Below are 134,235 nucleotides of genomic sequence, written 5' to 3'. Positions count from 1 at the left end.
CCTCTTCTTCTTCATTTTAAATACAAAATTTACTTTTCTTATATTTATATTAGCCTTACGTAACTAAGTGGCAAACGGTGTCAAATAACATTTCTTTTTCATTTGTAAAAATCAAAATACTTTTACTCTCGTTTGAAATCACCTTTCACTACTTTTCACTTTTACTTTACAAATAAAAAAAAAACTTTTTATGACTCTTTTTTACCTCTAGATAAGTATTTTTATAAATATTTTAAAGCTCAAAATATTTGTACACCTATTTTAAACGATCATCCATTATTTTTCACTCTTTTTTTTAACACTATCTTACCTTTACATAAGTGTTTGTCAAAACGTCAAATATCTTTTTCTTTTTCATTACTAATGTATGTTTGATACAAAATTACTTTTACATTCATTTAACATCATTTTTCATTACTTGTCAATTTTACAAAAATGTACATGACTATTTTATCTCTCCATAAGTATCACATAACATTTTTTTTCATTAGGAAGACACCCACGTACTTTTACATCTATTTGACGACTATGATCCACTATTTTCTTTTTTTCTTTACAAATATAAAAGTTTACCTTTTTTATTACTATTTTACCATTACATAAATATCAAATGGTTTCGAATAACTTTTTTCACTTTGAACGATGGTTTTTTCACATCCAAAATATTTTTACATTCATTTGCAAAACATCATTCCTTTCAACCACAATAAAATATAGTAATTAATTACAGAAATACATACAAGAACCTAGTTTCCTATGCAAGTGTGAAATAAGGTATCTCCTTCCATTTATTCTGCATCCCTGTACCCAGAAATGATCTTGAGAAACAAAAAAAAAACTATCAAATAACCATGTACAAGCTCTATCTGTGGTGGTATGTGAAGGCTATCTAGTTTAGGAAAACATGTACAAAATCTGTCCTTGATGATTCCCACAAGCAATGTTGTGCATGGGAAACAGTATAGATAATAAATACTATGCAGATGCAGATCAGTTTCCAGCTGAAGAAGATCTTCTGCTGAGGGAAGGAGAAGAATTAATGATCTCTTTGCCAAGTTCCTTTATTTTGCTGAGAAGAAGCATTTGTTCAGTCTCCAGCTGAGCTATATAACCTTCCTGTGTATCCTCTAGAGTTTCTAGCTCACTCAATGTTGTAGAGAGTCCTTCAAGATTTCCATCCTCTATGAAGGACCTGAACTTGATCATCATCTGTTTTATCTGGTAAACCCCAATTCACACAATGTGTTAGAATAGCAGCATAAAACGAAAATCATAACAAGGACAACTTCACAGAATAAGGTATGCGCATTTTCGTTGAAAATAATCAAACACTTTGTCCTTTGAGCTGAATTAGTTTATGTTACAAAAGGATTCTTTTCACTTTTCAGTCATGGTGTATGAAGATCTCACCTGGTTAGGAATTTCGTGTAGTTTACTCAAGGAAGGTTCAGAGTCTAGACTTTGCCTCATCTGCAACTCTGGAACTTTTCTAGTGATTTGGACGTGAATTTCACCCCTTTTCACCCCTTGGAGAGGTATCCACTTGTCAGCCATCTGGTTTGGAGGCAACCTTTGATATTCTACAACACATTCACCTATACTTGATGTGGGCAATAATGCATTATGATCTTTGACATAAAGCATTAGGGGACTTCCATCATCAGGGAATTCTAAGGTCTGGTTCCACTGAGGATTAAGAGTTTTGTATATGACCTACATACAGTGCCACTGCTGGTAAGTAATTTTAGTTTTGTAATTTACAAGGATGAAGTAATGAAAAATATGGAAATGCAAAGGAAACGTGTAGTACTGTGAAAAATCAAGGGTATAACATATGAACAAAAAGGAAAGAGATTTTTCTCTTCAGAACATGTAGTAAAATATATCAAGTTTGAAAACATTGAGAAATTCTAAAGGAAGTTGAGATAGGCTATATGAAACACATGATGTCATTGGGCTAAGTTATAAACCAAATTCTCTTACATCTTGACATTCAATTTCATGAAAAAGGATGAAGTATTCCAACCTTTGTCCTTTTCTTAAAGCTTCCGTAGTGTACCCTCACATATGGATCACTTGTCCCTCTGAGATCGGCTGCAACAAGATCCCTTCCCTCTATCAGAACAAGTTCAATCCAACCATTGCCTGAGCCAAAACCCGAACCCTGTCCATTGCAAAATGTTAGCATGAATATCCAAGCAGTGAAAAAAAAACGTGAGTAAAATGACTGAAATAATCACTATTTACAGTGATGATAAGCAAATAATATGTTTAAGCCTTTGCATTCTATATTCATCTTGTAACTGAATGGTTGAAAGAATCACTAATTTCCAAGTGAATAAGCACACCTTCGATCCTTCTTGGTCATCCACTCTAACTGATATTTGAAGTCTTAATTCTCCAGAACGCACTCTTTCAAGAGGGATCCATACATCCCTCACTGACCCATCAACCAGTCCTTCCAAATTCACATGAGCACTACCAATGTTTTCATCTCCAAAAATTTCTTCAGAGAAGCCTTTTATTTTTAAGTATTCCCCACCACCAATCTCATCAAATTCAAATGTCTGATTCCAGACAGGATTTGGAGTATGACCAGTTCTTGATTTCTGGACAACCTAAACAATTTGTTAAGAACAAAACTAGTTAAACCAACAACCGTTAACTTACGGCCTCAGTTAATCAAGAAATGAAAGAATTGGAATTGTCTCATAGACATGCAGTGCCACTCACCTTTCCATACTGCAATTTGATATAAGGGTCAAATTTTCCATTTTTGTCTTTTGCGGCAAGATCCTTTCCTTCCACGACAGTTACACTAATTTTCCTTCCAGTTTTTAACTGAAAATTTGGTGATCCATTAATTGACTGCTGAGAGTTGCTACTCCGGATACTGTTCAAGCTATGCGAACCATCAGAAAATTGCCACTCTTTGACTACAATGCTCGCCTTCAACTGAAAAAATTGAGGTGAAATGAATAAAAGATTAGAACTGAGCATTTTTAAGTACAAAATGTGACAAAAGCGCATTCTGAACTGAGCTCTAAGATTAGAAACCAGTAAGAGAAGAATAAAAGATTATCCTTTTGTAAGAATATGGTACATTATATGGCCATTTAATTTAGGACGATTAAAGAACAAGTTAATAGGATAAACTCAAGACGTAGAGGATTGCAGAATGCTGGTGTAGTTACAAGCATTATTACACCAGAAACACTACCAATATGAAACTCTTAGCCATTTTACATAATTAGTACAACACAAAGTTTATTCACAAATCAACCAACATGACTGATGGTATAATCAAGTTCCTATGACACACATAAAGAACAAATATTGAAAAATGTGAATCATTTTTAGATATCTTCTTCGGTGCTTAATCAAGATATATGTTAAGAATAAGAAAAAATAGCCTTGTCAACTTGGAAGAGAAAATTCTGAGGCAGTAAGATAACCAGGGTATCTGTGTTATATTTCAAATGAAGTATTTAGATTATCTGAAAATTAAATAGCATTGAGTAAAATTGTCCAATAAATATATAAGTTATGCCGAAAATATTAGTGACAAAACGTTAGAAGATGGTAGTGCTTTGACTCTGTTGAGAAGAGAGAAACTGAGAAAGAATATAATGAATTCCTTGTGTTATTGCACACACATAAGTATTCTTATTTACAATGAAGAAGAGATATGATGCATAAACATAACTACTGGTTATAACAATGAAGAAAATATTGTACCTCTGCAGAGTTGGGGCCCTCAAATGGGACAACCATTTCAATTTCTTCTCCGCAGAACTGTGCCTGCTTTGCTATGACTCCAGAATCAGGTCCTACGGCCCACATTATTGTTGAATCATCTTCTACATGCCTCAACTGCACAAAGGCATAAATATTAATTTATCACAATATTAGTATAGAAGACAAAGATGTTAAACTCAAAGAAGATTGAGCCAAAAACTGTGTCTCCTCTTGCTGGAGAATTTTCATATAAATACAAATTATTACAATCTGTCAAGCTGATTTTCGGCCCACTAAATAAGTTAAACTGCAATATATACATTTACTACAGCTAATGATCCTAATTAAGAGAATAATCGTTATAAATAAATATACAATTGCATATCTTTTACCATTCATTCTGTTGACAAAAGAAGCACTTGTTGAAAAGAAATAAAGACTAGAAAAAGATTTCCTGTCTGAACAAATATAATACTTATAGGTAATGTTATTCTCCTGTTGCTAGCTAAAAATTGAGAACATTGACCAAAGGAAGTACCTTGATTTCACAACTAGCTAGATAGTCACACCTCACATTGTTCGGATGGCTCTGATAAAGATTGAAACGAAGAGTTCCTGTATTATCATGTATAACCATATTAAATGGTGCATCCCATCTGGGGGTTGAACCAAGTCTGACATCTGTTCTCCTGGTTAATTCCTCAACTTCTACTTCTACAAATGTCTCCAGATCCTTGTCATCAAAATTCTCCTCTGAATAACCATTGGTTGCCCCATTTGGTTGCCTCCTAGATGTCTTAAAGCAACTCCCAGAAAGTTTATTCGCTGAAATCACTCTAATATATATAATGCCTCCAACTGCTTTTTTCCTTAAATCAACTGCAGGCAAAGTGAAACAACGTCGCCGAGGTTCCACCATGGTTTTTACCAAGGTGTCAGCAAAAAGTTTTTCCTGCAAAAGGTGAAAACTTTCAATCAGTATGAAACATAACAAGCTGCTCTGGAGAAACAGAAAGCAATAAAAATATATTGAGAGAATTTACAACATTGAGCATGTGATATCAAACATCTAATTGATATTTCCATTAAAAAAAACTGTTATTTACTGATGAAGCTATTTCAATATTATCAATTATCAGCTATTTCTCATGTTGGCTTAAATTTCTCGTTAATTTACAGAGACTCAACCTGATCTATATTACAATTTCTCCAAAAAAAAATTGTGAAAATACTTCTTCATCTCCTCTTCTTTGATAGAGTTATCTGTGACTAGCAGTCCTTATATTAAGCCTATAACCATCTGGAAACAAATACCCATCAGATTGAAATCCATTGACACATAGGATAAGGTTCAACATCTGCAGGGCAAATGAATTCCTAAAGTTGCAGTTCAACCAAAAAGTGTGTATCTTTCTACAATAGCACCGTAAATATAAGATAGTTTAGGGAATTTAGCTCAGAAAGACAACTTTGTAACTTTTCTATTAGCATGATATTAAACTTGATGGTAACGCACCAGCCAAGAAGAAACAACAGGCCATTCAGTGGCAGGAAGTGATTGGCTCCCACCACTTCCAAAGGCAACTCCTATTCTCACCTCAGGAGTTGATACAAATGAGTACAGAAGTGCTTTTCCATCTAGAATTGGCGTAGCAAGAAGCTGCAAATAACGATTATTAGATTAATAAAAAGAAAAAAGGATTAAACCAGTTTCTTAGCAATGCAGGAAAATCGGTGACCAGGCCCAATAACCAAAGAAAGAAACTCTAATAGTAACTGCAATAAGCTGGTAATATAGGTTGACAATTCTTAAAGTATCAAGGTTTAACTACTTCCTCAAATTCAAGCAAATTTGTGATATGTCTTACTTTAGTATACATATTTTCACATATTACATAAGCAAAATGCAAAGGATAGCTTTACATACATCACCCTTGATATGAAGACTGTTAATCACAATTCGAGCAGTTCCAATCAATGGCTTTGCAAGCTTAGCAAGCAACAAAATGCTCATTTCACTTGTATCCCAATCAAAACCCAGTTGGAGAAATCGCTGCAAAAGGCCAACAGAGCACAGAGTCATATATACCTCAAGAAAAATGAACGGTGAACAGCTAAACTACCTTACAAGCAAATTAAGCAATGGTAATAGACGTAGGACAGTCAAATACAGTCATTTAGGTGGCATTTGGTCAGCTGACAACAGATTCATAGATTCATTACTTACTATCTTCAACGTTTAATTTGCATGTAATAAAGCTTTAGTTTTTCCAAACTATGCATATTAGAAAATTCCCCGACCACTTGCTCATATAGATCACAAAAGCAGTGGCAGTAGAAGAAAAGAGGGCAACAAAAACAGTGAAAGTACCAAAAATCCTAGTAATCGTGTAATAGTGATGGTGCAAAACACATCAAGGAAAAATGAAAATACAAATTCCGACAAGAATATATTTCTCACACTGCTCACAAAAACAGATGATGATATAAATGCTACTCCTGTTCTCCCCTCCCCTATTTTTCCTTTTTTTTCTCTACCTACCAAAATTACTATAGAAGTATGATTTAAAGGAAGATTAAATATATAAGAATTATATTTACTAGTGACATTTGAAATAGAGGGAAACCAAAACCTGATCACCAATAGTTGACCAACGCATCCCTCTCAGAGCCAAGCTAGGAGGGCATGATCCTAGTGAAAACTCCTGTAGCTCAACTCTTTCCTGTATTTAGTACACATCACACAAATATCCAATCTCCATAAAGTGTTCAAGCCGTTTTGATAAACTAATTAAAGTTCTATCATAGAATAAAAGATCATTACTCACAAGAAGTCTTGGTTTCCGGAGCTTTATACGTTTCTAGAGACACAAAAATTAGAAATTAGCTTAGTTCATCTATCAAAATACAAAATACATGTCTAAAGAGAGCCTTGAACATAATGAAGGATTCTGACCATAAAATGTAACATTAACGAATCTTTAACTAGAAGTTTATCCACTATATGACCATTTTTATTTACTATATGACGAAAGGTAAACAAGTAACTATTGGTCCTTTCGGCGAAGACATAATCAGCATAGCATTCTGTTTCTTTATTCAATATTTGAATTGAGACCCGCAACATGAAATACCACGTTAGCTAATGTCTGAAGCATGTAGCTTCTGTAGTTCAGAGTCTAGAGTTTTCTGCTATGCACACTCAATAGAAGTTACATTCTTTTACTGTAATATAAGTCTGATAGTTCAATACTTCTACGCAATTCCTCTGTATTTTTAAAGCATAAGTACAGTCTACACAGTTCATTTAAATCATAGATGAAAAAAGAATGAGTATGTAATATGCTGTACATACATACATACACGTATATGTGTGTAGTGCAGCCAAATAAGAAGAACCTATTTAACAACAATTTATGTATTGTCTCTTGAATAAGGATGAAAAACTAATCGATGTGTAGCAAATGAGAAAAGGTAGTGAAATTTCACCTCAACAATAGCAGATAGCCTTATTGAAAACTTGGCATTAAAATAGTTGGACCAGACTTCTGTCAACAACTTATTCAACCACTCACAATGCTCCAATGGTGTGATGGGCTATATGAACAGGAACTTGAGGTCAACTTCAAAAGTCACACTAGAAGGTGAAAAGGAGGAAAGGTAGGGGAAAAAGTACCGAGACATTCAGTATGATCCTCTTCCATTTGTTATCCAAGTCCTCCACGAGTAGTTTGCGTTGGTATTTCCCATACTGAAAATGAAAAAGCAGCACCTCAAACATTAACTACTAGTATAGTACACCAATCAAAAAGCAGTCAATAACTCAACTCAGATGACAAATCAGGGAGATTTGTTTTCACAGAATTTGACGCTATAAAACATATTTTTTATCAAGTTACTGACATCTGTGATGGATACAAGTACAGAATACAGAAAATTTTAAATATGTAATATTGGAAACACTACTATAATTCTATAATGAATATAAATGAAAAGCCTAAGATATTTATAGATTTTCGTGAAAACATCTACCATTATAATTTTATAATTATTAGATATGAGTTTAAGCTTGAGCAGTAGTACTATGAGTAGGAAAATGTTAACAGTCGTAACAAATGCTTAACATGATCCATAACAAAGTAACTGTTTTGTGGAAACATAATTGGGAAAAAGCTTGGTAGGACTAGTTAACAATCTAAACGTGTCATTGATGCATTTGTGAAATTGCCCCAATCAAACAAAATCAAGATATACTAAATGCATTTTAATATGAAATCAAATTGATTAATCAGGCAAGATGATCCATAACAAAATAAATTTTCTGGAAACATATTTTCGCAAAAAGCATAGAGAGATGACAAGACAGTGGTAATGATCAAAAGTGAGGATTGAAAACCTGTATAGTAGTCCACACAGCAAGAACAAGAGGAACCCAAGAGGAGGCAGAGAAGAGCCATCTCTCAACAGCCCAAGCAATCAGAATCAGAGGAATGAAAACTGGAATTCTGGGCTTCTCCTGCAAGAGATGATTGAAAAAGTCCACAGCAGCCTCTTCAATGTTAATTGAAAGGACCCTTTTCTTCAAGGTCATTGTTTTGCTATTGGTAAGCACCAAAACTACAAAAGGGAAGTTTTTTGGTTCAAATTTTGTAGATTTTGGTGTTTGGCTTTCTTAATTCCCCAAGTGTCAACTTTTCCTATCCATGGCAGTTAGAAGACCAAGGCCAAAGACTCATGAGGATGGAAAATAAACCATAAACAGAGGAATGTTTGGGAGTTGACAAATCTTGAAGGGTTGTAGATTAGAATTCAGAAGAAGAAGCTGTAAGAAAGAGAGAAGATGAAAAGTCAGCTGAGGGAATGCTGCAGCATAAGAGGACGTTTGCCTTGGACAGAAATGAACTGCTCACAAGTTGGAAACTTTGAATCAAATCTAAAGTGCAACATATTGTGTCCTCAGCCACCTTTGCAAAGGTTCCTGTTCCAAATGGTGGGTCCCATTTTTCAACTTTTCTACATTGAATTTATTATTTTTAGTCACATCATTTGTTCTGCATACTAAACTAAGGATAATAACCTGTTTAATTTGGATCTATGCATGAATTCGGATACAGAATAAACAAATGTTTCCACAATGGAAATATCCTTGAAGATACCTTAATAGATTCTGTTAGTAATGAAAATTTATAGAAACTACAGCATTTGACTTTTATTTTACATTTAACATTTATTCTTCTAATTTTATATCTTTTAATCAATATTAATAAAGTGTGTTAAAAAAAATGTGTATCATCAAATATGTTGTTAGTTTTCCTCTGGGCTTAAACATGTGAACAAAATACATTGTTTTTTAATTAAAAATAGGGTTACGATAATATAAGTTAAACATTATAAACAAATATATTTATGTGTTATCATAGAAAAAATAAACAAAATGTCTCATCTCATAAATGAGAAGAATAAATACAAAAAATAAACATGAAAAATGAGAAAAGGCCAAAATAGTCTTAATTTGCCTTAAAAGTTAGATAAACATAATATGGCTAATAAACAAAATCAAACATGAGTTGCACATTGGAGCTAGATTTTCTTAATTTTTATTGTAACATAATTGTTTAAACAACTTATTTTTTTATAAAAATATTTTTTGAAAAGTTAAAAAGATATATTTAAATTACCTTTTAAATTCAATTTCTAAATAATATATTATTTTTTAAACAATAAAGGTTATTTACTTTTGAGTATTTTTTTTATATTAAAAAGTATTTGTATCTTCATTAAAATAGTTTATTTAAAAACAACTGATAAAATAGTGAGAGGATAAACATAACCATGTTGGAATAACATGTAACTATGAAAGATAGTTTTGTCCACAAAAATCATAAACATTTTTTTATACTTTTAACTGTCTCTTTCTGTCTTCTTCATAGACGCTACAAAGTTACTTTAAAAAAATATACTTTTTTCTGTCATTTTGTTCTGTTACTTTTTAAAAGAAATTTGAGATTTTAATAAATGTTTATTAAAAACTATTTTTTCCTTTATAAAATTAATCGAACATACCTTAATCTGTTTGAAATAAATAGTTTCCAATTTTGTTTGTGGGGAAAATAATATGTTAATAAAATCAGTTATTCATTATAGAAATCAATGTATTTGAAATCGAAATTTGTTATTAATTTTGGTTTTTTTTGTATAAGTTGGGAAAAAAACAAAAAGAAACTGAAAAAAAAAATAGCTAATATAGAAGAAGATCAGATTACATTTGACAGTAACTAAGTGGGAGACACGAATCAGGAAGCCAAGTCTATACACAAAAAAAGGACACGTTTAGATCAATATCCAAAAGAAAAATTATTTTATTACATTAAAATTAGTTTTATATAAGTTAATTATAAATATTTTTTGTAGAAAATACTTTTAACACATAGATTACTTTTAGTTTGCGAAAATGTTTATTTTATTTTTACAAAAGTTATTTAGACATGCTTACAATTCTCACCACAGGAAAAATGGTATCATATTTTTTAAACCATTAAAAAATACTAATGCAATGTATAAAATAGAAGGTTAATGTTTAAGTGAACAAATATAGGATAAATTTATGTAATTTGATAATATTTAAAAAAAATTAATGCAACTTATTTAGTAAAAAATATATTATTATCACATCTAATAATTTCATGTCTAAAGTTTAAGACAAAGTTAAATATCTTTTATACTATTTTTTAAAATAATTGAAATAAAACACACAATAGACAATATCTTATCTTATATGTATATATAGAGTGATTAGTTCTAACGATTGAATGAATTTGATATTAGAATAATCTTTATTATAAAAATAAGAAATTTTAAAATTATTAAATCCTTAATTATTACAAATTTAGTCAATATATTCTTATGCTTCCTCCATTTCTTAGCTTTTTATAAATTTTAAAATTTATATATTTTCTAATGTAAATAATATTACCTTTTTTTCATCCATGAGTTATATATATATATATATATATATATATATATATATATATATATATATATATATATATATATATATAAACTTTCAATAATTCAAATCCTCGATTCAATTAACTGAACTAAATATTTGATAACATAAGTAATATTTCAAAACGAAAAAGCATAAATAATATGATAGGTGGGACCCAGCCACAATTTTATAGTGAGTGAGATCTTGGCCGGCTGGATCAAATTCAGTTGGAGCAACCAACGGCTGCAATTAATTGGACCTGTGGTGGGACCCACATGCATGTGGTGTAGCCGCGTGCGAGTTGGTCAAAACTAATGGCCTCCATGAATATATAAAAAAAAGTATTACTTTTCAAACTATGTTTGAAAATAAAATACTATTTTAAATATTCACCTACTTATATTGACCCATTAATCGTACTTATTCTAGATTATAAGAAAAATATCAGCAACCCTTTTCAAAATTATTTTAATATTCAAACATAATAATCTTTTTTCTGAAAATGTATTTTTCTTTTTTTTATCTATGTGATATACTGTTTTTTATAAAAGATGATTACTTTGTTTTTTGAATGGATTTGAGGAAGTGAATTTGAGGAATTTGAGAGGATTTGAAGATAAATTTTTTTATCGTTTATTTGAGTGAATTTGGAGGTAAATAAGAGTGAATTTGGAAATAAATTTTTTAATTTGTCACGTTAATACAATTCTATACTAATTCTCACAAATTTTATTTTCAAATTCACTCTCGTTTACCTTTAAATTCACTCAAATAAACAATAAAAGAATTTATCTTTAAATCCTCTCAAACTCCCTCAAATCGATTCCCTCATATCCACTCAAAAGAACAGAGCCTTAGAATTTTTATAAAACAACAATGAAAAGAGATCTTGAGTAATGCACTTGTTTAGCTAGCCTACAAAGTATGAGTTAAAATTAACTAATAGAATATTCTAGAATAACTTATTTTAAATGGTCAAATTAACATTTGAAATTAGCAAATTTCGAAGGCGTCATTTAATTTTTTAAAATTACCACTTTGTCCAAAATTTTAAATAATTATAATGATTATTATAATAACATATATCTAAAGAATAAAGTAAAACAAATTATTTCATTTTAAGGAGCTGAGGTTAACACTAGTTTTTCAAATGATTTCTAAATTTCAAGTTTAGTTTTTTTTTCATTTCATATTAATTGTCGTTTAGTCAAAATAGAAAATTATATTTAAAAAAATGTTGATATTAAAATCAACAAATATTCAATGATATTAACAATAAATATATAACTGATATAATCCTCTATTTAAATATCACAAATCTATATTTATAATTTTTTATATGAATTTCTAATTAATTGATTTAATTATAACTCAAACCATTATAACTTAACTCAAAATTAACATAACTATTTTCAATACTGATTCTACTTATCAGTTTATGGACCGACTCATAATAAATCATAGACTGACTATCCGATAACTTATTAGAAAAATAAGTATTAAAGCCCACAGAACTGACCTGAGAATGGAGAATTGTATAACAGAAGACATAGTCTCGTAAAAGTACAAATGTGAGAGAAAAGTATAACAGATAATAGGAAAAAGACAATTATTCATCACTGTGGAAATTCATTTTCAACGTCTTTGAATTAGAAATACAAACAATACCCAGAAATTCCACTACAGATATCAATGAATTAAAATGAGGATAGAATGGCGTTTTAAAAGATAGTAAACTTTGTTCTTCTTCATACATTTTTTTTTCAAATTTTAAAAATAAAAAAATAGATACCGTTTTTTTAATTTAACAAAGTTAATTTTTTTTTTATTAAACAATATTATAGATTAAAAATGTTAAATTATATAAACAATTTAAATATTAATTCAAAATATAACACGTTAAAAAAATTTATATAATTAAATTAAAATGGATATATTTAATCATTTTTAAGTTAAGAACAAAAATAAAGGAGTAAAGTTAGAAAATTAAAAGCATATTTAATCTTTAAAAAAAATTTAAAAGGATAAAAATTTTAAGATGTAGTTATTTATTTTTTAAATTCTTTCTTTTTTTTTTCTAAAAATGATATTCTAACATTTTTTATATATCCTATAATTTTTTAAGCTAAATTTCATCTTTTTTTTTATCAGATTCTAGTAATTAAGAAGTAATTGCATATAGGAATTTCAACTACTTAAAATTTGCTTTGGACTAAGTTTTTATTTATTTATTTATTTATTTTGTTTTCTTTCTGACTTTGTATGCAAGTGTTAATATTTAAATGTTGAAGGAAAATTGTTATCTCAGATCATACGAATTTGATTTTCAAAGAATTAATGTGTTTAGATGTCTTTAGCATAAGCACTTAAGCGATAGCTTGGAATTTGGGAGATAAATAAATAGACATTTTTCTATCATTTAACATATGATCGTGATATAAATAGATAGTTTGAGTGAAAATTCAGAAATATTAATATAAGATGTCTAAAAGATATTAATATAAATTATATAACCCTACTATTCAATTACATTTTTAATTATTAGTATTTAAGCTTAATAATTGATAATTTTTCAAAAAGTATACTAAATCATTCCAAGTAATACAGTGAATAAGTAAAAGTATCGTCTCCGAAGGGACTTGCTAACAATTCTTCCTTTTATAACTCAATTACACGTCAAAATGCACAAAACAACACAAAAAACTATTTTTGGTATTTTATCAAACAGTTAGTGCGTAAGGAATTTTTATATAAAATAAATTTCGTTGGAATTGAGTTTCATGAATCATATAAATATAAAACTCTTTCAATATTTCATTACTTCATTCAAACATTCACATCAAGGCATACTAGTCCTAATCCCTCAGCAACTAGTTCTAAATTAATATATTAAAATGATAATCTCTTAGTCAATTTAACATACAATTTGCATTAAGTCCGATGTTAAGAATGATCTGAGTCTATCCTTAGATCCCAATCACTTAAGTGCTCTATCTACGTTCATGTTTAAAGTTACTTTCGAGTAATCAAAGACATTCATATAACATTATATTTTCATAGAACGATAATAAATTCAAGAAAGAGCACGAACAACGATGTATTGAGCAGGAAAATTAAATCATAGTGAGTTCATTACATCCAATCCCAACGAAACAGAAATTTAACTACTCTTAGTCATCTAAAACGTACACATTTGAAGCAATCTCTTGCAACAATAGTGTCTTGATGCCTTGACCGGAAGTTCATGAGATGTTTTCGTTTCTTTCTTTTGTCCGGAACTTCTGTTAGCAGAAAATTTTTTTGTTGCTCTGTCACGTCTTTTAAAGTCACTTAAATTCATTAATTCGCTCCGCGCACAGCTCTATGCAAATTTTCTTAACTGCTGCACTTTAACTGATGTTATTCGCTCAGGGCACAGTACTGGTGCGCTACGCGAATTTCCTGGCAGTGCGAATTTTGGTTTTCGTTTTGCGAAGATTGGCTGACAGAGTCTAAATAATACATAATTTTATGTACAATATTTTACATAACAATCTATTACCTATTACAATTTTTCAACGAAGAAACACGTGAATAATTACAAGATTAAGCTTATTTATAAGTATAAAAATAATTCTTTTTCACATTTATCAATAATAAACATTATTCTCGGAATTTTTATATTTCACGTTTTATTTTCTTTCTATAAAACATTATTCTCGGAATTTTTATATTTCACGTTTTATTTTCTTTCTATAAAACATTATTCTCGGAAATTTTCATGTTTTGTGAAGGAACAACCATATATTTTTCCTCCGAATGCGCCGCCACACCACGACATGAAAAACACCGCTCACACAGTGACGCGTGTAGCTCACCCATCAACTCATTCGCGCCATTTCGCTCCTCCCGGCACCTCAGCACTTCTTCCATATTATGGAAATCCCCAAACTACCCATCCCTAATTTTCATATTGCGTACGTGTCACTATTCCACTGGCTAGCATTTGCATGGGCCATGCAAAACCTAAACTCTATATATACAAACACACTCATCTCTCCAAATCTTTGCCTCGTCTCCACACAGAACAATAATCTTCATTTTCTTTCCATTTTTCTGTTCACTGTTTTTATTTTTAACTCAGATCCAATTAAAGCAAACTGTATTACCGATTCCATAACCTCTGTTTCTGGCTATTGTTACCTTTCTTCAAAACCAAAAGCCATGAGCCCTTCACACTTCCATTCAAAGAGAGAAATCACCTCCGCCAATAACAAGAACACCAATGGATTGCTACCACCACCTTTGAAAATCAGCAAGGAATCTCATTTCATAAAAAAGTCCTCATCTTCATCGTCATCATCAATATCAACATCGCTGGTTAACAGTGCAATGCCGGCATCATCGTACAGACCGCAGCAACAACGTCACCCGGTCATCATTTACACACATTCTCCAAAAGTTATCCACACTCAACCTAAGGATTTCATGTCATTGGTGCAAAAACTCACCGGCCTCTCTCGTTCGGATTCAGAGGACGAGGACGAGGACAACCCACCGCCGCTACAACCGTTGAAGCAGGAGTCAGGTGGTAACCTTGCGGCGGTGATGGGAGACAAGGAAAGTGATAGAGAAAGTATGATTATTTTGAGAAACGAGGAAAATGAGGCATCGTCGGTGATAACAGAAGAAAATAATTGTAGCAGCAGCATGGGAGAAAACCAAGTTAACTCTTGTTTCATGGCAGGGGAGGGACCGATTATAGAGCCTCCGATGACCCCTTACGTGACAATGATGGCGCCGAGCTCCACAAAGTTCGTGTGTTCGAGTCCGCCATTGATGAATTACTCAGATTCTTTGTTCTTCTCACATAACTTGAGGGCCTCTATTCCATCACCGGCCACATTGGAAGGAACGAAAGAGTTTCGTGATCGCTGATTATAGTTTAACCTTTTTTTGTTTGAGTCAATAAAGGTTCTAGTTTTTTCAGGATAGAACTTCATTTTTTTAAGAATTATAAATGGTTTTTGTTTTTGTAGAAAAGTTGTATCTACAGGAATTTTTACAGTCGTTACTTTCATACCCAGTTTCATAGAATTTTAATTCAGAATAATAAAGAAAGATATAGCTTTCTATGTGATATGTTTGCCATGCATGACATGATCCTTTCTTTTACAGCTTCAGAAAACTTCCACATGTTTTGTGGATCATGTTGGTTTCATACGTAAATGTTTTTATAATTTGTGAACAAGTATACTTTTAGAAAAAAGACAATGTGAATCATGAAGCTGAAAAAGTTATGTTCTCAAGTATTAGGTGGTTTCCACGAGTTGCAAATATTTCAGAATCTCACCTAATTTTTCTGTGTGGATAATCAAATATAAGAAAGAATAGTTTTTTCTTTTGTTTAAATTTGAAGTGTTAGAACATAACTGATAGGCCACAGTTATAAAGGAACAAGACGCGTGAAACAATGGCAGCAATTAAAATAGCTTGCCCCAACAGTATATTATTCGAACGTTGTTTTGTTTGTTTTAAGCAAACATGCATCACTTTTAGGAAAGTCGCACATATGACACAATAAACAAATAATGAAGACGAAAGTTTATATTTTGGGAGGACCACAGTTTGTGAATCAGAAGTTTAAACTAAGCTGTCATTTTATTTTTGGCATATCTAAAGATAACTTTGAGGTGAGAATTTTCCCGTAATGTATATATCATTATGCTATCAACAAATCATTATTAAAATCATAACAATTTCAAATACTGGAAAATATATATATCTTAAAAGATTATTTAGTTGTTACAAATTATTCATGTTTGCAAGTAGAATGAAATCTGTCAAAATCTTTGGATGCACACTACACTGTATAGATATCTCCTCCGAATATAGTTTTATTCCGTGACATCACCAACTTATTTAATAGACACTATACAACCCAATATCTTGAACCTAAATTACTTAGTCATACGTCAGCTAATATTAATTATTTAATTATGCATTTCTCAGCAACTAAAAAAATCTATGCATTTACAGATTTAAATTTTATTTGTTGACAGATAACATATATACATACATATATATACATATACATACATATATATATATATATATATATATATATATATATATATATATATATATATATATATATATATATATATATATGTGTGTGTGTGTATGTTTGTGCTTTTTCATGATTGGATGTTATGCAAGAGTTTTACGTAGGAAAGTGTAATTGCATTTTCTAATTAATTAATTTGCTTCCACACATCTCTATATACAAGAGAAAAGCAATATTAAACAAAAACATATACACAGAACATTTAACCATGCAACAATCTATTTTTTCTTCTTTTCCTCTTTATCTCTTTCAATTGTAACAGGAGCTGCTGGTACGCTGAACCACCATTCCTTTAATCTCCTCATCAATCTCTCGGTGCTAGTTTTCCTCAGAGGCGAATATCTTGTGAATATCTCCAAGAAGAGTAGCAAAACTATGTATTTATAGGGCATGAAAGCCAAAATCAAGGCTGCTGATAGAAGGCAAAAGGCCAACTTCTCTGTGGCCTGATAACCATATAAATGGAACCAGGTATCATATATTGGATGAAATACTCAAATAACATTTTAAGAAGTTTTTCACTGTCAACCCATCAGAGATATGACTTTTAAGACAGTTTTTTATGAAATAAGGACTTATCATAGAGAGAAACTATGGTTGGAATGTGTACACAGTGTGTATTATTCATTAAGAATTGAATATTAGCAAAAGGGAAAGAATGAGACAGCACCTGAGGAAAAATGGACAGCAACAGGCCGCGAAGCTTGAGCAAAATTACGTTGCCGTCCTGGATGAATTGTTCAGCTTGAGAGACAGCATTCTGAACGGCCAAAAGCTGTTCCATTGTATTCATTGGGGGAGGAGCAATTACTTTAACTTCGGGAACTGACCTACCTTGGCTAAACCATCGGGTAATTATCATAAAAACAGCAAATAACATAAGCATCAGTGATGCAGCATAGCCAAGCCAATTCCTGCAATAATCCGATTATCTAAGTTAATGAAACAAGGGAAATCTGTCATCACAACAAGCACCAAAAAGAAAGCTGAAAATGAGAACCGAAGGGCTTATTTTGTTTGAATAAAACAGAGAAAAGTATTTTTTTAAAAATCAAACAAGTTCTGAAGTATTCAGTATTTCTGTGTTTTTCACTCACATAAAATATTTGGTATTTCTTATATGTTTAAATTATCAAAACAATGAAACAGCAAATACAATTGGATTTTCACATGAATCACTAAATATGCCAACTCAGAAGGTGCAAACAAGCGTATCATGCCTCCCTATAACAAAATCTTTTCCACCCTCCAACTTTAACAACCACAACGGATCTTCGGCTGGCAATAGAACACCACCTAGAATAGGATTTTTCACCTTCTTTTTGTTATAAATAAAGGAAGTTTTGATCATTGTAACGAGTTCTTTTCATATGAAAACATGTACAAAAATACTGACTAGGCAATAATACCAAAGATTATGAACTAGATAAATGGAGTACACCAAATTCGTGTGTAGCACTATGATTGCAATGAAGACAGTTCGGGGGGAAGAGGTAGAGAGGAGAAGGGTGTGTTAGAGCCTGGCATGTTAAATGGAGAGGTGTACTGGTAAGGCAGATAACATTGGTTTCCAGATCAATTTATGAGAAAATCATTGTAAGGGAATATCACAGTTGTTATAAATTAGTTTGAAAATTGCTTAGATATGATTCATATGAATCATGTTAAAATATCAAGAAAACATTTTGTAATACTATTAATGTATCAGAATATTTTTACATGATCTTTTAGCATGGGTTTTCTCAAGGAACCCAAGATTAATATATAATTAGACGCTGGTGCTGTCTTCTATATTACATCAAATTGCATCAGTCCAGATCAACAACAAGTTCACATTATTCAATCTCTATTACGCTTCCCCCCTCTACATTAAAGGCCTACAATTTCAACAAACCAAACATATAACTTCAGAATCTATGAATTCTTACCAAGCTACATACATGCTTATTCAATGTTGATACTTGGTAGGAAAAGTTTTGCTGGTCATAGTTCTACCTAAGCGGAGTCCAAATATGGTGTAAAACAAACCCAAGAAAGAATTCTTGTTCAATGCTTATTGAGTTATTCGCGTTCAATGTTTATTGAGTTATTCTCAACACCATTTATTATTACAATAGTATCCCATAGCAAATCATCCAGAATTTCCCCCTGAAAATAACTTGTCAAATTTCTATAACAATTTCATAAAAAATATATTTTCTATCTCCTGCCTCTTGACAAAAAACAGATCAACAGAATATTACTTGATTTAAAGAAGTTTTACCGGTAAATGATGTAACTGAAAAACAAACAAAACCCTGAAGACTTCCTTAGATCATCCCAATATGCCAAAGCTTGAAGAGACTTCCAAAGTTCATTTATAGGAAAAAGTAACTCCTGAAAGTAGATGAAATTATAAGTATCAGAATAGGATAATACTTAAGCTAGGTTAACTATTCTAAAATTTATCATTCTACAATGTATAACAGTTTGACTAAAGGGTTATAAAGAGCATACTAAAATAGTACCTTCATGACAGCTAAATTAGTGTCAATACCGTCAACTTTAACACCATCAACTGTAGCTTGTGCAGATATAACCTTTTTATGATTGTTCTTAGATTCTTTAATCGCTATTTCCAATTCAGTCATTTCTCCAACAGATATTTCACCCACAGCAATCCTGCTCTCATTTGAGTTGTTTGAACTTGTTCCAAATACAAATCCTAAGTTAGAAACCATGTCCAAGGCTGAGATAGAACGCATTCCACCACCATCCTTGAAATCATTCTCACGATCTGACTCTCTTCTGTTTGCCATATTTGCAAGGGTTTCTAATACCAAGTCTCCACCTGGAAGCTGATCACATAAATTAAACATGAGAAGAGCATCATTCTGTACAGGAATCGGGGAACTAATATCCTGAATAGCTTGTAAACGCAAAATTCCTAAAACAGCCTTCCAAAGCACTTCATCCCGTGCAACCCCTTTAATTCCATATTTGCTTATGAATTTGTGAACATACAGAATCTCTTGGATGATAGCTAACCAATAATCACGACGTGCATGACCTTTAAGTTCTGGAAACTCTAGTATAACAGGTTCTGATCTACAAGAGAAGTACTTTTGAAAGTTAATAACAAGACAAATTTTCAGCAGTTATAATTGTTAAATTACTTACAGGGAAGATGAACTATAGAAGACTGCCTTGTCAAAAAGTCGAGTACCCCATGGTCCAGTCAACTCAGGTTTAACAACTTGTTTAAGATCTTCTGACAAGTCGTATCTTTTTGGTTTATCATATGATACAACACGAAGTGCTTCGAAATGAAGTGCATGATCTGTCAGGATTAACCTTCCTGCATCATGCCACAAAGAGAAAAGTTAAGAATAAACAATGTATACTCGTACTTTATCACTAAGTATATATAATAAATTGGTGGGGCATGTGCTTAAGAAACATAGCTAATAAATTTATCCTTTTCCCACACTTACCAGGCCAGGTTGATATTCCTACATGCTCAAGGACTGGTTGTGTTGTGACTGTTCCATCAACCTCGAGAATCTTCTCTTCTCTAGAGAATCTTACAGCAGCCAATAGAGACGACTCAGAATTGCTCTTCATTTTTCTTATAGCTCTGTTAAATAAACATAACAATTAAATAATTTATGCAAAAAAAAAATTGTGCATACCACTGATCGCATACTAAATAATGCAAGAAAACAACAGACTGTTGCATCAGAGACTGACGCAGATAAATACAGAAGCTCCCTCTCTGAAATTAAAAAATATAAAATAAAAAATTAAACTGAAAATGTTATTGAATAATTTTGGCGTGTGATTAGAAGCAATGAACCTGAACTTCAGTCCACAAGCCGGAGTCAGAATAACCATCACAATTATGTGCATACACTAGCCTAAATTTTCATTACAAACTTAATAAGGTGTTCGAGTGCTAATAGGGGAGAAAGGCTTTCTCAAATAATAAGCATGACTGTCGTGAGTCTTTAAACAACACCATCACCTTTTACCGATGTTAAAGGATACAGTAAAACTGCACTAACCCTTTTCCTGTTGTTAAGGAACCTAGAAGAGGCTTCTCAGTTTTCAGAGAAAGAAATATAAAGATGGGAAAAAATACTTCAGTAATCTTTATTGAATTATAAACAAAGAAGCTACGGATAAATTCTCCTTCTAAGGATTTTCCCTTTCAACAATAGAGCTAAAGCCCAGTTCTCAAATGATGACCAAACAGAATGCCCACGCTTCTATCCCCTCCTTCTATTTATGCATTGAAGGTACAACCCGAGAAATTTAGAGATTATAAATAAGAGTGTAGAAAATAAAGAAAGGTACTTTAAATAATAGAAGTTGAAGATTAGAAAAAAATAGAACGTTATGTTTTAAAACCACTTGAGATATTATAGGGAGCACTGCTTAGTTGGTTTCTTTTAGTTATAATATAATTTATTTTTAAAAGATAAAAATGGATTTATAAAATGAGAAATAGAAATAGAAGAAAGGGAAAGGGGAGCATAGAGAGATAGCTATGTAAAAACTGAGAGAAAGAAAAAGGGAGCACGGTGAGACACATAGATTCAAGAGGAGAAAATTATTTTTGAGAAGATAGCAAGAATCTGTGATTGATTGATCTTTATCATGAAGTTTTATAATTGACTAAGGTATGGGAAGCTTACCTTTGTTTTATTGTTTTATTGTATGATGAATTTGGAGATATCTCTGATTTTTTTGGATGTATGGGAAAATCCTCTTTTATTATTGATAATTGTAGTTGCTAATTTTAAATGCTTTGAAGAACAGTGTGATGTGTGTGCTCTAATTGGATGATTCATGATGTTTCCTTTTTCTCTCTAAACAAATTTGAAAAGATAAATTTTTAAGAAGACATTTAATTAGATTTATGAACAGATTAAAATTAGCAATTACAATTATCAATAATAAAATAGGATTAGCTTCCCATACATCCAAAAAAAATCAGACATATCCCCAAATTCATCCTACAATAAAACAATAAAATAAAGTTAAGCTTCCCATACTTAGTCAATTATAAAACTTCATGATAAAGATCAATCAATCACAGATTCTTGCTATCTTCTCAAAAATAATTTTCTCCTCTTCAATCTATGTGTCTCATCGTCCTCTCTTTTTCTTTCTCTCAGTTTTTCCGTAGCTATCTCTATACGTTCCCCTTTCCCTTTCTTCTATTTCTATTTCTCATTTTATAAATCCATTTTTATCTTTTAAAATTAAATTATATTATAACTAAAAGAAACCAACTAGGTAGTGCTCCCTATAATATCTCAAGTGGTTTTAAAACATAACGTTCTATTTTTTTCTAATCTTCAACTTCTATTATTTAAAGTACCTTTCTTTATTTTCTACACTCTTATTTATAATCTCTAAATTTCCCGGGTCTTACATTTAACCTAATTCCCTGCCTCTACAACTTTAACCAACAACTATTTCTAATTACCAACTACTCTAATCTATCATCTTCCGAGTGCTGTTGGCACAAACATTAAATCTAAGGGTCCATAAATTTCTCCAAAACTACTTCTGAAAAACTGCACTTAATTTTAAGTAAAACTAAGAAAATTTAATGATTTTTTTTCAATATCTATGCTATTAATGTTGATAGGAACCAAGAAATGAGAATGGGAAAGAAATGTCAGATTTTATTAAATAGGATGAAAAGAACAAGAAATAGAAGGAGTACTTGGAAAGCAAAGATGCCTTACTAAAAAAATTGCTGATTTATGTAGTATATTCTTGTGTGATTTGGAAAGTCTTCCCGATTAAGTGCATATAGCTACTAGTAGAGTAGCCAAAGTAGAAGGGGTAATTGCAGAGATGTCAATGTCATGCCTTCGATCATAGCTATACAAAGCCTTACTACTGACCTATATAAGTAAAGAAGAATAGTATTGTCTATATTCTTGTAAGCCAACCCTCCCACAGTTTCATTCTCTTATAAATCCATAGGATAATCATTGCAAAGAATAGACAGAAGGGATTCCACTAAATTGTTTCAGAAAAATTTACTTGAAACATCAACAAGAATAAGTAAAACTGAGCAGTACTATCTATATTCTTGTAAGTCAATCCTCCCACAGTTTCATTCTCTTATAAATTCATAGGATAATCATTGCAGAAAATAGATGGGAGGGATTCCACTGACCACTTCAAAAAGTTAAGAACAATTAGAAGGAACTTAAACAATGCATAACACTTAAACTATAATACTTGAAGTAAAAATTGTGTCTAAATTTTGCCCGAAAATTTCACTTTCACGCGCTAAAAACTAAAATGTCTTTATCCTTTTTAGAGCCAGGGTAGCAACTCAGCCAACATTTTTGCGCTTCTCTCCCCCTTAGAAGCAGAAATTAAGCCAAAAAACAATTTAACAAAGCTCTTAAAAAATAAAAGTAGTTTTTTGGTGAACAAAAGCCCAAAAAAAACAGAGCTGCTATAGAAGCTAATTATAGGAATTTATATTTTAAAGAAATAAAGCCCATATTGCTAGGTCTAACACTACCTAAATAGAATTTTATAAAACTAGGGTAAGAGTTGATAATCGATCTACCCATCTATATATCCAGTCAATTTCCTTTTAAACTATGAATCATGTCTGAAAGAAAATTTGTCAACATTCCTACTGACAAATATGTCCTATGCCCTGCCCCCCAAAAAAATGAAGAAATAAAATGAGAAAAAAAGAATCAAACATGCCCATACATAAAAAGCAGGAAAAATGGCCAGTATAAATGAAACTTGGAAGTCAAAGGAATACCAGACAAGAAAAAGATACATTATATTTTTAACTTTCAAGGAATAATTTCAAACCTTTCTAAGCCACTGAGGTACTTGTCATAGATGGGGAACTGAAGGCGACCATCAGTTGATGAACTCAGCGCCTCAAAAAGATTTTCACTAATGATGACATCAGCAATGATAGGAATTGAAGGGGCTATTCGACAGAAAGCTTCTAAACCAACTGATACCTCCTCGTCAACCTTCTAGAATGTTTGACAACCGTCAATATTCAGAAAGACCAAATTACTAAAGATAACACAAACTAACCTATAGTATGCATATAAGAGACATATATAGATCAATAAGAGGATATAAACTTATTAATTATATCTATTTGTATGCATATAACAATGGAAACTCACAAACTATCAAGTTCAGAGAAGACCAGAGAAGATATTTTGAGTATAATTTCTGGTCATCCATAGAAATGAACAGAGATAACTAACAAAGAAAGAAATATATTAATACACTTAAGAATTCTAGTTATTCATTTCTTTGATCCATATTCCCCATTTTATTGTATAAGGCCCACCAGTCTTAACAGCAAAAAGGGCATTTGTGTAGTCTGAAAAACATACACTGGTTAAAGGTTGGCTGTCAGCAGCAGGGACTTCCCAAGCCAACATCATGTCGAATGTCAAACGCCGGAATGTTTTATCAAAGAGATGACCAGTCATTTGTGTAGTCAGGAAAAGTGCCTTGAAACAACAATATTCCAATAAATGCCTTGCATATCGTGATGGATGCTTTATAGAATCAGAAGCCTCCTGATTGAAGCTCTCCTGAAGATCAATTGAAGAGGTCTTAAGGATTCTGCATTACAGTTGAATTTCCAATCAACTTGTGTCAAACAAAAAACAGGGGAAGGTCCAATGCTACCAATTACTCATACAAAATCCAACATAACTAAAATTTGAAAAATGATTATGAAGCAACAATTCCCGAGTAAACAAGCTAATTTGTACAGAACCGCACTTACTTTGAGCATCTACGAACAACTAGGTTTGCAACAGGAGAGAGCTCTCGTATAAAATTCCTCCCAGCAGAAGGAGAATGTTCCATCTCTTCCAATTCTTCATCAAAGTAACTTTTCTTGCCAAGCAACCATTTAAATGACCCTTCTTTTACCAAACCTTCAAACATATTTCTGGTTTTGCCGCCTACAGCCATCTGTTTTCGCCTCACGATCTTATCGGGACTGGCAAAAAAGATATCCCACATCAATCGATCTTAAAGTTATTGTCTTTACTGAAACATAAAGGTTACCAATAAAGAAGTCCCACCACATTGAATCCTCAAAACTATGAAACCAAACTACCAAGTACCAACCCAAAATCGCTCAACCTATCCAACCCCATCTGCATGATTTAAAGATATTTCAGTTGGAACAAAGTGGTCACACTTTCACACTACAAACAATTCTTACAACGGAGAACAAAATTCTAATAAACACTTCAAGAAAAAAAAATGAACTAGACTTCTTCCATTAAAAAAACTTAATTCGTCTCATCTTTATCTTTTCGAGAATTCGGATGAGAACGTTGCCACAGAATTGAAGTCCATAAGTTAATCTGTGAAGCATTTCAAAGGTACTGTAATTTCTAAAAGATCAAGGTATCACTAACTAACAGAATCAAAAATGCAAATTGAGGATAAATAAACCACGAGGGGTGCATCACAAAAAGAGTGTTTAACTATTTCAATTTTGAGAGAAAACAAACACGAACAATTTCGATTTCACTTGAACAACCTCATATATTATCATCGCCCTCCTAAATTCATACAAACAAATGAATAAGACAGACATTCAATCAGACCGACATTGAATCAGAGGTGACCCCAACAAGCTGCACCGAACAAAACCCAAGTGACCCACCTCTAACCGCATAAAAATCTCAACTTTGACATATGGGCTAGCTTGAAATCGACACATGTTTTACGATCTCAGATAGCGAAGGAATTGAGAACCACGTCATTGCCACAAAACAATCGAAAAAGTGGAAAACTTGGATCATTAGAAAGAAAAGAATCTGAAGTTGAATTGATTGAGGCTGATGAAAGAAAGAATGTTCAGTGATGGATAAGCAGAGAGGGAGAGGGAGAGAGAGAGAGAAAGGTTTTATCTTTCTGAGAGAAGTATTGGAGCCCGTACCCTGTACAAGGACATAATCAGCAGGAGCCAGATGCAGGAAAAGAAAAATTTAGATATTATTTCAATTTATGATAATTTAAATATTAACATTTTTCATATAATTATAACTTATTATGTAGGGTATTTTATTTTATTAATATTTTCACTAATTAATTTAAAAATCATATTAAATAAATTAAGATTAAATGGTAATAACTCTTTTTACATAATTATGATTCAGCTTTATAATTCTGTTTGAGTTTAATTTCTCTATTTTCAAACTAATATATTATAAATAAGGTTTAATCATTCACTAAGTCCCTATTTTCGCATGAAATCTCAATTTAGTCTCTTTCTTTCTGGAAATATCAATTGGGTCCCAAATTTATGAAAATCGCAACAAATGGATCCTTTCCGTTAAATTGTGTCCAACGACGTTAGGGTGTGTTTGACGTGGCACGCTGTTGTGAACTTCTTATCTGACGTGGTTGATTCAAGCAGTAGCAGTGAAGCACGTGGATATTTACAATTTTTTAAGTAAAAAGAAAAGAATTGTTTTAAAAGGGGATTCAAGTTTTGTGTGGATCGAATTAGGGATCACTTTCAAAACTGCAGCAAACAAGAGAAAGGCTTAAACTTTGCAACAATGGAAGCTTACGAGAACGAATCGAAGAAGGGGTTCTGGAATGCGGAGGAAGACTCGTTTAATTTGTTCTGATTTTGATTGTAGGGTTGAAGAGAAGCGGCAAAAGTTGCAGACTGAGATGGATGAATTATCTGAGGGTGATTGCAAAAGCGGCTAAAGCGACAAGAAGCTTGGTGTTGATAAGAAGGGAAAGAGAAAAGCTTGTGTGACTGCAAAATATATCCCTGGAGTTGAAGCTGAGGGTGATTGCAACAGTGCATCATCAATGGAGAGGAGTGGCGAAGGTGAGAAGCTTGTCCATGAATAATCCCAATCCCTAATTCCTAATAGTGTGTTTGATCTGTGCACTTCTCCTTACTGCACTCAGAATAATCCCATTTTGGTTTAAAACAATTATTTTCTTTTTATTTAAAAAATTTAAATATCCACGTGCTTCACTGCTACTGCTTGAATCAACCACGTTAGATAAGAAGTTCACAACAGCGTGCCACGTCAAATACACCCTAACACACAATTTAACGGAAAGGATCCATTTGTTGCAATTTTCATAAATTTGGGACCCAATTGATATTTCCAGAAAGAAAGGGACTAAGTTGAGATTCCATACGAAAATAGGGACTTAGTGAATGATTAAACCTATAAATAAAGGATGACGAGAAGTAGTCAAGTAACCAATACATTATTTTTAAATCATTAAAGTTTTTAAGCTTCAATTACAAATTACTTATAAAAATTACAAAATTTTTAAACTTGTATTATAGATTGCACATAAAATATTATTTTGAATTACATAAAAAAATTATAAATTCAAACACATCTTTTTAAGTGATAAAGATTACATAAGTTATGGTGATCTTATTCAGGTGAGAATGAGGCAAATATCAACTTTTTTTTCTGCATGAATTTCGTTTGAGTGGTTCCATGTGATAAACTTGATTTGATTATAAGTTGATAAATATTTTATGTGATTAATGATAAATCATAAATCATTAATTATACATTGTGAATATGAATAATTTAAGAGTAATTAATGTGTAAGGTTATCATATTAAATATGTAAATAGTTATAAAAGAGATACCTTCATGTAAAAATTAAGTTATAAGATTAATCAAGACATTTAACTGAATAACATAAGCATTAAATTATATCACTATAAAAATCATTAAATAATAATTAATTTAAAAAATGACTAATTTAAATATTAATTTATAAATTAATGATTATTAATCTTTAAAATAGTCTTTATTATATATAAAAATTATAATTAATTATCAACTATGTAAGGCCTTGAATACTCAACCAGCCTCCACATGTCAAATCACGTATTAATACCCAAGAAACCTATTCATAATTTGTATTAAGAAACGTACCCAACCCCACACTCTAACCATCATTAAATGCACTCGCGCTACACGTGCAGTGCCATTAAAACGCACTCACACCCACTCTGCATGCAATTGCCAAGTGTCATTTTTGGAACATTCGAAATCGTTAGTGGAGTACAAGTGGCAGCAGGAGAATGGACGCTCGTCCTACGTGGGAAAGGAAAATGATTTTTCTGAAAAACTCTTCCCACTCTTCTGCATGCTTCTTCTTCTTCCCCAAAACTCTGATCTTCCAAATTCTCTGCCTTCTCTCTAGAAAACCTCCATCTTCTCTCTACCATAACTCACTTTCTTCTTCTCCGATCCAATTTCAGAGACCGTAGAAGAGATCCAGACGTTCTAAGCTTTCCATCAAACCGAACAAGTTCAAGTTTTGAATCTGGTAAGTTCGTCCCTTAGTCGTTCATTATTAGGTTTCATGCAAAACCAAACCTGGTTACCTGCATTCTCCTTGTCTGAATCAAACTTTGATTCTTAAATGGTTTTAGTTCGCAAGAGTTGAGTGATCTGAGGATAGAAGTGGTAGTTGGGCGAATCCAGAATTTTGGCACGTTAGGACGTTCGTTCACGAATCCAGGTAAGGGAAGCTTATTAAGTTTAATTCATGTGTATGTGTTGTGATGTATGACGTATGTGATTTTGTGAAGCATGAAATCTGTATGACTGGATCTTGGGTATATGATTTTGACTGTGAAATGATGTATGAAAATTATAAAATGTGCTATAGTATGATTAGTTAAATGTATGAAAGTATATACTGGAAGATGAGTTTACTGTAAGTGAGATTTTGAATATGAAATTCTATGATAATGAACGTTCGTTATCGGACGGTCCTTGACCGTTCGGTATTTGTATAATTCCTTTGAAAAGCAGAATTCTTTCATCTGGAAAGAATACTTAATTAGGACGAACGCCCTATTATATTAATCTTACGTTTGAGCGTTCGGCCAAACGTAGGTGCTCTGAGTGTTAGGTGAGAAATTGAGAAGTTTGAAAAATATAAATTCTATACTTAGTCATTCTGGAATATTTCATTTCCCTATTGTTATCTATTAAATTTCTATTTCTATTAATATTTCGCATCAGTAATGAGTCTCGTCCCAAAGCGTACGTCCTAAGTGGCGCTCGGTCTTATATCGAACGCTCGCCCCAAAGCGTACGTTATAAGTAGAGCTCGGTCTTATACTGAATGTTCGTTCTTCATTCTTAACTACTAAATGGGTAGAAATAGCGTTCGTCCAAAAGTTTCAGTAACGTTCGTCCAAAACTTCAATAAATATCCATTTCCGCGTTCGGTCATTGACTGGCGGTTAGTCTCTGTGATCAAATTGTACTCTGGAACAGTACCCAAACACCTTGCGGTGTCCCTATTCATTTGGATTCGATCTTTAGTTAGTGTGCTTAAAATTATTCTAAATATTATTTGAATTGTTCTAGAATCAATTCATTTAATTGATTCAAGTGGTCACAACGTTTGTCATTGGAAAGGTGTTCGTTTCATTCTATTCAGAAACGGTAGTCACCCAGTATCTTGTTGGCGTTCGTCCTCATCCTGAAGAGGGCAGAACGTTCGTCTTTTTATGAAACTAGAACGGAATATGAAAATGATGTTAAGTTGGAAAGTTATTAAGAATGAACGGTATATGAGATGGATGAGTGATTGTGGATTTTGAACGAGCGTTCCAAGGAGGAATGTCTCATGAATTGAATATGGAAAGTTGTATAGTATGACTGTGGTAAAGCTGCTGATGGCAGTTCATCCTGATGTTTCGTGAGTGCTCGTCCTCAAGTAGAGGGGGGTAGGTCATGTGTGCGAACGGCAGGAGGTCCTAGTCCTTCTGAGTACTTTGGACTGATAGGGCTAACCTCGGGTGGCAGCTGTTGTGTGTTTATCAGTTACTACATCACCCGGGTGCACGAACGCCTGTAGATACACAGATTCATACAGTCCGGACGGTCTGTCTTATGATATTATAATTTGGGAAATTTTATGTTTTGAGATATTTTTATGAATGTTGATATAGTGATTTGTATGAATGATGCCTGAATTAAATTTATATAAGCTTACCCTGTGTTCTTTCCTTGTGTTGTCGTCCGTACCTGTACGTCCGTCATGTCTATGCAATGATCATCCGTGTGGATGTGAGCAGACGGAGAGGCGTTGCTTGAAGAAACGCTGGAAGAAGAAAACTTGGAAGACGCCAATCTGGTTGAAGTAGAGGTTAAAGCCGAGCCCTAGAGCGCTCGTTAAGTTTTAGTATTTAGTATATCTGTTTAGCTTGCTGAACGTTCGATTAATTGGTTTTGTAATACCGTTCGTCCTTGACTCTTCTTACTTCCGCTGTCTTGTATTTTAGTATTGTATGGCCGTTCGGCCAGAACCTCTATTGTCTTAATGTAAAGACTGCACTGTTTTACTGTTAAATGTAATTAAATTCTGATTATGGTTATTAGTGTATTTTGGGATGTTACAAACTAGATTTTAAATTAGTCGCTATTAATTTTTTTAATGTGATATTGTTTATCCTTATCATTATGGTTATAACAAACTCACTTTTTATACTTTCTATGAGTAACTAATACCGTAACCACATTATTATGTTTTATTTTCATATTAAAAATGCACTCCACTATGTTTTTTTATCATTTAAATATTTTATATACGTGATAGCACAACTTTTTTAGGTATTAAATTAGAGTAAAAGTTATAAATCCCCAATTTTTAGATTTCTTAAAGATATAATAAAAGAGTAACAAGAAAAAGGTACTTAGAAAAAGAAAATAAGATTAAAAAAATTAAAGTAGATCTCATCCAATAAACAAATAATAAAAAATGACCAGAAAAAGAAAAAGTGAAAGTGACAAAAGAAAGATTGATAGCTTATAACATTAAAATAGATTGAAAAATAATTAAAGAAATGGAAAAAGAAGGTGAGAATAGAACTGCACATGAAGTAGTTAAAAATTAGGTTTTATAGTTATCTACCACCTCACCTTAATGAGTTAGGTATACCTTTATCTCATTAAGTTCTAAACTTAGGTAATGAAAAAATAAAATAAAGTTTTGATAGAATTTGAAGGAATCATTTGGCATTGGAAATTTTTTTATTTATAAAGTATAAAATATCACCAATTTGTTTTTTTTTTCAAATTTTGATAAAAAAAACATAGGATAATATTTTTTTCTAAATATATGAAATACATTTTGAAATTTAAAAATTGATTTTATATTTCGGAAAATATATTATGGAAGTGTTACGATGTAGGAAGAAAAACGATAAGGTGTAGGAAGTAATTCCTATCGTATGGGCTTTAACTTGGTACATTGATTGGGTTTTTCTTCCCGCACTGTAATATTCTATTTTCTCATCCTTATAATATAAAAAAAATGGACAACATATATCTGTCATAATATTTGATAATTAATTTAAAAATCATATTTTAAAATAAATAATGTAGAACATTTCTAGATTATAATTCAACACTATTCAAAATAATTATACTTTTCTATTACGTGATTCATAACTATATCGATGATTATGTAATATTATGTGACTTGTTCAATTGAAATATATTTCAAATATATTATAATAATGATAAATTAGTCTCTTTTTTTTATATTATAAGGTTGAAAGAAGAAAATATAAAAATGGAGTAAGAAATAGTTCGGTTTGTCATATATCACTATGGGCTTCTCGTTTTGGCCCTTTTTGCTATGGTGTTAACATTGTTGAAAATTTCGTTCCCCAAAATTTTTGTATAAAACATGGTTCTTCATGCATTTCCACAAAATATAAGAAATTTCGTTTTTCTCCTTTTTTTCTTAATTGTATAATTAGAAAGTAATTTACAAAAGTTAAAATTCAGCGTAAAAATGATTTTGAGAATTTTCAATTCAGAAATTAAAAATAACTTTTAAATTATACAATTTGAAAGTCAAAAATGATTTTCGAATCATATAATATGGAAGTAATTTTTTTTTTATCTTTAAAAAAACCTTCAAATTACAAAATCGAAAGTAAAAAAGTCTTTAAAATTATGTAATTTGAAAGCTAAATAATTTCAAAAGTATGTAATTTGGAAACTATTTTTTTTTTACCTATCTTCTCAAAGTCCTTCTTCATTTTCAGATTAAGAAATCCTAGTAAAAATGACTTTCAAATTTTATAATCTAGAAAAGGCAAAAACAAATTATTTATTTATTTATTTTTACATCAAGAGAAAATTCATGGAGGTGGAGGAATAAGCTGCCAAAATCAAATCATAATCTTTGACAACAGTTCCTTTCATCACAAAAACTTTCGTACAAGTGCCATTAAAAAGATTTAAACTTCTGACTTCAATAAGCATTATTTACTTACTATTGTACCCAATGATATTTAGAATTTTTTATTTTTCAATTTCTTTAAAAGGGTGCAGTAAATTATAAATAACAAAAAATGTTGAATGGCGATGTTTTATTGAACCGAAAAAAAATAAAAAAAGAATGAGTAATTGATGAGTTGGTAATTGGAATTGAAGAACATGTTATAACTTATTGTCTTGGCTGTATATGTGACTAGGAATAATGAATTATGTGAATAGCAGTTACAGAAAGTGTAGGTGCAAAAACCTCTGTGGAAACGGAGGCTGATGTGAAGTGAATAATTAGCAGGAACTGAATGGCAGATTAGAAATTCAGAATCCCTGAGCAGTGTTGTGAAGAGACAGCAGTCTTGATTTTGGTCCAAAGCCTATCTTGCCAAGTCAACACCACTTGACTTTAACAGAGGGAGATGAACATGTTGGTTTTAAGAAGATAACAACAAAGTTGTGGTGAAAGTGTTTGTTGCAATTCTAGAGTCATCAACTTTGTTTTCAATGTTAAATCAAGACCATACAAACAGATACTGATGCTTTTGCTTCCATTTTTGCATAATTGGTGGGGTTATGGTATACCTCACCAGCTAGCAACTTCCACTTTCACTTCACAACCTTGCTAGTGACTTCTGAGCCCACTGTACTTCTCCTTGGATCCTTGAACTTGCCCAACTTTTTTTGGTATAACACTCGTTTAATCTCTCTATATAAGAAACAATTTTGTTCTAGCCAGATAAGGTAAAATCACTGTAAACACTGACACAAATCTATATTAAAAATGAACTTTAAACCTAACTCAATCTTATAAAACTAATTTTTAAACTAAGGTTTACGTTTATTTATATATTAACTTCATTTTTGTCGATGTGAGACTTGTAATATATAATAGATGGTTGATTCTTTCTTTATGCATATTTCTAGTCGATGTGGGACTTATAATGTATAATTGATGGTTGATTCTTTTTTCATGCATGCATTCAAGAATGAGAAAGTTAATTTGATTATTAATTAGTGTTCTCCTCCCCAACTACTACCTCCAAACATGTGTCCCCAGATCTCAATCCATATAGGGAATATATGATATACCCATCTTTGAAGCATCAAGTTAACTTTAAGACCCTTTAAGTCCATATTCCTCCTCCTTATTCATGCATGGTAGCTCTAAGAGACAAGGAAACAGCATGGTCAAAAGTGGGTCAAATAAGGAGATTGAGTTGGAGTGAAGAAGCAAAAGTGGCTTTAAAAGGTTCAGAAGCTCTTATCATTTTCCTGAAGTTGGAGAACCCACATTGCCCATCCTCTTTTCAGCATGCTCTGGCCCATTCAAGCTGTCCTCTTCTTCTACCAATTCCATTGATGCAATGCATCTAACCCCTCCTTCCTCTTTCATTAAACAATAACAACAAATGTGCTACAACCTCATTAATGCTTTCTCTCCTCAATCATTCACTTAATGAATTGGCAACATCCACAAGATTTCATCAATTCATTGCCTCAAGTGGGTTCCATCCACACTGTTCCCCTTGGATTTGCCTTCTGCTTTGTCATCTTACTACAATTCTTGCACTTACACTTCCAAAATGGATAAGCTATTTTCTTGTTTTACCGACAAACTAGATTTTTAAACTACTTCTTGACAAAGCATCACCTCTGGCTCAATTCACACCACTGTTATCTGAGCATAAAACATCAACTGAAAATTACTGCTATCTATTTTTCCCTCACACTCCCCCCTCTTAATTTACATGCTCCTTTCCAAAGAGACCAAAAGAGTCATGGAAGGAAATTCTTAGACAGATCACATAACACATACTAATAATGTTCCTTCCTTTTAAATAGGATTTTACTTTCAGTCTTACACATGACAAAAACAAAGAGAAACAGCAGTAAAAATGATAAACCAGATTTATTTATGAACTGATATGATCAGTTAAATACTAGTACTGCATAATTTATGTAACCACCTTGTGAGATAATATAATATTGTGATTGTGATAAAGGTTGACCACTAAGTTTGATGGTTCTAATTTCATTAACAACACCTTTAGTTAGGTTTATCTTATTATAAAAAGACTGAGTAGGGATCAGTCGACATAGCCAAGTGAAATAGCGACACCTCCTGAGAGAAATTGGAAAGAAAAACACTGTTGAATTTGCAACAAAAAAGAAACACTTGTTAATATTATTGTTGTTGCCGTAGGTCCTACGAGACATGGACCTCCCAGTTGATTATTCATTGTCACAACAATTCAATCTGGGTCCATGTGTGGAACTTGGTAGAACATATGGAATCACGTGAATAGTTTTTCACAGTAGTTTTCGCAGGTAAAATATTTGCCAAGAATTTTTCAGCAAGATTTGGAATTAGTTATGTGAGATTTATTTATGTACGATTAATATTCTCAACCACCAAAAAGAGACATATCCGAATAACCAGCCAAATTCAAATTCAACTTAGAATCTCTAAGTTCAGATTGACAAGTAACTAGCAGACATCTTTGGCAATTGACAGGAAACTAATACTTTGGATTAACTCAAATGCTAAACACTGAAACTCAAGTCTTGGGTTTTTATTACATTTGAGGTTACCCAATTGATTATTTTTGCTGCCATGATAGTTAAATTTATTTCTCAAAGAAAATGGAGAAAGGGAATTCATCAAATTCAATAAATTCAATAGTTTTCTGAATGTGTATAGCAATCAGAATAATATGATCCGAAAACAATTTTATTCCCAAAATCATAAAGAGATATTCGCCTTTACTACTCAGAAGATGAAAGAATCCTTGTACTGGTTTGAACTTTTAAACTTTGAGGTGGAAATGTATCTAGCAAGATAATTGATCATGCATGAATGGATAACTATAACTGAATAATGCCCTTTTGTTACACAACACTTACTGCCACTGCAAACATATCAAACAAAGAAGTTTTAGGTTCAAGATTTTGCATGCACAAGGGCTATTAATTCCAATAATTGTTGGATTAATTAATAACTAGCCTGAATGCACATGCTTTGGTCGAAGGCAGAAATACATCGTAGAATTATTTCTTCTTATTATATTTTTCCCTTTATGATTGTTGTTATTTGAGGTATGATTATTGGTGTCTGTGTATTTGGCCAGATATTGTCAAATCTGCAAGTACTGCAACCCACCACACCATTCCACAGATAAAAAATATATATGAAATGTGGGCTTTTTTCTTTTTATTAACTTCCATTTGATTTCTACACATGTCTGAAGGATTGTACAAGCAAGAATGTCCACTTGTGCAAGCAGCACAGAGTGGAAACAAATTGATCTTTGTAGAAAGTAAAAGTAAAAGAGCAGATGAAGTGTGATCTCATGTCTTGTATGGCTGCTGAGTTAAAACGTCCAAAACTGAAGTCAAAGTGGCCAACTTGGTTGAAAGCAAGAAACTCCTCCATACCCTTCTCTCTTATACCTCCCTAACTCTTTTGCCTCTGATGCTCTTGCTCTCTGCCACAAATTAAAAAAACTCAACATGAATATAATATAATATACTTTGAATTTGATCATTCAGTGACACAAACTACCCTTAGATTCATTCTTATCCATCCAAACAGTTTGCACATACATGAATTAAGAGGTTTTCATGCTTATTAATTAAATACCTTGAATTAAGAGGTTGTCATCCAAAAAAGGAGCTTTCGTTAAAGCAACACAAAGCTTTATTTAACATTAAATAAGACCTTGAAAACTTTAGAAGTAGGTACCTGCATTGTTTCTAAAGCATCTGTCTCGGAATTGAAGTCATAAAAGGTGCTTGCTGCAGTAAGCTTCAGAGAAAGGAACTGCAAAAAAGCCAAACGTGGATTGCTATCAATATTAGTAAGGCTATGTTGAAACATAAAAGTATCTTTTCTAACAACAAATGAACACCATCTTTTTCTAAAAGAAATTTTGATCACTTACCTCTACTTGATGCTGCAGGGACTGCACATAGTTTATGATTTCGTCCAACATTACTGCCATACCCATGGTCTGCAAACATTAATTTAAAAGTTGAAATATGAGAGTTTGGTTCTTGAAGTTGCACACAGATTGGAGCTTTTGAAGGAAACATGTCTCTACCTTGTAACATCCTGGAACAATATTCTGTAAGCACCTTAATTTCTCATTGATTTTCCCTCTTCTCACCTGAACAACAATAAATGGTATACAAATATGCATCAGTCCACGTTCAACACCATCAAACAGACAACAAAAGTAGCCAAAGTGAGATTGAATATGTTATTTGATTGTTTCATTTGTTTTTTAACTTGTGTTGGTATTTAACAATTCTTTCTTGGTTCGAAGAAAGTGAAATAGGAATTATATATATACACACCCTTTCTGCTAAACTGTGACTATCGGTAGCTTGACCTCTTCTGGCTCTCACATGGACCACTTCCTTTGCTTTCTCTTCTTCTGTCACATTGCTTTTTGCTCTCTTTCCTTTTCCAGAACTCTGAAATTATTCAGAAAACAAAAACCAAACTCAGTCTTGCTCTTGCATATATATTTTCAAACAAATTATTATCCAACACATGCATGGGGAAGAGAAGTGAAAAAAGAAGAAAAATTTACTTGTTTTATCTTGCTTCCAGTCTCAGAAACTGCAGGAGTTGAGTTAGCTGAACTGGTCTCTGGAAGATCCACCGATTTCCTCTTTTTACCTTCGTGGATCTCATTTTCTGCTTGGAAAATGGGGAGGGAAACAGGAAGTGCATTGTGGTTGACATGATGAACAAGGGCAGGGAAATTTTCCTCCAAGTTTCCCGGAAACTCAGGTTCTTGAGGGCCCAAGAAGGTGTCACAGGAAAATGGCATCAAGTTGTGCATAGTCAAGTTTGAGTTGTCTATGACATGTTGGTTGATCCCAATGAATTGGTTTATGAGTTCCATGCTTGGATCAATGTCTAAGAATGGAAAAGAAGAGGGTCTAATGCTTTGAAGTTGCAAATTTTCTGAGAATTCAGCCATGTGATTATATATCACAGAATGAGAGAGTGAGTGAGTGTTTATGAGATGTTTAAGTGGTATTTGGATAATGTGGGTTACACTTGTTGTATTTATACTGTGGAATTGTGGCTACATTGGTGAATAGAAGCTATTCTTAGGTGGCCACGTGGCACCTCAAGCTTCTGTAGTTTTTGTTCCCTTAGTTGGCCCCTTGCACAGGGAAAAATGTCCAATATCAATAAGGACCCATGTTTTTGTGAGAAAAGCACGCCTAGTTTTGGACCTTTTAGACTTTTTAATTTCAATTTTTAGCTCTAGTGGGAATTTGAAAAGTGCACTTCTTTAGTGGGGAAGCATGCCTTTGGTGCTAAATCTTCCAAAATATATCACCTTTCTTCTTCTTCCTTATTCTATGTCACCACCATAACTTCCATTTTCCTTTTTTCTGACTCATCTTCTCATATTCACAACATTATAAACAAACCATTTTCTTAACATTCAAACCTAAGATCATTAACAAAAGTTTGATGCATTCAATGATTTCATTTTGGTTTGACATTTTATATTACAACTTAGATAAAGTTACTTCATCTTATAACATTGAATTAAATCTAAAATCTATTGTTTTATGTATTATTATTTAACGAAAAAATATTTTAAAATGTCTTGTGAGAATAAACAATCTAATAATTATTTTTGTTATCTAGTTAGACAAAAATTATATAAATAAAGAAAAATATATATACAAATGTGATTAATTATTTCACTATACAGTATTGTCCATTCCAAAGAAAATTGTACCAATCAAATCGATTGTACCTACGTCACTGTTCACTACCTAGTATCTGTATGTGTACGAGAATTTCTTCCGTGAAATTATTAATATTTTTTTCAAAATAACTACGTAATAACTTTTTTTAAATAATAAAGTAATATATTGAGATGATGGTAATAAAATATATATAAAGAAAATTTTAAAATAAAAGAATAATATATTTAGCTGAATAATAATCATATAAAACAGTAAACAGGTCAAAATATCATTAATGTAAATGAAGATTAATAGTGTAAGAGTGTTTGCATCAGATAATACGAGGAATAAAATTAACTCAAAGAAGTTGAGTTGTGTTTTCAATTGAGTCAAATTTAATAAAATCTTCTGGTTGTTGAGTTACCACCTGGTATCTAACTCAACTAAAATTTTAAATAATATTAACATTAGTAATAATATCAATATAATTATTTCATTATTATAATTATATTAACTAAATGTATCTCTTAAAATATTAAAATATTTAATCATTTAAACATTACTAATTGAATTAAATTTAATTAAAGATGAGTTAAGATAAATTGAGTAAATTAATATCTTATCCCATTAATTAATACCCACGTATATACTTTTTAATACTCTATTATCTACTCTTTAAAATTAAATTTATATCTCAAATTCTAAAATAATGTGGAGATCGATCTCAAATTCATTAAATGGTCACATATCATATTATTGAATTTAATATCACCATACTAGACTACCTTTTTGGATTTCATTATTTGTTTCCTATTTTTTTTTCAAAGAGTAAAATCAAAAGTAAATTTGTATATAGTTAAAGTATAAATTGGATAAAATTAACGAAGGAGGAAAAAGCAGCCTAGAAAGATTGTCACTTAGTTTTGCACCCCATTACAAGCATTAACCATGGTGAACTCAACTTTTCAAATGGTGTATGTTGTGATGTATACTGTGCACAGAAACTGTCATTGTTAGAGTGCGATCTTTTCTGCAACTTGTTCTTCTGCTTTGTCCATACTTGAGGCCACATAAGCATGGTGCTTTATATTCAGTACCATGAACCTTTGCTCCACCCCATTAAAAGTGTTCTTGTTACGTAATGGACGAGAGGGTATAGACCCATTAACTCGCCAACATCAATGTGTGAGAAAAGGACGAAACAATAGTTTTCTTAGTGAACAAGTCACATTAGCACACTGTGTTTGGTCAATCTATCAACCAACCTAACCAAGGACCTAAACATCAACTTCAAAACAAAAAAACATGGTAAAATTTGTTTAGTACCAAAGAATTCCCATGCAAACTGATACCACGGCTACTAAACAAATATAGTTTCATAAAACTAACTCGTTTAATAAAAACTTTAAATTAATCATAGTTGAAAATCTCAGTCTATTAAAGATAAGACTAATTTATAACATATAAGTAAATATAAATTTCATCTTCCAAGTTGATTTTGTGAAGTTAAATTAGGTTTAAAATAATCTTTTGGTTTGATGAGATTTGAGTTAGATTTATAATCCATTTCTTAACATTAACTTCTTTTTGTGGTTCTGGTTTTTGTGGTGGCTGTCTTTCTACTGTTATACTTTATATTTTTCTTGTTATATATGAACATGATTCAGTGCTAAAATTAATACAAGGATGCTGCATAATTAAACATTTTTCCAGACAAGAATTGTCATGTATGAACTGTTGATGTATAAACTTAACCTTAAATCTTGTAAATAGGTTAAAAGAATATGTAAACCATGCTTATAGATTTGGAAGAGTACTCCAAGTTGTTAAACCTTTCAATTTCTACTGTTTGGCCACAGAATTTGTTGTCCTATGTTTGCTCAGACTGCCTCTGATTTGAACTGATATATGAGAAATGAATGAACCAAACTTTGAAACAGGTTTCTGACATGTGGGGTGTGTGTTTGGCCTGTGGCAGTTCATTAAATTCTCATTAAGGGTTACATTCCTTGGTCTCACTCACACTCCAAAGAAACAATATGGGCATTGAAAAGTTGGAGTTGCCCCTATATGTACACACACCCAATTGTAGCCTTGCCAAAAATGGACATCATTATCATCATTTGCTTGTAGCCATTGACGGCTCACACAGAAAGACACATTAGAGTTACTTAGCTTTGGAAGCAAACCTTTCCTACAGTAGAAACCCTTCATCACCCTTTTGCAAATCTACACGGTTAGGGTTTTGAAAACTAAATGCAAGACCTTAGGACTATAAATAAAGGATTTGGTTGTGATGTCACATTCCCCTATGGGAGAATATCTTCCATATTCTAAACGTGCAATGGTGAACTTGCCCATGCATTTTCCTTTAAGCCTTAGTATGAATGAAAGGTGTGCATCCAAACAAGTTACTTTGGAAGAGAATGCCATATGAAGATTGCCTAGTCTATGGCTACAGTAGGTATAGGCCGGATTTACCTAACATAACTGTAATTGTCTTGACTTTTGACATTTGGGAGCTAAAATGTACTATGTTGCACTTGTTTTCAAATACCTCTCTTTATCTTGTCTTCAATTTTTTAAGGTGGCATTTCTCATGACCACTAATATTTTCTTAAAAAATGTCAGATATGCATGTCAGTTTAGATACTGAGAAAATGTGAGAGAAAGAGAAGAATTGCCTATATTGAGAAATTAATTTGGTGAAAGAATTACTTGCACTTAATGGATTGTACTATTCAGCAAGTTATCTTAGCTGTGTTTTTCAAAATTACAAGTTAAATACCTTTTATATATATCTCTCATTAACGTGATAAAGGTATGAGAAAGATATTATATAGTAAGTTTAGTAAAACTGTGAAAGCCAAGAGGTATAATTTCAAACTTCTTTTCGGTATCTCTCTTGGTATCAGCAACCACTCTTGGGAGTTAAATACCGAAAAAATGTAACAGAAAGAGAGTGATGATTATGCAGATAAGTTTGAGAAGTTAATTTTGTGAAAATATGACTTAATTGATATACTTTTAGCAAGTTCTTCAATTCAAAAACGTAGATTGAATACATTTTTATAACCCCTTTAAAACTCTTGTTCAAGAAAAACTATCAATACAAAATAGATAGAACAACACACATGATCTGATTCAAAACTGACACACAATTATCATACCCTCTTAATATTTTGTGTAAAGTCCGAACCAAGTAGGTAAGTTTCACTTCGACACTCAAGTTAGTTAATTATATTAATCGGTTATCATAGTTAAGTCTTAAATATTTAATAAATACAATCGTTTACCTCTTTACTTTATCTTTATATTTATAGACTTCGAAGTGAGTTTTTGGTTAAGACTGACCCAATTGCGGGCCAATAGCCTATAAGTATGTTTTATTTTTTGTTTAATCATATTGAGTTTATGCTGATGACTTTAATACAAATGTTACCAAACGAGATAATGGCCTATCCGTGACCGTGATCTCCAAGATTACTAAAAAGCACTAATTCTTGATAGTAGACCGATCATGCAAAGGATGTGTTGATTGGGCGGTCTATACGGTACACCAAAGAATTTAAAATATCATGATTTGGTTAAAAACTAACACACAATTAACATACCCTCTTAATATTTTTTTGGTTTTAGACACAAAACTTGAAAGTCATTCTTTTCCTTTTCCATTGAAAGTTATATTATAAAAAAGTAGCCGTACCTTGACACGCCAACGTGGCAAAAACACTCATTTCACATGTCAAATGTCATTAAATTTTAAAAGTATGTATTGTGATGGTATGAAAATTCAGTTAAAATAGATTCCATATCGTGTCAAATGAATGTTAAAAATCAAAACTGTGTCAAATTATTATTATTGATTCTAAAATAACTTGAAACACTTAAAAGAGATTATTGTTCATCCGAGGAATTTAAAATAGCATGAAGAGGATTGGATCCTAAAACACTTTATGAGAAAGTTGTGTCATTTCCTTGCAATGTGAAAGTTGGTGTTTTCTTTCAAAAGAAAAAAAAATTGTAACCCCACTATATGAAACTTCAACAGTGTCACCACATATTAGGACATATATATAGGCTATTATTACGTGGTTCAATTTAAATCACCTCAACTCCTAATGAAGTTCAAATATAATAATATACTTAATAACCATGTTGAACATTACCTTAAAATATTTATCTGAAAACTATGGTGCAATCATGTAGTTGAACAACCTAGGAAAGATGACAGATTAAGTGACAAAATATAGTCTGCTTTTTTTGACCTAAAAGATGATTTGATGATTGATAAGATGTCCACTTACTTATACTATGTCTAAATGCATTTGAAGGAAACATTTTCAAGCAGAAAAATTGTAAGTGGGTGCGTATGATGAAATCAACTACAAATGGAAAAGAAAGAAAGTTGCAATCTCTCAACAGTTCATTACTACATTAATTTTATTGTGGCCGAAGGGTATCATTATTCTTATACTATTAACATATATTTGTAAAGAGGGTTCATTGAATCCTTGGGATTTATTATAGTGGCTTTACGAAGTGATTGATTTACAATATCTTTAGTAATACTATGTGCACATCAAACAAATTGCTTTTTAGTATATAATCATCGTTTTTAAATTGTTTTATTACATAAACTTCTACATTTGATTACAACTCAGTTGCATATATGTTATGCATTCAAATTCACCACCTCCCCTAAAATAATTACAAATAATAATTTTTAATGTCGTGGTTATAAAAAAAAATGTCATGGTTATAAATATAATTATAAAAAATTATAAATCCACCTTTAAAATCTAACAATAATAATAATAATAATAATATATAATTTATAAAAAAAAAATTATGATTTGGAAATCTAAAGAGTATCTTCCACTATGCAATAGTATAAAACATCGTAAATTTGATATTTTTAATAAATTATAGCAACCACTATCATGGTTTGGTCTAATTACATATACATTCTCAATTTAGTTAGTTGTTAATATTAATTTAACGCACAACTTGATTTTCAATCAAAATTTAAAGATGAAATGGTATACTTACACATACATTCTTTAAAGATGAATTTGTCTCATCTCCTTTATTAAGTAACATATTTCAGATTTTTCATTCATGATCTTATAGAAACGAGTTTTTCTTTTCGTCAGAATCACTACACTAGTGATGTTTTTCTTCTCAAATTTAAATGTTCATTTTATAGGTAATTTTTTTATTGAACTTTTCTATATTTATTTTATATTTCGCGTGACTAGCTCGGAAAATTGAAATTACATTCTATTCTATATTAAATAGATCATCTTTAATATTTTTATATTTTAGCAAATTAGTGTGATCAGAATACTATTTTTTTATATAAACTATTATGGAAACATTGGTTATATTTCTTTTTCTTTCTATAATTTTTTTATTCTTTGTTTTTATGTTATGTGTACTTCTGATATTCTTACACTTATTAAGCCTTTTCTTGTGAGCACATCTGATTAGATAATTAGTGCTTATCCCAATAATGTTGTGTTTTTTTTATATTTTGAAAAAAAATTTCAATATTTCATGTTATGTAAAGAAAAATGGAAATATAAGCATATACAATTCAATAGATTCGTTTGAAATTTGATGATTTCAATAGCTCAGAAATCCTCTTGTAATTTGTCTTTTTCATTCTCATGCAAAATGAGTTTTTCTGCTTCACCATCATTCTCCAATGGTCCTTACAAACCTCAACCACCATAACCCAACTACAAGTTACAACATTGTTAACTATGAAAGACTAGTGTCTTGCACAAGTTAATTTTGACCAAATTAAATTGATATTGAGATTTTAATTCAATAAAGGAAATATATAAATATAATATAGACGATACAATTCTCCAGGTCTCAAGGCATTGAAAGATGGCCAAATAATTATAAATTGACTTGGCAACATATAATTCAATATAAATTATAGATACATAAAATATTAAGAAAGATATATCCAAAGAAAATTAGGTAGAATGAAACCTCAAAATTAAGAGGTTTTTAACTTTTGTCCAAATAATGCTACCATACCCTTGGTTCGGTAGTAATGATAACAGTATGGTATATAAGATAATGTTTAATTAATACAATTAAAATTTAATCATAATTAGACGTCTCAGTTATTAATTTTGTTATTGCCGGATCTATAATTTTCATTTTTGTCTTTTAAGAGTAGAGATATAAGTCGTTGTTAGTAATTAGTAATAATAATATAATTGTTGTATATATCTTTTTTATTCACGCAATATAAAGATGATAAGTTTAGTCACACTAATTAATTTAAAAACGAAGTTAAGTCACACTAATTAGTTTATCAAATATTATTCTCTAACCCAAAAAAATTATTATTGGTCAAAATTCATTGTTCTTAACACACCTTTTATTTAATTTTTTTCCTTTCTTATTTCACTTTTAACCCTACGAGTTTTTTCCTTAAAATTGACAACTCAATGGTGTTATCATTAAATTATCCATCAACCTATAACATAATTAGTAATAAGGTTAAGGTTGAAAGTGATATATTTAGGGGCTAAAATAAAAAAAAAAATATTATGAAGATTAAAAGAATTACAACTCTTTTTTAAATTTCAAATGATATGTGATTGATTGAAAAAATTATATATTATAAGGATACTTAGTACGTAATCAGTGCAGTCTAATTATGCTTTCTTCATAAAGCAGAGGAAAATAACATATTTAAGAATGTGTATGTTTTCAAATATACGAGAAGTTTTCATAATGGAACAAAAAATCATCTGCATATATATTAGATATTATACTTTTTTGTATTTTTTTTTTTAAAAAAAAAAAGAAGAAATCCTTCTGCTTTCGAGAATTACTATTTTTACACAACAAACAAGTGTAGACCTTTTTTCTCTAGCTTGACCTATTTTACTAAATTTTCATGTTGGTCGGTCGATCTATTTTATTGGTATTAATAAAAGCTAACATTTGTAAATAATTAGTCTTGTAGAAGAAAACTTATAATTAATTGAGTATTGTATTGTGAATTTTAATAATAATGATAAATATTATCCCACTTGCTAAAAATAAAAAGTTCGGTAAATCATGTTAATATTAAAAATGATTGATTTGGAAACTTTTAAGCATGGATAATTTATATAAAATATATAAAATTATTAATCAATTTTAGTGAAAACATTTGTAAAATATATTTTACAAATATTTCAGTCGGAAAATAAAATACCTTTTTTTTTCATATAAATATAACTCTTTTATTTATGGTGGCATCATATATTAGTGTGATATTTATGTTAATATTGTTTAGCTGATAATTTTTCTATCTTGTCAAAAAATAAAATAATGACAGAAAAACATTTATATTGTGTGGAACTAAAAAGTTATTTACTTCTAAAATTGGTAATGATAAATGTTTTAACATATATATTGTATAAGAAAATTTTATAAGGAATAAATTATATTTAAAATGAATTATTTATGGTATAGGACAAAATTTAGTTGTTATTAATATTTTCCTAGAAATTATTAAATGTAATAGTAGCGAGAAAAACAAAAAAACTGAATGAAAAATATGGTTAAAATCAAGTATATGTTTATATATAAAAAGTATTTTGAGATGGTTAAATAGATTTACTTTATTAATCAAATAAACTAAATCAAGGATAGTAGAGTCGTCCTATAGATATTATTCCAAATCATCCGTATTTGGTTGGAGTTTTTTCTCATTAACTAGGTAAAAGTATTATATACATGTATTTGGTTATGAAGACGAAAATAGATACGTACATATTTACTTAATCTTTGTTCTCATACCAATATTTACTCGTGTTTCTTTTAAATGGTTAAAATATTCATAGTTTATTAAATACTTTAACATATTATATATATATATATATATATATATATATTTGTTATATATTTTTTTTCTTTTTTATGTAATTATGTTTAAATGAATAATATTAATTTCAATTATTCAAATAATTTTTAGATCTCACATTTAATTATTTGTACTCTGTTTTATTATTATTGTTTACTTTTTACTCTTTTGCATGAATATGTTTTATTCTCTCAATTTGTGTTTAATCACATAATGTTTTTATTTATTGGGTAATATAAAAAAAATATCTTCTTTATTTTATTTTAACCTTAATTTTTGTTTTATTTGAAAATTCTTTTATTGTACTCAAGTAATTTTTATTATCTCTTAATAGTTTAATTAGTTTGATATCTATAAAGGTTTTTTTACATCTTTAAGTATTTTCTATCTTATTAATTTTTAATTATATTTTTTTATGTAACTTTATTCAACAGTGCATCAAATAGTTTCATAAACATACATATGACTTTCTTACTTTTTAATACTTATTATTTTTATCCTAAAATATTTTCTAATAAATTTTTACATAATTATTTTTATTTCCAAATTCATTCTCACAAATATAATTTTACTTTTATCAATTTTAAATTTTTAGAATACCACGAAGTATAATTTTGAAGGTAATTGTTGTAAAAGGATAATATAATATTTTTAAACGAATAATAGGGTAAAAAATTATGTAATGATTTTCTTAGACTTGAATTCATTATAAGAGTACAAAAACCTTTTACACCAGTGTGCATGATACTAAACTCAAATTTGATTGGCCTAAAGATCTTAGTGCGAACCATTTTTATTAAACTAAAAAATCATTTCGGTTGCTTTCTCCCAACAAGCATACAAACAAAAGATAAAATCCTAAACAAATATTCAGAAAAATAAAATCTGAATTTGGAACATTATTTTATTTTAATCAAAGGCTAATATCTGTTATCATAGGTGATGATGAATGATGTCATATCAGTGAGTCTTTGTAATTATTATGACCACAGTTGATAAATGATCAGCATTTAATCATATCATAATAATAGTAATCATCATTTTTATAATTATCTTTTTGACCTTCAAAGAATCACTCTCATCTATTATGTGGCCTTTCTTCTTGCTCTGACTTTTGCAAACAACCTTCTTCTGCAATGGATCATGCCTGCTTACTTGGCACTTTCACTGTGCTAATTACATGCTTGCCTCATGTCACACTCACCAACATTTCAATTGCATTATTGCAACATAAATTCAACACTACAAAAACAAATTAAGATTAATATTAATTAATCAATAATTAGGAGATTAACTTGAGCAAAATGGAGAATGGGCTGGGCTTTCAGCTTTATATGTTATAGAACAAACAGGAAATGGTTACTGACTGGTTGTTACCTATGCAGAATAGTTACCTAAACCCTACAACAGTAGCTACTTCTTAATGCTATGGCTTATGGGTCACCAAATATAGACACCCTTTTATTTTTTTCTCCCATACTTTATGGAATGTATTTCAACTACGAACTTGTACAACTTTTTCACTCAACCTGTCCAATCTCATGTCACCTTTTCAAAATCCATATCTATAACCTATGTATCTATTTGAAAATTTTTAAATCCTAAATATTCGTACATTTGACAAAATTAAATGTTTATATCTATTTTATCTTAATTTGTTATTAAGAGTAACACACCTACCACTTTTATATCGTTTATGAATTGAGGTGTAAGGCCGTTTAATTTTTTTTTTCAATCATTCGAGACACATTTTAACGATAAAACAATAATGAAGGTATGCATTTTAAAGTGTGATAAATACTTTAACTGTATGATAATCTGATCTTAACAATATTACTCAATTGACTTTGAGATTGAAACATTGACATTCATGATCAAGTCAATAACGTAGCTATACTAGTCTCTTAAGTCTTTCATTCGAGATGACCAGATAATTATATTTAAAACCAAAATTCATATTAATCACATAAAAAACATGTTTGAAATAAAGTTAGTATAAGTATTTTGTTTTCACAAACTTGAGTTTTCAAGTTGTATCGTATGATCGTTCGGTCAACCTTGAATCCAAAAGTCCAAACGGTTAATTATGCCACCAACATAACCATGCACTACTCTTGAGACCATACGACCGTTACCAACAAGACGAATGAACAACTATGACGAAAATATCTTAACACGGATCAATTTAAGATAGATAAATTACAATTATTATCGATTGGACCGTAATTAAGTCGCTGCCAATCAAAAGCCCATTCCAAAATCTGTAAATACATATTTAAGATAAAAAGATAATTGATTGCATTTAATACATATTAATTGTTTGAATCGCTTGACATCAGAATACCTTCCTCTACAGGTAATATCCAAATATAACATATGAACAAAAACAAAAACTAAATACTTAAACCATTAGTAACTCACGATATACTAAACTGGTGACTTCGATCTTCCAAAATACAAATCAATGTTTATTTTACATCAACATAGGTAAGAGTCATCATATGCATAAATTAGAACAGAAACAAGTTATATTACAGAAAACTTAATTATAGAAGACTCAACAATTGCAATTAATTGTAGAGAAGATTTAGTTATTTTACCAAGCATGCAAGCAAAAAAAAATTAACTTTCATTGTTGACTAAGCTTTTTTTTATTAGCCTTATTGACAAATATATACCTACCACATTGAACTCAACCACAACATTTAATTTAATTATTATTTCACTTTTCTCCTGTTGATTGTTCAACCAAGTTGATTGAGACAAGATGATGAAGCAGGCACCATTTATCACCCTCTTGGTTGTTCAAGTTTAATGGCATCCCCTTGATATGGAAGTTATAAACATGTGTATTGGAAGACAATTATAGGAATGGTAAAACATTATAGATGACTATTCTCAGTGTTTGTGTCTTCTTCTCATTGAATTTTCGCCAGAAGAGAACCCAATGAAGATTTATAATCTGGACAAAGGAGAACCACATTGAATCTATTCTTATACCAAAGCAGACATCATGGGACAATTATCAACCAAGAAAAAAAATGTGGGTGAGGTGTAAGATTCGTAGCAGTGTTTCAATGTCGGCCAACACACTACAGCAACAACATTAACATCAATTTTTTGATCTGGGAGTATTTATCTCATAGGTTTAATTGAAATTTTGATTTTTATACGTAGACATTTGATTTAATTTTGGTTATTATATTTGTTTTTAACTTTGTTATTATATTTGTTTCTAACTTATAAATTAAAGAAAACCAAATAAATTAAAAATTTAAACCAAATAAAATAAAATGTAACCCAATTGAATAAAAGAAAACCAAATAAATTAAAAATTTAAATTTAAAAACCAAATTGTTAATTAAACTTATGTTATATATCTTATGTTCTTTAGGTAATCATGGAAACTATATTACATAAATTCATCGATTCAATCGATAAAATAATAAAATGTGTGCAGTAAAGAAAATTATGCTCAAAATTCATAAGACCAGATTTATTAGTAGAAATTTGAGTAATCCCTAGAAAATATTAGATTTTAACTTCATTGTTGCTTTTCTATAACAAACAGAAAATGAACGAGCTTAATTACATCTTTGGTTTCCCATATATTATAAATAAATGTGAAATTTTTTTTGCAACTTCTAATTGATGAATTAAATGGTATTGTTACTATTCTAATTTCTTTATTTAAAAAGAAAAAAACTCAAGATATTCCATTAAAAATAGAACTAAAATCAGACTATTACGGTGCCAACAAAACTAAAATTACAACCTGGCCTTAGAATATGGTATAAAGTAAGAATATCTCACACATTAATAACTGTAGATTTTTATAATACAACCTTTTCATTATAAATTAATAATGGTCAAAATCACATTATTGTGGTTAGTGATACAAATACCCTAATTTATTTGGTTTCACACACCTGTATTAACTTGATCCTATACCAGAATTACCTACAAATGCATAAAATCACTTAAAAATAAATTCTTAACGATTAATTTATTACTTACAAAAAAAAACATAAAACCAGTGCAGCAACACAAAATGTACAGGGGAAAAAGAACATTGCAATTCAAAGAACTAAAAAGATATTTTATTCATATAACTTTTATTTTCTACCTTGAAGAGAAAAAGGGAAATCTTTCTTGATGCTAGTATAAAATATATTTTTTGGTCTAAGATCCCTTTAGCATCTGTGTCTGGAACTCACTTTTTAACAGCAACTGTGTTTATAAAGACAAATTTCTCTTTTAAGACCCATTATTTTTAGGGTAATGATATGTTAACACAACATTTTGATACAACTAAGTATGTTTGTTATTTTTTATTAAGTTTAGAATACATTAATACAAACAAATAAAAAATATCACATGTGTTATGTCAAAAAAATAACACATGTGCTGTGTCAAAAAATTTATGTTAAAATATCTTTTTCTTATTTTTACTATCAAAACTCGAATAACTACATTCAATTTGGAACTCACTTTTTAATTGCAGTTATGTTCTCTTTAACACCTATTATTTTTAGGATAATGACATGTTAACACAACATTTTGACACAGTATACCTGTCATTTATTGTTTAGTTTAGAATACATTAATACAATAACAAATAAATAATGAACCAATAAAAAATAACACTTTTTCTTATTTTTAGTACCAAAATTCGAATAAGTACATTTAATACACTCTTTCGCGCTAACGTATAACGTGAGATTAGACATTAATGGCCGATAGTTACTTGATAGTGGGTGAAACAATATTTTCACACAAATTTAACTAGGATATGTTCTAACCTGACTCTTATAGCATGTTAAGAAGTGAATTTTAAGCCTAACTCAATCCATAAAATCAGCTTGTAAAGTGAAGTTTGCATCAACTTAGATACTATAAATTAATCTTATCTCTAATCGATATAAAACTTCCAAGACGCAAAATGTTTATTTATAGAGTGCGATTCAAGTGAATTTGTTCTTTGACTGCAATAACATAGCCAAGTTCCAGTTATCAACTTATAAACTTTGTCTCTTATGATAGAAGAATAGTTAATATGAGTATGTGATAGAAATAAGCTGTAATTTTTTATATTCTTCTAGAAACGAGGTAAGATGCTGAACAATGAACCTGTCCAACTTTTAAAGTTTCATGGGGCAGAGACCATGAAAAGTATAAGGAAGCCACAATATGGAATTTGCAACAGCAGTAGTAGTTTTTTTCCTGTCTTTAGAAAAAAGCAACAAAGTTCATATTGTTCACGTTGACAAAATCCACAAAAATATGTTACACTGTTAATAGATTCAAACCAGTGTACTTATATATCTGGCGTAGGCTAATTTACATACTTATAATGACTCTCCTCTGCATATATATGCATGGTGTTTCTAGTTTTGATCAATGAGACTTGCCATGTCTGCTTCTTCAAAGAGCATCATCTGTTACAGTGAAGAAGATACTGAACTTAGAAGAGGGCCATGGAGTATTGAAGAGGATGATCTTCTTGGGAATTACATTGCCAATCATGGAGAAGGGAGATGGAATTTGCTTGCTATACGTGCAGGTAATCCAAGATAAGAATGAAAAGAAACCTTGTTGGTGGTAACTTTTATATTCTTGTGAACAATTTGCATGCTAATTCTGATTACTTTCTTTATCTTTTGTGATGACTAAATTTTCTCAAGGATTAAGGAGAACAGGAAAGAGTTGCAGATTAAGGTGGCTAAATTATCTAAAGCCAGATGTTAAACGAGGCAATTTAACCTCAGAGGAGCAGCTTTTGATTTTTGAACTCCACTCAAGGTGGGGTAACAGGTGCATATCTCATATTTACTTGTCTTAGTGAAACTGTGCTTATTCAAACGCTTTTTATTGTTTAGAAAGAAGCAAAACGGGCCACTAGCCATGTGCTAGTCAAATTCAGAATAATATCCTTTCTTTGGATTCTTATTCCCACTTATGTGATTGTTGTAGGTGGTCAAAAATTGCACAACAGCTGCCAGGCAGAACAGACAATGAAATAAAGAACTATTGGAGAACAAGGATTCAGAAACAAGCAAGATATATGAAATCTGAGACACAGAGAACAACAGGATTTGTAGAATTTTTCAAGGCTCTACAGATGACAAGATGTCTTCATAAAGCACAAGAATCATCTCCTTCAGCCATGTCACTCCAAGACCAAGAAATTCCTATGCCTTCTAATGGTGGTTTTCATTATTCATCATTTGGGATTGAGGCAACACCAGAAACACAAATCACTAGCCAGCGAGGTGTCAACCATTTGAATCAGCATGAGCAGAACTCAGACTCTGAGCACAACAATGGTTCAAGCATTTCCAATTCAGAATCAGTAAATATCCAATATATGACTCAGCCTTTGGGGTGCACTACAAATCAATTCCAAGCCTTAGACAACTATGACTTTGGCATCTGTTCATATGATGGCTACAACATAGACAACAGTGCCTATGACATGGATTCATTCAACCTGGCAGCCACAATGGATGCTCAGAATCTGGAACTACCAGTGATTGGTTGCCAAATATCAGAAACCAACTCGCTAAATATGGAATCTGAATGTAGCACAAGGAGCAATGATGAATTATGGCAATTTATGAACATATAAAGAAGAATATTTAGATTTTAGAGCACTCTTTCAAAACCCCTCACAAACTTTCTTTCATATGCAGTGCTTGCTATTAGATAGATAATCAATATAAATGTAAAGACTAATTGTTTTATAATTTAAATTCTCTGAAGTGAATACTGTGATTAGTGCATTGTTGGAAAGTTGAAAGGGCGTAGATATTCACAAGCCCATAATATAAAAATTGAAACTTTGAGTGTAAAACCACAACACTGTCAAAGATTTTATAAATTTCATAAATGTGCTTGAACAGTCAAGACTTGAATTTGAATCTAGGACACGGCTGGAAGGGATATATGCAAATTTCATGGACATTTCAAAATAACCATTTTTTCAAACCTTGATGGGAAGATTACTTTTTTCAGTACAAGTCAGAGTGCAGCCACCGCCAACTTTGATGGAACAGATGATTCATCGAGAAGAAAGCGAAAATTTGCAAACGACTATGAAACATCTGCTTTTGAAATCTATTTTCTCATAATTTTCTTCTCTGTACGGTCTTCTTACTCTACCTTTTTCTTTAATTTTTCATATGTTGGTTGATGAGTTTATTTTATTTAAATGTTTTTTATTTTTAGAAACAAGTCAATAATAAAGTATTGATATAATTTGATTATTCAATACAAAGTTTCCTTGAAGCTTTTTCAATTTAAAATCAATTATATTCTCAATTAATACCATAATGTTCAACCAAACATACAAATATACTATTTTTTTTCAAAATTCTTCTAAAAAAATTATTTCAGTTTAACCAATACTATTTAATTTAAATATAAATATATAACTATATTAGATATTTTTAAAATATAATTATCTCTCTTAAAGAAATTTGTAATCTACAAAAAAAAATATTTTACTAAAGTTCAAACACTGCATATATTACAAAGAAAAAAAAATCATATAATGTCACTTTTTCTTCTGGTTACTGTAGTTTCATAAAAGGAATTTAGAACTTTCACTAAATCCGCAAATATATTACTGAAATTACAGTGTTCCTGAAAAAATATTAAATATTTTTACTTAAATTAGAAAAATAGTAAAAAAGAAAAAATAGTTAATCGAACGGCTAGTATACATAGTTTCTCTCACGGAATCAGAACCGTCCATGTGTGCTAACACTCGATCTGAGTCGCTCATTAAATCTTTATATACTAAATTTAATCACTCACATTAGGGTTTCACTGCAGCGAAAAAAGAGCAGAGACTCACTCTTCAGCAGCGGCACTCGGTGGCTTTCATCTTCTTGGCTGAGGTAGGATTCTGACACCCTTTTAGAATTTGAGTCACTCTGCAAAGACTTTACCAAAATCAGCGGGAACGGAATACAAGTTCTCATTTTTAGGTTTTGTGTAATTTTTGTTCATTTGCGTAATTGCTGCTATGGAAATTCGATCGGTGATTCTCTTTTGTTTTGTTTGGATAATGGGAACTGACTTTAAAAAAAAAGGGTCTTGTTTTTTTATTTATATTTTTGTATTTGTATTTCTTTTAATGAAATTCTGAAACATGTTGCACCTTCAGCATTACCTATCGGTGATGATAATAGTTGGTTTCTCCGAGTTTACTTATCTGTAACCTCAGAGAAGTGACATGAATCTCAGTCTTAGTTGTTGTGTCGCCCTTTTTGAGAACTAATCGGTGTTATAAACTTTAGCATTGGTTATTTATCTATATGTTCATTGGTAGAATTCTTCTCATCTTCATGATATATTGTTTCAATGAGAGAAGTATATCACTGAACTTTCTGGCCAATGATTTAAGTTTTACAATGGTTAATCGATGGGGAAAAGTGGGCGATTGTTGTATCGCGGAGGTTGTTGTTATCTTCACAATGCCGAGAATATTTGGCTTATTCGTGCTGAATGTGTTCTGTAATCTGGGCAGTCTGTTGATTAAAAATTATGAGATGTGACTGGGATTAGTAGCTTGTTCTTCATTATTTTAGACCAGTGTAGCATCTAATACAGTTTTAATTAATCTATTAGTTGATGATTAGATTGTGCTTGTTGTGAGGTGATTAAGTTTTAAACATTCATTTTATGAAGCTTAATCTACAACATTTATCTAATTCCGTTGTTTGTTTGTAGTTGTCAAGATGTACACATCAAGGAAGAAAATCCACAAAGATAAGGATGCTGAGCCAACTGAATTTGAGGAATCAGTTGGACAGGTTTATTTTGGTTCTTTAAACTGTTGTTGATGCTGTATGGAGCTGATAATCAGTTTCAAGTGCAATGCTTAAATCTTCTTTGTTCATACTTTGTTTGTTGCAGGCATTCTTTGATCTTGAAAATACCAACAATGAGCTGAAAAGTGACCTGAAAGATTTATACATAAATTCAGCTGTGTAAGAATGTGTTTTAATGGTTGTTTGTGGGCAGATAATGAATTATTTGCATGTCTATTAGTATTGACTATCATTTTTCATAATCTACAGCCAAATAGATGTTTCTGGGAACCGCAAGGCTGTGGTTATTCATGTCCCCTACAGATTAAGGAAGGGATTCAGGAAGATCCATGTCAGGCTTGTAAGAGAACTTGAGAAAAAATTTAGTGGGAAGGTAGGCAGAGTCTTATCCATTTGTCATACATATGAATTCAATAGATTAAAAGTTAGTCTTGTTATCCATAATATCTGTTGTCTAGTCTTCTTTTTTTTTCAATAACTCTTATTTCTCCGTGGTCTTCAGTTGCTTTTCTTTTTGTATTGAACTGTTTAGTGAGCTATAAAGCTTAAATTAAGTAAGGTGCTGTGCAGTTAATGTGATGACATGATAAATTACCTATGAAAATCATCTACCCTTTAAAGGCATATCCTTTTTTAAGGCATCTGTACGTTTTTTTTTTTGGAAATGTGTGATACTTCATTTATTATATGTTAATGACTGTTAATCTTGTAGGATGTAGTCCTGATTGCCACCAGGAGGATAGTGAGGCCACCAAAGAAAGGTTCTGCTGTTCAGCGTCCTCGCAGCCGCACACTCACTGCTGTGCATGAGGCAATGCTGGAGGATATTGTATTACCTGCTGAGATTGTTGGAAAGCGTGTTAGGTATAAAATTGATGGTTCCAAGATTATGAAGGTAAAGTTAATACCCAAAGAACTTCCGAAGTTACTTATTGAGTATCTAATCCTATCTGTTGTTAACCATACTACTGTGAGCATATGAATGTAGTATCAGAAAAATGCTTAAATTGTTCTCTTCTGGATAGGTGTTTTTGGACCCCAAGGAGAGAAACAACACTGAGTACAAGTTGGAGACTTTTGCTGCAGTATACAGGAAGCTTTCAGGCAAAGATGTTGTTTTTGAATATCCTACATCTGAGGCTTAGGTTCTATTTGTAGGCTTTGAGTTTGTTCCTCCTGAATTACATTACCCATGGTGGATGCTGGTTTTGTTGAGTTGGTTTTATTTCCGAATTTCCTTTAGAGATTTTAGAAAATACTGTTTCCTGGTTTATCAATGTAGAATTTGATTACCCAAATGATTCCCTTATTTCTAAGATTTTGTCAATCGGTGTTCGGTTCTGAAATGGAGGCGAATCTGTTTTTGTTTTGCTTGAAGATTACTGATGTTTTATTTCGATAAGTTTCTTTATAAATGCATATTCAAGAAAAGTAAGAAAAATAAAGTTTAATTTATTCCATTTTATGCATTAATTAAAAATAAGCTTTGTATGATTATGTAATTATGTGAGTGTATGGATGCCAATGGGCAGGTGTAGGATTTGAGTATATAGATCTCCAACATAAAATTTAATGTGTATGATTTTCGAGTATGTGCATTTTCTCTTATTGTAACTTTAGTATAAGTTGTTTCTCAATTTAGTTAATTTGATGAAAGAGAATGAAGAATTGACAAAAGTACCAAGCACTTCTATTTTCCCGTGACTTTAAAAGGACTGTTATTCTAAAACCAAAAATGTTTCTAAAAGGAGATTCATATAACGATGCAATTACATCCTAAATTAGTTCAACTATCACATAAGCACCTAAGTTTTTCATAACTGAAGATCCTTAAGCTTGTTATCAAATTATTTTATAGCCAGATAAAAACTCTGTACAATAGTATCCTTGATGCAGCAAAGCAAAAAGGTCTCAATCCTTAAATATTATCAAATTCCCCAAACTATTTCTCCTTTCTTTACACCACCAAGCATATCTCCGAATAATAAATAGTTCTGATCCTTTCGATATGTAAAGATTATTGAATTGACATTTATCTTTCTAAATAAAATACGGTCAAGAATCAACTTTGCTTAATTTTGTTCGTCATCAAACCATTCCTCTATTAAGATAACTACAGTAATACAAAAAGAATACCCTAAATAGAGCTTCTATTGCACCCTATACATTATGGATGGAGGTCATCTGCCTTCATCAAAAGAAGAGGTAGATATAGAATTTCTAGAATAATCCTCTACAAAACTACCACTACCACCTGAGACCCTGGTAGTGTTACTAGCATTGGTATTGGTCAAAGCAGATGTAGTTGTGGTCCAACGTCCTGTACGACCTTGAATTCCAGGTTTACCTGGTCTTGGCAAAGTGAAGGAATCACTTGAGATCATGAGATGAACAGCATTCATGTCAGGTCTTTCAATTATGCTTGCTTGGCAGCACAACAAACCTAGCTGAATGCACATTGCTGCCTCATCACCATTGTATTTGCCGAGGGTTGGATCAATCAATTCCATTATTCTCCCTCCTTGATAAAGCGACCATGCCTACAAAATTCAATGAAGAAAATGAACAAGTGTGAATGAAATGGTCACATTATTTTTCTTAATGATTGGTTTGAGTGTATGTTTTGAAATTCATGTTAATTCCCTTTGACCACTTAAGTCAAATAACAGGGACTATACATGTCACGGTCCCATATTTTTTGTTCTCCAGTTTCATACGTTAGATTTCACCAGAAAGAGTTTCTTAGATGCTCTATGATGCCATTTCAATACAAAAAATTTACAGTTTACCAGCAAAGACAAACCAAATCATACGATTGCCGAGTATCAACGACGTCTTTTTGTGTGTACAGTAGTCACGGTGAGGTTAGAACCCATAACAAACGGTTCCCAGTCACATCGGATCATAATACATAATAAAAAAATAGCAAAACTGGCAAACAAATCAACGTCAAATGAAATATGATCATAATCACAATCACTTCCCCGACAAAAGTTGGTAAAAGGAAATATTGGCTTATCAAGAACATAAAGTAGGGATTACCGGCATGTGACCTTTATCCATACCTCAAACTCATTTGAAATTTGTACCTTGATCATCGAATAAGATAAATTTTAACACAAGAGTGTTCTGGTGGACATGACTCCACTATTCTGGATTCAAGGTAGAAAGGGTTAAATCTATGCTACTTCAATCCATGTAGGGGGAGAGAGCTTAATTTGTGACTAGAGTTGTGACCAACCCAGTTTACATTATCCGAAAGTTCACCCTTAAACATACATGGTAGTAGAGAAAGACTAGTGGAAGCAGTTGTGTCACAGAATTAATTCAGAAGCATGCTTGTTTGGGTAACCTTAACATATACGAGTGAATATCAAGAACAAGCATCATTACTAATGTAATGACACAACAGTTTTCCATTTTATTAAAAGCGTCCGCACAAGCTTAGAAAATATGCCTTTTTCTTGGTAAAAAATATGTACGTTAATTAAACTATAACAAGAATCTAAGTCCATGAGCATAAGTTGTCCATACTAAATTTGCATTAATGTCTGCAATCTGATCAACTTACATAGCTCAAGAGATCTGCTTTTTCTGGTCCAAGTCGCATATCTTGGTTTTTTCTCCCACTAACTATTTCCAACACCAGGACTCCATAACTGAAAACATCCGTCTTCACTGACAGATATCCTCGCAATGCATATTCAGGAGCCATGTAACCACTGCATTCATCAAATATAAAGTGTAAGGATACCAACATCTGAATGACAAGCACCAAGAAGGGAAGAGTCTACTCACTGTGTACCGGAAATCTTAAATGTCTGTACGTGAGTGTCCTCCCCAGGAAACAACCTTGCCAAACCAAAGTCTGAAATTTTCGGAATTAACTTGTCATCCAACAATATGTTACTAGCTTTAATGTCCCTGTGTATAATTCTTTCTGGTGCCTCTTCATGCAGGTAGAGAAGTCCTCTTGCCACACCAGTAACTATTCTGAATCGTTTTGCCCAGTCCAAAGATGAAGACTTCCTCTTATCTGAAAAAAATTGTCTTACAACTTTTGTCAATCATTTTCTACAAGCAACAACAAAACAAAAGTAAGAAAATAGATGAAGAAACATCTCTTTTCAATACCAAACAGAAAGTGATCAAGACTTTTGTTAGGTAGATACTCATAGACAAGCATCTTTTCAGGCCCTTCTGCACAACAACCAAGTAATGTAACCAAGTTCTTGTGCTGAATTCTGAGTAATAGCCTGACTTCGTTGGTGAATTCTTTAACTCCTTGCCTAGATTCCAATGACAGCTTCTTAACCGCCACTTCTTGACCATTTGGCATCATTCCCTGCACAAAGCATGCAAAATATAATTAATTAATTAAATCGTCCTTCTCCGAAAAATTGAAAAAGGGTATATTTAGTAATTGACTTGAAATAATACTTCAGTAATCTTACTGATTAATTTGCTTCCTAATCAAGCAAAAAACGCCATTTTAGTCTATAAACTTATCAAATGACCAGGGTCGTTTTAGCCCTGAAATTTCAACAATAAGGACTACTGTCTCGTGACTGATCTTTGGTCATACAGTAACTAAAATCTAAAACGACACTTTTATAAGAATTCATAATTTTTAAGAATTTAACCAGAACTAGAATGCAACCAAACTGAAAACATTTTTTATAATCATAAATTACCATGATAAAACCATTGCCTTGTGCAACAAGTATTTTAAAATTATATATAGAGTTATAGTTAATTGAAAACACAATCCATTCAGTACATTTTTCATATATTTTAGTACTACAGTAAGATTTTAATCGTTTTTTCATCCCACTCTGGTTTGTGAATTGGCTTTTTCGTCCGAGGGGCATAACCTGGTGAGAAAAATAATTACTAAATATTTTTAGAATTGATTTGAAGGTGAAATTTGGTAAATCACTCGTATTTTGGTTTGTGAATTGTATTTTTATTATTGAGATTTTACAAATCAGTAACTATTTTAGTTCCTTAGTCCCACGTGTGCCAACAAGATCTTCCACAGTTAATACAGATTTCATACTTTAAGATTACAATTATGTCAATCCAATTCTTAAAGTTTTTGTACTTGTGTGATTTAATTTTTCTACAGGTTGGAATTTATTGATCAGCCACTGACTCGTGATTGAGAACCGGAACCAGGGAACTAAAATCACAAATCTACTATACCAGAACGTATAATTAATATTAAAATGGCAAGAACCCAGGACTCAATGTGAAAATTTTATCGTGATGAAGCAACTAATTAGGTTTGGAAATTTGAAGAGGAGAAAGGGGTATGGTACCTTGAAGACAGGGCCAAAGCCTCCATGACCTAGCTGGTTGAGGCTGCTGAAGAAGTTGGTAGCGAGTTGGAGAGTGTGGAGGTCGAAAATCAGGTCCAAGGAGTCCGCCGGCCCGCTGTGATCGTCGTGTTGGTCGCCGCCGTCGCCGGAGGTTGCGGCTCCCTTGCAGAAACAGGGGCACAGCCTGGAGAAAAAGGACATGAGAACAACGTTGTTAATCGCGATTTCCAAGGTGGCAGCACTGACTATATAGTTGACTATGCTGTCCGGTCATGAGTCCTCTCAGTGCAACGTTTCATGTTCCCTTCCGCAACCCATCTATCTCTCTCTGTTTTATTATGACGTTTTTCATATAACGAAAAATATTCTATATATAGTTAAGTAAAATAAATGAAAATGTAGATAATAATGTAATTTTCATTTATTTGAATATAAAATTATAAGAAAAAAAAATGGGAATTTCTTTGTACGTATAAACTTAATTGGAACGTTGCAGGTCTGCGATTTTATGATTCCAGTTGTCCTAACTTTAATAGATCATCTTTTTTTAATGATGATAATGTTGAGTCAGTCAAACACGGCAATTTCCCTCAATTGTCTTCCAAGTCATTATTACTGTTCCTCTGTTCAAAATCTTTACATAGAAACAAGAAAACCTCAAAGGAAAGTGAGTACAATTTTTTTCCTACTTCTCACAATGTTATGAGTACTTTGAGAAGAAATTACTTAACATTACTCTTTACAACTTTTCACGTAGGATGGCAAAATATTGGAAATGCACCATGTTGTAATTTTTCTTTTAATTATTGAAAATATTTTAAAAGATTTTCTAAGTTAACATTTGATCAAAACTCTATAGTAAAATTTCAATTAATACAAAAAAATAATTATAAATTATCATTAATACACTATTTATAGTGTTTACTTTGTTAATAATAAATCTATTCAAATGAGTTACAACTTATATAGATCTATTGACGTGAAACTCAAAGTTCAATACTCAATTATTGACATCTAATATCGTCTTTTTCAAAGTATTTTTATATCTAAACTATAAATCTCGATTGACTGAATTGATAGGTCTTCCGTCATATACAATATATTTTCATTTAACACGATTTCTTCACAATAAAATTATATGAAGTTAATATGATTTATTTGTTTTTGTATTTTCTTTATTTACAAAAAAGATTATATTATTTTAGCATTTTGTCAAAAACATGAGATGAGAATATAAATTTTATTGATATGTAAAGTATGTAATATAATACAAAGATTTTTATTTTGAAATGGTGTTTTTGTCATTTTTTTATAAAAGACATCATTTGGTGGATAGTGTGGTTTTAGAATATGTAAATATAATTTAAGAAAATATTAAAGATTCTTGGAGGGAAGATCAAATTAAATGAATTGATTGACTTTCACGATGTTGACCATTGAAGCTTGAACTTCCAAAGCGATGATTCTTAATGCCATGATTAAGTTTATTAGTAGATGAAATAATGCTATTTAGGCTATGTCTCGATCCTCTAATTGCAATTTTGGAAATATAATTAAATTATGAACACACTCGTTTGGTCAACAAGTTCGTGGGTACATTTTTTCTTGTAAAGATATTTTTAACACCAAGTTGTATACAATTCTCCTTCTTCTTTCCCTCATCTCTTTGGTATTTCTTTATTGCTGTACTCCATGGACCACACATCATTAATAAAAACAAAGAATAAGAATTTTTCAGAGTCAATTTTTTTTATGTTCAAAATGTGCTGGTTTTGGAATTGGAATTAAAAAGAATATATATATATATATATATATATATATATATATATAATAAATTTTAAATTTAAGTCAATTTTAAGACTTGTAGAATGAACACATTTCTTTATCTTCAAATATATATGAGAATAAATATTAATAATAATCATATAAAATAATAGATTTAACAGACATCAGATATCACCGTATTATATGAATTTCAGATAATTTTAATATTATATTAAAAATTAAATTTTAAATTTAATTCAATCTTTAAAAACTAATTTACATTATAAAATTAGCATTTATTTATATTTTTATATATATATATATATATAATAAATTTTGAATTTAAGTCAGTTTTAAGACTTAGAATGAACACATTTCTTTATCTTCAAATATATATGAAAATAAATATTAATAATAATCATATAAAATAATAGATTTAACAGACATCAAATATCACTGTATTATATGAATTTCAGATAATTTTAATATTATATTAAAAAGTAAATTTTAAATTTAATTCAATCTTTAAAAACTAATTTACATTATAAAATTAGCATTTATTTATATTTATAAATTTTGATTCAAAATACCCAAACCATCCAAAGCCTTTGAGACTTGTTCTCGTGTATCCAGAAAATGTCGCAGATCTTAGGAGAGCGTCTTCGACTAACTATCGACAAGATTTTTAACGACAAAAACATTATTAGTCAAATCCAAACTTTAAAACAAACTATATCTTAAATACCGTCAAACTAATGATGTCTGTTAAACCTATTGTGATTGGAACAAAATTATATCAAATGTAAATAGTTTTAAATTGCAAAAATGAAATAATTTATTTCACATAAAACTCTTTAAAAGATTAATAGTATCGGGATGATGACGTAAAAAAGAGAGAAAATATAAATATAAATATAAAAAAATTTAGAGAATAACATTCATTATGAATTTTATGCATATGATTAGTAAAAGTGAACTTTCAATCTTAGTCCTAATTATCAATTAGTGTTCCTTCATTAATGAAAAGTAGAGATTACTTGTTTGAACAGCTCATTGTTTTTTCAACTAATACGAGCTTTGGTAATTTGACTTAATAAAGTGAAAGAGCAATTCCATTGAATTTACCCTTTTAAGATAAAGATAAGGAGGTGAGGTTATTAATTACAAATACCACAAGATTTGAATTAACACCATGTTGAATTCAGTGATTGAATATTTGAATTTAATTTCGTATAATTTATACAGTTTTTATGATTAATTAATACCTCTTCGTAATATAATTTTTTTTACGTAACTATATTATTTTTCTTAAACCCTGGTTTTCTTCTACAGAGATATTTTATACTATATTTCTAATATTTTTAACATGAATTGTCCCTATTTATTAAAACTAAAAAGAGATAACGATGACATATTGAATATTTAACTTAAATAATATGGAGAGATTAATGGTTTTTAATCTATATTTTATCTACTTCATAAAATTTTATCGATTATATTTGTAAGAATGATAATAAAATGGATGTGGATTGACTATCCAATCTTATTTTTGAATTAAAAATTATTTTTTATCCTCACTTAATATTAAACAAATATGAATTGTTGTCTCATTTTTATTAAAAAAAAATGTCCCTATTCCTTTAATATTATAAAGGTTAATTAAATATTTATTTTATAAAAAATAAAAATTACAACAAATAATACATCATTTTATCACGTTTTCGTATTTAATAACTAAATGTGTGTTTTAAAAAATCTTAAAAAATTAAGATAAAAAATAATATAAATTTTGTGTGTTATCCAACAAATTAAATTGATATAATATTTTAAAAGTTTAGAGCAAGATGAATATATATATATATATATATATATATATATATATATATATATATATATATATATATATATATTATCATCTTCATAACCAATTTTTAAAAAATAAGATATTACCTACTTGATGTATATTTTTTAAAATAAAAATAAGTTTATATAATATCCGTAAATATGAGTTTGTTAATGTGTTTATATTAAATTTTGAAAAGATATTTAATTACGATTAATTTTGTGTCACTCATTGAGTTACTCAATGTTAAATATCATAAAAAATGTGTGAAATAGACGTAATCCTAATTAAATCTATGTATTAAGTTTTCTTTAATAAATACAGTCACACTTTTGATTTAAAAAAATAATAATTTTTTCAATATATTGATATAACTCAATTTCTAATATGAGTATAGACATCATAAATATAGATTAAAGTTACTTTAAGTTTGATACATAAGTAATGAATTTGAACAAGTGAAATAATTTATTTTTTTTAGTAATTTATTTCTCACAAGTAATTATTAATTTTCAAATAATTACACATTTATTTTACTAATCACATGTTATTAAATATTTAATTGAGAGTTCAGTGGAAAGTATTTATATGGTGCAATATTTAAAAATCCCATTATAAGAAAAAAGAGAGGAGAAAATACGGGTATGGCGACGCGGGAGCGGCCAAATAGACCATGAAGCAAACCCGCGTTTCCATATTTACCCTCACAACCACCCCAAATTACAATTATCGCATTCATTCACCTCATCGCTTCAACCCGATCTAATTTCTACACCGCCGTCGATGATCGATCACCGTTAGCTTCGTCATCCAAGCTTTGCGCAGTTCCGGTGTCGTCGTTTCGTTTGTGGGAAGAAAACGACGGCGACGACGGTGAAACGCTGCGTTGCGTGAAACGATAAGAGAAACCGATGAGGTCCTCTTCTTCGGATAGGATCAGCATCGCTGCCAGTGCTCAGAAACTCGATGTCGATAACCGAATCGCGCTGCGATTCTACTATCGCATCGCCGATAACATCCTCCGACAGGTCCTTTTCTTCGCCTTCCTGATATTTCAATGTGGCGTCTGGGAATTGGGACGAAGAATCCTAGGTTTAGATAGACAGCGTCTACTTTAGAACTTGTTTTTGTCTTCTAAGAAATATTTAACAAATTTTTTCCCATAAATATATGCTTTCATTTCAATTCATAGATTTTACTGTCGCTGATCGGGAAGAGAGGAGAGTAGGTTTACTGAGAAGTGCAATTTATATTAGTGAATGCGGTGCAATATTTTGTGGGATAGAGGTGGTGATTTTTATATTTGATAAAAAAGGGAAGCATTTTTGTTTGTTTGGGATTTTGTGTAAAATGTCGTTGTAATATTTTAGAAGTACCTGTGAAAGAGATTCAATGCATCAGAATAATAAAAGGAGTTACAAGGGGGTATTTTTTGTCGTCCCCTTACTCATGAGAGTATCATTAATATGAAAACCATAGAACATGGTTTTATTCCCTTGATTAATTTGACTCTACTAATTGCACACAAAGCTGGCAAATTGGCTATTTTCTAGAGTGTACCACTTTTGTATGGACAAGAATTGAACTTAACCAGGACTTGCACAAAAAGCTTTCGATTTTACAAAATATTTATAATTGTTTAAAGATAGTTCATCGTTTAATCATGAAATACATTGTTAGATTTGAATGTGTAATGCGGGCATATTAGGTTTGTTTATCAACTTTAGTTAGAATTTAGAATGTACCAAGGGATAGTGAACGCGATGATATTAGAGTGATATGAAAAATGACGTGCATGAATGCAACTGTCTGGTTTCATCTTTGCCTTTTCCTTGCACTATTGTTGCTGGTGATTGATTTTTTCTGTCTCAGTAAAGTGTGTGCTTTTACTCATAGCTTGTGCTAAAATATTTTTTTCCATCCTGGATTTTATTGTCATGCTTTATTTTTTTATTTATTTGTGTGTTCTTGATGTGTTCTTGACTATTTAGTTGCACTGCCTAACCTTCAAGCTCAAACTATTGGTTTTAACTTTGCAGGCTGATATCTTCCGCGCAGAGAAGAATATTATTGACCTATATGTTATGCTTTTAAGATTTTCTAGGTAAAGCATTTGTATCAACATTTGCATGTAGTGTTTTTGCCGTTAGTTGAATTGAACTTTTTAAAACATTTGGACTTTATTGTATTTGTTACTTTGTCATTGAATCTCGTTGAGGTGTCCTTCCTTTTATTTCGTTTGCTTTTAGTTTGGTGTCTGAGACAATACCACGTCACCGAGATTATAGATCATCTCCACAATGGCAGAAAGAATCATTAAAAAAGGTTAATTGTTGACGCTCTTCTCCGAATGAAATTTGTTGCTATGAAATCCTGAGTTTAATCTGATTTTCAATTTCTTGGCACAGAAATTGTTAATTTCTTTGAATGAACTGGAGAAATTGAAACCAGTGGTCCAACAGAAGATCAATGAGCTTAACAACAATATCGCATACCAACAAAATGGGCGTGGAAATTTTAGTTCAAATAATTCACTGGATTTTTCTCCCATGAAAAAGCAAACATCAGCTAGTTATGGCCAAATAAAGGTAAAATTTGTTGCATGAGAATTCACTCAAACTAATGTTGTCATTCATTAGTAATAATCTTTCCCTAAAATAAAATCTTTTATGCTTTTCTGCCCCTTCTGAAAAGAACTCTAGCATCCATATATTATTGTATATTTGACCAGGCAGCCAGACCTACTAGAACTGGGGAGCTTCTTTTCCAAGGATCCAGGACCCAACAATTCTCTTATGTCAGGCCCGTGGAAGAGCATGTACGAAGACTGTAAGTATTGGTCTTAAAAATAATGTATAATGGACTTCTTAGTGGTGGTGGTAATACTGTGACGGGTGTTGCTTGTACATGTCAGTTTATTTTTTCACAGGAATGAAGTCAAGTGAAGGGAAGCTTTCCTTCATCTTTTGGTTGCTTTCTAGTATCATGAGAAAACTTATTTAAAAGTCAAATGCTAGATGGTCCTTCATTGTGCAATGTCAGTAGTATGATTATCTAGTTATCTAAAGTTTTGTTATGCAAGTAATTCAGGTTTAGTTGTTTCTTTTACATTATTGTGTTACTTTTTAATATAAAATTTGACCCAGTTAAGTGAGCAGAGATTACAGTTATAACATTTCCTTTTCCTGGCTTATAACCTGCTGCTGGTTGAAATACAATTTATCTTTGTTGAAAACTGTACAGAGTATTTGGGTTGTATTGCAGATACATTACGAAATTTTAGGATGTTGCTGGATATGATTTCCTGTTTCTGAATCTCACTGGAAAATCTTGAGAAAAGTTACGTTAATAAAAATACTTTAAAAAGTTAAAGAAGATCATTAACTATATTTAAATAAATTAAAAAAACCATATACCAAATGATTGTGGAAATGTTAAATAATAAGAAATGGGCATCTTCAAGAATTAGCAACCGGCTACATCAAGGTTTGACTACAGTTTTTGGTTTAAAAACTTGCTTTATTATATTTGATGTAGTAGCACTGCTTGAAATAAAAAGTTTTAGTCTGTGTTGGTTTTTTAAATTAGTTCACAGATTACTTTGTCCTTCATTATATTTTTCGAAAATAAGAGGTCCCCTTCATTTTTGCTGAACTTCTGTAGATCTCTAACTCTTCCACCTCCAAAGGAGGAAACTCTCTCTAGACATTCTATCCTTGGTCCCAATGGGTTAAATGGGCAGTGGAGACCACCTTCCACTGATAAATGGGTATGTTGTTTTGGATCTGTATGTTTTAATTCTATTTTATTCGATGATTGTCCTGACTTTTCTGTCTGGATGTGGATGTAGATCAGGTATCCAAACAACATTGATCTGTCTCCTGTTGAATTGCCAAGGTTATTTCTTATTTTAAGCTTCTATTGTGCTTTTCTTTATTGTTGGCTTTCCAAGTTATTCTAAGAAAAGTGATTTGTATGTCAATGCTAACCATTTTTAAAATGATGGAACTATATTTGAAGTCATGTTTTAAAAGGATTCGTTTGGTTTATCAGAGTTCAATATTTTAACAACCAAGATTTTTGTCCATGATGCTTCTGGAGTTGGTTTATCTATTTATTTTTTATATTAATTATGTGATTATGTCCTACCTACTTTTGGAACATACAGCCTACAAAATCCTTCGGAACATGAATCTGTGAGTAAGAAAGATGATAGCATTACGGAACACTATAAGTCAGATTTAGATTCACTTGTTACCCAAAGTGAGGACTGCCAGCCCCAGCCTCAGCCTCAACTTCATGATCAGGAACCTCCTTCTCTTATTTCGTTTGAAACAACCGAAACAACTCCTGCAATAGAGGTTATCAGGCAGCCTTCTCCTCCACCTGTACTTGCTGAGGTACTAGATTTGGTCCCTGCAGCATCACCTTGTGTTCAGGAAGCAGGATGTAAGGCAGAGATTTCATCAACTGATAGCTGTGTTCATGCGGAGGCTCCTCTGCAACTGCACATTGTGAGTCAATAACACTTTCTTATCTATTTTTTGTGATTTAATTTTAGGTTGATGTTTCTGGGGGTAGGCATAGTTAAGTCCGTGTTGAGTATTTAGTTTCTTCCAGTATACGTATAATTTCTAAATTATTTATCATTGAATGAAGTTTGGTGTCTCTTTCTAATAAGGGGTTCTATTTCAGTCAACTTCTTTGATGGAGAGTTTTATGAAGCTTGCCAAGTCAAATACAAAAAAGAATTTAGAGACTTGTGGAGTCCTTGCCGGTATGCTTGTAAGTGCTGCTAATTTTTTTCATTTGTCTTAACATAGAGCTACATGCAAAGTTCGATTCAAAAGGGTCTCGGAATCCCAGAATTGGATTCTGGATTAACTGGCCTAGGAATAGTATACGTACAATTTAGAGTACGTATGTGTGTATATTCATATATAACTCATTTCCCTAATCCCTGCAACCATATGTGTGTGTGTCTAGTGTATGCATATGTTTTTGTGTGAATACAATAACGCTTCGCTTTTTTACCTTTTCTGTTTGTTATGGATCAACCCGACACATGCATGGTATTTATGTGTACTCCTTTGAAAAATTTTCCAAAGTGTAGTTGCGCTATAATGGCTTAGTCGCTCTAGCCTTCAATATTTTATGCTCAACTGTTAAGATATTGATTGGAATCTTGTAAAACCCTTGATATGCAGAAAAACAGAAAATTTTATATCACTGCCCTTATAATCCCAAAGCAGGAGTCAACATCAGATTCTGTAAGAGTTTCTTTCACCATAAATATTTTGGGAATGTATTACTATTATTCTTTAAACATAACATTTGTCATTGTTCTTCCTGAGCAGTGCCAGACTACAAATGAAGAGGAAATATTTGAAGTGCAGGATAAACGATCGCTTTTTCCACTTGGGTGGATCCATGTGAGTTTCTAAACTGTGTATGGTAGAAACTAGTTCAGGTCCTGGAAGATTGTTTTTCTTCTTACTTCCAAAAGTAGATGATGAATGATTATGTAGAATAAAATTTGTCATTGTAAGCACATTTTCATCTGGTGTATTGAAGAAATACAATTCTTATCCGCATTTCTTATATTTTACTTTATTATTCTTCCATTGTTGTAACACTAAACTATATTATTCTTAATTGCCAGACACATCCTACTCAATCTTGTTTCATGTCCTCAATTGATCTGCACACCCACTACTCCTATCAGGTGAGTTCATGTTTTAATTAACCTCCATAAACATTATTTGCTTGGCCTTTGGACGTCTACTTGCTTTGTTTAATGAGGAAATGGTTGAAGTGAAAACTGAAGAACGATAGGAGTATTTTATACTCTAGTTATATCTCTAAATTCTTGTACTGTTTTGTATTATTGTACCTGGCCATCCTAGAGTTGATTTCTTTAACTTTATTTACAGATCATATTTATAATTCATGTGGAAAAGTTAAAATATATATGAAACATGTTACTTCCAATCAATCTCATACATATGACATTGTTTTTTCTTCTATTGTTTCTGTCAAAGATGGGGCTATCCTGTCAAACATGCATTCCGCATTTATTTATACTTTTATTCACATGTGCAAATTCTTGTTTCTTTAGATTATGCTGCCAGAATCTGTTGCAATAGTCATGGCGCCAAAAGATAGTACAAGGTAAGATCACATGTCAGACGTGTTTTTGATGAATTGGATGATATAAAAAAACATCTTAGTAACAGCATTATTGCTTTGGTCAAATTCTAAAAATTTAGGAAGCCCAAAGACATAATAGAATCTGGAAAGGAGGCAAAAGCATTTTTTGGAATAACGTAACATGTAATGTTCAGCAGAACTCAAATTCTATGATAGTTCCAAAAAATAGTTAATAATCCATGTTTCAAAAAGGAGTAAAATATTTTTGCATAGAAAAAAATACTTGAAAAGGATATAGTTACTTCCCTCTTTTTTGGCATATTAGCATATTGGCCACCCCTTTGCCCCATAAAGCTGGCAAGGTATTGAATTTCGGGCATTGTTTGATCATTATTTGAATTTTTTTGGTCTCTGAATACTAATGTGTTACCTGTCGTTAAGATGTTTTCCCTACATATTTTATAATTACTTTTTCAATTTGAATGCACAGAAACCATGGCATTTTTCGGTTGACCAGCCCCGGTGGAATGTCTGTGATTAAACAATGTGATCAGCGTGGCTTTCATCCACACAGTCAACCTCCAGACGGTGGTCCTATTTACAAGACATGTACAGACGTATACATGAACCCAGATTTAAAATTTGATGTCATTGATCTTCGATAAGAGTTATTTATGCCATCATTGTTTATAGACCAAGCTCTCTCCTTTATACAAATAGGTTTTACTTTTACCATTAATTCAGCTGTGGCCATAAGGAATGTCCCGGCCGTGTTTGTAAAAAGAAATCTTCTTCTCTGGCTGTTTAATTTTTTAGGCAACACCTTTTTAAGTTTGTATTGCTGTGCTGCATGCATGGCCATTTCTATTGATATCAAACTTGTGAACATCCTACCATTGGTTTCTGCTGACTATGCTGTTAAAATGCATACCGATTTGTATAAGTTATCATAAGAACTGTTTTTCATGAGTTCATTCACTCATGAAATAGCCTGTCATAATCATTATAAAGTAACCTAAGAATGATGCATCTTCTGCCTCTAATGCTTGATGCAATCTAAAACATACGTTTCTGATAAAAGGTTTTGATGATAATTTATCTTTCCTTTGAATTTTTCAGTTTAATGATGCCTTCTATTCGCCCACTTCCTCCTCACTTTTCAACATCACGCAGTTTAATGATCTCAGATAAAATTTTATCAGTCTATATCTTAAAAAGCTTTATATTTTTTTGCATGTCCTACTACAGTAATAAAAATAGTTTATTATTACTTGTAACTAAATTATCTTGTTCTTCGTTATTTATGTCTGGTTCTTATTCTTTATTCTCAGCTATATACTTTCCATTTTCTAGTTTTCCACTGCTCTGAAAATGCATAAATTCTAGGACGTGTTTAAAAAAATATCAGCAACATCTATGAGATTCAATGCTATTTTCAATCTGTTTAATTATCCAGTGTTTCAGACGACTTGAAAGTTAACAAAAGAAAGAACTTTAACTTTTTTTTTTCGGTTTTAATTCTCACAAAATGATCTCATTTAATTTATCTTTATTGTTTTCACCCTTATCCCTCCCACTAAACCATCCATTAGGGTTACGAAAGAGAGCATGTATTAAAATGCAACCGATTGAACTGATTTATTTTTAAAAGATTATTTGGCTAATTGGATGGGATGCTTATCTTTATTTTGCATACGACTTCACTAATGAATATGAAGGGGTATTAGCTTGGAATTTTTTTAATGATTCACTTTTATTTATTTTACCTTCTGTATATAAAGAAATATATTTTTATTTCTTTAATTGGAAATATTAAATAAGACTGTTAATTCGTGAGTAAAAATTAAATACTGAATATTTATAAATTTAAATTTATATAGGAATATCTATAATACTTTGATTTTGGTACGGAGACGTCGGGTTCGCTTTCTGATCCAAACTCCATGTCCTCAAAGTTTATAGCAGTCAGATTCGGATACAGATCTTTCTATTCATTCCTGTCTAATCCGACCCAATTTGTTTTCTAAAAATTGTTTATTTTTTTTTTTAATTTTCCTTGTCTTTAAATTATTTTTTCTTAAAAAAGTTATGTTTTCTTAAATGAGCATACGATATTTTTTCTTAAATTGATTAAAAAATACGATAAAATGTAATATTGTAGTAAATTGTCCAATTATAAAACGAAACTTGTACTTTCATCTCATTAATTTACATTTTAATAAATATATTATAATTTTTGAGATAAAATTTAGTAATATGAATATTGTAGATTCAACTAATCTAATAAGTTAAATAATCAGATACAAAATTTAAGTTATATTATATAAATTAAATTAGATTTCAACCATTCGATTTATACTCATTCCTACTTTTGTTGATGCACACAATGAATGCATCCAAACAATTGAATATTGAATTCGTCTCTGCCACTTCAACAAAAAGAGAAATATGGAGAAGGAAATTATAGTGACAACGGAAAAAAGAAGAAATTAGTGTATTTTAAAGATTTAGATGAATATATTTAAAAAAATTGAATTGAGAATACATAATTGTTACTTTTTTTTTCTTGACACATGACAAGGCATATTAATGAGCACGAGCATCGCCACCTACATAGGTGAATTATTATTACTCATTTCCTTCGAATAAAGCAATAAGAGCGAAGTATGATGAGAATAGGTCTAAGTGAGAGTGTAACGTTGATGTCATTTTTATACTTCATATCATACTTTTGGTTACATCCATTACATCTTTTCTTCCACCAAACAACTGTTTCTGGTTATGCCATTTCTTGACCAATAAGAGATGCTTTGAGGGTACTAGGCTCCCATCTTCTGCCCTTCAAGGACTCTTTTCTCATTCTCCCATTTTCGGACATTACTCACATGCCAAACTTCACTAACTAAATCCCATTTTTTTCTTTTGGTGAAATCAAGGAAATTCTCACATCTCACCCCCACAACCCATGCCTTATAGACTATACATGCCCATCAACGGCTAAATAACCTATATTCTTTTTCACCTTACATATTTTTCTTAACAAAAAATTTAAATGATATTAATTCAAGTTGCACAACTATATATTGATGATCTAATGTGAATTCAATTATGAAAAGTATATTCATAATCTTTAAAAGTGAGATTAATTCTTATATTAATTAAAAATGAGATATTTAAGTATCTTATAAGAAAAACGGTTTATTGTTCTAAAAGGATAGACTTTTTATCATTTATCTCTATTCATTTCTCTATATATATAGAGAGAATTGAAAGTATATTTTTCTTTGTTTTTTAATAAATTTTTAATAAAAATCATTTAGGGTATATTGATATCTAGGACAATCTATAATTTTGATGTAGTTATTCTTTATTTATTGTTAAAAATCTTTCTAAGTCATCAATCATAAAATCTTCTATGACTCCAAGATTCTGATAGAATTTTTAACAAATGACCCTCTCTTTTGCTTCTTATACACCTAGTAGATTTTAAGACATTTTTTTTTCCTTTCATCAAATTTTTAATTTTGGTTGTGAATTGACTTCTCTTTTACTTTGGAAATTACTATAGGATCATAGATATCTATATAATATCAATCGTTATATAATATCACAGACATTTTATGAAAAAAAAATTTAACTACACTTAATCTTAACTTTTAAATCATTTGAAAATATTAAGTTTATCATTTCTTTTAAACTCACTGTCTTAAAGTATTTAACTACTTATACAAAAGATAATTTTGAACAAATCTGTAAAAAAAAAAATTTATCATGCAAACTTTCAAAACAATTGATTCTTTGATTTGTTGATAGCATTTTATTTGTATACCAACATTTTGCCATTGAAGGAAGGAAGGTATGGATCTTTCGGAAATATAACATTGCCGGCCTTTTAATATTTAGGCTAAAAATAAGAAAAGTCTCTCTCATTCAGTAAAAGGGATAGACAACATGTCACTTAAACTTACATTACTTATTGTGGAGTCAATTGTCAAACTACACTTCAATGTCACATTTTCATAACATGGCAAGGTTGTACATCGCATTATAGTTTTTATAGTTAGGTGGTATTAGCTCTTAGCATGCTAATAAGGTATTACATCATGTGAAATTTATGCAAATACTAGTTATTAGTTTTCTTGAGAAAGATTTATTGAAAAAATTTCTTTCAATCATGTTATGGATCGAACGATTTATCTTTCATATGAGTTCTTTTTGTGATTGTACGGCTAGAAAACAAAGTCGAACTGTCAATCCACAAAAATATTAGCTCTAATTTTGAGTAACTTAAGATAAAGTGTGATTACCACCACTAATTAGATGTAATTAGGCAATTACTAGTCAAAAGTCTATTCCAAAATCTATAAATATAAGTAGGAACTAAAGGAGGTAAGTGATTGTATTTAAGATAAAGATGAATGAAGGACATTTACAGAAAATTGGAATCAGATATTGCATTTAGACGGTTGATCTCGATCTTATACATAGTAATAATAAGATTTAAGTTAAATTTACATAAGAGATTTTACATGATATTTAATAAAAATATTTTCATGTACATTTAAAATTTTCATTTTTATTTACGCAAAATTTTATATTCAACACTTGCAATTTTTAATAAATAACAATAATATTGTATATACATATTTATAACTAAATATACTTTTGTGATCGGAGTTCAACTTTATCATGATTCTTTCTCTCAACCTTAAAGAGATGTACCCTCTTTTCCAATGAAAACAAACAAATATAACATTTTTGTTTAAGCAACTTTTCTTATCGTTGTTTTCATTTGCATTTTTTTACAAGATATAGAAAAGACCCAAATTTCAAAGATTTTGAACTAAGGAAAGTTCATTAATTAGTTGTATTAGTTTATTTCCTTGAAACTCTAACTTGATCATGTTTCAACAAATCAAGCAGATTCTTCTTTACTTTTAAAATTAACGATCATAATTGCTGCCTTAAAATTGATGATAAGAGGCAAGACGATAAAAATTAGGATTATGTTGTTGGACTTCGAGTTTCTCATTTTCTCACGTACTTATTACAACTAATTTTTCTTCTATACGCTCTTTTTCCATGAAGTTTTTGAAATATATAAAAAAAAGTACGAGAAAGAAAAGGACAGCCGCAATAAATGTGATGTGAAATAAAATAATAAATTACATTATGAGATGAAAATAATTTAGAAAAATAAGTGACCGAAAAGAAAGAACACGACTTAAAAATAAGTGATACATATAATAAATGATGTATTAAAAACGAAAATAAAATAAAAACAAGAAAAATAAGTTTCAAATTATGAATATATTTATTTTGAGTACTTTATAATTTTTTTTAAATAGGGTATTTAATAAATTACAAAATTGTGGTTTAGTTCTTGAAAAGAATGTTTATTTGCATGGTTAATTCTTATACACCTTTTAAAGTTATCCCTTTGAAACACATGGAAATGTAAATTAGTTTGGCTAAATTTCATACTCGAAACATTTGATTTATACTAAATTACTTTTATTTGACTGAATAAACATATTAAAAAACAAAGTTTAGTAAAAAATTAATTCTTTTCATTATTGATCAAATCTACATTTATAAGATTCTAATTATCTTACTTACACGAAGATGGGATAATCTTTTATAAATAAATTTTTTCTTCTCAACAATAAAGAGACTCTTTTTATAATAAAAGAAAAAATTAAACTAATGTTAACCTTTTGTCACTTGTTCATAATTTTACCCTTAATATCGAATAAGGTGATAAACAATTTATATTTTATTTTGAGTTTTTCTGGTGTTTATTTACTATATCTTTGAAATAAATTGATGGATATTAATTTAAAAAAAAATTGACATACCAAAAGAGTTTAACATACACATGTATCTCTATAATAATAATAAGATATTATCGGTTTTCATATAGATCTCTATAATAATAATAATATGATATTATCGGTTTTTAAAGTGATATTAGAAATAAATCCCTAAAAACTTAATTTAGATAAATATCTATTTGTGAATCTCTCTACACCAATATTATATTTCTAATATTAAGTAAAAGAGATGACAAAAAATCAGCAGATTCTGGACTCGAACACTACACTATATGCACAATCGTAACAGTACAATTCAATCAAAAAAGGTTGCAGTTGAATCTGCCCAAATCATTTAATCCTTTTTCATTTTGTTATACAACATGCTCATGAACAAAAGTGTACTTTGTTAAAAGAAATCATCCTTATGATAAGAAACAAAAATGTGATGAAAGATGAACACAATCGTGATTGGAATGTGTATTTGGCAGAACCTTTCTTTCTGATTGGTTTCTGATAGCACAGTTGTTTAAATTAGAGATGAGACAAGCTCCCTTTATCTTACATATATAATATGATATAATAAGGGAAAAAGAACAAAAGGCTTAATCAGTGGTTAGAATGAGAAATCTAAAAGTCTATATCTTACAGATCAAGTCTTGTAGGTTGGCTGTTTTATAGACAAAGACTCCAAACATTATTCCTTCAATTCAGCAGAATTACATTGTGATTGGAGTCACTTTCCTCTAATCAAGCATCTTCTTTACTCATTTTATAGACTGAAACATCTTTTACAATTCCAATTTCTCACACATTTGTCTTTCTCCTTTGTTTCTATTCTCCAACAGTAATAGACAAAATCTTCTCTGATCTTCCAACTTACACACAATCTTTCAACTCCATGAAACTTCAATAAATGTTCATCAGACTCACTTTCTTTTTGTATCACTCTATATCAGAAAGACTATCAAAAGTGTTCTTTCTTTCTGTTCCTTTCTGTTCTCAACTTCTGAATCAAAATCAACCACATATTTTCAGTCCTTAAAGCCATATTGTTTTTCTGTTTGCTCCCAATTCTGTTTACATCTTTTTGTGTGTTGTCATGTGCTCAGAAACAACTCCACCTCGTCTCTCTTTCTCTCATGATCTCTCCGAACTACAAGTTTCTCCGATGAAACAAGATGTTACATTGTTGCATGACTCAAATTCTGATTTTGAGTTCAACACTTGCAGCAGCAGCCTCGCGTTTGAATCATCTTCTGCAGATGAACTTTTCTCTAATGGGGTGATCCTTCCGATTCAGATGCAACACAAAACCACTGCAAGAAAACTCACTCATCATTTGGAACATCCTCACACAACAAACACAACAAAACTCCCTCCTCGTCCGTGTGCCTCGAGTGTCGACAAAGTGAAGAAAGAAACCATTAGAGAACTCCTAGATGTGACTCCTGATCATGAGAAGAAGCCTCATTCGAAGTCTTTCTGGGGATTCAACAGAAGTAAGAGTCTGAATCGTGATACAAAGAAGAACTTGACATGCTCTATATCTCTTTTGTCAAGAAGCAATTCAACAGGTTCAGTGACAAATCCAAAGAGAGTGAGTTCAAACAAGCATTCTTCAGCAGCTAAATCATCATCATCATATTCATATTCTTCCTTAAATATGCATCCTTTGCAGAAATCTCCTTCAGGTAAGGGTTATGGAGGGTATTATCCCAACGGGCTTAGGATTAATCCTGTGTTGAACGTACCAACTCCTTGTGTTACAAAGGGAAGTACAAATCTCTTCAGTTTGGGTTCATTTTTACGCGTTGGGAAGGTTAAGAAGAGCAAGAAATGAATTTCTCTTGTGTTTTCATCGTCATCGTAATCATGTCATGAAATCATCTTGGTTTATTTTTTTATCATAGTCATCGTTTGCTATGATCAGACAAAGAAAGTGAGAATTAATAAAAGGCTAATTACTGGATCGCATGATAATCAATGAAGTTGATTAAGCCATATGCAGATAATGATTAAATATCAGTATTAGAAACTGAAATAATATATTGTAACATATCATGGATCGAATTTAGATTCTCTGTTACTCTGTTGTATTGTACCTTTAAAATACATTATCAACATTAATTTTGATGTTTTAAAATATATTAAAATGATTTTTAATATATCAATATCATTGTATTTTGATGGATCTAGTGGATGGCATGGCCATAAGAGGGTGTCCATCTTGGGAGACATAACAATGGGAGTTTGTCTTATTTTGTTTTCTTCTGTGATTCCTCACTACTTCTAAATATGGAACTTTTTCTTTTGGGTGTTGATTCGGTTAGAATTCTAAGTGAGTCTAAAAGCACAGTATAACATTGAGATTTTTTAACTCATGATATTAAGATTTTGAATAAAGAATGATGTGAATTTCATGTGTGGTTGAATTGAGGTTTTATTGATACTGTATCTTCCATGTTAACTCAACAGAGTCAGATAAGCACTGGTTTTGATTTGAGTAATATTTCCTCGTCCATTTAACTAACATTTTGTCTCTAACTGCAAATGTATGACAACTGTGGTGACAGTTTCATGGGAAAGCAAACAAATCATTGATGAAACATTGTGGGAAATTTGGTTTCTGAATTGGCTTTTTCCCCCAGCTCACCTAGTCATCCTAATCCTTTTTGTTTATCTAACAAGACACAATTTTTTCTCAGATTTGATGTATTTCACATGCAAATGTACCGAACCCTTCATGTTTTTTGTATTGGGCAATCGAATTCTTGTCCAAAATTCTTTCTTTGATTCCACTTGGAGAGGTTTCATCAGTTTTCTGGTGGTTGAACCTCTGATGAACTTTGTCTCACATTAGAAAAAGCTTAAAGCAAATTAAGTAATGATCAAGTTTCAGAAATGCACCCTCATAATTCTTGGTGGTTTAGAAATATTATATATTTACTTTTACAAGAAACTTCTATTCATTTACTTTTCTTTTTCCATAATGTGCGGGGTTTGGATTCCCAGAATAATTACTAACATTCATCAATTTGGACCTTTGTAATGAATTTTTTTGGTGGGTGCATTTGTAAAGGAAATTGAAGTCAACGGATTGGGGTTCATGATTATATTAGGTAATAACAAACAAAGTGAATTATTAGGATAGTGGATATTAAATATATGTCAAAAATATATTAATTTAATTTGAGTTAGTTGATTTTGTAAATTTTTTTGTAATTTTACAAATTTTAATATTTTGTTAAGATAAAATAAAGATATGATATTGTATTACCAAAACTGCTATTGTCCTAAGGAGTTTTCACATATTTTATATAATTACGTGTACCAATAAACTTTTAATTCTTATACTAATTCAAATGGGTAGATGTTGACGTTAGGTTCAAATATCAAGAAGGATTGATCATATATATATATTAGGAAATTCACTTAAGAGTCAAAGTTAGATAGAAAAACATTCACAAGATGATTCTAGGATTACTTCAAATTTGAAATTGGTTATCTCTATCCTCCTAAACTTTTTAAAATTCATCTTAATTTTAAATTGGTAATTTATATGCCTCCTAAACTCTATGGTTCCAAATACACATACTCTATCAAACTTTTATTTTTCTAAAAAGACTAGATGTTAAATTTAGTGATTTAATAATTGAACTGGAAGTTTTTTTTTTTCTTTCAATAAAGCGAGTTCATTAGTTAATTTATTTTATCACAGAACATTTCCAACATAAATAATTAGTGACTGTGTGATAAAAATATGTTTTTTAGTTTATCTAAATTTAGTTCGTATGATATAATATTAAAAAAGGCTACATTATTCAGTGAAAAGTTATTTAATTGCTTGATCATAGTATATTGGCACTTCCCCACAAAAGTTAATTAATCTATTATTTTGTCATGTTTTTGAATTAGAGATAACATAACCTGGAATATGTGATTATCACACTGGTCTGGTGTTAAGTGTAACACTACAAGTTATTATCCACAGATACCCAGCTTCATCAACATGATATATTTATTATATTTGGAAATTATATTTCTATTAAATATATTCTAGTTGTAATTCTTTATAATTAGGAATTAGAATACCCTTAAATATTTTCTTCAACTACGTTGCATGGTTTGTTTTTAATCAATGCTCTTTTTTGGGTTTTCTTCGTTAATATTAGTATTAGTATAAGTATAATAATGGAATTTATGTTTTATCAATTTTTAAAACGATTAACCATATTTAAGATAAATTAAATGCGGATAAAAAAATTCAAGTTTGAATATATAATCACTGAATTGTTACAGACAAAGATGTTCAATAATCATTAGTGTTAATTAATTATAAGATCTGTCAGAATTCAGATGCTGCCTTATTCGGATGGTCACAAACTTCATAATTTCTCAACTATTCAATTTGGCAAGTTCAATACCAACTAGACCATCCAATGCTTGCAGTTATTAAACATGAAATCTATTAAATGAAATAATCAAGAATGTCACAGAAGAACTCTGATTTAGCAAGTACTTGAATTGGTTGATAACACCAGTGAAAAATGCTGTTTAAGTTACAACTATTTTTCAGTGAGTTCATTTATGTGTTCTGGAGTTGCATATGGCTTAAATGGTCACAAACTTGTGCGCAAGGTTAAGTGAAAAGAATGGGAAATTTAGCAACAGAAATGGATAACTCATAAATCTTTCAGTTGGAATATTTCTTTCAACAAAACCATGCCATTGCATTAATATTTACAGAAAGATTAGGCTCAATAGATTTTACCACCTACACCATTGGAAATTCTGCTAAAGTGAATATTGAACTTGCTCTGTGATGGATGAACAAAAACTTTAACAGCTCCAGCATTTGAGCAAAAATGAACTATTTACTACAATAAACCAAAAGGACTTTTCACTATTGCAATGAGTAATGATGGATGATGTAAACAACTGAGATGTTAAAAACTGTTTTGTCCAGGATAACATAATTCTAACAATAAAATGGTGAATAGATTATGTTCAAATAAGTGAAAACAAAGTTGATCCGTACAATCTGCAAGCTACAACATTCAGACAAGTACAACTGATTGCAAAATTCCAAATTTTCATGATTATTGAGTTAAACATTTCATTTACATAGATGATTTGGAATTTACCATTATTTATGTCACAACACATGGGAAGTCAGTGAGCTAAAATATTCGGGTCATCCATTCAGAATCAGAACCATGTTTAGCCATTCATTTAAGTTCCTGCACATCACAACCATTAACAGCATATGAATTCCAGTTGAAAACCAAATTGAACTATCACGAAATTTTACCTCATTCAGGAACATCAGCCACTTTGTATGACTCTGCACTGACCTCAGCCAGCCAAAAACCAGGAAAAAGTGTCTGCAATAAATTGAACCAGAAAAAACATCACAACACTGTAACAAAATAGAAAAAACTCAACTAAAATACACTCTCATCCAATCAAACATTATAGTAAGTTTGCTGACTATTATATTATATCTTGTGACTTCCTTAAAACTCAGGTTTTCTCCATTATCATTTAATCACAAATTGACATGTATGTAGTAAGTGTTTCCGACCAGCCCTGGTCTCAGATTAATGACATCAAACATGTGTCCTGCAGAGGAGCCCATTCTAACTTGGACATTGTCACACATCGTTTGTGCATGCTAACTATCTTGCCGCGTGGGGCCGTGATTTACAGTAACTGCCAACGGTTGTTAACAGTTTTTCCTGCACATTCAGCTTGTATATAAGGCGCTCATACCTTCTCGTTTGCATCTAACATTCATTCTCACTCTTTTCTTGCAGTTTCTGATATGTATTCAGCATTGTATATAAGGCATCCCATACCCAAAGTTCTTCTTTTCAACTTCTTTCACTGACATTCATAATACATAGCTACATACCTTAAAAGTCAGGTTTTTTAGACTATTATCCGTTTAAACAGATTACCCAGTATGGTAAATTTGTTCTCTTTAAAATTATTACCTTAAAAGCCATGAACGATTTCTAATTGGTTCAACAACAGCATGAAATTTCTTAAAATGAAATGAATTGCATGCCTATTAAGCTAAGAAAAACCAGAAAACCATGAGAACCTGAAAACAAGATATCATTTCATAGACCACACAATCCAACCTCCAAATTGTTGCTAGTTAGTTTACTTGAATCAACTCACATTCAATTGCCTCTGCACAATCCTGGGCCTCTTCTTGGGCCTTCTGGGGGGCCTAGTTCCAACCAAGGCCCAGAAATCCTGCTCCACCTCCTCCTTAGAGAGGGAAACAGAAAACTTAACTCTCTTATTCCCCGTCACCAGCATCTTCTTCTTTTCCTTCACCGGCGGCAAAGAACACCCCATGTCGAAAAACCTGCGCTCCTCTTCGTTCTGCGGTGCCTTGCACGCAGCTCTTCTCGTTCTCAAATTCCAAGGCATCATGGCATGGTTGGCCACGCCACTAGCTTCTTCTCCGAGTCCTCCCAAGAAAACGGCGTCGCCGTCGTTCATTTTGCGCTTGTTGGGGACTCGAACGACGCCGTTCTGGGCCGCGTCGAATCTCGAGGATCGGCGATCGAGGTCGGCGTTGACGCAGCGAAGTAACCGTTGGGTGCCCCATTTCAAACAGGGCAACGAGAAGTTGTGCAGTGGCTTCGATCTTTCGGGTCCCGTGGCCATCGACGAAACGATGATCACACTAAAGAAAAAACTGAACTTTTTTATTCCTCGTCGAGTTTTTCTTCTTCGTGTGTACCTTTGTGTCTGTGAAGTTTTATGGGGTTCTTTTTTGTGTGTGGTGTGTTTCAAGCTGTTTTTTGGGAGGCTTGAGGAAGGAATGAATGGTGGGGTTGTATTTGAATTGAATTTGCAGAGAGAATGAAGGTTTGAATGATTTGAGAATTGAGAATTGAAGATGGAGAATGAGTTGGTTTGTTTGTTGTGTTATGTTATGTATGCATTATTATGATTATGAATATGAAAGGGTGAACGAATGACAGAGACAGACACAACATAGACACAAGGAGAGAAGAGAGGCTCAGACAAGATTAAGATTATCGCTGCCTAAACTAATATTTTATTTCATGTTTCTATTTAATCCAACTTGCCATTTATTTCATCTCCAGTCTTTTTTTATGGTCTTGGTTGGGACTGAATACGCATATATAATATTTTTTATATTAGTTTTAATTTTATTTTACATATTTTAGGATAATTTCAGTTTTAACTTTTGGACTACTGCAAGTTCTCATAAAGATTAACGACTTTAATTATATGTTTTTAATTCAATTATTATATATTTTTTTCATAACATGTGTAAGAACTGAAAAATTATCAAGGTTTGGAGTGTAGAGGTGTATGAGAACAATGAGACTGAATGTTTTATAATAAAATAATATTACTATATAAATGAAAGATGTAAATACTGATTCTATTTTTTGATACCACTTTTTCTTTCCGAAACTTCTTCTCTTTTCTTTTCTCCTCATTCTCTCTAGAAATTCTTCATCTCATTTCATCTTTCCTTCAACCAGCCACAGTCTGAGCAATTTTGGGAGTCAAGATCTTCTTTTCCACCGATCAAAATCAAGTTTAGAGTCACTAAGTTCACTCTCTTCCTAGAAATTCTATTTCCTGGTACATGCAAGCCAAGTTTCTGGTTGCATGTGCTCACCATTTTCTTATTCTCGTTTCTAATCACGTTCTTGGTCTTTTGGGGTGATCTTTCCTTCTCAATCGGTGAGCTTTAGGTGTTCTAGGATTTTGGTATGTGGTGAGCGCAATTTTGCAGTTGATTGAGCTTGTTGTTCGATCAAGAGGTAAGGGAAGCTTGTGATTTAATTATTATTCTTCTGTGTATGGATTGCTGCATGTTAGTACGGTTGCATGTTTTAAATGGTGGTATGTTGAGATGTTTGGTTGATATTGGAAATGTTGAAGTTTTCTGCATATTGATCTGGATGTGTTGATGTTGTTAAATGGTGTGACTGGGTAAGAATAAGGTTTGATCATAATTCTACAGAATTATTACATGTCGCTGAGAGTCATTTGTGACCGTTCGGCCTTTCAGAGTGTTCGGTATTAACTGAATTCTACTTTTGTACAGTTTTTCAGTTAATGATCGATTGGTCTTATATTGTGTATAATTGAATATAATGCTCGGTCTAAATATAGTTTTCTATTTTCACTCATAAGTCAGCCTAGATAAAAGTATTCAGATCAGTTAAGGCCTCGATATTATAATTGTATTTAGTTTGTAATTTGTGTTCAGTAACTTCAATGATCGGTCTTACTTATACATTATGTATAAGTTTAGAGCGCTCAGTCGTGTACTAGCCATTATGCTAGTGATAGCGCTCGGTTGTATACTAGCCGTTATGCTAGTGATAACGTTCGTTTTCGTACTAACAGTTATGATAGTGTTAGTGATCGGTCGTATACTAGCCGTTATGCTAATGATAACGCTCGGTCTTGTACTAGCAGTTCTGCTAGTGTTAGCGCTCGGTCGTGTACTAGCTGCTCGGTCTCATACTAGCATTTGTTCTTGGTAGTGCCCGGTCTCGTACTAGCGCTTGTTCTGGGTAGTGCTCGGTCTCGTACTAGCGCTCGTTCTTGGTAGTGCTCGGTCTCGTACTAGCGCTCGTTTTTGGTAGTGATCGGTCTTATACTAGCAGTTATGTTAGAGATAGTGTTCGGCCTAAGCCAATAGTGTTCGGCCTAAGTCAATAGTGTTCGGCCTAAGCCAATAGTGTTCGACCTAAGCCAATAATGTTCGTTCTAAATCATAAGTGTTTGGTCTAAGATTCAAGTGTTCGATTTTAGCTTTAGAATTCGGTTGTTTTGGCGTTCAACTTCAAAGACGTTCGGCTCATGCTTAAGTTTTACTCTTTACATGATCGTTCGGTCATGTTCACGTATAGGGAGTAGTCTCCCTTTCGGTCTTGTTCAGAGGTTATGCTACGCTTTTCGTTCGGTTGTAATCAATGGTGGTGATTGTTTTACTGTTCGGTTTAATTTTACTTAAATATATTATGGATGAGGAAGTATGTTGGTATTATATTTCAAGTTGGTATGGAAGAGAGTTCCAAGGAGGAATGTCTTGATGAATGGTTATTGAATTGGTAAAGTATGAATATGGATAGGCTAAGCTGGCGTTCATCCTGACATTCTAATGGTCACCGAGTCTCAAGTAGAGAATGGTGACGCATGTGGTGAGAATAGCAGGAGGCCTGGTCGCGTATAGCTTGGGGTTCCAACTAACGGACTAAACTCATGTTGTAGCTTGCGGTTTCCAACTACAGTGAGGGATGAAGGGTTAACCTCGTGTGGCGGCTTGGGTTTCCAGCTATGGTATTCGTGAGGTTTCCAGTTTACCTTTCTACGAGTGGAAGAACGGTCATAGCTACATATTCATACAGTCCGGACAGTCAGAGTGAAAGTGGTCGATTATAACATGCTTATATGATTTATGTATATGTATGATTGTATTATATGTTTGTATGAATTGTATGTTAACATAGTTAATTAAATTACACTAGCTTACCTTTATTTTCTTGTTTTGTCATGTTATCCGTTCGGTCGTCTACGTCCTTGCAATGATCACCTTGTGGGTGTGAGCAGAGTGCGAAGAGGATTCTTTGGAGCATGTGTTGAGCGAGGAGTCTTCAACCCCTTAGGATATGACCGTTCTTGGTTTGTTCTTATGGTTTGTATTCAGTATAGGTTTCTGTAAAGTTTTAAATTTATGGTTATTTTAGGATAACTATAACTTAATTTTATTTCTTATAATTGTTTTATTTTATTGTAAATGTAAGAACTCTTAAATATAGTTTACAGCTATATTTTTAGGATGTTACAACATGCGCTCTACAATTAATGATATAGATAAAAAATATTTCTATTTAAGCTTAAAATAAAATAAAAATAAAAATAACATACACTTTATTTATGTTGATTAATGTGATAATATATGTCTATCTAGTGCAAAAAAAACGTAAAGTAATAAACATTTCAGAAGCAAAAAATATAAAATATGAAAAGTTATAAATTAAAATATTAATGGTTCAAAAAATACTACAAGCTATTAAAAACATTTTTTTTTCACTAAATGGTTCTGATATGATTAAACAATAAGATTTTCAAACTAAAGAAAACTAGAAATTAATTGGAAATGCTTGCCTAAACTACTCTATTTTTTTTTTTTTAAAAAAAGAATTGGCATTGTTTTAGAAATTAGCTATCTATGTGATTGTTATTAAAAAAAAAATGCATGCTTTCAATTAGGAGAATTAGGAGAATGAGACTTTTATTTTCCATGGTCATTTAGACAGAGAAAACAAACAGAAGTAAATTGAAAAGAAAAAAGAAAGTTCTTTCCAATTTAAGCATGATGCAGAGTTGATGCCAAGGTTTCGTCAGCTTTATCTTTCCTTATGTCAAATGAAAAGTTAAGATATACATTTCATGGCCCAAAGCAATCAGCCTCGAAATGCAACTTTATTTCTGATGAAAAGTTACCATTCCATTATTCAAATCTTAATCAAGCTATAAAAAAAGGACGGATGAGTTTGACCAAACTCGAGATAAAGCAGTCTCACAAGCAAACCAAACGAAACCGTTTTCATCTGATAACTATTTTTTATCTAAATTCAACAGTTTACGTACGTTCTCTGTTTAGTACGATCAGAATACATATGTTCCGTTTATATTCTATTCACACTAAAGAAGTTTAGTATATTTTATCATTAGGTGCTTTTGAAAAGGAAATGTAAACTGCTATTCAAAAAAATGCCCGTTACAAGTGTTTGAAAGTATTAATATAACTCCTAACACGTGATGACTATACTGAGATTTCAATCCGTCTTGACTATCAAAATTGACATTCACCACAGATCTGCTCAACATGATATGCTGTTGTTTATTAAGCTCCACAGAATCATTTGGTATATATATCCTCACAATAAAATAAAATAAAAAAATCTAACAGAATCTGACATGACTGGATTAGTCTCCCTTCACCCAGGATTGGTGTGTAAGAAAAGCTAGCGTGCACTTAAATGAACTTTACCTAGAACTAGAAGAAGCAGAAAAGTGGAAAAGGTAATTAATCCAGAGCAAAAAATATGGATTTAAGCTTATCTATACATGACAACTATGGAATTCATTGGTGTTTCTATCTCCGGCTTACGAGAAGATGAGGTAACTCATGAGAGGCATCCGTGCAAGTGACTTGCATTGGTATAAAAGGGAATGTAACCAGTTTTCTGGTTGGGGGAAAATTGGATAGGCTATACAAATATTTACATATTCTGTACTTCCACAGCAAAAAGATAAGCAGGCTAATGGCAGCTAGAGTTTGTTGCCTCACTCTTGATTACCCGGGTATTGTATGAGCCACAAGATCCACATTTGTGATATAGCCAGTGGAAGCGTGAAGTGCCCTTTCGGTCACAGTCATGGCAGAGTATATCCTGCGTCCGAATTATGAAAATGAGTACAAAAATAAGTTGACAAATAACCACACAAAAGCTTTTGAAAGGAAATTATGATGACAATGGACCAAATATATATTTATGAAGAGACGGAAGTAATACCTGATAGCGGTCCCTGTACTCTTCAGGAAGCTCCTCAGCAGCCAATAAAGCATCAAGCATACCGAAGTAAACCTGGGCAGGTAGGAAACAGTTAAGTATTGCATGCCATGAAATTTTAAGCAATTCATTTTACACTTGAAAGTTCAATACACATGGCTTTTGACTTAATATTCATATCTCAATACCCAACCGAGAGTAGAAGTGAACCCACAAGAAATGGTTCCCAAAGCCCTAGCTCACGCACACCTTAAACACCGAGAAAAGACAAAAACTAACTTTCTAGTTATCTCTTTAGTTAATCATACCGCAAAGACTATTAGGTACTGAGATTTAACATCTGCATTATAATTCTAATTTCTTTTAAAAAAATCTTTTAATCAAGAGACAAAGGGATAGTATTTACGTTTACACTCTTCAGTCATCTTAAATTCCTAAGTGTGCCAACACATTCATGAAATGAAATTGTTCAGGATCAATAAATGTATAGAACTATATGTCTAAAAACCAAGTTTGCAGTATTCGACTTCATAGTAAATATATGAAAAAGAATATTCTTACCGCCATATCTCCCAATGATTTGCTGCAGATTGGACACGTGTAGTGGCTACAAGTGTATGCCTAACATTTTACAACAAAGTATAAGATTGAATATAAAGCCTTCTTTCAGACAACTTCATTCGAAGAAGAGACAAGACAAATGATTCAAATGCAGATTTTCTCTCACTTTTCTTTTTTCCTTTCAAGTCTGCCATTACTTAACCCTCAAATGAACACAACATACCTGAAAGCAAGATGAATGCATGTAATGCCCACACGGTAAAGCTCTCACTGTTGCGCTTGATGTGAACAAGTCGTCACAGCAAATTGGACAGTTCATTTCTAAACCTTTCTCCAGGCACTTATGAGAGGCAGATTTTATCCCCAGGCAACAATTGCACTTCATACAATGAAAATAATCAATTCCAAGCCCTTGTCCAACACGGCATATATTGCAAAATGGGCAGTGATAAACATTCCTGAAATAGAATGATGCAAGGTTTACAACCAAAAAAGGTACAACAAAAGTTAAAATTAATAAACTACAAAAGTTGACAGATTATTAATTGATTGGATCGTATATGACATGTCTCCAAATGTGTCTTGCTAAGATAATCATATAACATTAACATATCAATAAAATAGAGAATTATCAACGGAAAAGAAAACGAATGTAACAACTTCTCAATCTCCCAATGTATATGTTAAAGAATACATATTTTTCAAACCTGTTGGTACATTCTCCATATCTTTCCAAAAGAGAAGATTTTGCTAAGACTATGGATCCTTGCATTTATTTCAACCATTTAATACGTCCTCAACGTTTTGTATATCTTCTTTGTAACATGCATAACTTTTTACGATGTAGCTATTATAGAAAGGAGGATTGGAACTGCACATTGCCCATAAGTACAAAGTTGTTATTCTGTGTCCTAATTTAATTAACTGTGATACTAAATGTATTTGGCTCACGTCATAGATCCCAAACACATCCATTGCAATAACTGAGACAAATAAGGGCATATCATTGGGATACTTCCCATTCAGGTCTCCCTTGGCATATTTCTTTCCAAAGGATTTATAACTAGTGTAAATCAATCAAAAACTGAAGGTACCGATGGGTCTTGACAGTTATGGATGCAAGTTAAGATAATAAAGTTCTGGAGCATAATTATTTTTAGATAGGCAAATGTTGTTATACTATTATTTGTACCCGATTTTAAAATTTATAATTTATTTATTATATTAATTTGAGATTATAACAATATAATTATAATTTAATATAAGTATTTTATTTTAAAAAATTAAATAATAATATTTTTAGCGAGAAACCGAAATAATAAAAAAGTACGTTGTGAAATAGTATAAGTTCAATCAAGAGAAGGATTAACTATTAACTAGGATTGTGCCAACTTCAGAAAGTAAGTTCCAACTACTAGCCCATTAATACGCAAGTATATAAAAGACAGTAAGAAGGAAAGCGCGGGCAAGGAGCTTATAGTTCACATGACAGCTAGAATGATAATTACAGCTGTGTGCTGTGGATATCATGTAACCACTGTCCTTTCTTAGGCCTATAACTAAGGCCTCTTTCTGTAACCAAACAACAAAAAAAGGAAACAACAGTTTCCTACTAAATCTCTCGATTTCTAAAGAACCAAAAAAGTACCTTTCGTCATCGAAGAATTTGCAAATGTTGCAATAGTACTTTGCCATTGTAAGTCCATTACATGAAGGAGATATACATACAGACCCAACAGGCTGTATAGTTAGGCACTGCATGCACATCATTTCCATTGTTGCTTTTCTGCAATTATCAAATAGATATTAAGAAATACATCCCATTACTAAATGACTAGAAGTTCTGTGAAAAATGTACCTATCCATTGAGTGATCGCTTGCATTGTCATGACAAAATCTGCAAGTAAATAACTTGCCGCAACAAGAAGCTCGAAGCTTGCAATTTCGCTTATAATGCTCACAACCAAATATATGTTTCTCTGGGTCCCGAAAAGATGGTGAGCATCCTTCTATTTGTTTACTGGACGATTCCCCAGATGGAGCCTTGGGTAACTTTTGTTGGGCGGCTATCCAGCGACTACAGTAAATAAATAGCTAATCAGTAAAAACTTGAAGACAATATGTAAATTGCTATGAAATGAACATGAAATGTATTATGTTGTAACTATATAAAACAAGGGACTTCGAATAATTGGAACAAACCTAGTCATTAGATTCTGCACAAGATACGCCTTTCTCCTTGGATCAAGAGTTGAGTCACGATAGACCTTCCGTATTTCTGACTCAAGTTCATTCTGATTCATCCTGAAAATGTCTTTCCAACCTGGCTTGAACATCTGGTCATTCAGGTTCAAGCTTTCTTGGTAATCACCACCTAGTACAAAACCACAACATGTTATACTTTAGATATTCATTCTGCAATTTCCACTATACATAAACGAAACTCAGAATAAAAACCTCTTTGAGAAGTGCTACGCTCTGAAGCTTCTGCCTGTGTTGTAGATACAGGACTTTCTTTCAAGCATTCATTTAGCCATTCATTGAACATGGTGTTTTTGGTTGCCTGTTTCCATGTGTCCATCATTTTGCTCTGTTCATCCTCTGTAAGTGCAGAAGTTACCCATGGTAACATTGATTGGAGAACCTCAGCACCTGTAGTGCCAATTATCCGGCCAACTATCTTGTCTTGTTCTTCCACAGTGAAATGTTTACCAAACAGTGGCCAAAGCTCAAGCTCTTCTCTAAAAATATGTTGATCTAGGGTTACTCTAATAGATTTGCACATCCCTTGAAGCTTAGTTGCAAGCTCATTGTACTTTTTCACATTATCCATATCCTTGGCATCAGGAATTCCAAAACTATTTTCACTTAAATCTGCTGGCATATGGGTCCTCTGCAAGACTTCATGAAGGACGGAAAGTTCAGAAAGAACACGGGAAATGTCTTCAAATAATTTTTCCTCCTGCTTATGATCCAGTGTGTAGGAATGGCTCACGTTATGAAGTGCTTCTTTGGATTCAAGTGCAGGAAATACTATATCATCTTCTGCATTACTATGAGCTCTATATAAACCCCACAAAAGCCGGAATCTTCCACTAAATTGCCGAATAATTGTTTCATCACAATCACAAAGCTTTCCAGATTCAATGTCCAAATACTCCAAGTCTTTGCGTATGGCTTTATGAAATTTAAATATGGTATCTATTGGTCTTTCTGTAGAGCCAACATCACATGAGCTGTTGTCAGTTTCCCATATGAAAAGACTAGAATTAATGGACGGAGCAGAAGCAGTGAAAGACAAAGAGCGTAAGGACTTGGTTGTAGTGAGTGAACCCAGCCCCAAATTGTTCCTGCTGACTCCTAATGCTGGCACACAACAAGACTGCGAACTGCAACATCGTTTCTGAATACTTCCACTTTCTGAAACTTCAGAGACATCTTCATTATGCACCTCCAGTAGGTTTTGCTCGACTGGTCTTTGTTGGGTCCCATCTGATTCAGCTAATAATGAGCAATCTCTACCAGACAATGCAGAAGCAGGACAGGAAGATTGAACAATATTTTCTTCAATATCAGTAATTCTCTGGGCTGGACAGCAGCCTGACACACTAGAAGACAAACACAGACCATCTTTACGAGCCTTGCAAGCCCAACCACAGAACAGTGTGACTAAAGCAGAATCTATTGTTGGAGCTGGAATAAAATTGAAATATAGTCAAATATAGAAGACAACTAAATTTCTTAAAAATATACTTTCTTTCAGCAAGAAGCAAAATAAAAATAGACAGATAACCTGCCAATTGCATGTTTTTCAAAAACATTTGTGCTTCATCTTCAGTTAATGAACTAGTCAACCATGGAAGGACACGCTCAATCAACTTTAATGGCATCATGCATAAGCTTTGATAGAGAAGTTCACGTTGCCTTTTGAAGCTAAAGTGCTTCCGTGCAAGAGGAAGAACCTACAGAAATGAGGAATTAGGTACATTGAAAAAATACATTAACAAGTAGCTTCAAAAGGCTATTATTTTGGGAAATTCTTGCTATATATGCCAACTTTGGATTAAGAAGTACAGAACTCCCCTTCCTGTGTCATAAATGCTCATAGTTATCAACCTTTGATAAGCTATGGTGTAACTTCTGCACATAGGAAAAAAATTCCCTCCCCCCCCAAACCAATTTATTAATCATCCTATTGTAATATCAACATTTAACAATGCATTTCCTAACACATACACATCTCATCTCAGGAGCTCTTGAGAAAAATTATTTCAAGACAAATGAAGAATCACCTGAACTTCTTCATTATGGAAATGCCTCTGTATTGTTTCCAGTATATGATCAGCATGTGAACACAATGTTGAATAAAATTCAGTTTCTGAACTAGATGTTGCTCCTTCACTTTGAATACTTTCAATTAAAGAACGGAAGTCATTAAATTGGCTTTCTTCTTCAGCATGCTCTTTACGGAAAGAAAATTTTCCATCTACTGCTGGAAAAATAACCTTGTCTTCAGCAATACTGCATCCATATAAAGAATCAATCAGCACTCCTTGCTGTACATTCTACAGCTACATAAATAATGAAGCATAGAGAATATCATTTAAAAATGTAGCTGGCCTTTGGTTTGACAGTCATTCTGTCACAATATACCATAGTAAATCATAAGCTCCTCTCGTAATACTACAACCATATTCCATGACACCGTATTTCTTACCCATTCATTATAGTGGTCACAGACTTCTAACACTACATAAATAATGTAGTACAGAGGATAGCTTTAAGATAGCACCACACATTAATCTTTTATGATAATTGTTTTACCAATCACAATATAAATCACTTCAACCACATTCTATGATACCTTATTTCTCACCCATTAATTGTGGTTGTCATGTACTTCTAACACTACATAAGGAATGTAGTACAGAAAATGCTTTTAAGATAGTTAGGACAGATTAATCTTTTATGATAATTGTTATCAATCAACATGCTATCTGATGTTAAAATAAAACGGTCACAAGAAGTTCCTCTGATAGAAAAATACTATACTGCATTCCATGAAAGTGTATTGACAACTGTTATTTTACTCCTTTAAGATCGATGTTTTCCTTTTCTTATTTATTTAGTATTACTGATCTTATATAAAGCCAGCCCAGATACTGAGTATACATACACCGACTAACTTCCACAAGTGAAGACGTAGTTCACAAAATTTGAACCTGGAACCTCAATGTCACAAGGTAGCAAGTTTATCATTGTACTAAGGCTTTCCCTCTTGGTATTACTAATTAATTGCACATCTGACAAAGTTGCAGGAAGTGAGAAGCAACAAATGAATTCATGTATTAGCATCCCTAAAGGTTGCACTTTTAATATATAAGTTGGAGAATTGAGGAGCAATAATTGATTTTTGTCTTATTTTTTCTTCTTTTCCTCCGTGAGAAGTGAGTTCAAAAATTCAAAGCATAGGGATCCAAGATAGTGTAAAATTGAACAGGGTAATTGTAAACACTAAATTCAGTTGTAAACAAAAGATATAAGCCCTAAAAAGAAATCATATAAGAGAATTTTTAATTGAAGAAAAGATGCTTCCGAGAGACAAAAGTGTAAAAAAAATTATAATGATACCTGTGAAATATGCAAACTTCAGCGATGAATTGCAACCTTTCATTGAAAGCTGACAGGTTAGTAAAATCTCCAGAGTGTTGTATCTTTCTGGTCTGTACTGCTATCTCATTTAACTCTTTTTTTATCGCATTATGCCAAAACAATATTTCATCTATAGGATGTGTTGTGATGGTATCAGAAACATCTGTGAAACATGTAGAATATTTCCTTTTCCCAGTTGTTGTGGACTCACATGCACATTTTATTTTTCCATTCTGATGGCTAACAGGATTACTACTACACCGCACCTGAGAATGATCTACACAATTTTCAACTGCGTTACCACGACTTCTCCCTTCCATCCAGGTGAAAACAACCTTCAATAAGCAAGAATATAGTCAGATACATTACCATGAAAATCAAATATACAAAAGTTTGTTCAATGCATAAAGTAGCATTGGAAAGAAAAGAACAAAGATGCAAAACAGCACACAAAACTACACCTTTTGAAGAAGTTTTTCCTCTGGAACTATCTTGCTTAAGCACTTCCTCAAATCCTGAGGTTCATCGGGTGATATAGATGTTGAGAGCCACGGAAGAAATTTAGTCATCATATTCACAGGAATACTACAGAGAAACTGCCAAACTAAAGATGCCTGTTCCTCAAGGGAGAACTTCTCAAGAAGCAGTGGAAATACCTGATATCATCCAACGAACAAAAATATCATACACATCACTAATGGAACAAGATTTTTAATCATTTAACATGAAGGGTGTGATTGTAAACCATTTATGATATTGGTTTGTAAGCTTCCGTAAGATTCACAGTCAGACATGAACATAAGTAAGCATGCTTGTTTAAATCTTCTAGTTTATAACCTCATAAACATGCACAATTTTTAAAACTTGATCATAAACATTCACCAATCTGCATCATGTTTTTCTCCCAAATGGTATTTCCATGTCAACAAATAAAACATAATGAAACAATCTGAATTCTGTCAAATGACAGGCCCTTTTTTTTCTAGACAGAAGATATGAAGTTCTTAAAGTACTGAACTATGTAATCTAATCACAATGGAAGTTACAGAAGCAAAATCTGTTATTGCTAACATTTTGTACTCACATATATATTCTAAATTAACTTTATCTATAGTCAATGTGAGACTTCTAACACACCCCCCTCACGTCAAGGTATAACTCTGATATCATGTTAAAAAATAGACTTTAAGCCTAACTCAACCCCACAAAACCGGCTTGTAAGGTGAGGTTTGCACCCACATATATACTCTAAATTGACCTTGTCTCTAGTCGACGTGGGATTTCCAACACCAACGATTACCGTTTTTAAATTATTATTAACCAATTGAAGACCTAATGTTCAGGTTAAGAGTAATAGCCAAAGCATCTAACCCATCAAGTAAGCAAAAATATGCATAAAATAGGAAAAATATAATGTTTATATCTATAGCAAGTAGGATTCGGCTCCTACCTAGAAATAAGCAAATAGTAAATAATATGCTTTTTAGTTTGTATGGAGGAAAATACAAAGTTCACCTTTCTGATATCTCAAACATTGCATTTATCTCTTAATAAGAATTCAAGTGAAATCACGGAAAGAATTATACATCAAACTTATACCTGCTCCTCTTCCTTAGCCATGTGTTGACTAACTGATGTCTGCAGAGCTCCTGTGCAGGAAGCTAATTCCTTTGGAAAACTTTCAACATTATGGACGGAAGAGTTTAAGAGCTCAAACAGATGTTCAAAAATTTCACTTTCACCCTGGTGTTCAAGGGAATATGTCTGTGCTACATTCTTTACCCGTATATCTAGAGCTGGGAAAATCACCTACACTCGAGAACAGATTTTCCTCAGAATGCTTGAACACAGCAGATAAGCAGCCGAGATAAATCAATATTAGTAGAAAAATGGTATTGGTTTGAGCAAAGGATCCTCGTGAGAAAAATATAGCATACAGCCTTAAAATCACAAAAAGGCAGCCTTGGACAGCTATCAAGAAGTCTATAGGATGTTCTCAAAAAGATAAATCAAACACAGTCACAGCATCTTCGTCCAAATAGTTAAAAAAAACATATATATAGTAAATCCGTGTGACAGATGTGGCCAAACTTTTTAGTCACCTAGCCCAGTCATTTCACTTGCTACACACTAGAATGGAATTAATGTATGTGATGCTAGCTGATCACTACAAGGAAGCAACAATTATTAACCGTTATATAAAAGCACAATTCAGTCATGAATTGGAATACATTCTCTTAAATCTAATAACAGCTATTTAGTGGCAGCCGCATAGTTCAACCCCCACAGCCGTTAACAGCATAATCATTATACATAGCTCAGCAACCGTAGCGACATGGATGGTTTAACACTATTTGTAATGGTAATTAATTAACGTTCTTCGCAGAGGATAAAGAAAAAAGCAAAGACATTAGGAATCACATTCGGATTCCACAATCTACATACAATACACGTCGAATTCATGTTATTAAAATCAAAATGCGGAAAAAAAAGTAACGAGAATAACAAAAAGACTATATATAATAATTATACAATAGAACAACACATGATGGTTCGATTTTAAAATACCTTGGCACTGAAACTGAAATTAAAGCTATCAAACATCAACCATCATTTTCAGCACCCTTCATTCCTCACGGAAACAAACTCGATTATTCAATCGAACAAGGACCGAAGAACAATCAAATTAAGAACCAAAAAATAAGGAAAAATAACGGTTCCGAAACTTGCACCTCATCTTCAGCATTGGAGTGGTGTCTGTACATCGATCTGAGGAAATGATAGCGTTGGAAGAGGGGCTGGATGTCTGAGCAATTTCCGGTGGCGAACGCCATCGCTAACCGGTGCAGCGCGTCGAGCTCGTTCCGAATCGCCTTGTGGAAGAACGAGAATATCAGAATTGGCGATTCCGACAGCGACAGGCCGAAACCGCCGCCGCCATTGGCGGAGGAATCCACCTTACTCACCGGATTCGACAGCACCGCCACTCCGCCGCCGCCGTCCATGTGCTGAAGCCCCGTCAGCGGCGTCGCCATACGCTTCCAATTTTTTCTCCTCCGTCGGGAAATTTTCTCGTGGCTCAATTTTCCGGGAAAGTTCCCTCTCCCTAGGTTTGCGGGGCTTGTCGGCTTCGGGAGATTGGTTAGTTAGAAATGGAGTGTGCGCGTGAGCGCGCGCGTGAGGGAGAGAGAGAAACGAGGGTGGGTTATTTTGATTGCAGGAGTTAACAGTAACGTTTTTTTCTTTTTGTGCCGTTGCTGTTTCCTTCTATTCTAACTTCTCAGCGAGGAAGAAGGGGTTGTTTGGTTAGTGCGATAAGATTAAGAAACCTGCGAGGTGGTGTATTCTGACTGACTGAGGTATATCACGATGTTTATATACCTCTGTCATGCCACGTGTCCAGAATTTGCCACGTAGGCTGCTGATGTCAGACGAGGGTTACGAGTCACGACGAGAGTATTTTGGATTTCTTCCATTGAATTTTCTTCATTCTACGTCCCTGTTACAATATTTTATTATTTCTTTTAAGTTTGATGTCATCTATGTTTTTTTATTCAAAATTTTTTAAATTTAAATACTCCCGGTATTTTTTTCTTATATTAGAATGAGATATTTTTATTTTTTATCTCTTAAAAATATATTTCATATACTATTTATGCAGTGAAAACATGAGGCTAGAAAATAGCAAAAGAAAACAAAATTTTATGAAATGAAATGGTGTGTACGTGGTTCCACAGCATGCATCATCAGTCGTATGAGTTAAAGAGTTGGAATATTCTTTGTTTTTAATAATATAATATAATAAAATTGAAGAAATAAATTTGGAAATAATTAAAATAGAAAGAGTTGGCATAGGATAAGAAAGGCAGAAGGGAGGCACGAGGAAAGTGTGTGGAGAGGATTAGTTGGCACTTGACAGCCCCATGCCTGTGCAAGCCTAAGCCTGTCTTGGCTTTGCACAACACATTCCACCACCATCCAACCCTTCTTCGTTCCTTTCACCGTCGCCATTTATTATTAACCATTTTTCTTATCCTTTTCTATTCATTTGTCAAACCAGTGCTACCTGTAAATTCAAATACCACCTTCTACACTTCTTACAAAAATTAATATTATCTTAACCTTTAACCTTAAAATAAATAACAATGGAAGTCATATATTAATAAAAAAATCTTAAATTTATATTTACTATAGATAAGAGTGAATTTATAATGGATAAGCGAGTACAAATTTATTTTATCAACCAACTTTTTAAATTTAAGATAAAGTTCAGTTTTTAAGATGATATTCTTGAATCATCTTAATGTCTAGTTTTATACTCAAAGTACATATATTTTAAAATAAATAAGTATATTATAGATTTTAAGATGGCAAAATAAGCCAACTTAACCCGTTTAAACTCGATCTGACTTTTGGACAACATGGATAACAATAACTGAGGAAACAAATTAGAAGAAGGCTTACTAACATACCTTACTGAGAAAGGCTAATGAATATGACAAAAACAAGGAAGGAGATTATCACTGCCTTGAAATACCATAGGACTACTATGAAACTGGCCACTGAGCATTAACAACAACTGCAATGTCATCATCAACAACATCAATTGTTGTCTTTTCAACTTCCCTTTTATTCAAGGTTTAGCCCAGATGGAAGATTCAATGCTCGGAAAAGACTTAGGATGTATCCACCACCCTTAAAAAATTTTACAATACTTAAATGATATTTTCCTTCTCCTCGTCCTTCCCGTCCCTTCCTTCTCTTCCTCTTCACTCCCCTCCTCTTCATCTTCCTCTTCCTCCTCTTCCACCTCCAATTCCAAATTTTTACCCCATACCATTACTTCCCCATTTGTTCCTCCACCCCTCAAGCTAGAACCTCCAAATTTCACACTTCCAAGTCAGACATTAGGATTCAACCTCAACCTACATAGTTTTAACAATTCAAAACCTACCATTTTGCTTAATAACAACACCTTTGATAATCTCTTTTATCTTGAAAACAACAATTTATATTCTACCATTTTGCTTGATAACAACACTTCATATACTACCTTTTTGATTTATAACAACAACACTTTAGATCCCACCTTTTTGTTCGATAACAACATTTTAAATGTTGTTCATGTACTTTATAATAACATTTTAGATGTCACTCGTGTGCTTAATAACAATATTTTAGATGGTATCCATGTGTTTAACTAAAACAACACTTCATAACCTATCCTTTTGCCTAACAACAATGTCTCATCATTATACTATTACTCAACTCCAACATTAAACTCCCCTCCATTTCTAACTCAACAAGATGTTCCTTCAATTGGAATATAACAGTCATAGGGAGAAGCGGTTCCATAACAATGAATATAATTGAATCTAGTACTACAAATCAAGCTAGCTAGTGGAAGCATGCATGTAGCCATGGATGAAGAGGGTATGGAAAAAATCAAAGTATTGGGACAACATCAGATGGAATGGGATGACACTACGAGTACGGTCACTTCAGTTTAGTGGTACGATTGCTTGCAACAAATAGAAAATAGTGTGCAGTTGAAATTAACAATGGTGATGATACATGTCATGGATCTTTGATGGTAAACTTGAATTTCCTATATGGGAAAATTAATGCTTGTTAAGACACGCTTACAAGAGTGGACTCCTTGGTTTTAGTCCAATATCATATCTTGGTAAGTTTTATATAACAAGTTTGGTTATTTCTGAAATTAAAATGTTTTTTGAGCAGAGAAAGTCAATAGAAATCAAAATAAGTCAACTCAAATTATAAAGACATTGTCATTGAACTGGTTAGTAGACAAGCATCACTCTTTAAAAAAACTCTGCGATAGATGGTCCGTTTTTCTTAATTCGATTGATTGTTGAGCTTAATTTTTTTTGTCACTTTTAATAGATCAATTAAATAAATTAATAAAATATAAGTGATATAAATCTCAACTTAAAAATGATTTTATAAAATTTTAGCCTAATAGTGAATTTTAAAATTAAACTATCAAATAAAATATTAAATAACGTAAAAATAGTAAAACCTTTTGTACAGAAAATAATTACGTGGGTTGATTCTGAATAACTTATCTAGATTATAATTAGAATAATCCTTGAACCCTATAAACACTTAAAAAAGTGTTTTGATGATGAGTGGAACTCAAACTCACATTACATATAATATGAGTCAGTAGTCACTTCAAATGGGATAGAAGAATTGTGAGGAAGTTGAGATGAATATATCCTAAACATGAAACTCCAATTGATAATTTTACATCAGGTGACCTAACTTTAGAGAAAGTGGCCATAGGTATCTAATCTAATGATATAAATTAAGTTATGAAATAAACCAAATCATTAAAGGACCCATAATTTAGTTACAGATATAAATAAAGAAAGAAATGAGACTTTATTTTATGAGTTTCAGGTGGGTCAGTCTGATTTAACCTCGATTTTGTAACCCAAAGTGAAACCATGAAACCTTTTTCTTCATCAAATAATCATTCGTCAATTTGGGTCGGACTAAAATATTAGTCGGCACGATTCAAACGAAAGTGCTTTTTAAGTGCGCAACACAGATTCTGAATATAATTTTTACAATAGTTGACAATTTAAGTGGGTGTAAATAAACTCAACCATACTAAATTCAATCGTTATATCGTAAAATGATTTTATTTGTTAGTTAAATCAAGATCTTTTAACACACTCTTTTATGTTCAAAATATAGTATCTTTATGCCAAGTACATCAAACATGTTTTTAATATACAAAAGTTAAAAACTCTGGAGGCTTATTCAATTATTTGTTACTTATATTTACATTTATAATTTATTTTTTATTTCTATATATATTTTTATTTCAATTAAATTGTAAGATTTATTAAATAGAAACAATTTAGTTTTTGAAAATCCGATGGGTGTAATCCACGTATGGACAAAAACATGCACAGTACAGATAATTATTGACGCAATTGAACGTTTTGATATTTTGAAGCTTTTGATGTTGAATGAAGAAATGCAAATGGTGATGGTCTGAGATGTTTTCCATTTGAGTTTGTCCCTGCTTCTGGACCTAACCACAATGTTGCAACCTCTTTATGGAAAACATGATCTATCATCCATGCACCGAAAGAACATTCAAAATGGAACAAGTCTTCTCTCTCCAAATATGGAAGATGAATCCATTTACACTTACATTGGCTTCTATACTATATATATTTTTGGTCACTGATACTCGTTGCTAATGCAGAGATAAACCCACTAATTTGCGACATGCTTCATATCTTCAACTACAGTTAGCAACCTTATAATGTGCACGTACATATATACAATTCCGAATATGTCTCTTTAGTGTGCTGAGTCTGATTAGATAAGACTTAGGATAATTTTATCATCTCTTCCTGTTTTTTCCACTTTCAGTCTTATTTTTCAAAGGAGAAGAAGCAGCAAATAAAGTAGCAAAAGAGAGTGTATTGAGCACACAACGTTGATGAACAGACTACACCAACAATTTCAAGTTCGTTAACACTTCACACATCCATGCTGGTATAGAAGAAAAAAAAATTAAAAGAAAAGTTATTTTATTTTATTTTGATAATGATATTTATTATACATTTATTGTTATTACTTTAATAATTTATTACTAAAATATTAAAACATATATTTATAATTGATTATGAAAACCTCAATAATTAAAATAAATGTATTTCTATGCCATAGGTTAACGGCTAGTTTTTTTTCGTTTTTTTTTTAAAATCTCTTAAAACTTATGTAGACAACTTTAAGAAAATGTATTTCTATGAATTTAAATAGAACAACTTTAATCTTTTAATTTCGTAATCAATGTCCTTAATCCAATGCGTAATATTAGTTTGACTTGAATGCTTTACTAACCCACTAGACTAAATTATGGCATTATGTAATATTCCCCAACCCATTAAGCTTAATTTCTCTCAAAATATCCTTTTGTTTTGCCCCTTTAAACGTTAGTGGATGCTAAAGTCAAATGCATGGAAAAAAACCCTTCACTCGTACGAGTCAATGAAGACATTTTGATAGTGCTTTAGGACAAGGTAAAGTGTTTCTATGGTATTATATGAGTACATTTAATGTAAATTCAAAGATTTTTTTAACGTTTTATTATGATTTAGATATAGTTTATACATATTGATTAAATTGTGTAAATTTCAATAAGGGTATTGGAATATTGTATTATACCTCGAAAAAATTATATTGTTATTTTTTAAAAAAATTGATAGATTTTCAACTTTTTTTTTATTAATAGAGATGTTCATTAAAATAAATAAATATGAGATCATATGGGCAATTGAGTTTATACAATTTTTTTAATTTAAAGAAGGAATGACGTTTTTCATGCTCTGATACCATAACACTGTAACATCCAGATTATATAAAAGCATATAATATAGTAAGTCCACATTTTAATATAAGAGAACAGTTAGAGTAAACTGTAAATAAAGTTGTTAAGCTTACAGTCATTCAAAATTGAGTCATAATTTAAAAACTTCCTACTTAATAGAGTACTTCAAAATGATAAGGAACAACTAAGAGTCCTAACTAGACTAAGCTGCAGCATCATCTTCCTCCAAAGCCTGCTCCAGAGGCACCTCATCTGTCTCTACTCACATCCAAGTGGATGATCATTGCAAAAAGAAAAGCATACCCAAACAAAACACAAACACAGACGCAAGAGTGAGCTAGATATAAAATCATGTTATAACATTCACACACAATATGAAAATAAAGATAGATATATTAGACTATACAAACATGACTTGTTGCACTATAAACTTGACTCGTCCGGACTTAGAATGATTGTCGAGCTATGGTGGGTCATGCACTTGTGGTGCCCTCTACTGCTTTGCAAAGTCATTGCCAATGGGTTTCACCCTACCACACTCACGAGGTTAGTCCGTTATCACTCACCTTGGGACATACTAGAAGCACCCAAGACTAGGACCTCCTGCTACTACTCACGACATGATTCAATCCTCTTTACTTGAGAATGATTGACCATTGTAGTTTCAGGATAACCCCCAAGACTGAGCTACCATGCACATCATTCTAAACACTAAGGGTACCACCACGAATCTTCTCCTTGAATATCATGGAATTACGTCCAATAATATAGGGCACCACCATGTAACCTCCCTTTGAGATCCATGAAATTACGTCCAATAACATAAGGCACCACCATGTAACCTCCTTAGAGATCCATGGAATTACGTCCATCAACCATACTTTTAAAACCACATACTTTCAATCATCAAACAATGTTTCATACACTCGCATACTTTCAATATAATCACATTACCACATCATACTATGCATTGCAAACATTCCACACACTTGATTCAACCGAAAAGAAAGCAAAAGAGAAGATTGGACTCAAAGGATTCGCACATCGCACCCTATTCGCAAGGCGAGACAGGATGGTCTCGCACAGCGCACCCCCTAATTCGCCATGCGAATTAACTCGAATCATGCATCAAACTTTCAACCTCTCACATAGCGCACCTAGGTCGCTATGCGAGAGTCTAGACAGAGACCACACCCCCAAACCCTTTCGCTTTGCACCCATCTTACTCTTCGAATTAAAAGGGCAGTGGTTCCAGACCACCCCAGTCGCATAGCGACAGGATTCGCCAGGCGAATCCACAAACAGATAGCAGCACCCTCTGGTCATTCGCACAACGCATCAGCTCGCACCAGCTCGCACAGCGAATGACTCAAACAGTGAGGACCCTCTACAGGGTCTCGCTATGTGAGACAGCTCGCATAGCGACTCTGCATCATCTACAGAACATAAATTCTGTAGAATCATACACTCACACCATCTCTTACCATTTCTAGGCCTCTTATCCAATTTCTAACACCCCTAATTCCTGTATTACACCTAATTAGACTTATCTAGATGATCCTAACTCTCCCTATTACTAATCTAAAGTGATAGATCAAGTTTTATCTTTTGAAACATCAATTTCCACAACTTACGGACCCAATTTCGATTTTACCACTTCTAACATGTTCTAGTCCAGTTTTATTATCCTAACAAATTACAAATGATTTGCCTAAGATGTGTCAACAACCCAAATGTGCCCAGAATCCCTACTTCCCAAAATCACTACCTCACTTCCTCTCAAGTGACCCAAAACCCTAATAGAACACCCAAATTTCCTACTTATTAACTGATACAACAGGTTTCTCACCACAAGCACTTCAACATAGTCATTACAACAATTTAAATATATCCAAATAGTATACAAACATCACACTCCAGTTCCACTTTCCGAAGATTCAACACATGCAACTAAATATTTCCAAGTCAAAACACAATACCAACTGTAAAGCAATTCAAAACTCAGCATACATCACATGTAAACAATATAAAAATGTATCCTAGCTCCCCTTACCTTAGAGTAACTTGACTGAACAATTCACAAGAACCCTTCAACCGAACCTTGAGTTGTGAGAACTCAACAAACCCTACAGAACACCACATTGGTGACAGAAACAGCTCTTAGAGCTAGAATGAAGTGGAAAAATTTAAGAAGATGGAAGCACAAGACATATGCAACTAATAGAGATTTCATGTGCTAGTTCAAGGACAAAGAAGAGGTTGCATGGAGGGACTTACCAACTTAGAACCCAAAACTAATCGGATGGTTTTGAAGCCCTCTACGTCACGAACGTTTGAGCACCACCTAATCGGAAATCTACTGGTTCAGAGAGGAGAAATGGAAGAGAGAAGGAAGAGATGTTGTAGAGAGAAGGCAGAGGAAATCTGAAAACTGAGTTTTTAGAGAGAGACAAAGTGCTTAAGCTAATGGGGCAGGATGTTTGAAATGACTTTTGTTTTAAGTCTGGTCCAATTAACTTAAGGCACCCTTTTACTCCATTTTTCAGGTCCTCACACAAAAGATGGCGATGTAAAGTTTTTTTAATTGTAGAGAAAAAAAAACTTAAAAAAAGGGTAACTTTATGTTAATTTCCATTTTACAAAAGATAATTTTGAGATTTTAAAAAAATTTAGAAGTGTGGGGGAGAAATGGTTGAAGATGCAGGGAGAAGCTTCCAAAGAAGAAATGGCAATAATGGAGCCCAGCCCAATGCAAAAGCCCAATCTGTGAGCTTTTCATTTATTCTTGTTTGTAACGATGATACTTTTTCGTGACCAGAATTTAGTTCCAATTAATGGTTGCTAACAAATACAATTTCTTGCCAATAATGTATTGATTTTAATTAAGCCAATAACATTTGCGAACAAATCAAGCAATAAAAAATAAATAAAATAACGAAAATTTTATTTTAGATTTTGAAAACCAAAGTTAAAAAATTATATTATTTAAAATATAAGCATAGTTGACTTAGTTAATAATGATAAATTTGTTTATGATTGTAATGGAGGGAAAATTATTCCTAAATAACCAATGTATGAAGAGCATAGGATTTTAATTTAATTTAGTTCTTCAGACTTCTTTAAAACACCATTCATATAATTCGTTATATATGAATTAAAATGAAAATAAAAAATGTTATTAAATTTTTAAAACATATATTCTTAAAATTTGAATAATCTTTGGGACTATCTAAGTTAACATAAGATGTAGTACATTCTAAATTTTTAACTTAAATAATATAAGAAACTAAATTGATTTTATTTAAAAACATTAAAACTCAAATGAGATAGAAAAAATATAAAAATGAAAGTAAATCTTAAACCTAAATATAAAGACCGGACTTCTAATTAAACCTAAATTGAATATACAGTTTATACAATTCATAATATATTTCAAAATACATTTTAAACATGCACAAAACATATATATTCACAAATATTTAAAAAAAAAGACTTTACAATATTTAAGTAAATTTTATATTTAGGAAAAACTTAATTATGATTTAAATATGAAGAAATTTAACTTTTTTTAAAAAAATAATCAATAAAGAATTTAATGAATTTAATTTAATATAGTTACCGTCAAAATAAAAATAAAAGGACAGAGAAATAAAACATTAATTTTCTTCTTCAATTCTTATTTATTTTCACAATTAATTCTGAATTTTAATAAACTTATCTTTATTATATTTTATACTAAATTGTAATAATTACGATGTGAAACCCACATTTTTTAAAAATTTGATACTTCTATATACTTTCCTCATTTCTTTTAAAACGTTACATTTTAAAATATTTTAAAATATTTTATTTTTGTTTAACTGTATTTATAAAATTAAAGATAATATTAAATATGTTTTCAACATTTATTTTCTAATGTTTTATCTAGCTTTTAATTAGGTTATATACATATATATATATATATACATATATATATATATATATATACATATATATATATATATATATATATATATATATATATATAAACTAATTAAAAGATATTTACTTTTATTTAACTGTTACTTTTGAATCTCAAGACAGCATTAATTATTGGCTTGTTATCTATACTTTTATAATTAATTTAACTTTTAATTCGTTTAAATATATGCCAATTGTGATTTAAAAATTAAAAGGCTAAAATATAAACATTTTATTAAAATCAATAAACAATATTAAATTTTCGTAGTTCTCTAAATCAACCTTAAAGGACACTAAAAGGAATCTTAAAATAGTTAAGATTACGATTTGAAAACATTAATGCAAAATGTGCAAATATAAAGAAAATTATGAAAAAAAAAAATGATAAACATAGTATCGACATTATCACGAGCAGAACAGTTAAACATTACTGCACGGTGTTCAAAAATACATTATCATCAAACTAATAATAATAATTAATATATATTTGATATGATTTATAAATATATATAAAGAGAAATATTTCTTTTCATGTAAACATTTCTTTATAATTTTATTCTCTAAGTAGCTGTTATTTTAGATTAAAATAATTATATTTTTATTTTTAACTTTTCAATAATTATTCATTTAAATTTAATTATTTATAAATTAATATAATTATTTTCCTATTTTATTATTTTAAATCACTGTATTTTACAATAAAAAATAAGACACCACATGTTTTGCCGCTAATTATAATAAATTAATAAATTTATTATTACATGTTATAATTGAATGACAAAAAAGTGGAAGAGGCCGTCGTTAAAAGAAGAAAATAAAATAAAACTTGATTTTTTATTTGTGTTGTAATTTTTTAATATTCAAATTAAAGAGAATATGATGATTTTATTTATGAAAATAATTTGATAAGTTTCATAATGTGAATACTAATTATATAACTAGTAGTTGTTTTGAATTGATCTCATATATTTTTAGAAAAAGTTGGATGAATATGTGAATAATTTTTTAATATTGTTAGGAATATAAACTTTTATTTATGTTGAGTTTATGTGAGATATATTGTCTAACATATTTTGATAGAAAGAGATTTTCAAAATTTTGGTTGAAGAGTGATTCTCTATTAGTCAAACATGATTTTTTGATCATTGATTTTATAGGATTTTAGAGGAAAATGACATTTGTGCTTGTATCTTTGCAAGCATTTGCCGTTAAAGTTTTTCATGTTTTTTGTGAGAAAAATTAGTCTATAATATATATAGTTTGTGTATGTAAGAAATAATTTAAAAAAAATAATTAGATTACTTTAATATTAGACAATTTAAAATTTTTAAATAAATATAAATAATGTGTTAAATTGTCTAATTACTTTGTTTTCAAAATTATTCTTATGTATTAAAATTATTTGAGGATAATTTTTTTTTCATTTAAGAGTAATTAAACTACTTTATACAAAGAAAAAAAATTAGAATTTAGTAAATTTGAATTAATTTATTCAAGCTGATTATTTGAAAAATAAAATAACTTAAAATAAAACTAATTCAAATTTATTTAAAGCATTAAAAAATGACAAAATTTTCTATTCAAACATAAGGTAAAAGATTTTTCATTAATTAAATGATACAAATATTTTATTAAATGGATCAACTTTTAAATGAATTAATTTTTAAGAGATAAAAATGAATTAAGAAATTTATTTTATATAGTCCATTAAATTCAAATTTTATCTAATTATTCATTTTGATCTTAAAATTAAAAAATTCATTCTTTAGTCTTTCAATTTTGTAAAAAAATGTTTTCAGTTCGTAGAATTAATTAGACAACATCATATTGATATGACAAACAACGGTAGACTCAACTTTTTTACCAAAATTTAATTGAGTGACATAATTTGTTTGAAAATTTATTAAATCACTGGTAAAAAAACTGGATTTGAAATCGCATAATAGGCTTCGGTTGAGACGGAACCGAATTCTATAAGAAAACGGTGGCATTTTTGTAGTTTAAGTTAACTTTTCTGATCCGGTTTAAGGGAAACTGAGGCATATAGACAATATGATCTCAGTTAAAACCCCACTTGATGCCTAACACCCTGAGAATGTCTCAGTCCATTGGGACCCGAGGCAATATACCCTATCTTTTCAGTACTTTCGGTCCAAAAGGGTAAGGGGTAATCAGATTTCATTTTCAAAACCTTGACTTTCATTATTGGTTCTTCTTCTTCTCACAACCAGGCGACCAGCCAACGGTGTGGAGATGGCGCAACCAGGCGACGTTCGTGGTGGCTCGCGGTGTCGCATGGGTCGTTCTTCTTCTTCTTCTTCTTTTCCGTTTTGGGTTCTCTTATTCCCTTCTTTCTTTTTAGGTTCAAACGCGGTTTCACGTAGGGAGGGGCGGTCGGTGCGACTTCGTTTCTGCGACTTGACGACCCCTGTTCGTGGAGGTGGTAGCAGGGCGTTGGTGATTAAATTTAGGGTTTCGATTTGGGGCTTGACGACATTGTGGGAGGCGCGACTCAGGCATGATCTCGCCTTCGTTGGCGGCGGCTGGCGGTGGATCTCGCCTTCGTAGGGGATCATCCTTAGCACAGTAAAGGCGCAGCAATGGAGAGACAAGGGCGAGGTGATGGTGTGGCGGTGGCGTGGCGAGGGCTTCTGCTTTTGGCAGCGAGGGTTTCGTTTGGGGATTTTTGGGTTCTCTGTGCTCGCATCAGGTTAGTGATTTTTGGTGATTTGGGAAGTGGATGAGCCCATTTAGCAACAGGGTTGAGCTCGCTCTGAAGCTGAAGGGAGTCCTGTTCTCGTCCACAACGGATACCCTTTAGCTGAATCGCTTCTTATTATTGAATACATCGATGAGACTTGGAATAATAACCCCCTCTTTCCTCAACACCCTTATGACAAAGCCTAGGCACGTTTCTGGGCTAAGACCTTAGACAACAAGGTATGTTTTACCTTATATTTCTAAAACTATCTTCAATTTCAAAACTCATCATTCAATTTTATTTTTGTAGATTTTTCCTACAATATGGAATGCGTGCTGAAGTGATGAGAAGGGGCGAGAGAAGGTAACGGAGGAAGCCATGGAAGCTTTGGAGATCCTGCAGGAAGCATTGAAGGAGAAGAGGTTCTTTGGAGGAGAGAGCATATGATTGGTAGATATTGCTGCCAATTTCATTGGATATTGGGTTGAAATATTGTAGGAAATTGTCGGGTTGAAATTGCTTACCCTTGAGAAATTTCCCAAGTTATATAAATGGAGCCAAGAGTTTGTGAATCACCCTGTCATCAAAGAGGGCCTGCCTCCCAGAGATCAATTGTTTGCTTTCTTCAAAGCTTCTGCAAAGAAATAGAACAATTTAAGAGGTCAGATTCATAATAAATTCCCAATGTTTGTGAGTCACTCTGTAACCACTCTCTACACACACTTCTACTTCCCCATGCTTCACAAGGTGTGGCCAGGAAAAAAAAAAGTAAAAACCACTCTACTACCTCGGTTCAGGTCCCAACGGAGGCAGTAGAGGACAAGGTACTAACTCGGTTCACAACCGAGGCATAAGAAGAAGACTTTTTACCTCGTCAGTATATGCCTCAGTTGAGGAACCACTGTCTATGGACAAAAATAAGCGATGTCATTTCCTTTGACTGTACTAGTGAATGTTCAAATGAGTTTAGTTCTGATGAGCACAAATAGTGCTTTTAATCAAAATCTTTAATATAAAAATTATTAAATTTAGAATACTAAAATCAATCCTAGAAGTGAATTTTAAATGTAATTTAACTTTGTAAAATTATTTATAAAATAAAGTTTAGATTCATTTATATATTGTGAATTAATTTTATTTTTAGGAGGTGAAACTTTTAACACACCTCTAATAGCGGTTCAGTAATGAAATAATATATACTTTAAGCTTAAACTCTACAAAATTGACAAGATTTATACTCACTTATATATTGAAATTGTGAATTTGTCTTATATATAATCATGTGACACTTCTAACATCATGATTTTAGTAATGAAAATTTAATAAACTTTTAAAAAATAGGTTACTTAATTAAATTTATGTGTTAAATGAGTATTAGAATTTTAACCATCTTCAATGTCACTCATGTAGATTAATTCCATAGATTAAAATTATTATTATGAAAAATAAAGAACCCACAAAAATAAAAATTTGTAATCAAATTATCAAAATGAATTGTGCACGTATTAAATTTTTTAATAAATTATTGAAAAACCACATCATTCAATGTCATTTAATCCTAGTGACTAAAATAACTATGCAATAAAAAATGAAAAAAATTACAAAAAAAATGAATTGGAGGATTGATGGAGAAAAAAAACTAATACTCCTAATTTAGAGAATTAAACCACATTTTTAATAAAAGAAATTTATGTGAATTTCTAATAAATTAAAAGAAGGCTTAAATATTATTTTGATCCCTATTTTCGTCCATTTTTGTTTAATTTGGACTCTATTTTGTTCAATTTGGTTGTTTTTTACGATGTCTAAATTGTTAACAGAAGAGTGTACAAAGTGACATTTTTTTAATTGAGTTGTGTTATATTTTCTTAGATGACCTATGTGAGTTGTAAAACACCATAGTCCATCACTAGTGTGAGATAAAAAATAGATATGCGCTAAAATCACAAATCCATCTTCAAACAACCACGCATCTGCCAGATCTCCTTCATCACACTACCACAAAACGTGAATCCACCTCGAGCATGCAGGAACGAATCATCAAGGCACGTAATCCTCCTCACAAGTCCTAATCGTGTCTCCATTGTGACACACTAGATCTAATCACCAAGCGACCATGTAAACCCTAAATCATGCAATCACCAACAACCACTGTTTAACCTTCATTCTGAATGTGAATCGTGAAACCCTCGTGCGCATGAAATCCCTATACCTGTATAAAAAAATTTTCAACCCCTTCCCCAATCAATTTTTTTTCCAGAAAACCCACACACAGAAACCATCACCTCCTGATTGCTTTCTGTATGGTGTGTAATAAGAGACCGAGCGGTTGATATCCGGAGCCGATCGGTCCAACATCAATCAACCAGGTCAAATGGTTTGTATCAAGAGATGGGCTGAAATTGGGCTAGTGATTAAGTTATTGGGCTAAAGGTCCAACAGAAAATAAAGTAATCAAGAATATTTTACTGAAGATATGAAATTAGTGAGCAGTTAAGATATTGATAAAGTGGTGTACGAACAATCGGCCGGATCTTTAGGTAAGTCTGTTTATATTTAATTGGGCCTGAGTCAGTCTAAAATCCATGAGACAAATTATAAATACAAAGCCAGAGCCGAGTGCTAGGTGCGTTCATTTCACACCTTACTAAACTCAAATACTCCACTCGGGTAAGCAGTTCATAAAATATACGCCTAACTTGAGCGTCGAAGCACCTTTTGCAAGTACCTTCCCCTTCGGTTTAAGGCGACAACAAGCAATCAGTAGTACAACCGATCGACATTATTGATAACCGAGCGGTCATATTGGAATCGAACGGTCTAGACTGAAAGCTACCAGGCAGTCCAGATTAAGGACAAGCGAATGGAGCATTCGATTCCAGCATCGAAAAGTGACAGAGCCACGTTAGACAAGTTAGTCTCTCAGTCCAACAAATATATACCGAAACACTTTCCATTATCAACAATCATCTACCTCTCACACACTTCATTAATCAATTTGCACTTTTGCATTAATTCCTTTCATCCATTACATTTTTTATTTTTACAATAAACCCAATCATCATCATCATCATCGTTTTTCACCATCACAAATTTCATTATTCTTCTTCATTCACAGTAAACTAAAAATCTTTCTTTAGGGTTGTCGAGTATGAGCTTCCAATGGCGGCGATGGCGTCTCTAACGGTCATGGGTTCATAGAACCCAAACGTTTGTGAATAAGAAGAGAATGACCATGTCATAACACACACCTTAGATAAAATATCGTCATGTCATAGAAATTATCCATGGTGTATACTATGTAGTTAACAATTTAGATGTTATGAAAAATGATCAAATTATAAAATTGACCAAAATTGGGATCAAATTGAACACGCAAAAAAATGAGGACCACATTGAATAAAGTGGATGAAAATAAGGATAAAAAAGTATTTAAGCCAAAAAGCAATTGTTCTTACAAAGTCGAATATACTTCAAAAAAACTTCAACTCTAAGCACTCTTAACTCTAACTTCACTCTTGAACTCGAATGGATATTGTGCCTATAAAAGATACTCCAAGATTCAAGTCAGTCCAATACGTTAGATAATAATACATGCGGTAATTAATATACTTCTTAGAATTATTCACATTATTGTTAACGAGTTTTTATTTAGATAAGTTTGAGCCATGTAACCTAATTATCTATTTATCTCACTTTGACCTCTTCTTCTTAACTTAGTCATAATTTATCAATATCAATAGTTTTTCGCGAATAATTTCTTCATGACCAAATATATTTTGAATCGACTAAAAAGTCAACTCAAGTGTCCAAGATATATTTAGATAAAGTATTCATACTTAGATGGTTGAAGAGTGTCATGTATAGTATAACAATATTTTAATGTAAGTTTTATATGAAAATAGATTTATTTGAGTTGTAAAAATATCTATAAAAAGTAATATTATTTTGCCACTCAACAAAATTTTTCATACACTTCAATTTATCTTTCCTTATAAATATACATATTAATCTTTTTAATGACAAAAAATTCCTAAAATTTGGCAGGTGAAAAAACATTTTTTCATATGCATAACTCTTTTACTGATTTAATCCAATGTAAACATATAACTTATTAGAATATTATATTGAACCATTATACGTTAATAACTTTTTCTAACATTTTTTAATTATATATTATTATTTTATTAGTATGTATATTTAAAAAAAAAATATGTTAAAAAAATCATTTTCTTATTACTTTATTAATAAGTAATAGATAAATGATGTTATAATCAAAACTAAAATTTATCCAATCATTCTGTCACAGCTCCAATTCATATAGATAACATGCTTATTTATCTAGGCATTCAATTAATATTTACTGAGGAACAAACTTTAATGCATCTTTCATAACAGTTACTTGTGCTCAGCCCAATAAAAACGTTCCCTTCTTCTTATTATTTATTGTTCCATTGCGTGTACAGTGCATACCCGTTAACAATCTGAGAAAGAATACACCTTTTCTGTCCCCACCTCATGTAAACTGCAGAATATATATATATATATATATATATATATATATATATATATATATATATATATACATATAGGTATTTATATACATAGGTATTGTTTTTGGATCAATCTAAGTATCTGTTTGAGTCCAGAATCAAGCATCATGAATTCTCTCACTGTATAAAACCTCAACACACCATAACAGTGTTTAGAAGCTACTGCTTCAAACCAATCTGCAACATCTTGGTTATTCTATCTGCACCAATCTCATTTTCTGAATCTGTCATCACAAAATGAAGCAGAAGGAGCAACAAGGCAAAGGTGAAGGCTCATATCTGAAACTCTTTTTTGCTCAACTAGACCTTCTCAACTTCTTTGCTCATGTTCTAGTTTTTGGCATTGGTTTACTCATTGGAATCACACTCACTTTCTTTCTCAACAATTTCTCCTTCGTCAACTTTCAAATTCAACAATCTTCCTTTTCATCCAATACCTTCGAACCGCCACCGTCACCACCGCCGCCACCTTTCTCTCCCAACTCCTCCAACATCTCATCACCAATATCAGCCACCCAGACAAAAATTGAATCTCAGTATTTTGATTCTGCACAAAATAACACCTCATCTTCACCCCAGAAAGATAACCAAACATTGGTCAACAACACAACAGGTGTGATGAACTTCACCAGAATTGGGTTGAGTGAATTCTTGAAGCCCCCCATGGCCATGCATGATATGAACGACGAAGAGTTGTTGTGGAAAGCTTCCATGGTTCCCATGATTCACAATCTCCCATTCAAACAGACTCCAAAGGTTGCATTCATGTTTCTGACAAAAGGGCCTGTGATGTTGGCTCCTCTGTGGGAGAGATTCTTCAAAGGAAATGAAGGGTTGTATTCTATCTATGTCCATTCTCACCCTTCTTTCAATGAAACAGTGCCTCCAAGCTCTGTCTTCCATGGCCGCAATATCCCTAGCAAGGTCAGTTTCTCAATTTTACCTTTTATCATTCCTAACAGATGAAAAGTTATTACCTTGTTGTCTGTTTAACTTTTTTTTCTTACTGTCTCTTCACATTTCCACTGAATAAAATGACAGAGAATTGATGAAGTAAAATAGTAATTTAATTGGATGTTATAATTAATTAGGAGTAATTAATAATTCTTTTAATACTTGTATTAATTTTATGATGTGATTTAACAAGTAAGCAAGATTAATTCATCAATGTATCAAGTTGGCTTGAACATCTCATTTAGAATTCCGTGTTTTCCAGCTATAATAGAGTTTTGAAATTAGCAAAGAATTAATTAATTAATCAATTTTCTCACCCTAAAACGCTTCTTAAATCATCATATTTACCATTTGTGCTAGAAGTATTATTCTATAATTGATTTTGCCCCAAAAGAAGCAAAAGATGCAACATTTCCCCTGCTAATTTTCAAGTTTCATTTCCTATATTACCTTTTCCGATTCCATTGATGACTTTTAGGACTTTTTTAAGTGTCTCAAGTACTTGAATTAACAAAATTAAGAATGAATATACTTTTAGTTTTTTATTTTATTTTTTATTTATGCTTTAGAAAATTTAATTCATATTGTTTATATCTTTAAATTAATCAAAATAGTAATTCTTCCTATTTGAATTAATTATACTAATAATTCAAATATACAGAAGATTAAAGAGTACAACACTTTTTTTTCCTGAAAATTTTACTCAGAATAATACAATTTTTAATTTTTATTTATAATTAAAAATATTCATTTTTTCCTCCCTTTTCCGCTCTAACCCTATTCTCTATATGTAGTTGACCTAAAAATATTGATAGAGTTTTTATATTGTTTTATTATATTTAATCTAACCTAATCTATTCTTGATTGAATTGGATTAAGTTAGGACTACTTAGTCTATCGAATTTGATATATTTAAAAAGAAAGCAAATAAATCTTTTTATATATGGAGTGTCTGATGATTATACAGAATACATATTATTAGAATATACATTTTCAAGTTTCAACTTGCATGAAAAAGTACAGAATAAATACTACTAGAATACATAGTTTCAAGTTTCATCGTGTATGAAAAATATCAACATCATAATTGTCCACACAAATGTGTTATTATCTTGGCAATATTATTTGCATGCAGATCTTTTAAGGAAATATATAGGATTATGCATGTCCTGCTACAAATTATTTTAGGAAACTGCTAACTTGTGAAACACTTGTTCGCACATGAACATGAACAAGTGGACACTTTGTAATGTGTAATTAAGTTTCTATAGTTGCACACGTTATGATGAATTTTTCTGCAAGATTGCTTGTGAGAATAGTTTTGACGAACATCTCCAGCTAAAAAGGCTGAAAAAGATAATTTCCAATGCCTTCAAATAAGATCTTTTGATGCCATATATTAGACTGAGACAGCATATGTTTTTCAGTGACATTATTTTTTCCAATGAACTTCAATGTTTTAGATAATATAATCTTTTGACAGTTCCTTTTTCTTCGTTGTTTGCTAGTTATCCATTTGAATTTCATGTTTTTTACAAAACGTATAAGGTCTACTGAATCTATTGAATGTCCAGTTTTGTTTCTACTTTTTGGTTGCTTCCAGAATTGGGCAGTCAATACAAACTGGTCATACTTTTCTTTGATTCCACTCTTTTTGAACTTCCAAGAAAATTCTATTCTTCTCTGTTTTACATCAAACTTTTCACAATTCCTTTCTTCATGTACCTAGTCTCTAGCATGAGAAAACGAATCCAGGGACACAATAACTGCATCTTTTTGCTGTCATTTGTGTTTAAACAGTAAACAGAACGTGAACAACTTTAGAATTAAGCAGGTTTCTAAAAGTTAGAAATGGCAAAATTCATATGCATTTTTAATTTCAAAACCAAATTTATGAAGACAAAATCTTAAAAATAAACTTAAAACCTAATTCAATTTTACAAGTTTGGCAAAATTTTGCTCCTACTTATATAATGTAAAATTTTCTTACACGTAGTCGATATCAAATATCCAACCCACCCTCTCACATTCAGTCATATATATTTTGAGAGAAGGATATAAATCAATAGGTAGTCTCATAGCCATTTGATTAAGAAGGTTAATTATACTAATCCCAACAAATAATAAATCTTATAATAATAGATTTCAGATGGATCGGATACGGTCTCGGATTATAAGATCGAGATTAACATCCAATCCAAATGATCTTATTGTTGTTCTTTTTCCTAATCCGTAGTGGCTGTTTGTCCTATATTATTTGGAGTACACTTCAAAACTATATTTATAGATTTGAGAATGGATCTTTGATTAGAAATAACCTAATTACAGTCCAACTGATAATAATCACATTTTGTCTTAAGTTACTTAGTATTAGGACTAATCTCTTTGTGGACTGACCGCCTTATCTCCTGACCGCACGGTCACAATGACTGTCGATGGTAATGTTTGATATTAACTGTGAAACGATTATACTATATAAATACCATTTTAGAATATGAACTTTAAACTTAAATCAATGTTAAAAAAAAATAATGAGATTTTCACTTAATTACAATCAAACAAAAAGTATACATAGGAAACCCTTTATCTAGTGAAGTCAGAATTTCAATAATTGGATTTAAAACATGTCCCAAAATTCATAATCTGATATATGATACTGTGTTGTGACAATTATGCAGGAAGTAAGGTGGGGTGAGAACAGTATGATAGAAGCAGAGAGAAGGCTATTAGGCAATGCACTCCTTGATTTCTCCAACCAACGTTTTGTGCTACTCTCAGAGTCATGCATCCCTTTGTTCAACTTCAACACAGTCTACACTTACCTAATGAACTCAACCAAGATCTTTGTGGAGGCCTACGATCAGCCAGGTGAAGTGGGCCGTGGCAGGTACAGGCCCAATATGAGGCCCCAGATCAGTCTCTCCCAATGGAGAAAAGGGTCTCAATGGTTCCAAATAGACCGTTTTCTAGCCCTTCAAATAGTCTCTGACAATCACTACTTCCCAGTCTTCTTAAAGTACTGCAACCCTAATTGCTACAGTGATGAACACTACTTGCCCACATTTATTAGCATCAAGTTTTGGAAGAGGAACTCTAACAGGACATTGACATGGGTTGATTGGACAAAGGGTGGTGCTCATCCTTCAAGGTATTACAGAAATCATGTGACCAATGAATTTTTGAACAAGCTGAGGTTTGGAACATCATGTGAGTACAATGGTCATACCACAAATATTTGTCATTTGTTTGCAAGGAAATTCACCACTCATGCTTTGGGTAGATTGCTCAGATTTGCTCCAAAGCTCATGCAATTCAATTGACTTCTCTCTCCATATTCTTCTTTTTTTGCTTGTTCATACTCATTTGTGTTTTTTCTTAGATATATATTTTTTGGGTTGAACATATACAGAATCACATTCAATTATTAAATTCAGGGGTACGAAGAATTTGACCCTTTCTTTTCTTCTTTTCATTAATGCTATTTTATATTTCTTCGCAGACTTGAGATATCACTGATTTCTTTTTCAACGACGTTTTATAAACTTAATCTACTGCACACTAGTTTGCATTAAAACCATTGAATTTGATTGATTTTCTATGCTACTATAAATTGTCAGGTGTTACAAATTTACAAATTTTCTATGCATATCATACAGTAAGTGTGATTAGAATTCCATATATCATTAGAAACAAACATGGAGGGTCGCTTTCATATCAAGATTTTTAATAATTTTTATCAAAGGTATTTAGGTCATTTACATTGGTCTATTGGGGTGAAGGAAAAAAATATGGAGGTGCATGAAGAAATACTTGTTTTGTTTTTTTAATGAGATTATGCTTTTTTAGGCCATTTGTGTGATCTTAATATTTCAAATTCCAAACTAATGTTAAGATTTTTTTTAAATAATATCGGATAAAATTTAAAATATTTAAAATTATAATATTTAATACGTTTATCTTTCAGAAAAAAAATGAAATAAAGTAAATAAAAATGGAATTTATATTTCTTTATTCAGTTTTGTAGTCTTCACTCTTTACAATCTATACTACTTAGCTACGATTATATTCTTCTAACTGTCATTTTATTTTTACGTTTTGACCATTGGAAGCAAGTATTTCAAAGAACATGTCAAAGAATTGCGTTTCCACTGACTATACATAACTGGTCCAATTACTGTTGTGTCTATCTTCGTATTTTATTTGACTTTCGTTTGAAGTAACATTCTACTTTACTTTAATTAGAACTATTTCTTTAATAACCTAGAAACATTAATATTCTAAAATTAACTATTTGTTTGTGAATTTGACTTTCACAGTTCATATTTGAATCAAACTAATCAAATTAAGCAAACTACTAAAATGCTTGTTACTACCTAATCATGTAATTTATTATTGATGGTTTGACATTTTCTTTCTCAGATAGATTTGATCAGACGTAGGTAAATCTTTCAAAATAAATTTTAAGCATAATTTCATACAAGAAAAGATTAATTATTTCCTCAAATTATAACCATGCTAATTAATTTTGAATTTACTTATTTTTTCAATTTCTCCGTAACGAATTACCAATATTATAAATTACATTTTAAAAAGAGAAAAATTAAAATTTTCAAATTTAAGATTCACACAAGTATATTTGACCTTACGTAAATTAACGTAAAGTTTATAACGTGTCAACATAGGCCAATAAAATTCATAAAATTAATGACGAAATTTAATAACGAAATTAATTATTTTTCATAAAAAATAATAAACTGAATGGAGTTGAATTTAAATTCAGCGATTATATAATTTTTATCAGGTATGAAGTATCATTTAAGTTTTTTAATAGCGTGAAGTCAACGGTATTTCATAAAACTAAAAAAGAAAGATATTTTTCATCATAATATTATTATAACAGTAAGAGTAACGTTCGTCAAAGAATTGAAAAAAAAAACTCATTGAATTTATATCATTTGTTAAGCGAGCTAGGCAAATTGAACCTTTCATGACACTAATTTAGCTTTTCTTATTATTGATTTTCTTTTAAAATATTGCATTGGTATATATATTTTTTAATATTATTAAATTAGTGTAGTTATTGAAAAATATTAATAGAAGGTAATATATATACGATTTTATTTTATTTTCTTCTTATGCTGATTTTTATTAGGCTTAAGTATACTTTGAATTTTCAATCTTCATAAAATTAGCGAGTTTTAATTTTATTTACGTATTTTTTTTTGAAATAATGTTTTAGTCCTTATAATAAAATGAAGATTTTTTTAGGGATATTAATTTTTTTTTATTCCTTAGAATTTTTAGACAAAGTATTTCCAATTCTTAATATTTCTTTCAAGATATATAAATTATACGATTTTAAAATTTTAAAAACTTTTTTAGGTATCACATGTCAACATCATACAACAATATTAACATTAATTTCTCATTTGGAGTAGTTTTTGTCCAAAATAATTAGGTAATTATAATACTAAAGAGATTGATAATTATTAATTTCAGAGATAGAAAAGCATATTAAATCCTTTGTATTGACCATTTCCAGCAAACATTTTGTAGTAACTTGTGAGCAAAATTTATAAAGTGAAATGGAGTTTGAACATGTTTACAACAACTTATACACTAATGATCAAATTTTATGAATTCTAGTTCACACATAATTGATTTGACAAAGTACTCAAGCGTTTAATAAATGGTCAAATCCTCAATTAATTATATGTTCCATAAATGGTCTTACATGTTAATTATGAATCACTTAAGAAAATGAATTATAATAATCATTGAAGAAAAAAGCTAATGCCGCGTTACACAGGTAGCTTTTATTGCAATATATTCAACAAGTCCAAACACGATGACTAAGACATAGATTAATACATATGTTTGACAGTGTTTTATAGACCATAATAGACCACAAAAGTTGTACAACGTTACGAAGAAAGTACTGAAAGCATCTTCAAATTCCTTTGAGCAATTTGTAGCACATCAACGTCAATGGTCATTGCTACAAATTCTTCCACACCATGATGTTTCATATTTTCTGCGAAACCTTCCACGGAAAGGTAATAGTGACAGAAGACGTGTTTATCACCGCGTAATTACCCTTGAATTTAGAAAAGGAATTAATCGAATTTTCATTATGTTTTTTTTCTAGTCAAATCGAAGGACACTTATAACTGCATAATTCTGTGTCTTTTATGCATGCTCTTTTGACAAACTTTTGTGGCCGGCAGCTTGTCTTATTCCATAAGATTTGATTGGGAAGTTTGAAGCACCTTGGAGTGATGGAAGTGGGAAGTAGGAAGGAGCCACCAAGCTTCCTATTTTTCAAAATCAAATATATCAACTTTAATCACAATTTAATTTTTTTATGATCGAAAAATACTGATCCTTTTTATAGATAAATCATTTTCACTTAAAGATATGGTTGACTATTATAATAGATTTTTTCTTTATAAATTTTTTTATCAATAATATTTTATTTAGAGAAATCGAGTTTAGTATTAAATATATTATGTTTAATTTAATATTATTAAAATATTATATTGATTTGAATATGTCATGATTCAATTTAACGTGGATCATATTTGATTTTTTGTCCAATCCAATTTAACTTCAATTAGGTTTAATGAAGGATCAATTAAACTTAATTTAACATACGCTTGTTCGACTTGATTTTATTTAGTTTTGACTTAATTTGGCCTTTCTTAATGAGTTTTGTCTTGGCTCTACATCGATCTAACTTGACTTGATCCCGTCAAACCAACTCGGCACAATATAAGATTAATTCAACTTATTCTAACATGGCCTGATTTGACATAGCTAAACCTAACCCAACTTGTCTCAGTCTTACTTAGGTTTGACTTAACATAAACTAGGTCACGCTAGCTCAAACCTAATCCCTGATAACTCAGCATGACCTGAACCTTGTCTAACACAAACTCGACATGAAGATTATCCAATTTAGTCAGACATGAGTCTTTCCCAACTTAATTTAATGTGAACTTGGGCTTACTCAACCCAACATGAATTCACACCCACTCAATTGAACACGGACCCAAACTAAATCAATTCGACTTGGGCTTTGCCCAACTCAGTCAAACTTGGGTTTGGCTCAAGCTTCATTAACTTGGCCTAACTTTGTCTTTACTTGATTGTGACTTGATATGGGTCTTGCCTCGATTTTGCTTGAGGTGAACTCACTTGACTCGATTGAACTTACATCTAGGTTGATTGAGTTTGTTGTACACCTAAGCTAACTCAGGCTAATCTAGTATTAGCTTGACTCAGTTTAATGTGGTTAACTTGACTCAACCTAGATCTTGCTCAACTCTATGTGAACCAGGCTGACTTGGCTCAACCTAGATCTTGCTTAATCTTGCATAACTTAGGACTGACCCATTTTGGTTTGACATGTGCCATACCTACTTGGCCTAACTTGGCATTAGTTTGATTCAGCATGTTGTGTGGGCTTTTCCCAACTTGGCCTAACATGGATCCAAGTTGACTCAACTTAAATTAGGACTGGGTTAATTTGGCTTAAGTGGTCATATGTTGATTTTGGCTTAAGTGTCGATCCAATATTAATATTACTCAACATGAATTTATTTAGGCTCATGGACTTAACTTGACTTAGGCTCAACTTGACTTAGTCAATTGTAGATCGACTTCGATTTGACTTTACATCATCTTATCCCAATTCAACCTAATATGAACTTGACTCAAATTGAACCTAACCCAACTTAGCCTAACTAGAGTTTGACCTAATCAAACTTGACATTTGCCAACTCAAACAACTTTACATAAATTGAACCCAATTCGGTCCAACTTGCATAACTTTAGTCTATTCATTCATATTTCTATGATTTGAGAGTTTGATTTGATTTAACATTTCATTATTTTTACCCACCTTTACCTAAATAAGTGAAAATAAGATATTAAAAAGGATGATAATCACACACTTATCAACTATATCAATTTTATAGAGAAGCTTTCGTTACATAACTCTTACATTGTTGTATTATTTGAAATTTAATTTTACTTATAATTTTTCTCTACAATGCAAATCTTAATTATTTTATATTTTGAAAACGTTACTTTTATCCGTTTCAAAATTTCACTTTCCGTTCTTTAAATCTAAGAAACATTTTGTCACTTCAATTAAAAAAGAAAACCCTTATTAATGAGACACGTATCAACATTAATTTTCAATTCATCTAGAATGATCTGTTAACAGTTTCATTCATTTAAAAAAGTTAATATATGTAACCTTATTTTATAAAATAATTTCGATCATTATGCTTTAAAAATGATAGAGAAAATAAGCATTGATGTTAATTGACGTACAGATTGATGGGTCAATTGTATCCATTTCTTTTAAGTAAATGACAAGGATTTAGACGCTAACGTCCAGGACACTAAGTCACAAATATTACTACATCAATCCTTCGTTTAGACATAGAGCTGATTTCCCATTTTGCGGCGTAAAAATCTGAATTCCTATTTTATGCCTCATTATTTCTTGCTAGTAGAACTAATTGCCAACGTTTTCATGGTCCAGTTAGAAATATTATATTTTTTATCTTTATCTTTTATCTTTCAGTTAGTTTGTTATTATTTTTTATTTGTATTTTGTGCTTACCTCATATTTCTTCTATTATAAATAGAGAACCCTATGTGTGTTTAACACAAGAGAGATTAATCCCATATATAATTTTCATTATATTTAACATGGTATCAGAGCTGGTTTTCTGATCTCTTCCGGTGGTCTTTGTTGTCTGCCGGCGGCCGACTATCATGGCCGCCGACAGCCCCTAAAAATTTCATAAGATTCATTTTCTCTTCTTCTTAAATCTCAGCACTCAGAATCAAAGAGACAAGTCTCCTGGGAACCACTGCCTCCTCTGAACCAGTCGCAGCCTTCTCACCGGCCACCGTCACAGTTTCGATCGGTGACCAGTGGATCTGGACCGTCTCTTCAAGCGCGACCTAACCCTGGCGATCACCGTCTTTGTCTCGTCTGCATGCGCCGTCACACGCCTCCACTCTCCGGAAGTAGATCTCGAACGCGTGTTCATCACGCGCCGCCTTCTCGGCGTCGGTATCAAACCGCGCCGCTACCAGTCGTCTCACCGAACCTCCCTCTCTCTGTTCAGACCTTCCAGAGCCGCCATTGCTGCCATCGACGTCTGTCTTCTTCTCGCCGCATGCTTCCGCATCTTCGGACCTCCTTCTTCTTTCTGCGTTTTTTGTGTGCTTCCTCTCTGTTGTTGAAGGTTTCGCCTCTGTGTTGCTGTTCTTGCCTGGTTCTTCCTTTCTTATTGTATCTGCCGCACAAATCTGCTACGTTTATTGCCTCCTTCTCCGCTGCTCTCCTTCATCCACTTCTGAAGTTGAAGTGTTTATTGCCTCCTTCTCCGCTGCTCTCCTTCATCCACTTTTGAAGTTGAAGTGTTTATTGCCTTCTTCTCCGCTGCTCTCCTTCATCCACTTCTGAAGTTGAAGTGTTTATTGCCTCCTTCTCCGCTGTTCTCCGCTGCTCTCCTTCATCCACTTTTGAAGTTGAAGTTTCACAAGCTGCTGTTTGTTCATTGACATGTGATAACCCATCTCTGTTTGCCTCACACTCTTGAAGACAAATCATCTAGTTCAAAACCAAGTTCAATTATTTCAAGCTTGGTTCATACAATTTGTATGCTCCAGCTTGAGGGGGAGTGTTAGAAATATTATATCTTTTATCTTTATCTTTTATCTTTTTGTTATTATTTCTTATTTTTATTTTGGGCTTAGCCCATATTTCTTCTATTATAAATAGAGAACCCTATGTGTGTTTAACATAAGGGAGATTAATCCCATATATAATTTTCACTATATTTAACAGTTCATATGTTAGATTTCAACAATTATATTTATCATTGGTGTTTGTACGGTGTGTGGATTCAATACATCGACCAACCAAGCGATTACTTGCCTTAAGTTGAATGAAGAAGATGAGAGAGAATAGACACAAGCAATCACAAATATTTTAAGGGACTAAAGGAGGGTACAACTCTCACAAAATTTTATCTCTAATTTTTTTTAATATATATATATATATATATATATATATATATATATATATATATATATATATATATATATATACTATGATTCCACAAAATTATTTCCCAAAATTTTCTCTCCCTACATTTTCAATATAACACTACAATAATTTTTGTAAAATTTATTGAGAAAAATAAATATGTCAATAAAATCAAATTTATCGACAAATTTTAGAATTTTAATTACCGATGCAAATATCTATCAATGATGAATATACCGATTACATCCTTTAGCAACATTCATCCGTAAATAAAATTTATATTACCAACTATTGTTTCATCGACATTGTATCCATCAATAGATTCTATAAGTAAATTATATTTATTCTTTTTGACCAATTTTTTTGTTGGTAAAATACACTATGCACTTCTCACTTTAGGTTTTGATTAATTCATGTAAAAGTTTTTGGTAAAATTCGTTGGTAGCTAGTTAATATTTTGAAAAATGCTAAATTTCCTATGAAGTCTAATAATTTTGTTTTATAAATAGTAGGATGAGTGAGTAGAATAAGAAAATGAGAAGGAAGAGGAGAAACTGTATCCAATGCCAGTGTCGATGGTTGAACACAACAATGGCGTGATGATGGTCCAACAACAAAGTAGTGGTGATGGAAATGACAATAGTGATGGTATGAGATGGAGGAGGAGGAAAAGAAAGAGAAAGAGGAATGGGTGGAGAAAGAGAAAAAAAGAAGAGGTAGAAGAGGAGGTGGCTGACCTGACAACGATGGTGGTGTTGGTAGAGCAGGAGGAAAAGAAAGAAAAAAAGGTGAAAAAAGAGAAGGAGGAGAGGAAGTAGAGGAGATGGTTAATGTGACGACGACATTGGTGGAGGAGGAGGAAGGCAAGTAGAAGAGGAGGAGGAAGGCGAGTAGAAGACGAGGAGGAGAAAAAGAAGAAAAAAAGGAAAAAGAAGAAAAAGAAAAATGAAGAATAACAAGAGAAAAAATAAGACCCAATCAAGGTATTTATAAACGAATTTTACTGATAGTCAAAATTCGTCGATAAATTTACCAACGAATATAGGTTGTAAATAATTACTGACAATTTTTTTATCCTGGTTAATTATTGACAAAGTTATAAATTAGTTAATAAAATTTATTGAAGAATTGAAGAACATATATATTGTTGACGAGTTTTTAACTACAAAGAAATTCAAATTACTAATATATTTTTATTATTAATAATGGATTTTATACGTCAATTTTTAAAGATTTCTTATAGTAAGCTTTAAACATTAAGAAACTGATAGAAAAGCTAAGAAATGAGAATGTGGTAAAGGAGTTACCATGAACTATTGCGAAACCTCGTATTCGATATAGAAGAAGAATGAAGATCACTTTGTTATCTTCAATAACTTTCTTGGAAATCACAGAAAACAAAACCTAAAATCAATTTATAACAACTAAAATAAATTTTATATATCGACTTTCAATTTAATATAAATGCAAATGTTCAATTTAATATAAATGCAAATGATATCGAAAGTTAAAACTTTATATGTTAATTGTACTATATATACCATTATCAAATATCATCACAATTTACAAGGTAAAAACAACACGAGGTAGGAAGTACATAATATATTTATAAGGGTGTTGCTTTGGTGTCCTTTTAAAATAAGGAGTTTTGATGGAGACTAGGGATGACAACGGGTTGGGTCAGGTATGGATAATGCCTAGTTGCAACCCGATCCGACAAAAAAAATCCACCCGCTATCTGTACAAATACCCGCTTAAAAAATAACTACGGAGATTTTAATACCGCAGATATTCGTGATATCCGCAGATATCCGCAAATATTTTAAAAAATATATTTTATAAATTACTAAAATAAAATTTAAAAAAATATAAAATATAATAAAAAAAAATAAATATAAATTGAAATTTAATTTTAATTAAATTTAACCTTATAAAATATAAATTAATGTTAATTTTAATTAAAATTAACTTAATAAAATATAAATTAAATTTTTTATTTTTATTTTTGTGGGTAGTGGATATCTGCTGGTACGGATGGTATAATACTTGCACCCGACCTGTTTATAAGCGAATATTAAAATACCCGCTATCCACGGATAATAAATATCTGCGAATAACAACTATACACGAATTTTATCCGTGGATATCTGTTGACGTATATTTTTGCAATCCCTAGGCGGAGCCAATCAAAACATGCCATATATGTTAGGAATATGCCATGTAACGGTTGATAGTCAAACCACATAAGATTGTTGAAGTTGAATGTTAATAAATCTATTGAATCCGATATTTGAAAACTTAAAGGAGTAATGTCCAATCCCAACCGATGTATAGTAATCCGTTTTGGGTAGCACTTCTAGTAGGGAACTACGCATTGTCCTTTTTTCTCGTGGTGAAACCTAGATTCACCCTCCCAAAAGTTATTATCGCCTAAACAAAACAAAAAACAAGACATGAAATTTACCGTAAGAGTCAAACTATAATAGTCTCCGACTCATATGACGGCAATGGGTTGCGTTCGTTTCCCTCTCTGTCGTCGGTTAAGTGCTGGATGGAGAATGCATAGGTCGGCTATGTTATAAACCTCCCTAGCTTCCCTGTCACGTTCGAACATAATCATAGAAGACCTGTCAAATGTCCCAGAACCAACGCCTTCCCTTATCTAAAATCCAAATTCTTAAACCTAGCTTGTCATATCCAACACCAATAGACGACCTCACCACAATAAACAATGACCTTTTTGAACTCGTCATCAGATCTGCATGGTAGTGCCAAACGTAAGATGTTAGCACCTCGAAGGTGGTGACATGATGGTCGAGGTAACAGTGTTGGTACCGGAGTGTTTCTTGCGATGAATTTTCATATGCCTAGTCAGAACACAAAGGTGAAATTTGACTTTCAACCATTACGTGGCGGATCCCTGACACATATGACATGTTTTCGTTGGCTCTACCAAAACCATCTATTTTAAAGGGACACTGAAGGAACACCGCGTGATAGATATGAATTATAATCATCATACTAAATTGTCTTTAATTGTCTGCTATTATATAATTTGTTTAGTTAGGTAGGAATAATGTTATTTTTAGTGACCAAGAACAATTTCTCATTTTTTTTTAATCTTTTGGTATGTGTTATTTAAATATTTACATTTGTATATATGGGTTCAAGATCCATGTAGCTATTGTATATAACTGTAGTTGATGAAAAAAACCCAAGGTATTAATTAAACTAAGTAGAAATAATTCATGAATATGGGAAATTGAGCATCAATTGGAAAATTTGACATATAAAAAAGGATGTTCTAATACTGATGCATGGGGCCGCCATGATTTATATAGCTGGAAAGAAGAACGTACATCACATCGAGTTAACTATAAAAACTATTCTGGAAGTTGAAAAGATACAAGACTTGAGTCCATTGAAAAGAAAGTTCAATTTTGTCTTCAAATAAAACAAACTGTGACAGGAAAAAATTCTGTATTTTGCTGCGCTTCAAGTAAATTACAAGTGAGTTTCTTGGTTTGGTTTTCCTACATGATTTTCCTCGGACAACGCGGTACACCAACAACACGCACACCATCGTCGATCCTTCCCAGAAACATGTCGTGTACCAAACCAGTACAAGTCACCCTTCTGTTCAAAACAAAAGCCAAATACCACAAGAAAAAAAATTATATAAACAAAACATTCAATAAATGATGAATTAATTATAGCTTTAGTTGCAAATACTACTTAGTAAAGTCTGATCCAAGCTATACATAAACTAATTTTTATTATATTTTTAAAAGTAAATTTAATTTATGCGTAAAGTATGTTTAATTTATGTTTACTGTGTTTAAAGAGTAATTTATTGAAACAAATTTGTGTATACGAATCAAATGATGAATGCGACGTCCTCAATCTTTGTTTTTCTATAACATCTTTGTATTAATTCCTTAGAGAGAGGAGATGCATGGTGACTTGCCCCATAGCTTTTGAGAGAAGTGAAAGAGATTGGTTGACTTTTTGTGGCCCTTAAAATCTTGAATCTTGACGGCGAAATACATCATATGTACGCACAATAGTAGGCTACGACGTTTTGTTCGGGCTAAGTGCTACCCTGTTTCCTCCAATATTCCATGAACCTTCCCTATTGCTTTATGTTTATTATAATAATGACAACACGCAATTATGGCATAAAAAGCGTAGAAACCTCTTTCTTTTGCCCTCCCCCTCTTCATTACTCCCATTAACCTCAAACACGCCAACCAGTTTCACTCTCGATTAAGTCGATCTAATCAGATTCTTCACCAAAAATGGCTGCGAAAAGATTGTTCAATGATTCTGAACGAGACCCTGATGAGCCAGACGACAAACGGATAAGAAATAACGCTACCACACCTTCTTTTGCTTCGTATGTACTATTTATACAGTTCATATATGAAGTATCTAGCTAGGGTTTATTTGATCACGCTTGATCTACTTGTTCATTTCTCTACTTTATTTGATCCCTTTATAAGGCTCACTTTACTGCGGCATGTCTTATTTCTCAAGTTAACTTTTCACTCCTCTCATATTCTTTCTTTTTCTGACAGTGTAATAGGTGAAGTGGTCATGATAAAGAACTTTGAGAATCTTTTCACTGCAATGGAACCTGTGCTTAAAAGAGTGGTAGGTCATCAAGCTTCTCTATAAGTTCATAATATATGTTTATCTTTAGGTTAGTTTGATTCAGTCTCTGCAAGAAAATTGCTAGCTATAAGCCTTAATTCGTTACTGTATGTGTATATGTTTTGTCTTTGATGAACTTGGATTTGATAAGCTTTTCTCATTGCAATCAGGTGGGTGAGGAAGTTGAGCGAGTTATGAGACAGTGGTCACGCTCCTTTACCAGGTCTCCTTCGTTGAGACTCCAAGCAATGGAGCAGCCATCAAGCCTGCAATTATGCTTCAGCAGGAAGCTTTTTCTTCCAATTTTCACAGGTAGCAGGATTCTTGACGTTGATGAGAACCCCATCAACATAGTTCTGATGGACAGAAGCAACAACAACGAAATGGTCCCCACAAGTCTCCCACATGCCATCAAGCTCGAGATTCTGGTTATTGATGGAGATTTTTCTCCTTCTGAAAACGAGGATTGGACGAGTGATGAATTTAACAGACACATAGTGAAGGAAAGACATGGGAAGCGACCTTTACTTGCAGGAGAATTGAACTTGATCATGCGAGATGGAATTGCACCAGCTGGGGACATGGAATTCACAGATAACTCTAGTTGGATCCGCTGCAGGAAGTTCAGAGTTGCAGTGAGGGTAGCACCAGGGAGTAACCAAGGAGTTCGAATTCGTGAAGGAATGACTGAAGCATTTATGGTCAAGGATCACCGTGGAGAATGTAAGTTGTGCATCAACTTGAAATATTACCAATATATAACTTGTGTTTCTTTTATTTATGAAGTATATGCTGTTTTATTATTCTATTTTTGAGTGGTAGTTCAACGCACGATCTTCAAACATATGCCAAGTCATTTCATCTCATTTTCTACTAGAATAGCATGTGCTTATTAGGAACAAGTTTACTATTCATTCTAGTGTGATGTAAGTTTGTCAATCACACCTTCCTTTTATCCAAAGTTGCCACCTATCTTTGGTGCTTCCCAAAATTTCCTCTTTGGATATAGTTAAATATGAGATCGAACCTGTTCATTGCATTTCAGAAAAAGAATTTTGCAAACTTTCACGAATGAATAATTCTTCTATGGAGACAATATTGATAAAAGCAATTACTTGTATGAATTTGCTTGCCTGTTAAAAGAGAATTGATGTGATTAAGATACATCTAATTAATGAGTGTCAATAATTTCTTTCAGAACCTTCTTTATTGCTTGTCACTTTGCACTCTGTCGTTAATCGTAACCAACTTGGTGACGTTTTAGTTTGGAAGATTGCTAATAAAATAGTGTGAATCTCGATGACGAAATTTAGTCTATTAATTATAAATATCGAATGTTCTTGTCACTCACATTAATTTTAATCAACCTTGGTGCTTGATAAGCTTTGACCGTTGTTTCCCTTTAATATATTGGTAGTTCATATGAATTACAACTATACTATTGCTATCAGTTGTTGTGTCTCATAATAATTAGTCTACAATATTCTACTTCTTTTCTTCGACTCAAATAGGTTGTTGACAACTACTAGTATGAAAGGAAAGTCTATCTCTCATAGGAAAAGTCTCTTGATTCAATCACTTTTGTCTTGATTATCAGAATAGTCTATGACCAGAAATTTTAGTCTCCATAGATATATGTGCCTTAAAAAATGACATAACTGACTTTGACAGATCCCATATTATCAAAAACCAAAGTTGTCGTATCCCATAAATTACATTACAACATTTAATGATAACTTTATCAATCCAGAAGCTTATTTCCCGAACAAATCATATTATCAACATAACAAAACTGATGTTAACCCTTCTTTGTGTAAGAATTTTGTAGAAACAATAATTACACATATAATTACTAAAAACCTGATAGTGTATTGGTAAAAAAGAACTCAAGATCGAGTTGATTGTGGTTCTATGTTTATTAATGTCACTCCCATTAAAATAGAAATGGAGACATATATATTGGTTGTATCAAGTTATGGTCAGTACTTAAGTTTCTTCTGCCAAAAGCCTTGTGCAGCATGCAAAATAATAGTAGCTGGATTCTCAAGGGTCCCACCATAAGTGTGAAATCAAGAACACGTTATTGATTTCAAAATAAATGTGACGTATATAATATCTTCTACTTTTATTTTCTACCGTGTATTTTACAGACACTGATACCGATTTCTACTCTCTATTTTGCAAATTGATGGTTATAAATGAGTCTCAAGTCAATGGTTTCAACTTCAGGAGAAACCAGTCAACCACGAGCCTAGTGGTTAATTTCTTAAGTTTGAGTCTTTCATTTTTAGTTGTATATATCGATCTAAAACTTCTGCCAATACTGAAAGAAATTTATCATTATTTTATCTTACAAAAATCTGTCTCTTAGTTCTATATATAATTAACTTTTTTTTATACTTCTGAAGTGTACAAAAAACACTACCCTCCAATGCTTGATGACGAAGTGTGGCGCCTGGAAAAGATAGGTAAAGATGGAGCTTTCAACAAAAAGTTGTCTTCGCAGGGCGTAAAAACAGTTCAAGAATTTCTTAAACTAGCAGTAGTTGACACTCTCAAGCTTAGAAATGTATGTATCTTTGCATCATATAAACTTTTAATATAGTCACGGAAATTTTTCATTTATGAAATTCATAATGTTTTGTTCAATGTTTCTGCAAAACCAGATTTTGGGCGTGGGGATGTCAGACAAAATGTGGGAAGTGACAATCAAGCATGCAATGACTTGTGACATAGGGAGCAAGTTGTACATTTATCGTGGACCACAGTTTACTATTTTTCTGGATCCAATATGCAGATTAATTAGAGCAGACATCAGTGGACAGACATTTTCCAACAGAGATCAAATCACCAATTTGAATAAGGTACAATGAATCATCTTGGTCTCACTTTGTCCCCTTAATTTATATCTGGTTAAACCCTTATGTTACATTTTTCTCCTCGAACTCACTTTAGTGGATGTTGTTTTTACAACTGCAGACCTATGTAGACAAATTGGTGAGAGATGCATACGCGAGATGGCCTAGCTTGGAGGTGATAGATGCGGTTCTGAACGATAACATTGCTGTGTTAACCCAAGGTATCTTCCTTTAACCTACGCTGTATAAGAGAAATGCTAGCAATTAATACTTTCAAAGAAATGTGACAGAATTTATTTATGAACTTTTCTCTTTTTTTTTATTGAGATCTTTATAGAATTTAAGAACCTAAACAAATTTCCAATAGTAGCAGAATCTTTAGTTCAAGAACCTAAAATAGGTACCACAGGCAATAAACCCTATTCTTTACATTGTTTGGCTAGTTTTGACAAAAATATCTCTTTTTTTAATATTAAGAACTCAGTTCTTATGGAAGAACATATCAGTCCTACATTTAGCAGCAATTGCAAGCAAACCAGCAAAAATTTGAGGTTTTTATTTACACAGTAACTGACGTTTATGTGAACATAATAACTGTAGGTGATCAAACTTCTGTCTCAGTAGCCACATATGATCAGAATCAGTATTACAGTGGCCAATCTGCTAGCTATGTTGCAAATAACAACACACAGATGGGAAGCAGCGAGTGGTCACTGTATCAAGCCTACAGCACATTGCCGTTTGCTAATGGTTTTCCTTCTAATTTCTCAGCAACACAAACAGATGGAGACATGACCGCTTCAGGTTCAAGCTCTGGATGTTGATGGGGGCCAAAACAAGGCAGAACTAACTGCATCAAAAGTTGTAGCACATATGTACAGTATATATATCTATATATATATATGTAGGCAGCTACTTACAACTATGTATAAGATCTTTGTGTAATTCATGAAACTTATACATGTTTGTAAGTAATTCCTGAATAATGTGTCCTCGCGAAAAAAAAAAGGTATAAGTAGCATCAATAGTAAAGTATTTTGAGTTTCTGCTGCATACATACATATGTATGTATATGTATATACTATATAGTATAAGCAATGAGAAAGAGTCAAATCTGGCTTAGCTTAGAGGTGCTAGGATCATGTGAATGATGGGCATGGCTCCTTCCTACCTCCTGGATATGTTGTGTTTCTCTGTTAGCAGATGTTAGCGACCACAAAGCAGTATGATGTGTTGTAAAATAGCATCTATAATGAGATATACCTTGTTTGCTTTTACTTTTCCAAATTGTGGTTTTGGTTTGGAGGCCTTGTCTTTTTCTTTGTAGTTTAAAATTTTCTGTACATTTAATAGTCTTTTTAATGATAATTTTTATATACTTTTATTTATTTAACGGAAAGACTTAGACGCTGTTGTTTTCAACATCCTCTAAAGTCTATTAAAATCATGATAAATTTTAAACTTGAAAAGGAACAATGTCTCACCTACAATAACCTTCAAAACAAAAACAATTATTATTATGATATATAAGAAAAGCTATTAAAAAGAATATAAAACTGGAACTGATAGTTCATGGCAGAAAGGTGGTTTGACACAACTTTTAAATTTTTTTACTACCTTTGCCATTAATTTTAGTAATAAAATATCATATTAACATAATAAAAATAATATTTATTCTTTTAACTTTAATAAGAAATTAAATTTGTATTGATTTAAAAATTGAATATATTTTAGTCTTCAAACATTAAAAATCAATTAATATAATCTTTTTAATTTAATTATGTTAAATTTTTTATATATCAAATGCATTTCATATAACATATAAGTTATTTACATTAACATGTTTTCATTTTAATGTTAACTATAAAATACATTTTGTTAAAAATATAAATGTAATTATATTAAAAAAATTATATGCATTTATTTTTTAAATTTAAAAAATGAAATATTGAAATTTCATATATAAATATTTTTAATTTTAAAAATAAAAAATATATTTAATCGAAATTAAACAAAATGTTATAACAAAATAATATTTTTTGATGATGTCAATTGGGAGTAAGAGAAAACTTGTAGGGTCACATACCACTACTTCATATATCTAAAAGAACCATGATACATCTACTTATATATTCTAATGCTTAACCACTTTTTTTTCGACTTTTATTGATAGGTATGTTTTGTTTGGAAGCTTCCTAATAGTATATAGCAATTTCTTACTTTTAAAAATGTGCTCTGCTTTTCAGTTTTCCTTTTCTTAACTTCGACTCTTGTATTTATCTTCTTCCTGTTGATTATCTTCCTCGAACTCGTGGTCCAACGAAACAATGTTTTAGGCATTATGCATTGCACTATAGAACAAAACATTAAGAAATCTCTACAAACAAATTTAGTATCTTGCCAGTTTCTAGAGCACAATAATAAGATGTTTGAAAGTGATGTTTACTAGAAAAATTCACAATTTGCACCAAAGAAAAGTTCAAAATTTGCTTTAAAAATAGTTTCTAAATCTAATTCAACTCTACAAACCGACTTCAAAATGAAACTTTTAAGATGAGATTTGGACACACTTTTATTTATTTATTTATTTATATATATATATATATATATATATATAATATAATTTAATATTATATATATATATATAAAAGAATTTATAATTATCAATGAAATTTTATTGTTGGAAACTACAAAAGTAAAATTAAATTTATTCACAAATTTTATCATCGAATTTTAGAATTTTAATAACTTCTAAAAATATCCACTAATAATGGATTTATCGATAAAATTTATTAATAA

General features: G+C 31.6%; 13 protein-coding genes, 1 long non-coding RNA gene and 2 pseudogenes across 18 annotated transcripts; 10 read left to right on the top strand and 6 right to left on the bottom strand.

Annotated features, from left to right (window-relative positions):
- Positions 1–691: 691 nt before the first annotated feature.
- On the bottom strand, positions 692–8,656 carry LOC124831919 (uncharacterized). The gene is made up of 14 exons (XM_047306020.2): positions 8,135–8,656; positions 7,415–7,489; positions 7,228–7,335; positions 6,567–6,599; positions 6,372–6,461; positions 5,666–5,791; positions 5,255–5,398; positions 4,277–4,690; positions 3,739–3,873; positions 2,734–2,955; positions 2,349–2,618; positions 2,027–2,164; positions 1,411–1,713; positions 692–1,218 (listed from the first exon to the last, which is right to left on the bottom strand). The coding sequence occupies exons 1-14, from the start codon at positions 8,327–8,329 to the stop codon at positions 991–993; spliced, it is 2,481 nt and encodes an 826-aa protein (XP_047161976.1). The 5' UTR covers positions 8,330–8,656; the 3' UTR covers positions 692–990.
- A 6,145-nt stretch (positions 8,657–14,801) lies between these two features.
- LOC124831913 (VQ motif-containing protein 20-like) lies at positions 14,802–15,643 on the top strand. The gene has a single exon (XM_047306010.2). It carries the CDS (start codon positions 14,930–14,932, stop codon positions 15,641–15,643), a length of 714 nt encoding a protein of 237 aa, XP_047161966.2. The 5' UTR covers positions 14,802–14,929.
- Positions 15,644–16,926: 1,283 nt separating this feature from the next.
- LOC124831918 (uncharacterized) lies at positions 16,927–25,815 on the bottom strand. Of its 3 annotated transcripts, none has more exons than XM_047306019.2 (10): positions 25,522–25,815; positions 24,625–24,843; positions 24,224–24,458; positions 23,676–23,848; positions 20,306–20,448; positions 19,992–20,169; positions 19,340–19,919; positions 19,096–19,208; positions 17,503–17,746; positions 16,927–17,278 (listed from the first exon to the last, which is right to left on the bottom strand). In XM_047306019.2, exons 2-10 carry the CDS (start codon positions 24,813–24,815, stop codon positions 17,051–17,053), a joined length of 2,085 nt encoding a protein of 694 aa, XP_047161975.1. In that variant the 5' UTR covers positions 24,816–24,843; positions 25,522–25,815; the 3' UTR covers positions 16,927–17,050. The 3 variants fall into 3 exon arrangements, with proteins under 3 accessions (XP_047161975.1, XP_047161974.1, XP_087969721.1); XM_047306018.2 differs by lacking the exon at positions 25,522–25,815 and adding an exon at positions 24,929–25,128 and having other exon boundaries at positions 23,676–23,845; XM_088113595.1 differs by lacking the exon at positions 25,522–25,815 and adding an exon at positions 24,929–25,125.
- A 9,502-nt stretch (positions 25,816–35,317) lies between these two features.
- Positions 35,318–37,524, bottom strand: LOC124831908 (transcription factor BEE 1-like). Its single transcript, XM_047306006.2, has 6 exons — positions 36,760–37,524; positions 36,521–36,640; positions 36,265–36,330; positions 36,106–36,174; positions 35,907–35,984; positions 35,318–35,649 (listed from the first exon to the last, which is right to left on the bottom strand). The coding sequence occupies exons 1-6, from the start codon at positions 37,153–37,155 to the stop codon at positions 35,557–35,559; spliced, it is 822 nt and encodes a 273-aa protein (XP_047161962.1). The 5' UTR covers positions 37,156–37,524; the 3' UTR covers positions 35,318–35,556.
- Positions 35,900–36,919, top strand: LOC148199892 (uncharacterized). The gene is made up of 3 exons (XR_015786128.1): positions 35,900–36,021; positions 36,124–36,290; positions 36,780–36,919. It is a non-coding gene; the product is annotated as an uncharacterized LOC148199892 (long non-coding RNA).
- A 13,476-nt stretch (positions 37,525–51,000) lies between the features above and the next one.
- Positions 51,001–52,917, top strand: LOC124831909 (transcription factor MYB21-like). The gene is made up of 3 exons (XM_047306007.2): positions 51,001–51,330; positions 51,452–51,581; positions 51,741–52,917. The coding sequence occupies exons 1-3, from the start codon at positions 51,168–51,170 to the stop codon at positions 52,393–52,395; spliced, it is 948 nt and encodes a 315-aa protein (XP_047161963.2). The 5' UTR covers positions 51,001–51,167; the 3' UTR covers positions 52,396–52,917.
- A 616-nt stretch (positions 52,918–53,533) lies between these two features.
- Positions 53,534–55,981, top strand: LOC124831917 (small ribosomal subunit protein eS7-like). Its single transcript, XM_047306016.2, has 6 exons — positions 53,534–53,668; positions 54,504–54,586; positions 54,690–54,763; positions 54,854–54,977; positions 55,317–55,499; positions 55,630–55,981. Exons 2-6 carry the CDS (start codon positions 54,512–54,514, stop codon positions 55,747–55,749), a joined length of 576 nt encoding a protein of 191 aa, XP_047161972.1. The 5' UTR covers positions 53,534–53,668; positions 54,504–54,511; the 3' UTR covers positions 55,750–55,981.
- A 526-nt stretch (positions 55,982–56,507) lies between these two features.
- On the bottom strand, positions 56,508–60,267 carry LOC124831916 (cysteine-rich receptor-like protein kinase 44). The gene is made up of 5 exons (XM_047306015.2): positions 59,926–60,267; positions 58,739–58,949; positions 58,403–58,640; positions 58,176–58,326; positions 56,508–57,144 (listed from the first exon to the last, which is right to left on the bottom strand). The coding sequence occupies exons 1-5, from the start codon at positions 60,124–60,126 to the stop codon at positions 56,785–56,787; spliced, it is 1,161 nt and encodes a 386-aa protein (XP_047161971.2). The 5' UTR covers positions 60,127–60,267; the 3' UTR covers positions 56,508–56,784.
- A 3,882-nt stretch (positions 60,268–64,149) lies between these two features.
- On the top strand, positions 64,150–70,570 carry LOC124831914 (AMSH-like ubiquitin thioesterase 1). Its single transcript, XM_047306011.2, has 14 exons — positions 64,150–64,560; positions 65,572–65,636; positions 65,782–65,857; positions 65,941–66,120; positions 66,264–66,361; positions 67,196–67,301; positions 67,383–67,429; positions 67,701–68,046; positions 68,228–68,317; positions 68,740–68,802; positions 68,890–68,964; positions 69,195–69,257; positions 69,651–69,703; positions 70,173–70,570. The coding sequence occupies exons 1-14, from the start codon at positions 64,444–64,446 to the stop codon at positions 70,345–70,347; spliced, it is 1,554 nt and encodes a 517-aa protein (XP_047161967.1). The 5' UTR covers positions 64,150–64,443; the 3' UTR covers positions 70,348–70,570.
- Positions 70,571–76,207: 5,637 nt separating this feature from the next.
- Positions 76,208–77,652, top strand: LOC124844304 (uncharacterized). Its single transcript, XM_047321217.2, has one exon. The coding sequence runs from the start codon at positions 76,598–76,600 to the stop codon at positions 77,336–77,338; it is 741 nt and encodes a 246-aa protein (XP_047177173.1). The 5' UTR covers positions 76,208–76,597; the 3' UTR covers positions 77,339–77,652.
- A 2,542-nt stretch (positions 77,653–80,194) lies between these two features.
- LOC124844306 (DUF1639 family protein, putative (DUF1639)) lies at positions 80,195–82,535 on the bottom strand. Of its 2 annotated transcripts, XR_015785690.1 has the most exons (4): positions 81,685–82,535; positions 80,810–80,882; positions 80,643–80,738; positions 80,195–80,375 (listed from the first exon to the last, which is right to left on the bottom strand). XR_015785690.1 is itself a non-coding variant. In XM_047321219.2 (3 exons), the coding sequence occupies exons 1-2, from the start codon at positions 82,180–82,182 to the stop codon at positions 80,811–80,813; spliced, it is 570 nt and encodes a 189-aa protein (XP_047177175.2). In that variant the 5' UTR covers positions 82,183–82,535; the 3' UTR covers positions 80,475–80,738; position 80,810. The 2 variants fall into 2 exon arrangements, 1 of the variants encoding a protein (XP_047177175.2); XM_047321219.2 differs by lacking the exon at positions 80,195–80,375 and having other exon boundaries at positions 80,475–80,738.
- A 3,861-nt stretch (positions 82,536–86,396) lies between these two features.
- LOC124844305 (zinc finger protein BRUTUS) lies at positions 86,397–96,646 on the bottom strand. 2 transcript variants are annotated; one of them, XM_088112356.1, is made up of 15 exons: positions 96,038–96,131; positions 95,874–95,929; positions 94,905–95,114; positions 93,767–93,961; positions 93,285–93,640; positions 91,946–92,174; positions 91,447–91,615; positions 90,111–91,346; positions 89,856–90,027; positions 89,512–89,730; positions 89,302–89,439; positions 87,877–88,111; positions 87,654–87,713; positions 87,096–87,167; positions 86,397–86,972 (listed from the first exon to the last, which is right to left on the bottom strand). In XM_088112356.1, exons 2-15 carry the CDS (start codon positions 95,907–95,909, stop codon positions 86,841–86,843), a joined length of 3,459 nt encoding a protein of 1,152 aa, XP_087968482.1. In that variant the 5' UTR covers positions 95,910–95,929; positions 96,038–96,131; the 3' UTR covers positions 86,397–86,840. The 2 variants fall into 2 exon arrangements, with proteins under 2 accessions (XP_087968482.1, XP_047177174.2); XM_047321218.2 differs by lacking the exon at positions 95,874–95,929 and having other exon boundaries at positions 96,038–96,646.
- A 47-nt stretch (positions 96,647–96,693) lies between these two features.
- LOC148199891 (uncharacterized) lies at positions 96,694–98,930 on the top strand (annotated as a pseudogene).
- A 9,312-nt stretch (positions 98,931–108,242) lies between these two features.
- LOC148199890 (putative glutathione S-transferase) lies at positions 108,243–109,107 on the top strand (annotated as a pseudogene).
- A 3,869-nt stretch (positions 109,108–112,976) lies between these two features.
- On the top strand, positions 112,977–117,296 carry LOC124844352 (uncharacterized). The gene is made up of 2 exons (XM_047321273.2): positions 112,977–113,820; positions 116,529–117,296. Exons 1-2 carry the CDS (start codon positions 113,134–113,136, stop codon positions 117,168–117,170), a joined length of 1,329 nt encoding a protein of 442 aa, XP_047177229.1. The 5' UTR covers positions 112,977–113,133; the 3' UTR covers positions 117,171–117,296.
- Positions 117,297–128,049: 10,753 nt separating this feature from the next.
- LOC124844350 (protein SAR DEFICIENT 1-like) lies at positions 128,050–132,713 on the top strand. The gene is made up of 7 exons (XM_088111935.1): positions 128,050–128,321; positions 128,503–128,578; positions 128,749–129,301; positions 130,987–131,147; positions 131,245–131,442; positions 131,558–131,657; positions 132,037–132,713. The coding sequence occupies exons 1-7, from the start codon at positions 128,224–128,226 to the stop codon at positions 132,258–132,260; spliced, it is 1,410 nt and encodes a 469-aa protein (XP_087968061.1). The 5' UTR covers positions 128,050–128,223; the 3' UTR covers positions 132,261–132,713.
- Positions 132,714–134,235: the final 1,522 nt, after the last annotated feature.

This window comes from Vigna umbellata, chromosome 4, assembly GCF_029865625.1.
Source record: "Vigna umbellata cultivar VRB3 chromosome 4, Vumbellata_1.0, whole genome shotgun sequence".
NCBI classification, from domain to species: Eukaryota; Viridiplantae; Streptophyta; class Magnoliopsida; order Fabales; family Fabaceae; genus Vigna; species Vigna umbellata.
Note: the sequence above shows the minus strand (reverse complement) of the source record. Positions and strands in the feature narration are given on the sequence as shown.

Excerpts from the sequence above, each read along its gene's own strand:
- LOC124831908 (XM_047306006.2), bottom strand. The coding sequence starts at position 37,155 with ATGGCTGAATTCTCAGAAAATTTGCAACTTCAAAGCATTAGACCCTCT. Across the intron at positions 36,175-36,264 it reads TTGTTCCAGGATGTTACAAG|ACCATGGGTATGGCAGTAAT; the intron begins GTAGAGACATGT and ends TAATGTTTGCAG. Across the intron at positions 35,650-35,906 it reads ATGCTTTAGAAACAATGCAG|AGAGCAAGAGCATCAGAGGC; the intron begins GTACCTACTTCT and ends AATTTGTGGCAG.
- LOC124831914 (XM_047306011.2), top strand. The coding sequence starts at position 64,444 with ATGAGGTCCTCTTCTTCGGATAGGATCAGCATCGCTGCCAGTGCTCAG. Across the intron at positions 67,302-67,382 it reads CACCTTCCACTGATAAATGG|ATCAGGTATCCAAACAACAT; the intron begins GTATGTTGTTTT and ends ATGTGGATGTAG. Across the intron at positions 68,047-68,227 it reads CTCCTCTGCAACTGCACATT|TCAACTTCTTTGATGGAGAG; the intron begins GTGAGTCAATAA and ends GTTCTATTTCAG.
- LOC124844352 (XM_047321273.2), top strand. The coding sequence starts at position 113,134 with ATGAAGCAGAAGGAGCAACAAGGCAAAGGTGAAGGCTCATATCTGAAA. Across the intron at positions 113,821-116,528 it reads GCCGCAATATCCCTAGCAAG|GAAGTAAGGTGGGGTGAGAA; the intron begins GTCAGTTTCTCA and ends ACAATTATGCAG.
- LOC124831913 (XM_047306010.2), top strand. The coding sequence starts at position 14,930 with ATGAGCCCTTCACACTTCCATTCAAAGAGAGAAATCACCTCCGCCAAT.
- LOC124831909 (XM_047306007.2), top strand. The coding sequence starts at position 51,168 with ATGAGACTTGCCATGTCTGCTTCTTCAAAGAGCATCATCTGTTACAGT. Across the intron at positions 51,331-51,451 it reads TTTGCTTGCTATACGTGCAG|GATTAAGGAGAACAGGAAAG; the intron begins GTAATCCAAGAT and ends AATTTTCTCAAG. Across the intron at positions 51,582-51,740 it reads CACTCAAGGTGGGGTAACAG|GTGGTCAAAAATTGCACAAC; the intron begins GTGCATATCTCA and ends TGATTGTTGTAG.
- LOC124831919 (XM_047306020.2), bottom strand. The coding sequence starts at position 8,329 with ATGACCTTGAAGAAAAGGGTCCTTTCAATTAACATTGAAGAGGCTGCT. Across the intron at positions 7,490-8,134 it reads CTGTGTGGACTACTATACAG|TATGGGAAATACCAACGCAA; the intron begins GTTTTCAATCCT and ends TTTCATTTTCAG. Across the intron at positions 2,619-2,733 it reads TCAAATTGCAGTATGGAAAG|GTTGTCCAGAAATCAAGAAC; the intron begins GTGAGTGGCACT and ends CAAATTGTTTAG.
- LOC124844305 (XM_047321218.2), bottom strand. The coding sequence starts at position 96,340 with ATGGCGACGCCGCTGACGGGGCTTCAGCACATGGACGGCGGCGGCGGA. Across the intron at positions 93,962-94,904 it reads TGGCTAAGGAAGAGGAGCAG|GTATTTCCACTGCTTCTTGA; the intron begins GTATAAGTTTGA and ends GGATGATATCAG. Across the intron at positions 87,168-87,653 it reads AATCATTGGGAGATATGGCG|GTTTACTTCGGTATGCTTGA; the intron begins GTAAGAATATTC and ends CTACCTGCCCAG.
- LOC124831916 (XM_047306015.2), bottom strand. The coding sequence starts at position 60,126 with ATGTCCTTTTTCTCCAGGCTGTGCCCCTGTTTCTGCAAGGGAGCCGCA. Across the intron at positions 58,950-59,925 it reads GCTTTGGCCCTGTCTTCAAG|GGAATGATGCCAAATGGTCA; the intron begins GTACCATACCCC and ends TGCTTTGTGCAG. Across the intron at positions 57,145-58,175 it reads AAGCAGATCTCTTGAGCTAT|GCATGGTCGCTTTATCAAGG; the intron begins GTAAGTTGATCA and ends TGAATTTTGTAG.
- LOC124844350 (XM_088111935.1), top strand. The coding sequence starts at position 128,224 with ATGGCTGCGAAAAGATTGTTCAATGATTCTGAACGAGACCCTGATGAG. Across the intron at positions 128,322-128,502 it reads ACCACACCTTCTTTTGCTTC|TGTAATAGGTGAAGTGGTCA; the intron begins GTATGTACTATT and ends TTTTTCTGACAG. Across the intron at positions 131,148-131,244 it reads ACACTCTCAAGCTTAGAAAT|ATTTTGGGCGTGGGGATGTC; the intron begins GTATGTATCTTT and ends CTGCAAAACCAG.
- LOC124844304 (XM_047321217.2), top strand. The coding sequence starts at position 76,598 with ATGTGCTCAGAAACAACTCCACCTCGTCTCTCTTTCTCTCATGATCTC.
- LOC124844306 (XM_047321219.2), bottom strand. The coding sequence starts at position 82,182 with ATGGCCACGGGACCCGAAAGATCGAAGCCACTGCACAACTTCTCGTTG. Across the intron at positions 80,883-81,684 it reads TTGTGCAGAGGCAATTGAAT|ACACTTTTTCCTGGTTTTTG; the intron begins GTGAGTTGATTC and ends AATTTATTGCAG.
- LOC124831918 (XM_088113595.1), bottom strand. Across the intron at positions 23,849-24,223 it reads ACAGCCAACCTTTAACCAGT|AAGGTTGACGAGGAGGTATC; the intron begins GTATGTTTTTCA and ends CAAACATTCTAG. Across the intron at positions 17,279-17,502 it reads TGCTGTCCATTTTTCCTCAG|GCCACAGAGAAGTTGGCCTT; the intron begins GTGCTGTCTCAT and ends TATGGTTATCAG.
- LOC124831917 (XM_047306016.2), top strand. The coding sequence starts at position 54,512 with ATGTACACATCAAGGAAGAAAATCCACAAAGATAAGGATGCTGAGCCA. Across the intron at positions 54,587-54,689 it reads TTGAGGAATCAGTTGGACAG|GCATTCTTTGATCTTGAAAA; the intron begins GTTTATTTTGGT and ends TGTTTGTTGCAG. Across the intron at positions 54,764-54,853 it reads TTATACATAAATTCAGCTGT|CCAAATAGATGTTTCTGGGA; the intron begins GTAAGAATGTGT and ends CATAATCTACAG.